This window comes from Perna viridis, chromosome 10 (genome assembly GCF_037379345.1).
Source record: "Perna viridis isolate PV_CMFRI_1.1 ecotype Kerala chromosome 10, ASM3737934v1, whole genome shotgun sequence".
NCBI classification, from domain to species: domain Eukaryota; kingdom Metazoa; phylum Mollusca; class Bivalvia; order Mytilida; family Mytilidae; genus Perna; species Perna viridis.
This window is the reverse complement of record NC_142454.1, coordinates 9082325-9211307: the sequence shown is the minus strand read 5'-3', so window position 1 is coordinate 9211307 and position 128983 is coordinate 9082325. Positions and strand designations below refer to the sequence as shown.

The window sequence follows — 128983 nt, the reverse complement described above, 5'->3', positions numbered from 1 at the left end:
AAATGTGTACAATACTTTCAATTGATCAAAATCATTATTTACCTGAAAACGATCTTGGAATCTGAGTATTATATATATAGTACAAGCCTTATTATAACAAAACATCCAATCATATTGTTGAGCATAAGCCATATACTTGTATTTGCTTTTAAAATATATTTACTTGAAATCAAAACCATATAGAAAATGTTAAAAAAATGAATCCCTTCTCTCATTTATCACTATATAAAATCCCAATCACCCTTGAGTTTACGGTAAATTTAATATCATGTGTGCGTCAATTTTGACAAAATACCGAGTTTAGATAATACATGATTCCGATTAAAACAAACAAAAACAACAAAAACCATTAAAAATTATTCGAGTTAATGAATACAAAAAATGCCACACACACACACACACACACACACATATATAGAAGGGTCTGAAAAATTCCCAACGATGTTAGAACTGTCAAATTTGCGATGCAAATTGTTTGTCGTTCCAGCCGCGGGACTCGAACTCGTACCGCTGTGACATCTATGGCAACACCGCCTGCACAAAGTCCAGCTAGGCTTACATCTATGGCAACACTGCCTGCACATAGTCCAGCGCCCTGAACCACTCGGCCAGCTAGGCTATATATATAGCCTAGCTGGCCGAGTGGTCTAAGGCGCTGAACTTTGTGTAAGCGGTGTTGCCATAGATGTCACAGCGGTTCGAGTTCGAGTCCCGCGGAGGGAACGACCAAAAATTTGCATCGCAAATTAAACAGTTCTAACATCTTTGGGAATTTTTCAGATCCTTCTAGAAGTTTACATTACCTTCCCTGTATCAATTTGACCCGATTGAGCAGTGTAGCGAATACAGTCGTCACATTCTGAGACGTTTATATAAATTTAAGTATGCTGTACACGTGTTTCAAGAAGTAACTTCTCCTCAACAGCATAGGAATTAAATATATAGGATTATTTAAAACCAAAATTATTCTTGTATAAGAGGTACTCAAAACCAAAGCTATCAAGTTACGAAGCAAAATCCATCATGGAAAAGTTCTACACTGTGCAATACAGGGAAAGAATTAACAAACATGTGGGCATTTGTACACCCAAATCCTTCAACCACAACGCAAGTGCATCAAAATAATAATATTTTGCAAGTAGACATGTATTAAGGTATCGAAATAAAACGATATTTTTAACAACAGAATAATGTAATATTTCTGCCTATATCCTTACCCCACCGTCATTACCAGTTTGACGTTACAAATGAATCTCCTGAGAATTAATTTGCTTTGCAATATCATTTGTCAGTTTAACATATTTCATTGACTTCAGATTAAAGTAGAACATGGGATCTTGGATAATATTCAGATCATAGCCTTCTTTTTTTACTGTTCCTTTCATTTGTTTGAAAGTGGATGTAATATCAAGAAATTTCTTAAACCTGATGAATCTCGGTATGGCGTAGCTGGCTAGTTCTGATACACAAACACTGGATATCTGGTCAGTCATCTGCTCAGTCGGCTGTTCTACTGATTCTATTAAATTAACTGTGGCCATTCCTGCTTTACCCTCACAACCTGACCATAAGACATCAATAAATTCATATTATATAAGCCTTAACGATATGCATGTTAGCATGACTTTCGAAACTTGTTTTTCTCTTCTTACGTACAGTTGATTTTATTCATAAAAATCAACCAAAGGAAAAATGTTATACTTACATTAAGACCAAACCGCCTATTTAAATCAAACCGTGATATTTTAATCTTATTTTGTTTTTACCCGTCAAGGGGCATAGGCTACGAACCAGCTTTCGTTTATACGATCTTATCCCGAGTCGTTATCCCATTTCTTTCTCGTTTTCATTCTTATCTTTCTCGTGTTATGACACCATGCAGTAGTGACTGAATTTCATTCGATAACATACCTGGTATAGTAGTACCATACACACACGTGTCTGCTATAAAAGGAAGCTCTGAGATAATGTTGGCGACTTCAGTGGTAGACACGTTTTCACCTTTCCATCTAAAATGCAATTAATTTTATTAAAAAATAAGATAGGATCCTTGATTGGTTGCTTTCTTCACTCTATCTATAGGGATTGGTGTGAATGATACAAAATGAAGTTTTTTTTTTTTAATTCACTAGTTAAGATATAGTTTTTTTTTCGTTTATTCAATATTCACTGAAATGTAAATTTTGTATAAAATCATTTTTCCATGAATTCCATTTTAATTATGGTAACATATCATATACAACTATGTTTTAGGTGTTACCTTGTTGTAAGTATAACAGGTTAAGGAGGCGTTATCTAATTACAGATCAAAGTCCGTCCGGGTTTAACCGTTCCTTTCGTTTTATTATATATTTCATGGACTCGATTTCAATATGGGAGATATCGTATTTTATAATTTGTATTAGAGAAGAGCAAACCTATAAGTGTCTCCAAGTCGGTCGTAGAAATACACGTCCTTATCAGCATCAATATAAAACAGATCTCCGGAGTTTACATAGAGATCTCCTTCCTTAAATACGTTGTGCATTAATTTTCTTTTTGTTGCCTCTTCATTTTTATATCCATCAAAGCGCGTTGACCTCTCGTCAACTTTGACAACAAAAAGCCCTGGCTCATCTTTACAATGGAAAATTTACAAAGTAATTAATAAAGAATAAGTTCTACTACAAATATAGCTGCAAATTATTGCATGGACATCATAATTACATATAAGTGAATAAAATTTCCTTGCATTTACTAAATCAGTGTGAAGGAACCATATTGCTACAAACTGTAAAGAACATAATAGTATTTTACTAAAAATGTTCTTGGAACTTAAGTTGTATTTATCATCAAATAAAAAATAAAGAATAAAAATAATATTTTTCAGTCATTATATTTTAAACAAAATATATCTACCATCTCTAGCCAGAATACATCTCCCATTGCTTTCACGATATGGCTCCTCCTTGTCAGTGTCAAACTTAATAAACTTTCCTGGTATTACAGCTCTCTATAAGGAAATGACAAGAAACTTAAAAAGTAGTGAAATACATAAATGAAATTCAAAAAAAATATTTTTTTAAATATTACTGTACCTTCTATTTAGTTAATTATGCATTACATATATTGGGGTTGACTATTTGTCCGACATACCCTGAAAACTGGCTTTCTTAAAAGGCATAAACTATCAGACCATCCTTCCATAAATGGAGTTATCTAATATGCTGGTATTATAAACTATCTCACTGGTTAATTAGAAATTACTTTTCATTATACAATCGCCTTGTCAAATAGATTTCACTCTCCTATCGGCCTGTCTGAAATTGTGTCAACTCTCAAAATGATCTTGACCTCTCTATATGTCAATTTTCTAAACTTACTCTAAATGGTGTTAACTTCCCAACAGAACCAACTACATTGTCCAAGTTAGATAACCCAAATGGCAATTCCGTGGCACCATAAAATTCAACAATGTCTTTTATCTTAAATCTGCTCTGGAATTCGTTCCATACGTCCTTTCTCAATCCATTTCCAAGAGCACCTCTTACCTGATGGTCAGTATCGAATTCTCCCTGTAAAAGACATTGTTTCACAAAGTTAGCATGCATGGTGTGTTGCTGTATGCCTGTGTTTGTACAATTAATTTTTATAACACTTTTCTAAATTATATGCATAAAGTTGAACATAATCAAAAATCTCGGAACACAGCTGGAAAGTATTCAGTGATCGTACAGATTCGCTCTCATTCTCTTATTTATCATTTTTTCTCATCCTAAACCTTTATTGAAATGTAGTTGTGATTTACGTGACTAACTTATTGTTTTTATTTAATCTCAATGAATTTTGAGTTACAATTCACCAATTGACGTTAATGGGCTAGTTAATTTGCTCTTAAAATGTTGCTGATGAGTCGTGTTGAAAACATGTGAAATTATAGTTTGATCTTTGTTTATGATTAAAATTAATTTAAGCGTTAAAAAGTGTGAGGTTTATTCAATTTGGGGATGTTATGCACAGTTGTAGATACTGGCAGACTAGCTGTTTCTTGTGTGAAATTTGACCGGTGGACACTTAATCAAGTAGCGACACTTCTCAACAACTTCAATCATTCAAGACTATTGATTGATTGATTGATTGATTGATTTGATGTTTAACGCCCAAGCAGTAAGATTTCAGCTTTTTCCGGGCGATGAACGCAAAATGGGTGATAAAATTAACATGAAATTATGATAAAATGAAAAATGGGATGGGACACTAGGATAACAAGGTCGACGAGTTTTGATTAACTATTAGATAGGGAGAGGTGGGTAGATTTAGCCTAGTAGTGGCTCCAGTAGTGAAACCGAGGATCTTTCTCCTGTCGAATACCACTGCACGGTTCTTAAACGCACGAGAAACGTAGCATTTTTCGAAAACAGGGCACCACTATGGTTTGTGGTCATATTTTCCGTATTATGGCCTGACGACCCCAGCGTGCAGCATGCAAGTGGTACCCCCATTCAACCAAGCAGGGCACACAACCAAGCAGTTCTTTGGACAGAGCGTCCTGATAACTGGTCAACGTTCTGAGCGCTATTTAGTCGCCTTTTACGACAAGATTAGCAATGCTGGTTGCTTATTCTTTTGACACCCGGACCCGCACTGGGCAATTCAAGACTAAACTTAACCGCGGAGCATTAACCAAGTAGCGAAATATTTCACCAACTTCCATGACTTCTAAGACTCACCGGTGGAGAATTAACCAAGTAACGGCACATTTCACCGACATAATGGATCATTGTGACTTTATGTTGATGGCACTCTTTAAAGAATCTACTGGCAGAAAATTTCTCAGAAAGCACAATAGTTACACCTGTAATAACAATGGAAAAAAGTCATTAGTTGTTTAGTTGTAAGCATAAATCCAATAGTCTTTAGTATGCCGATATACGAAATATATGACAGTCGACTGGCTAAAGATTACCAAAAGGAATAGAACAGTGGAATGGCTTTGTGTTTAGGACTAACAGTGCGACTTAATAAACAGATCAAAGCTAGCCCTTACACATGTAATATTACATACAATGACTTCAATATAAAGAAAGTTAACGATTGCAAAAGGAAACTTCGTAAAAGAATGAAAAATACCGTATGCACAAGCATGTCCAATACCAATCAAGGAACCTGAAGAATGATACAAGGGAAGGCACTCGTACAAAATGTCGTCCGGTGTAGATTTCAGGTAGTCAAATAAATACATGGCTATAGAACTTCTCATATTTGATACGATGGCTGGTTTTGGTAGACCTGGAATCATATTTTCATAACTCGTGTTATTTACCACATGAAGATGATAAAGGATTTACGTTTCAGACATTGTTTCGTCAGCACCAAAAGAAGAAGATTCATTGATAATGTTATTAAAAGTATTTCCTTTATTAATGTTGAAAACAAAAAATGTACAACATTGCTATCAAACAATACAATATAATAATTTCAAATTAGTTAATACATTAATATTTTTATCTTGTCGTTTTGGTGTACTAACCCGTTGTTCCAGATGTAAATACATAACAATTAGTAGATGTAGTTGTCACATTTGATCTTTTGTCACGTGATATTCTGTTTTCTGGAGCTGCCTTTAATTCCTCTGACAAACTTCGGAAGCATGGTGGAATATCTTTGCTTGCAGATTCAAATGTGTAAAAGGATACTCCTTTAATACTCTGATCAATATCATCAATAGCTTTATATAGTTCTTTCCCTAAAACATATAACATTAACTCACTATGATAAATGTAAAAATACAATTAAAAACAATATAAAATATATATCATAGCTAAATTATTGTGTTATCATCTAACGGCATAATGACGGAGTGTGGAAATATGAAGATAGATAGATCTACTCAAAACTAAATTGTTATAACTTGTTAGAGTCACATTTAAGTTTAAGTGAGAGATTATTTTTTCAAGCTTTGAAAATAAAAACGTTTTATCAATCCAACGTCAGCGACACGGTGAGCCAGATTTCTTATAATGCTTGGTCAGAGAAGCAACAGACCAATGATAAACATGACATCCCACTCAGGCGTATTAAACTGACTCCGACCAATAGTTACCATTACTCCTAAATTTTGACGGAAAACCAGTGACTATCAAATTCAAAGCCTTCCATAGGACTTGATCCGCAGTAACCGAACTCGGGACTGGGAGGCGAACATGCTGTACCAGAAGACCATTGAGGCGGTTATGAATTGCAGGAAAAGAATGTTTAATACCTTGATTGATAAACAGCGCCTTGGTTTCACAACTGTTAATACTGTGAAGAAGTACTTTGTTTCTTTGGTGAAAATTCAGGAACGCCACTTTAACGCCGATCTTTTGGAAACCTATTCGTTAGAAACATTATTAAAACCTTATATGTCTTTCTGTAATTATTAGATTAAAAGACTGCTGTTTATCTTTCATGTCAAAAGCTTCTAAGATTATTGAGAAAAAAATTCTAAAAGAGCGATTCAGACCACTACAAAGATAAGTGCGTGTCCGTATTTTTTTCTTTTTGCAGTAAGAGCTACTTAAACAATTCAATAAAATAACAATTTGACAGACATACATCCAGAAAGAACCTTGAACCATAGTAAGTATAGATACCAAACCAAGTCCATACGAATGCTGGTTCGTTATACATCAGTATAGCTACAGTATCTCCCTGTTTGAGACCCAGATCCAGTGCTACGTTTGCAATCCTGTTGGCCATCTTTTCAACTTGAGCAAAACTGAATGTTTGTTCTTTATAAATTATCATTGGTTTTGCGTCATATTTGTCGACTGTCTCCTCGAAAATGTCAATTGACAGAATATTTTCTTTCTTAAACTTTTCCATACGCTTGGCATACTTGACAGCGAAACCAAACCAACGTATATCGGCCATTAACCATGGGTATTTATATTTAAAGAACAAGTAAGACCCGCCAAACACAGCAACAAGGCCTGCTAATATCATAAACATCCTAAAATAGATATGCAATAAGTGGTCTTAAAAATAAACATAACAAAGTAAACATTTTTGACATAGCTGACATTACAGAGTCGTGCCTATTTCAATAGTAAACTGCGGCCTTGAAGATATTAAAAATGGAAATCAAGTGTACCAAGGTTCGAACTGTAATTCAAAAGAACATAATCCAGGGACAACACATAGTCCAAGAAAATAGGCACACAACCAAGAACACGAAAACAAAAAACAGTAACACAAAGAAACAAAAGTTAATTAATGAGCAACTCGGACTCCATTGAAATTGGAAGCATGCACCAGATGCACCGGAAATCGATGTGGTAAGAGTCCCCTGCTTTTTTTTATTAATGCTTATAAAAATAGTATATAATTTATAATTGATTGTTGTTTCAGTTCGGCTGGTCACTAACAGTTTAGATCATTGTACTGTTGATAAGTTTCCAACGAAGTAAAGATAACGCGTAAATAAGATGTTATAGGTTGTGTTTGTATAACATGCGTTTTTTCTTCCTTTTTTGTTAATGAAATATTTGAAATTAAGGGTCATAAAGACCTAAAATTACACAAACAATTGTTGATAAACCTTAGCATAGAGTTTGTTTGTTTGTTTGTTGTTGTTGTTTTTTTTTTTTTACTTTCAAATACACGTATTTATCCTGTAGAAATAACGTACGTTATATATTCATTATCATAAGTTCATCATAAGCCTATTTGGCTGGCTGAAGATTTAAATACGTATAAACGTGTAATAATATTATATTAATATTCAGATTGCATTTTAATAAACAATTCTTCTTCTTTACTATCCATGGAATAAAATTTCATCCTATATTTATCTTTCAATGTCTCCGGAAACTAGTGGAGGTTCTAAATATAATTTTAAAATAAAAGCACTAACTTTGATTTACAGATAAGGTGTCTGCGTTTTATAAACCGAGTTATCTCCCGTTTTACTATGCAACGTACACAAAGACTTGGTATGCACACCCATTTCATAACTTCTGTAAAAATTGTTTTCTACATGCTACCATAGTATTTGAAAAAAGACCGCCTTTCATTGTTAAGTGTGTATAGAAGGACAAGTATTTTTGTTCCACAATATCTGCAATAAACCATCAATTTGATATCAATTATCATGGCTTTAATATGCATGATTGTCATTGTGCACTGTCGAATTGCATATTTGATATTGTATGATTAAGACTTTCATTCATAAAATACAATGACGAAAAACGATCAGATATCAACATCTTGTCAAAATCTTACTTACCTTTGCCAGAATTGTTGCAACAGATAACAACGCAGGATACGCAGTGGCCAGTGTAAACAAATATGGTTGTCTATTTATAGAATAAAGACCTATATATAAATTGAACTTTTTAACTGGAGTTACGATAGTACATTTGCAAAAGTTTATTCTGTCATCATGTAATTAGTGAACCCACGTGAGTGGAACCTAATCCTCAAAATATACAAGCTTAGATAAAATAAGTCACAATTCAGGGGCGGATCCAGGATTTGAGTCTGAAGGGGGGCGTTAATTGAATTAAATGCCGAGCAAAGCAAGGCAAAACATAGTTTATGGGGTGAAACTTGTGGTGAACGGAAAAAAAATTCTTACCGATTTGGAGTGGGGGCGTACGCCCGGCACGCCACTCCGTGCCTGCATTTATAATTGGTTTAAAATTAATTTTGTCGGAAATTTTTTATTGGTGTGGTACCAATAATAATAGCCTTAGCACACTTTTCGAAATCTCTGATTCCGAATCCGTGTCATCCTCCAAAGTCCATTGTTTGGAAGAGCGAATTTAAGCCCTTACTACATTGGGATGATGCATCGCGTACCTACCTGCACCATGATGATCTATTTGTTCACGACACGGGGGTCACCGTGTATCAGATAGTTATCCTTTCCTCTTTGGTCTACCCGGCGAACGTGACATTTGATATGATCGATTCGGCGGGTGTTTCTTGAAAAGCAGAGGACTAACCCTACCGAGGCACCTGGTCCGTGTTCCCAGTTAAGGCAGTTTTTAGTGGTTTCTTGTTTACTGTGTTATTTTGATTATTATATGTTCTTGGTTAATTGTGTGTACCTATTTGGAATTCCTCATTTTCCTCGGATTATGTTCTTTTTTATCCTGATTCACCCGATTTCCCTGAAATGGCTATACATAAAACAATGATGGTTTATCATCATCATATTGACTAGCTTAGTTACGAAGAGGTGCTAGCTTTAGGCGTCAAACTTAGTCATTTGTTGTATTTACAAATAAGCCTCCGTGGAAAATACATGTAATACCATAATGACTTGTGATATAATTTTGGAATGTGCGATATTCAAATTTTAGGCCTTGTCATTTAATCGATGTCCCATATCTCAAGCCCTGTTAGGACATAAAAACACACACACAAACAAAAACTGTACGCACATATTAATCTTTTTGGACACGTTTTTTCCATATCCATATATATTGCATGGAGTGGATTAAATTCTTCCGTGATTATTTATATATATATATATATGAGTTACAATTTGACATGTGAAAAATATCCCATAAAAATATGAAAAGTCACATGATAACTGAAAATTAAATTTTCTTCAAAAAGGGTACAGACTGTAAAACCATCCGCCATCATCAAAAATAAAAAGAAAAATCCCCTTAGAAATGTCAAGAACTAAAACAAATAAGAATTTTACCCAAATTTGTGTAAGTTCGGAGGTTCTCAAGTTTCGACGCGACAAGTTAACGGGGACGGACGGATATGTATTCCATATTGCGACCTGTCTTCGACGGACGTATATATATAATGATCACTAAGTATGGCATCACTCTACACGTTGACGTACTCCCAAACTGTTAAAGTGGGGAAACGCTCTCGGACCCACGTGGGGTCTGGGAGTAAGCCAGAGCGTCAACACAGCAGCCCAGCCGCTAGTTCGACCTACTCTGACGGAGTTCTTCGGTCAGGTATCCCGAAGGCTGGGCTCCGCTCATCAAGTATGGCATAATTCATCGCGATTATTTGAGAAATGACTTTCAATGACTAGCTAGGAAACAATTGTGATCCTATGTATAGAAAGCAATTGTAGATTGAATGGGAGGGTGTAGGGGGTTTGGCATCCCTCCTTTTTATTGGGAAATTCGTCTTTTCCATGCCAGAACCACGGCTAGCACCCCTCCTATTCAAAGTATCTGGATCCAACCATGTAAAGCCTAATTTGCCACACACAAGCGCATGTGAGTTCACGATCATCTAAAATAAATCAGTATAGACAGTCAATCCTATGTAAACAGCTTTTGTCGCAAAAATATTAGATTCGTTTGAAGCCTTATAGAGATCGTCTTTGTAAGAGCTTTCGTTATTGTTTGGTATAACAAGGATACATGAATTATTTTATATATGTATGTTTTAGTCTGAATATATTTATAGTTTCAAAATGATTTATTTTTCTGTCATTGAATGCAGATCACCTGAATTTTAATTTCTCGGTAGGAGAGTAGTGTTTTGGATTTAATAAGATGACATCTACATACATGTATCTTTTGTGAAATGTTCTCTGTATTTTTTGTTTTCATGAATGTGGATCAAAATTATACCCTTTTCGCATTTCAATTTGAAATATAAACAAACTCTGCATTGTTTTTTTCTATTATTCAATGTATATCATCCTTATATAATTTAATGTGGACTGCTTCTACAATAGTTTCTGGTATCATTGGATCATCAATCATCTTTGTTTATCATACAGTATAGTAAAACATGAATTAAGTTGCACGTGTAGTCGTGCTAGAGACATCCACATTCATACAAGAAGTTGGTGGTGTATAGCTATCGAAATCACTTACAATGTACGCTCCATCTACAAAAAGCCACACACCAAATTCAAAATCAGTCCATTAATTGGAGGCCCAGATAAATAAAACAACTATAAATCATTGAGATGGAATTCATCTCTGTGCTCTCCGCCGTGGCATTTAAGCCATATACGAAAAACACAGGAATTTGGTCTTTAGGTCAAAGTAAAGGTACATGTAAAAGGCCACTTTCAATGGACGACACACCATTTATACCCACATAAAGATATCAAAAGCCTACATAGAAAGAGAAGAAATTTACAGCCCGGACACGATCGCGAGTTTGTAACGGACAGAGTGATCACTATACGGCGTTCGCCACCTTTCGTGGCAGGATCCTGATTATTATAGTTTTCTCATAATCATTCCATACAGTAGTCCCATAAAACAGGAAGTTCACGTTGTACAGCAATGAAACTTGCTTACAGCCTACGTCTTATCAATATAAGGCAACACGCCAAACTTGAGATCAATCCATTCATTGGAAGCCGAGATTTTTCACTTTCATGAATTCCATATAGTGAAAAATGGCTAAGTCCAATGAAACAGCTGGAAGCAACCAAAATGCCCCAACTATATAAAGCAACACATCAAATTGGAAATTAATACATTCATTGGTAGCTAAGATTTTTATGACGAAAATTTTCCTTATCATTTCATATACCCCTGGTATAGTGGAAAATGGCAAGTCCCACGTTTTCATCTCTCTTGCTCAGTGTGCATTAAATACTGTGATGGCATAACTTTTTGGTCTGGAGCTGGCATGTCAGTAAACTGGTAGTAGTCCTCAGTTTGTGCATTAGTGTAAAGTATAATTATTTCTGTTCCTTTCCCAAAGCAGGAATTTCAGGCTTCTGTACCTATTGTTTCCTTTCACTTTTAGTTTACTTTTATGTTGCTGAGTAATGAAAGCAACTATTGCTATGTACCTGTGTAACAATGTTGTCTTGGGGCCAGATGCAGCCTTCCCTGTGGTGTGAGGGTTTCCTTGTTATTCATTTAAGACCCATGGGTGGCCTTGAGCTGACATTTTATGTCCTGGTGGGGTTGTCTTCTCTTTGACAAATACACCATACACATTGTTGTCACCTCTGTAGCAGGTTTTTAAAATTTATATTTTATGTAGATCACATCTTTTATCATAACTGAAGATAACATATGTTTGAGTTTTGGTGTTACACTGTATTAAACTTTCAAGTGGATCATATTTTCCACAATGTTTCTGACTATCATAAACCACCTCTTCCTGGGTCTAGGTTTCTGAAGTTCACCTGTCTTAAAACCATGTGGATCAGAAAATAATTTTCTTTTCCCATTCATCATTTACAAGCCATAAAATAATTATAAAATATATTTAATTTACAAGGTTTTAAATAGTACTGGACGGAATTTACTAAAAGATACTAAAAGACACAAAAATACTGTAAGACTAAAAAACAACTATGCGCAAAAACAATGTAAATTAGGATATGAGGTACTAAACAACTTAATAGCTACAGTACACCCAAAGAGTGTAGATTCTCAAACTCACAGTTCAGAGTCGCTTTTCGGAGTGACTCCAGGAAATTCCCAAAAAAAGCCATAAAAATCCTGGAGTGATCTTGGCATACTTCCTCCTAAAGGAAATAAAATACTCACAGCTGGGAGTTTTTTACTGTCCTGTTTATCCTTTCAAGTACCACCTACATCCTGTCTTATATGTCAGTTGAACATGATTACAATACACAAGGTAATAGAATATTCCGAAATACTCCCAAAAAGGCAATAAAATGCTCCCAGATGGGAGAAATCACTTGGAGGATTTTAGGAGTGGACTCTATAAAACTCTTGTGATCCACTGGACACCAAAATAAAAGTAAGAGAATCCTCCCTCTCTGGGTGTACTCTAAAAACATAAACTTCTAAGTCTGTTATACAGTCACATAAATATACAAACTTTCACTATTTTTTCAAATATGACAGTTAATAGAAAGTTATTTCTTATGTTTGTAAGTTAGGCACCATTACTATTATTATGTTATAAAGTTTCCTTGTAAAAAATGTTTTCTTAAACAATAATAAATCATATTTCTATGAATGTTTTCTTTGAACTTCATTCACAACACTACAAGAACTTAGTTTCTATCTAACCTTAGCTAGGAAATCTATATACAGGGGTTGAAAACTGATCATGTCCAAAACTGAACTACTAATCAGAAAGGTATCACATTAATGAAGATTATTATCCTAAATTTAACTATTTGATCATGATATTCAGTATTGAGTAGAGACTATTCACTTCAGAATTTAATGAACTGGGGGAAATGCAAACATTTATTCTTATGAATCCAAATTCATTATTAATAAGTGAGATGACCAAGCACATTACATGACAATAACTAGCTTGATTTGCTATTTTAGAAGTGTTTTTTTTTTAAGACATGATTAAAATGAATTGATGTTTTAGGATATAAACTAATATGATGTTACAGCATGCCTACTTATTTCCTAAATGCATATATCACTTCTGAAATGTGGCTCATCCAACCAAACATTTTTCAGCCATTCATATTTTAGAGCTCCTACACATATAAGATGTTGTTCATGCTCTGTCCTTCTTAACCAACCTTCAAAAATCACAGAAATCCTAGCTTCTATGGTATTTTAAGATATTGAGATAGTATTTTATGATACTATATCTACTAATAACAGGGTTCCACTCCCTTTACTAGAAAACCACTGTGACAATATTCATTAGGTTATAAACAGATTGAAGAGGTTACAGTTGCAAGATCTGGCAAATACTGCCCCTTAAATTGGGAAAATTTATGTTATATTAATCTTTAATTCTAATAATGCCTCCCCAAAACCTGAAAGCCTCCATCCGACCCTGGTTTATCTACAAAATTCTAAAGTACATGTATAATAATATGAAAGAACATTTAAAAACAATCTTCAGTTCTTACAATTTAGTTGACTATATGAACATGATAAGTACAGTATATGTTTAAAAAAAATCAAACATTGAAACACTTTCAAATATCAGGACTTTGCAAATTGTTGATCATGTTTAGGATGCTGAAGTATTTGAAAGCCATAGGGTAAGGTCTTAACTAGCAATTTTGATCCCTGATAAAAAGTAATAAGCCATGTTTTCAAAAAAAGTACAATAATATCTTTAAAACTCTTTTCTAATTTTAATAAGTGCACATAATACAAAATCTAATTTAACAAAAATCAATGGACAAATGGAAGCCTCTGTATAAAAAGCTGATATGTAGAACCTATTAGACATCAACAATGTAAATCATACAGAAATATACTATTCATTATGTGTGGATATTAAAATAGCACCATAAAATACCAACTAGCACCAAACTTTACAAACTTTATCATACACTTGCAAGTATAAGCAAAAATAAAATCATATAAAATATTGCACAGAGAACATATCATCTGTTTCCCTTTCTATCTGCCATTAAGGCTTGTAAGTCTTGTGATTTATGGTAACAGTGAGCTAAAGAGAATGGACCCCTAACTCTTAATTCAAAAACATAGGCTGTGGTTGTTTTTAGAATAAAGTATTATGAGTAGCCTCATCAACCAAAACCACGTCTAGGTAAGTACAAAGATAAAAATGACACTTAACTATTTATACACTAAATGATTGGAAATAACACAAAATAAAAAATTATGAGTATTATACTTCATATTGATGTACCTGGAATTAGCAATCTAAACACTAAACTGGTCTTAGGTTTTGAATGCTATCAAAAGTGAAATTACAAGACTTACAAGCACTTTTCTAAAATATCACCTGAGAACAAAAGGCAGGTACCATTAACAAATATTCATTTTAGCCAAATCACACCATCATTTGCTGTTAAAACAATTATCTCATCATTTACAAACAGTATCCGAGGCAGCACAGCTTGCACTTGGTCGTGACAGAAATAATTTCCCCGTGTCACATATACACAATTCATACACAGTACCACTGTATTTACCACCACTCTGGGCACTGCTTACTTGTAACTTCTTTATATAGTAGTTTTCTGCACCCATGTAAATCTAATTAAGAAAAAATATGTGTCAACTAAATTTGGCAAAAATGGCAATTTATACTTCTAATGTAAATGAAATGACAGGAAATAGCACCTTGTAAGTGATTTTCATCAGAGGTAAAACTAACCATTTTTACCACACTTTGTACATGTTTAATGATACACTCTTTAAAATAAAGTATTCTTAAGTTGTTTGCAGAGGATTGGCAAGTATTATTTGATAATCTATTGAAATATGTGGAAAGAGGTTTAAAAACTAAATTTGAGTTTCGAAAAAATAAAGCTTGTCAATATTTTTAAAAATCTTTATGGGAAAGATTGTATTATTTAAGTTTAGATGTTAGTGAATAGATTGGAGATCAATACTCACATGTTTATCAGTAATAAAACTGAGTCTGTCAGCACTTTTAACCAGCACTCTGCCTGCTGGGGCAGAAACCACTATCCCCTTCTCTCCTAACACATGTAATTGTGTACTAAGAGCTTCAACTCTAAAGAACAAACAAGACCTTATATGTAATCTTTTTCAAATACAACTCTTAAAATGAACTAGCAAGAGCTTACATGTGATGTTGTACAAAAAAACCTTGTTCAATTAACTTTTTTAAAACAAGATAACATTTGAGAAAAAAAAAAAGAACAAAACAAATGTGAGCAAAGCTTACTACATGCATGTGATATCCCTCAGTTCCCTCCTCCACATACATGTAAGACACCTAAAAAGTCATTCAGATGGAAATGAAAAATAGGATGTAAACAAAGGCAAGCTTCATTAGATTCCATTCTGTGGTTTCAGAGGATTGCTAATTAGAAGGTGCCCCCTCCCTTCGTCAATGAATGACAGTCTATGTTTTAGATCAGGAAACCATAACAGTTATTAATATGGAAATGCAAAATAGGAGCTGCACATTGACATCATTTGATGAAGTATACAAGATTCATCAAATTCCATCCAGTGGTTTCAGAAGAGATGTGCAGAGAAACTAGGGAAAGCATGATCATTATGTACATCTCCAGCTTTTAAGGGGGGATCATAATATAATTATAAAATAAAATGTTATTGACTTTAAGGTCAAAGCTCAAGATAATACACTCAACATTAAAACTATCAAAGTGCCATTGACAACTGACCAACAAGATTTTTCTAAGGACCTAAAAACATTTTTTTTTCAATTCTAAAAGCACATTACCTCAAAGGTTCAGCTACTGGTCCTCTAACATTTGGTGTTGCTATGGAACCAGTCACATGAACTTTAGATGTTGAACCTGTAGAGAAATAAAAAATTGCATGGTTGAAGATTTCGTACATCAAAAGTTTCATTATTATCATTTTCTTCAATAAATAAAACATAGTTGTTTCTTTTGGTCTTCTAACCTATGAACTTTACACAATTAAAAAGTAAGGTATTATATAAGTACCTACAACTACAGATATATTAAGAATTAAACACAACTGAGGGTGCAAAACAGAGAAAACTCATACACCAACAAGAGAGATTTAAAGTTCTCTTACAAGGCGGATCAGCTAAGTTAGATATATATCAAAATCTTATCTGAAGGTTTCTTTAAATTTTCTAGTATAACATTTGCCTGGAAAGGCTAAGATTGTTATTGCTTTTAAAAATAATAATGAGATATCTATGTCAATTTTAGAATGTTATTCATTTGTACTTACAAAACATTATGAAACCACAGTGACCTCACAAATACACAATGCATGTATCATGTTTTATCTAACCCATGGGATATACATGTCACATGAATGAAAATATCATGAAGATCAGTAATCTATGTCCAATGACGAGTTGAAATACTACATACAACATACAGTGGTTATATAATCTTGTTACAAACCTCTCTGAGACTGACAATCAAGATATGGTAAAATAAGAAAGAGATGTACTTCTTTTATAATGTACTCTGTTCTTTTAAACATTTTTTTATGTAACAGCAAATGTGTGTTAAGACTCAATAAATTTTGCATTTTCGGTTTCTTGTCAGTAATTCAAATAAAAATAAACTTTTGATAACATAAAAAGACATACCTGTAAAAGTAACATCTGTATTGCCAAAGTTAACACCCATGTCTGATACTTTCAGTTTTGTCACACCTCTACCATTCCTCACTTCAAACATTTCAGACTGAGATACAACTGTCTTGTTTGCTATAATAAAAATGAAAGTTACATTTTTTAAACTATAAAAAAAATAATGAAATATGGACTTCTCTATTGAATCTGAATAGAAAAAGTTCAAACTTCAACCTAAATGCTGCATGTACATCAGATTAAGTTGCTGTTAAACAGAACCAAACTTCACTTGCTGTACCTGACAGCAAATTGGAATCTAAGAAATATTCTCATAGCATAAAGAAGTAGCATAAAAAATTACAGTATATATTTTGATAAATTTTACCATGCTTACTAAATCCAAGGCCAGTAAGACATGTACCATCTAATATCAGTGAAGCAGAATGATTCTTAACCTTGATTTGTAAGCCATCAAGATGTACAAATGTATCCTAACTGATTCTAAAAAAAAACCTGAACTCATTAAAAAAAAATGATTTAGAAAAAGTTCCACAAAACTGTTGTGTATAGACAGAAAGGCAGGCAAGGTTATAACTACAAGCCCAGAGCTGCTTAGTTTCAGTGCATTTGTTCAAATTTTTAGCACCTACACAACATTTTATTGTTTCTATTAGCAGTATGATAGTTTTATATACAGTACCTATGGTGAAAGTGTTGGTTATTTCATCATCTTTGTTTCGAGCTCGTATATGTACACCTCTGCTGGAATCAATTTTCAGTGGTTCATTCTAAAAATCAGAAATGAAAATTCATGTACGGACTTTATGTAGTAGGCCAGAGCTTTTATTACCATGCAGAATGTTTTTCACGACTTTGATTGAAGCATGAATGACTTAAAGATGGCATATAAACATGGGATATATCTTTTTGTGTTGTCTTAAGTCTTGTGGTCTTGATCTAGTTACATTAGGGATACTGCATTGATACCTCAGGACTGTTCCAGTAAAACATATGAGGCAATTTTATTCTTTGTATATGTGTTCTGGTCTCTTGACAAAATATACAGTTCTATACAAAACACCAACAGAACTTCTATTGGTGGCTCCCCCTGGTGAAAAAGTGTCTTCCCTGGGTACCACATATCTTTTATTGGAACAGCCCTAAAAGAACATGTATGTAAAATGTATCTGATTTATGTGGGAAAAAAATCATTTTCAGGCTTCCATTGAAAAGAGGTCATACTAGAATGCATGTAAAAAACCCACAAAATTCATGAAATTTTTAATTCTAATTCTGAAACAGTTACAGCCCACATAACGAGTCTTACTGTGTCATTCAGTTGTTGCCCTTTTGAAACAAGAGATTGTATATGAAAAGTTACAAGTAGCATTCTCCATTTGGTTGATTTTAAGAAGGAGATAAATGTATGACTTTCTTCAAAATACAGATCTTTCACATAAAAGTATAAAATTAAGCAAAATATGGTGTATGACATATGTAATCATGGTTTGTTGGGTGGATTTATCAGCACCTTGTATCACCGCTATCATTGACTATGTCTGAATTATATATTAGATTGGTTCTTAACAGCTGGATAAGGCTTCTATTTACGCTACATCACACAGTAGCATTTAGAAGATTCTGTAGTTTGATGTTGTATCAACAAAAATGTATTCAAAATTAGTCTTTTTGTCTACCTAAGGTCCAGTAAGTTCTGACAGAAATCCTTTAAAGTAACCTCTTCAACGATTCACCAACCTGATAAAACACTCACCTGTATTGATTTAATACTTTCTGTGTATAGGGAATTTATAAACTCTACTTCCCCGTCAACTTTCAGTCCATCTGATGTAAATTTCACATTTTTCATTCCATCCTATTAATAAAAATCTTTGTAAATCCAGAAATTATTGCATACATTTTTGGGTTATTAATATACAATGTACAAATGTACAAGTACAAAAATGTATATACATGTACTGTATTCGCAAATACTAAGGTACTTTTATTGTTAAGTATAACTTATTTTCTTTTCATGTTTGTAATAAGGGTAAAAAGTTGTACAACATACATATGTATATCAAAATAAAGAAAATTTAATTCAAGCTTCTTAAATAATGGAGCCACTTTAAAATAGCTATTTGTAATTGATAATGTCACAGATTGGTAGCTTTATTCTCCTCGTGCAATGCAAATTTGAATATATTCAACACCTTTTTGGTTGCTTTTTTGTTACAAATAATTTGGTGCAAAAAAAGTACACAGTAATAGATATTACTCATCCTGACAATTTAAGCTATTGAGATTCACATTATTCATTTGCATTACAAAATAAATACATGTACCAAAGAAAAGAAAACTACAAACTGCCTTTTCCAATTAGCGTGTACATGTTGTTTTCACAAGCCTGACATGCTGATTTCAATTCTGATTGATACTCACTACATTAAAATTCAATACTCTCAGTATCCACACCAACAGAGCCAGATTAAGAACTGTCATTATTGTCAACAGTAATATGAAGCTATACAAACATCTTTTTCTCCAGCCATAGATTCCTATTGGCTGCTGTCTCTCCTCAGCTTCTCTCTCAGCCTGGGTCTCATCCATGTTCCTCTCCTTTTACTACAATTAATTGAACATAAAACTTTATCAAATTTTCCAAGGAAAGCAGTCATAAAGATACCAAAACAAATAATAACAGAAATCACTTTACATTTACTTAACAGTAAGAAGATTACTGTTCCTACATTATTATATGCAGAGATGGAATAATTGTTATTGTAACCATTTATCAGCTGTAACTGATTACATTTCTTCAAGTAATCATTGTAATCATTAATCAGCCAAAAATCTTATTACATGTAATTCAATTTAATCAATTACTTTTCAAAATACCCTGAAATTCTGATTACTTTATGATTACATTACGATTACAATGGAAATATTAAAACCTCAAATGGTATTTATGGATAATGCATTATGTCAACAACAAAAAAAGTAAAATGATTGTTAATCATTCAATGATTCTTTGTGTAAATTGTTCTTTTGTTTTTTCTTCATTTTTTGTGAAGATATTACAAAATGTTATTTCAATACCAACGAGTAAATAAAAACCTAATTATTCTAATGAAAAATGAGCTATCAAAAGATTCTATACAATTGTTCATATAAATTTGATAAGAAGTACAAAAGTTAAACCGAAATGCATTATGGCTATTTTCTTTTATATTCAAATATTCCTAAGGGTATAACTGTATATGAATCAAGTGCAATGGTTCTTAAAAATTCAAGTGAAAGTCACAATTTGTTATATTGAACTTGTATATATTTTATAGATCTGTGTGGTGAAGGTTGATGTTCTACTATACTTTAAAAAAACATATGTAATATCACCTGTTATTAATTCCAAAAAAATTAAGGCCTTATGAATATGAATAACATAAACAAATGTTCCAAACCTTTCAATTAATTCATAATTATTTGCAAATTCATCATAATCAGGGGTAATCATGATTACTTGCCAATGCAATCATTAATTCAATCAATTAATTTCAGAAATGCTGTAATCACTGATTTAATACATCATACATTTGACAAAGTAATTGTAATTTAATCAATTACACTGAAAGTAATCAGACCCATCCCTGATTATAAATAAGTGCATAATTTGTATTAACATGTTACGTTTGACATTTTCATGACATTTTATTTAGGTTTGTAAATGACCATCCCTCAATTATTGGTAAAAAGGTAATTATTCCAAGGTCTGACAAGAAATGGCACTGGAATTTCTGTCAGACAAGACCAAGCCCATATTTCAAACAAAACATTAAACAGATAAACAAAATTTTCCTCACAAAAATGAGCTACCATATTACAATTTTCATTGATAAAATCTGAAATAAAATTTTGGTGCAATAATTGCAGGGCTCATTATTTTTTAGACCTTGTAAGGAATGTCCCTGTAAACTGTAGTTGAGTTATACACATAGAACGACTTATTACTGTGGTACTAAGAAAGTTTGTCTTCATTAATAAAATTAGAAAAGATTTTGAATGAAATGTTGATCCTCATTGGATACAGAGTTCATCAACATTATTAGTCAAAGAACCAACATGGCCATTTTTTAATATTTTTTAAGCCAAAGCTAAAACCTAGGATTGAATTTTATACATTCACATATCATCTAAAATGTTATGTTTTATGAATTCAGTAGCAACACCACAGTGTGGCCACAAAAACCTGTCATGCAATCTTATCAACACTACCTTAAATGTCAAAGCATTCTTAATACAACATACATGTAGATTTTCATTGCTGATTTTGTGTATGTCTACTATGTAATATAAACCACTGATGGCGCAAATAGGTCACTCGATGTCCTTTTGATTTCAGAAAACTGAAATCTTAGGGAACCATGTTAAATGTAAGCTTACTTATGAACTTAAAAGATTAATTTGTTAACACACAGGTGCAGATTTGACTGGAAATTAAAAATTGTTTATATAAGAAGAAAAGGCAGGAACTTATCGAAAATGCAAATATGGCTAAAGTTTTTTGGTATTTTTTGTTTATCATTTAAGACTTAAAAAAATCTGTCTTGTGACACAAATAATATTGCCATCCAAGAAAGTAGTTTAAAAACATTGCATCTGTAAAACATACCACAGAATTAAGTATGTTGCTTGCTCTTAAATGCATAGATATTTGTCTAAAAATTCATCATACCGACACTTGTGAAACTTTCGTCCAGGCAAAACACTACATTGTACATCAGGGTACACTGAAGCTTCAGAAATATTAAAAACACAGGTACACAAACCGTTTAAAAAACATCTGTTATTTTTCAAAGTTGGATCTTGATAAAACCCTGCAATCTACCCGGAACCCTGATCAGTCCTTCCAATAATTTTACGAATATTTGGAATTCCTTTGCCATCTCTCACTTATTACTGATGGAAAATTCCTAAACAAATCTGGCAAAATGATAAATGGCATGAAATTTAATTTGTTGAAAAGGGAACATGACAACTTTGCTTTGGACTTGGCTCACACTCAAGGCCATTGCCTTTCTCATTCTAAGTTGTTTGAGTATACAGTATATATTATAAGATTGTAAGTAGGGTCTAAAATGTGTATCCCATACCCATACCAACTTTTCCCCATACCCAAATACTATTATGCCAATTTCTTCATCATTACTTGATACATGAACATGTATTTCCACCTGCAAGTTGGTACACAAGTACAAAATGGCATGATGGCTAGGCTAGAATAGATGATTTTTAAGATGTTGTTGGTAAAATTTTATTTTATTCGATTTTCTGCTTTTAAAAGGTGCAAGTTGTGTAACCCAAAATGCATGTACCCAAGACTGGTAATTTGTTATCTGTACAATTTAAATGCACATTTGACATTTGAGCATCATAATATTGTCAAAATATTCATTGACCATAAATTAAAATCCCATTAGACTCTGTTTATAAGCCTATCTTTATCATTTTGTCACCATTCTTTGCTGGTAAGGGGACTGACGCTAGGTACATACAGAATACTAACCCAAACATTTCTTTCTTATAATAAACTTATATTAATATCAAATCTTTCAAAACTTCACCCGAAGTCTTTAAAGATTTTAGACCTTTTGAAATCAGAATACGGATCAAACAAGAAATATTAGAAAAAAAGTACATCATTTTCTTCACTATCAATCAATTGAAACGGGCTTAAGTTTTAAACGTGCGGTAATATTGAATATTGTATCTCCCATAAATTTTCTGGACGACCTCAGTCTCAGACAACTGTTGAAAATCGCATGTAGACAGTATTGAGTAGATAATTTGGGAATGAATATGATAGAGACAAATTTACAGATCATTTAATTTCTACAAAACTACGTATGTACCATTTGGTAATAACTTGACATATATACACCCTTCGCTATAGTTTTAAGTTGTTGATGCTCTCTTTTCTGCAGCAGCAACTACTTTCATGCTCTTAAGAAACTTCCGCTGATTGGATAAACCAAACTGACCAATGGGGCGAAGTTTTACATACACGTACTTGGCATCGGACGCCTCGGGTGTTTACATATCAGTACATACGTCAAGAGGGAAGATGTGGACCATGTTGAAAATAGCTCTTTCCTTGCTCTTTCTGAGCCTTATGCATTACGTATCATGCATACAAAAGAGTAAACAGGTATTTTTTCAAACAATGTGAACAGTCAATTGCAAAATGTAGCCGTTAGTGTACAAGTTACTCTAATACTCAACTGCGATTGAGTACAGTATGCCGGTCTTTTGACATTTTCGTATGCATGTATAATAGAGTAAGATCGCTACTGCCCAAAAATCTCCCAATTGTCCACATACACAAGAGCATGTGTGCTCAGTGCATCTATAAAGTCGCTTCTCTGTACGAGAGTAACTCATTATGATATCTATTTAGTGTACATATGCTTAAGTTAAGACCTATTTGCACTTGTTTATTAATAAGATTTTAGGCTTCAGTACTCAGTGCATGCAGGGTTCGACAGTAACGATATTCCGGTGTCCACTTGATTTTAAGGAGGACCACCCAAGATTTCATAATAAATAGTCCTTTGGACTACCTGAAATTGTTTTGGTAGTTACTGATTAAGTTGGGGAAAAAGTTTTAATTTCAGTGAAAAAAAATTATTTTTCTTAGAAATCAGCAGCAAATTATTAGTTTCGTACTTTATTCTGGCAATTCTAGGCACTTTTCGCCACTCTGAACTCGTCCCTAATTGAGTTACATTTCGGCCATTTTTTCGATCATCCTCGGGTTTTTAACTTCCATTTATCATACTTTTAAGGTTGACACGTGCTTGTGGCGACTTAATGCCTCTTGCTTCTTAACTGCATCATTCAAAGGCTTTATTCAACAAAAATAATGACATTAAGTCAGGATCTTTTATCAACGCTGATTGTAAACAATGATGTACAAGTTTTTGGGGTTAAACCTCCCACCAGCTAAAAAGCTAATATGTGTATATGTGTGCAGAGAAATTAGAAAATGAGGATGAGGAACAGGATGAGGATGGTGAGCTGTATTACAGGAACAGAGATATAATTTCTCTTCAGATGAAGTCGTGTTGACTTTTTCTTGACCTTTTGCAATAATAAAAAATAAATTGAGATTCATTCAACTCTTTCCTATTTTTTTCATTATCCTGGAGAAAATATCCATTCCAAAAAGCTCATTATATAGTCTCCCAAAGTGCCCAAATGGCAGGATTTTGCATCTAATTTTTTTTTTTAAATCTTGGGGGTGGGGGGCATGCCCCCAAACCTCCCTTTGACATACTTTGTTCTGGAGAAGCTACAAAGAGGACCTGTTACTCATTACGGAGTAAACATATTTTGTCCATTACAAGCTTTTTATCACACAACATGCATCATGAAAGGTATTCAATAGTATGACTTTGTGTAATATGATTGATTATTATGATTCTCCTCTGCAGTAACACATCTTTAATATTATTATTTTTTGTTAGTTTTAAAATTGAATTATGTGTTTTGTACTTGTCATGTATTGTCACTGGTTGTAATCCTGTTATTTGGATTTTATACCAATAAATAATTTGAATGTGTTACTAGTCCAAATAATTATGCCGTCTTTTGAGGCTAATTTTTATCTCGCTTGGTTACCTTCATAAACGTCAAATTGAAAAAATGGTGCAGGGAATATCATGATTATCTGGACTACATTGTTACATACACAACCTCATGTTAAAATGTAGGTTGTTTAAACAAGACAGATATACATTTTGTCTACTTATAAAACTTTGAATTGTAAGTGAAAGGTGTTAATTTTCATGTACAATGTAATTCATATATCAAGTTCAAGATCAGATGTTTGGTGTAAAAGTTAAACTTCGCACAAAATTAGTTATTGGGGGATTTCTGATGTCTAACATTAAAGTATTTCATCTGTGGCATCATTCCTTCAGCACCAGCATATGGTGTTATCATATCACAACTCATACATTATGCCAGAGCTTGCCATAAGTATGCAAACTTTTTGTATCACGCTAGACTTCTTACAGTTGGTCTTTTGGAACAGAGTTATGTTGCTAGAAGATTGAAGTCATCACTACAGAAGTTTTATGGTCGTCGTCATGAACTCATGGATCATTACAGTGTGTCTATCTGCACCATGAAAACTGATTTGTTTAATGTGTCATAGTTTTCCTTTCCTCTTTCGTCTTCCCCGGACTTGACACTTAACCTACTGGTGTACCTGGTCCATGCTCCCAGTTTTTAGTGGAGTCCAAGTTGCTCATTGGCTTTTGTTACTTTGTATGTATTATTTTTGCGGCTTTATGGTCTTTGTTGTGTTTGTTTTCCATGTCTGGTCTTTGTCCCAGGATTACATTCCTTTGATTTCTACTAGAATCTTGGTTCCTGTGATTACACTTTAACTAAAGTCATCTCTGAGGCTCTCCCTCTATGTGTAGTGCATCTTAAAATCTTTATGTTGTTAGTTTGAAAACTAAAAAGGAATCCTTTAGCAATCAGTCAACTACAGCAATAAAATCATCATGGTACATGTGTATGTAGTTTTCTTTGGATTTGTTGATTACAAATTATGATGTAAGTTACTTTTATAGGAGTTACTGAATGAGAAAGTTCAACAAATGACAGAATGGAATAATAAGAAATCAGTTATAAAATTAAATGGGGATAAATTCAGGCAGTATGTGAGATCTGCACCCAGAAATTATTCAGTGATTGTCATGTTGACAGCCTTACAGCCACAAAGACAGTGTTCTGTATGCAAGTATGTTAAATTAATGTCAGTGCCCTTTGTGTGAACTTATTTGTTCATAAGCTGATTAATATGCTGTAATGCTTCAAAGCTTATCAACTCATACTATACTTTTCTACAATATATTGTCAACCATTGCTTCCAATTCAAAAGAAATGTTTGAATTATTCAATTATTTAAATTATTTTATTGAAATTAAGTCAGTGTTAATGGAAATACATGTACATTACATAAAGTTGAGTTTCAAAGAACAATAAGGCTAAAATGCTGACACTATAGCAAGATAAATTTAAAAGTTAAATATGCATAATATGGCTTGTTGCCCAAGAAATTAAGAAGTACGACAATGCATTTGGTCATACCAGCAGTTTCCAAGAATGCCCTCTCTCTTTGTTGTGCAAACATGTACATGTAAGTAAGAGAAAGTCATACATTTCCGACTTGATTTTTTGTCCGCTTTTTAACAGAATCCCGTTTTTTTAAATCTGGATTTTACTGTTACTGTTCTTTTTTTACTGTATATTTACTTCCCATTTTGCCAATTTCCACTTTGTTTGTAGACCTCATAAAATCATGTCTGCATTTTGTACTTTATAATTGTTTAGATCAGTTTTATACTGGAATCGTCATGCCATAAGTAAATACTTGAGTTAAGTAGTTGTAGAGGAGAGCTGTGAATGCTCCAAGAGCTCATGCTTCTTTTTGACTATTACTTTGTCTGAATAATGATATTAACATTTTAACTGTTATCTTTGTAATTGATAATATGGATTTCCAAATAAAAGTTTGATTATTCATTGTGCGTATGTAATTTGTTAACTAACTATATTCGCTTTTTAAAAGACAAGCCAATGAAGAGTATGTGATTCTTGCTAACTCCTGGAGGTACTCCCAGCAGTACTCTAACAGATTGTACTTTGCCATGGTTGATTATGATGATGGATCTGATGTTTTCCAACAGGTTTGTTCTTTAATCAGTGATTTTCGTACTTGTTAGGGGGGATGGGCTGAGTGCCCATGCCATTGGGAAAGTGTGTGAAAATTGTCGCTTTGGGAAATAATCTATATACATGTTCATGAAGGCAAGGATTTTTATACTGAATTTCTTGATGAGAACCAGTTCAGTTTCCATTAAATCCATGAGGTGAGATAAAGGTCACATTTTTCATAGAGATAGATTGGAATGGTCATGGAGAGAAGATAAATCTCTATTTTAATCATGTACAAATCTTGAGATGGTATTTCAAGTCACAGTTAGGAAAATTACTGCTGAAAATTGCTGGAGCATTTTTCACTTCAGGTAATAGGCTGAATTTCGGACTATAAATAAGGGTTGGAATATCACTGTTATTTATATAGACAAGTTTTCAATATTAAGGCAGAAAACTTACTTGTCTTTTTTGAATTTTTCGTTCAATGTCAACATTAACAACTTTTACAAGGCAACAATTTAAGTTATTTTGTAATTTTGGTTGGAAAGAAATCACAGTACCTGCTTATCTATATTTTAAAAGGTGATTGAAAAATTCATGATATGTTCCTTATTTTTTTCCAGTTGAAAATGAACACAGCACCAGTTTTCATGCATTTTCCAGAGAAAGGAAAGACAAAGAAAGGAGACACTTTGGACATTAACAGGTAGAAATTTATTTTAACATTAATTGCATGACAGTTCTACATGTAAACTTTACTGTTGTGATATTGCTTTAAGTGTTTCATGTATATTGTGCTTCCAACTGGAGAAATAATGGTAGAAATGTCAAAACCCTTATGTTGTCTCGAGTGTTTCAGGTAGCCTCTGTCATATATTGATGCTAAAAGGTTTCATTTTACAAGTACATTGATGACCTGGTAAATTGTATTACAATGTCATCCATGACCATATTAAGTGGCATTTCATATAAAATTCAGACACTTCTTAAGTTAAAAGTGCTTCATTGTGTAGAAAAACGCACCAAACAAACAATGCTTATTTGGTCTACATATACTTTATTTACACATACTTATAACAATAGTACTTTTAGCATTAAGATCTGCATTTAAAAAAAAAAACATACATTGATCTCCCACCAAAGGTAACTAAACATGCTAAGTCAAGTCAACAGTAAAGAGTTTGGTGGGTTTGTGGCATTCATCAATTATATACTGTCTGATTTAAAATATCTTACTTAAAATAAAATAAACAGGGAAAACTTGAATAAAAAAAAATAATGTGTCTGTTTCCTGCTACCCTACCTACCCTATTTTTTTGCCCCTGTCCTAAACATTTAATGGCCATTTTGGCTCAAGCTCTGTTAAATTATAGATTGTTACCCCATTAACTCAATGTAAAATGTTTTTTTTTTGGAAAATATGATAATTTCCCTATCTACCTCTTTTGCAGAAAACAAAACTATTATTATTTTTGGCCAAAGTAGAAAAGACATAAAACAACAGAGGAAATTATATGTAATCATTTTAATTGCAGAAAACTATTGACAGAATTGTTGATGGTAATTGGTTAATTAAGAAATAATTGATGGAGGGGGTAGATTTGCACTCATTGTTCCGTTTAACCTCCCCCATATGGAACTTGGATTAATTAAGATATAAACCACATATCCAAGTAAACCATCTATTGAATAAGTATCAGTACAGTATTAGATAACCTCTCGGCCTTTAAATCATTGTGTAAACATTTTTAAATGAGTGTTTTGTCTCATAGCGGCAGTGAAAGAAAAGAGACAGTGTGCAGGTGCTAAAGGTGGGATTGTATCGACATATACTTTTTGACGATATGAAGACCTCATATTAGAAATTGTTTTATAACAACAACCATATTACTTCTTTAAAATAATTGTAGGGTAGGATTTTCAGCTGAATCCATTGCAAAGTGGGTACAAGAAAGAACTGATGTCCAGGTTTGTTTTCCATTTGTGCATGTTTTGCTCACTATGATTAAGAATGTATAACTTATTCTTTTCATACATGTATTTATTACCTACATGTATTGACAATGTTTTTGTCTGCATATACAACAAGCAGGCATGATATTCTTCCACTTTTTCAAATCTTGAATTTACCGTTACGGTTCTGTTTTTACAGCAAGTTTACTTCTGGTTTCGACAATTTCCACTTCTTTGATTGGCTTTGTAAAACCATGTCTGAACAAGCCATATTCGGTCTTAAAAAATGGATACTCGAGTAAAATATTTGTACGATTTTAACATTAGAAATTCATTGTTGTTACAATATTGGTAGGGTATTGAATGACCCGTTTAGACATGTGCAATGCACATAATTACATACATGTATATGTACACTAAAATGTTTCCAAATGGATTTATTCAACCCTTACTTTATATTAGAAAGCTAGCTTTGAGTATTTACTGGTAATTGAGTAGAAAAAAATAGCTAACATTATACAACCACCAAGATTTTTTTTATTTCAAGGACTTCAGTAAAAGTAAACAGTAAAATTTGAATATTTCATATTACCAGTAAATGTACAAATGATATAAGATGTGTGAATCACACAGCAGATGTTAGAAGAAGAGGAGAAGTAAAGTTATGTAATTTTTATACAGCCAGGGAAATTATCCATTTATGAAATCAGACATTGCTGGCCTTGAATTAGTTTGTTTTTTTGTTTAAAAATTGATATATCTTTAATCATAGATCAGGGTATTCAGACCACCTAACTACTCCGGAACCCTAGCTCTAGCTTTACTCTTTGCCCTCATCGGTGGACTGTTGTACCTCAAGAGAAACAACTTAGAATTTATCTACAATAAAACATTCTGGGGAGTTGGAGCCTTAGTACGTTTACATGAATACTTAGATTGGAATACATTTGTCACACAGCTAAGGAAAGAAAACTTGTACAATAAACGTCTTTTTGAGTATAAGATTTAGGACATAAGTGTTTTTAAAATTGTGTAATACATTGTAGTAAGCTAAGAATTAATTATGAACAATCATAAAATTTACATATATCACCTAGACATTCTTCATCTGAAAGAGGCAATGTAATTTCATTAGTCAGATGTTAAGGCAGCAACGCCTCAGTATTTTTTAATCTCACAGAGAATGTGCAAGTGATATTAGATTCAACAGAAATGAGTTTCACATGAGTAAATGATAGGATTGATACTTGTAATATTCTCTATATTTAGTGTAGAATCAACTTAAATTGACTAATTATTTTAATTATTAGATAGTGACAGTACTGACCTTTGTTATGACCTTTGAACTTTGATTATTAGGTAGTGATATTTGCTATGACCTCAGGACAGATGTGGAACCACATCAGAGGACCACCTGTTATGCATAAGAACCCACAAACTGGGCAAATTGTAAGTCATACATCATTTCAAATTTATTTTATTTTATTATTTTCTGTTTCAATCTATTTTAATGTCATTAAATATGGGTGAGGTTTTCTGTATGATAATTAACAAGATTTTTTTTATTTTGTTACGTTTTTCTATTTAGTAAGTTATTTAAAGGTTATTGGAGGAAAAAGATTTTCTAAACCATTTGCATGAAATAATGGCTGTTATTTGCCTTAAGTGGATACATTGAGTCAGTCTACTGTGCATATTAATTGAATGACAAGGGCAATATATGTCACCTATACTAGCTGTACTAACAGTAAGGATTTTTATCTACAAGAACCATTTAAAATAACAAATAAACTAACATTTTCAGATATTTTTATGGTATATTGTGCATGTTTTTTTCTATCTATATTTTACAGAATTATATACATGGCAGTAGCCAGGGACAATTTGTTGCTGAGACTTACATAGTATTTTTATTAAGTATCCTGTGAATATGAGATATTGTTTAATTGTAAGAAAGTAATTATTCTAATATTTAAAAAAAAATGTATACATTATTTAATATTTGTTACTAAAAGCTGTAGAATGTAAAGATAATGTTGTTTCCAGTTTTCCATGAACTATATCTTTGTACAGTGCAAAAGTTTTACACTCTTTATACCCCATGTCTGACCAAAGTATTAACATGTAGGGTTATCTGTCTGGTCACACATTTATGATAATTTATGAATGCTTTCAAAGAGGAAGTCCCTTGTGTTTTTGTTCTAATTTTTTCATTTTCTTCTCATTCCAAGCTATGGGACTTAAAAATCCAAGTATAAATGCACAGATGTGATAACTGAGTACAGCTGGTATTTACATTATTTCTATGTAAAAGAAAACAGGACATTTAGCATGTCCAGCTTTGTCTGAGATGAATTGAAAAAAATTTCATTTATTTTCATTGCACCTGTAGATATTCACCTTATAATTTATTCTAATGATGCATTTTTGGTGAATTGTTAATCAACAGGAAGGTTCCTTTATCGGGCAGTTCTTAGATAGTGAGACTTTGAAGCAGACCATTATAGAGTCTGCTATAGTAGCTGTAAGCTGTATCTTTCTCTGTTTATAAACTTATTTTAGGGGATTCAGGTTTTTTACTTTTACTTTTGAGGTATATTGCTGTTTTATTATATAGATGGCAGTGTTTGATCAAATGTTCCCATTGTAATAAATTTCGATAATTCACACTGAAATATATTTGGTAATTTCACTCTCGTGCTTTCTCACATCAAAACGTCACAACTTTGATATCAATCCGCCAATCACAGAATTTAAAATTCATGTTGAAAATATCAATGAATTATGAAAAAAATCTATATAATAAATAGGATAATCAATTGGTTATCGTTATTCACTCTTCCCAATTAATTATTCTATTATTCTTTTACTAACAACAGTCTCTTACTCTTTAAAAAAGCTCATGCTATTTTTGCATTTACCAATATGGTTCTCTTATCCAGATTTTAGACCTAAAATAATTATTTTAACATGAACCACAGGCATTTCTTAAGTGTAGTATGGCTTTATTTAGACAATGCTGTTGAAGGAAGGGAACATTTTAAAAAAAAAATAATAGAGACTTACATTATAGCTTCAAAGAATCATTATCACTTTGCAAGTTATTGATTCTTTGTCTGGAAACTAAGATATTGATCTGAACAAAGTCATGCCATTGTAGCTTTATCATTAATTGTTCAGCATTGAACCAGAAGAACATTTGTTTTCAGTTTTGTATATATTCTACTAACAAAAACCTTTCTTCTTTTATTTCAATTGTTGGGACTGGCTTTTGCTTACATTTTTAAAATTTTTATTTTTTAGATGAAACTGAAAATTCACGTTGCCAAATGAGTATGAATTTTGCATAATATTTAGTCAAATGTGTGCTTATTTTACTCCAAACTTCTTTTGAGTTCATGCATAACATGGAAACCTGAGAGGCAAATGAGGCTAAAATTTGTTTATTTTGCCAATTTTGGGAAAAAACACTTGATTGTATTTCATTTTTCTTTGCAGAAAATTTTGGTTAAGTGTTTCAACAGCTTCAGTCATTAAAGGCTTTTGTATTATAACAACTTTTGGCAAGATACATGTATTTAGATTGTTGAAATACGAGGCCAATGTGCCTGGATTAAAAAAAAAACACATCATATGCAAACCTCAATTTTGTCAGAAATCAAATAGGGATTTAAATAGAAATGATAATATTAGTTGTCATTTTAATGGTATATTTTGTAACATTTTTGTCAGTGTTAAGGAGGTAGACCTAAGGTAAGGGACACAACTCTAACTAATCACTGGAACATTTAAATCAATTTCATGTAAGCATCAAAGTAACTTGGATTGATTTCAATCTGCTTCATATGAAAGCTTGATAGGCTTTTGTGAAATTGAATGATACAAACATTGATTTCAAGAGTTATGTTCCTTACCTTAGGTCTACCTCCTTAAGTCATTTTTTTTACCAAATGATATTCTGATAAATCTTTATAGTGAGTAAGCTTAAATTTTAATGCTAAAACAGGGCAGAATCTTCCATAAATGAACATACTCTTTCTTTTGGTTTTTATGCCTGAATAGTATTTACATTTTACTTTTTTTCACATTTTCACTTAAAAAAGAAAAAAAATCAAATTGTAGTTATTTTGTATTAGATGTATGTTGTCTCATCTGAATTCTTTATTTGAAAAGTAAATCTTTATACACATGTATGAATACAAATCCTTAACCAGATATTTAGATGCTGCAGTAGTTGGTGGATTTGTCATGCTCAATGAAGCTAACACAATAAAGGGAGACAGTGGCAAGAAAAGAAGTAAGTATAATTGGGGCAAGTCAAAGGTCACAAATTTGTGATTTAACTATTATAGGGACAGAGTGTCAGCGACATCCTGTATATATAGATGTTTTGAAACGTAAATCTCTCAGAATTGTTCTGTTGGAAGTGACTTTATTTTGACAGTGACTTATGCAGTTAGGAAGAAATTCTTGGAGTTTGAATTTCTTGCGATTAAATACCCAAGTCACAATATTTTTTACTCTGCTGATCACATTGTAGATATACATAAGAACAAAGTATGTTGTATCATTATTTAATATTAAAAGTACTGATATATGTATAATCCTTATAAAACAATGCCTTAATTAAATAAACATGTTTAGTACAAAAATGTTAAAGCTGATGAGTTTTGGACATAAAAAAATATGAAGCTGTACTTGTATTTTCCCGTAGTTACACAGAATAGATCTCAAGGTACGATACACAGACATTGTTAATATTTTCTGGTTTGTTCTGATTTTCTTATTTTTTCATGTAACGAAATTAACGTTATCTTGTTTATTTATTTTTAGTACATACAAATTGACGCAATTTTAATGACTGCAGTCTTTTTCATGATTTTCAAGACTTAGTAATAGTTAGTGAGAAGTGAAAAGTTTTTGGTCTGACAATGTATTGTCATGCCATGTCATAGCTTTGAGTCATCAAACAACAGTACCTGGTGATTTATTTATGTAATAAAATGTGATAACTTAAAAAATACAATTAATAAGGAAACTTGATCTACTTATTTATTTTTTATTTGAGTAATATTTATAATGGTTACAATAGGCCAATCTTTGTTTTCATTTCTTTGTTTAGAAGTCCATCTTACCTGTACCATATTTTGTAACTATAGTTTCAAGAGGCCCACCTTTTTTTTGTTCTCATTTCTTTGTTTAGAAGTCCATCTTACCTGTACAATATGTTGTAACTATAGTTTCAAGAGGCCCACCTTTTTCTTGTTCTCATTTCTTCGTTTAGAAGTCCATCTTACCTGTACCATATGTTGTTACTATGGTTAAAATAGGCCAACCTTTGTTTGTTCTCATTTTCTTTGTTTAGAAGTCCATCATACCTTTACCATATGTTGTTACTGTGGTTAAAATAGGCCAACCTACCTTTGTTCTCATTTCTTTGTTTAGAAGTCCATCTTACCTGTACCATATGTTGTTACTATGGTTACAATAGGCCAACCATTGTTTGTTCTCATTTCATTGTTTAGAAGTCCCTCTTACCTGTACCATTACTATGATATAATGATGAAGTTACAAACATTGATACCCCTAGAAATACTTGTCTTTTTATACCCTGCTACATGTAGTGGCAATGTATGTGATTCACTCCCAAAAATTACATGTCTGTGTCTGTCTGTTTCCTGATGGTTTCTAGGCCATAACTTTAAAATATATGGAAGGATCTATTTCAGACTTTGAATATAGTTATTGAATATCATGAAATACAGATCAAGTTCAAATTTTTAATTGTTTTCCCCCCTTTTTTGATGAATTGGAGTTTTCTTTCTTTGAATGGTAAAGAATTGTGAAAGTTGTTCCTATGTGATGATTTATAATTTTAAAATAGCATGTGTCCATTGATATTAAATACAATACAACATGTGAGTCATTAGAAGCCCTATTATCTAACAAAGAGTATGATTAAAATACATTTGTATATTTTGGGAAAATTGTTAAACTACTTTTATTAACTGCACTGATTTATCAATTAAGGCAGCAGGTTTTTATGGTTGATTTATATTCCAGGTATATATAATTGATTACATGTAAAATATTTTATCTGCTTGTTGCTTTTACAGAAATGGACATTATTTGCCTAAAAGTTTCTAAAATATCAATGCCAGATATCCCTCATAACAATGATCATAAAAAATCTAAATCAGCTATATTGCAACAGCAATTGAAAAAAAATTATGAAACTGTGGCCTCAAACTGAGTGGCAGGTCTAAATTGTAGAATTATTTTATTTTCAGTTATAGCCTTAGTTGGACTAGGTCTGGTTGCTTTCTTCTTTAGTTTACTTCTGTCTGTATTTAGATCTAAATACCAAGGATACCCATACAGGTATGTGATTTTTAGAATTTAGTCAATGATTCTCACACTGACCTTTGGGCTCGCTGTGATATTTTTTTTTTTGTCTGCTTTCAAGCTGTGACTCACTAAAGGTAAAATTTATTTTAAACCAGGTGTTATGCATAAAAAAGCAAACTTTAGTTTGAAATTTGGGGAAATGTTGCCTCAAACTTGGAGGCCAGTTGAAAAGGACTTTTTTGAATCATATTAATTTAATTATTGGGATCATTGGCATTTTTTCTTTCCTCTACCATGTTTTGAATTGCAAATTTATTTTTATTTTCAGCTTCCTGTTTAAATAGAGTGTTAACAAAACTTCAAGCAAATACAATTGAAACTGACAGATTTGTGAGATATTTGTACAAAACTTGTACTTATTTGTGGAAATATGCAGAGGGACTTGTGTCATCCACTTTTTAGTTTTGAAGTGTTTAAGGAAGGACACCCAAATTTACTTTGACTTAGGCCAAGCAAAGTTCTAGATGTGAAATCAAGCGAAAATTTTAATGTTTGAAAATTTGATATTTTATCAAATTTATTCAAGATATATGTCATCTATAATTACCTCTCATATGAGATTTTTGTTTGTGAAACTGAAATTTATTTGGAATAAATACCAGTAGTCAAAAAAGGCCAACTAAAAAGATTTTGAGTTCTCATGCTACCTTTGTCTCTTTGAGAGTATGTTGTTACCCATTTTTTCACAATATCATTAAAATTAAAACCCAAAAAATTCATCTTCACTTTATTGGAGCAATTAAAAGGTAAAATTAAACACTTCCCTCCCTCACGTTTTTCATGGTAAATGGCCTTAGAACTAAGAAATTAACTTTGAATGACGTAATTATCCAGGAAGTTTCTGCTTTATTGTAAACCCTGAAAATGTATACATTTGTAGATAGGAGTGTCAATTTATTGCTGCAGTTTCTTAACAGTGAACTATTAAAGACTTATTCAGGAAGAAGGAAAAACTGTGAATAGTAAACTTGAGATGTTTTCTTACTAGTTTTATTCCCATGATGGTCTCATGGACATTTCTTCTCATGTTTACATCACTTATATAAGATGTTCAAGTCAGATACATTTGAATTCATTTTGGTGTTGTAAACTGTTTATTTTCCCTAGGATAAAATACAGGTTTATTGTTTAGAGACAGTGTAGAAGGCAAGATGACAATGTATTGATACTGATAGAGACAATGCCACATGGGCATTTTCTGAGATCTCTGCTTTGCTATGCTTAGTTTCTTTTATTAATTGAAAGTTCATAAATTCAGTGCAATAAGATCCCCTGATATATATATACACATCATTCCATTATGAGTTCAAGTCAGATGACGGTAAATTAGGAAACATTATGAGAGTGGGTTTGAAATAAGATTTTTATTGTTTTTATATTTAAATTTGTTTATGGTCAAATTGTTATTTGTAATTAAAAAAAGGTGAAATATTTTGTCATATCCTTGTTTTTGTTTATTGTCTTCCCCAAACACCTTGAAGAAACAAAAGGACATGATAATGTTAGGTGTCCATCCGCTCGTCTGTTTTTTTTTCCTCGTCCAACTGTAAGGTCTTGTGATAAGACTTTATAGTTGTGTGAACTTGATATTTGTAGTTTACATTATGCAAATATAAACATCAAAATCCAAAAGTCTTATTTTATAGGATTAGTCTAGTAGATGCAATACCTCAAAAACTGCTGGACAGATTCTTTTGAAATTTTGTGTGATGCATTGTTATGAAGTGTTGATGTGCATACCAGACTGTCATTGTGATTTGACAAATTGTGTTGGAGTTCTGGGACTTACATTATCTTATGCTTGTCTCAACTATAGAAGACCTTGCAATTCCTCTGAAACCACTTGATAGATTCTTTTGATATAAGGTATGATTTCTTGTTATGAAGTTTACATTTGCAAACTACACTGCTATTTAGTCTTTTCAAATTTTGTTTGAATTATTGGACGGAAATGTAATGGATGCCTCTCCACTGAAATTTACACTATAATCATGATGATGTCTAAATCTAAACCATACATCTATTATCTTTACTTCTGAATTAGGGTTTTTTACAACAAGCCTCTTCTTTAATTATATTCTACATGTAGCTATCTTGCTACCTTTATTAAGATTCTGCATCATCTTTGTGCTGAGGCAGATCTAGACATTTTGAAAAGGAAGTGTGCCAGCTGGGTTCCTCAGAAAAAAAGGAGGTGCTAGATATTATTTACTATTTTTTGTCAATAACACTTGAAAATTGCAAATTTTCCAATAAAAAGGAGGAGTATAATACCCTATGATTTACACTTTATGTATACTATTGCGTACGTACATGTAGGATACTTACAAATGTTTGGAGGAATTTCTATAGATTTTTGTTTAATGCTAAGGTTTCACACTTATTGGCTTTACTGAACAACTTGGAGAGTTTATAGCAGTGTTCGTGTTTGATAAACAATGCTACCTTCTGTTTATCACTACAGAAGTTTTATGGTCACCATTAACTCGTTACGGTGTATCCTGCACCATGAGAACTGGTTTGTTATATGTGTCATAGTTTTCCTTTCCTCTTACGTGTACTCCGGCCCGGATTTGAATTTAAGGAGCAACTCGGCGGGTGTTTCTAGAAATGCAGTGGACGCTTACCCTACCGATGCACCTGATCCATGCTCCTAGTTTTTAGTGGAGTCTGAGTTGATATTTACTTTTGTTGCTTTGTACGTATTATTTTGGATATTTCTTTGTTGTGTGTGTTTGTTTTCCATGTCTGGTCTTTGTCCCTGGATTACATTCTTTTGATTTCCGCAGAATCTTGGTTCCATTGATTACTCTTCCACGCCCCGATTTTTTGTTTGTTAGTTTGGTTTTTTTTTTCGTTTTAGGCTTACATGTTTTTCTACGATTAAAAGAAATTCGAAACATGCACATCCTAACTTTAAGCACATATAGTAATACCCCCGACTCAACGAGTGGATGGTACATTAGAATAACCTTGTCCGTCCGTACGAATTTCGTCGCAAGTATCTCGGCTCCAATCGGGAAGATTAATTTGAAATTTGGTTTACGGCTTTTTATAGAAAAGACATACGTTTTAAGCGGTTTTGTATGCTGCCTGATATCAACTTCCTGTACGAGTGGGGGTATGCGTAGCACTACAACGCGTACAACTTCATGTTATCATTGAATATAAATTGCTTAACATTATTGATGATAACAGTGAATGTTATGATACTTTTCCATGTTCATGCACATTCACTTAACTATCGGTAATTGGAAAATAAGATGCCATATATAAGGACACTCAATTCAATGAATTTATGCTTTCAATTGTTCAGGTAATGTAGTAATACAATTGTTTATTAAGAAAATTTATTGTTATGTATTTCAAGGAAATGTGCACACTTGAGATAATATAAAAGAAATTTCTCAAGAAGCGTACTCGTCAATAGATGCGGTGGGGTAATATGACAGTTCAAGGACACTTTTTCTTTATTGATATAGACATTGTTGTATTTGGCCAACTATTAGTTATCGTTTTATTTAGCCAACTACTTGACCAGTATTTACATTGGTACTGTGTAAATCGACAACAATGGGATGTGTAGAAAGTTCTAACGTCACTGTGCTTTGTATTGGGTGGTCAATCATCGCTGGACTTTCACCTGTGAACTTCTTAGCAGATAAACTATATCCATTCCGCGGCAAAGCAATTCGAACAGTTGAAGTAGTGGTATCTGATGCGCTTACAGGTTTCCAAGCAACCAAGTGTGATGCACGCTGCATGATTTGTTGTGGTGTAAGACTACTGGCTGGATCAATTGTGGAGTCTCCGTACATGTAAATATATCCGGTAACATTTTCCATGTAAACACCAAGGAAGTATTTATCTCCGATCACTCCCAGCAATTCTTGAAAAGCTACGAAAACATCTTTCTTGGTGAAGTTTTGGGCTATTGATGCAGTTAATCCACTTCTACAGAACAAAGTATTGCAGTATTGTGAATTGGCATAGAAAAACCAGGTCACTTTCTGTACATTTGACCTAGTTAAAATCAGGAGTCCTCTTATTCCGTATAAGGCCTGAGCCTTTTCTGAGACACATTCCGGGAAAGTACACCCTTCTCCTTTTCCATCAGCATCCCATCCCCATTCAGTCACCCATATTGGCTTTCCCGCCATATTCACATCTCTCCATCGAACGATATTTCTAATACTGTTGAATTCCGAGTTCGGGTGTTCCGGGTAGTTTGCTACACGCTTTCCATTGTCATTTACCATGAAGCTGTATGTATGGAAGTTTACGACGCTTATATTCTGAGCAAGATCCTGGGTTACTCTCGTTCCAATATAGTTTCCTGTGTGGTCTTTATCGTGAGCCTGAAACGCTCCGGGAAGAATTTTGATTTTTGAATCGGCACCTCGCAAACCGGCACTCATCCCCCTCAAAATTTTATTGTAAAATCCTGCTTCATAGTCCCAAGGTTCGTTACCAACTTCGACAGCATCAATTAACCCAACGCCATGTTCCGAGCCGAAATGGGTTGCAAAATGTCTCCCAAGATTGTAAGCTTCTAACTCGGGGTTAGACCAATGACTCTGGGGAACCATCTTATTTGTAAATTGCCATGAAACATCGATAGTTAGATTAGCATTCCTCCAAGCACGATACTCCCTGTCCCAATTTACCCAGCTTTTAGACTGTGTACCATGTCCATTGGCCATCTTTTCATACTGTGGGTCTTTCGATGGGTCAGTAACATCCCATTCAAGGTTGTGGTAATTCCTGGCATGAGAAGCTACCACGTTGTACAACTGCGGACCTTCGCCAGGTTTTAGATTGTCACTGTGTTTGTTGTGTTGCCAACCCCATATTCCATTTACTCCAAGAATGTCTCTCATTTTCAGATTTTGAGGTTTATCAACAATCGGTTGTCCCCATACATGATTGAGACCCCAGGCGTCTATCTCCCAGCAGTACACCTTGTTGTAGTTTTTCTGCACCAATGTGTATGACAGCCTTATGAACCTTGACGACAATACTGGACTAAGGTTTGTAGTAACGCCATGTAATGCGTCTGGAATCAAATTAACGGGATGTACCCATGTGGTGTTATCGGTTGAAAACATCATTACAAGCTTCGCAGCTGTGTTTGTTCCAGCCCAATGACGGGTGCGGACTACCCCGATACCTCTTGCCAATCCAAGATCTACTGTAATGTGTTCACGACATCCTTCTGCACCAATTGAAGAAACCTCTTTAATAAGAAAACTCTGACTTGATGTTAAACTTATCTTTATAACGCCATCGTATGCTTTACTCAATGTTACCTGTTTGTAGTTATCCGTGGGGTTTAAAACTTTCACACTTTCTATCGTCTGATTTGCATAATGTAAATCGAGTCTCGTGTCAGCTTTGTACACTCCCCAGGTTGACATTAATGCCAGATAAGTTGGGTTCTGGAGCGAAATGATAGCCTTTGCAACAGGTTGACCAGAACTATCAGTCCTTACATTTACATGAGCAACAGTATATGATTGGTCGCCATCAGTCATTTTATCAGCGTCGGATGCCGTCGTGCCAGAACAGTGACCAGAAGCGCACAATCCTAGCAGTATATTTTCGTCCCGCCGGTTTACATACCCACTAGGTAAACAAGAACCTGAATTCCATTGGGTATTATCATCGTTATCTATTACATTTATTGCTTGACTGGAAGAAGAACTTGCACTGACAGTTACACTTGGATAATTTGTCCATGATTTGACGTATCCAGCGTCCGGATCCCATGACTGCGCTTGATGATTAAATGCAAGTAGAAGGGCTAGAACCTTGAACATTCTGAAATTATATACATGCAATATATAAATATTCAATTAATAAAATTTACCAAAATTAGGTAAGAATTACCGCTGACAATTGAACCAAAATACGTAATAGGTGATCATACAAAAACATGTCGACTTATAGGAGGGCTAATATTTGAATTGTTGTCCCAACTGTAACCTACATATACGAGTCAATATAATAGTATAATGTATTTATTACCTGTTTCTTTAACTTTTTTCAAAATGTTTTAAAATTTTAAAGAACACTTACTTCAACTTGAAGAGAATCACGTGATATTGGTAGAGAGACATCGGTCAGCACCTACTCGTAAAGGACTATTCAACTACATTTATATATACATAACTAATAATCGGCAAATGTACTTAGTATGGCAGTTTTATCAAAGGTTAGTCAGTACAGGTGTGAAATTCAAATCATAACAGAATTAACAATGATCTGTTTCGAAAATTCATTTTGTCTTTCTTAATCCTCTCTCGCAATGTATTTTTGTGATATAACAGTCTTGCCGGTAAAACATGCACGGAACAAGAGAAGTAACACGGAATGCAAAGAACTTACTTTGATTTTGTTCCGTGTTCTGTAAATGTTACTACTCATCTATGTTAAGTCAATGTAAGTCAAATGGTTTACTACCGGACAGGATTTCTCATGGAAACAACTAACCGGAAAAAGGATTTTATTAACCTCATAATCTGTTTTCTTTTATTTGTGCTTTTTAAATTAGGTGCGACAAGTGTGATGTCAATATTTCAGAAAACACATATTATGGCAGTATTAAAATTGACGTAGTTTTTACATTAATCTGTCCATTTTCGGGAAGGACAAATTTATTCAACCTTTTAATTTTCATTTTAAATGTTCATTGCATGTTTTCTTCAACTACATCAATACTACATGAAAACTACATCAACTACATGAAAGTCAATACACTCCCCCCCCCTTTTCCAAGGACTTACATAACAAGATCAAATTTTTACAAGTATCCAAGTGATAAAGTGTACAGAATGATCAGAATGCTGAGAAATAATTTGTCATTCATCACATCGGTAGTCATTCTTGTCTTACCATGAACAATTATTATATTTTTACCAACATTTGCCGTGATACAAACTTCGAAAGAACACTGAAATACGAAGACCAACAATCCCTTAGAGGTCATTTTTGCAAGCTGGCTTGGAATTAATGAAACAATTACAAAGCGAACTTATTCTTATATTTCATAAGAAATGAGAGTCTGATGATAATGGAGGTAAAAACGGGATTTTGCCTTTCATTCTTTTTTTAAAGTTCAGTTCTGTTTCTGTTTACAAAATATCTCAGTCATGACTAAGTCTATCCTTTCCTCGAAACATGTAGGGTGTCAGTTGCATTGATATATTTGAGTCATAAATTTAATTAAAAAAAACGAAACGAGACATTCCATCCTGTTATACTCCGTTGGATATCCAGTAGTCTTTTCGTGGAAAAAAAGTCCACTTTAGCAAATTGTTATTTGTTAAAACACTTAATGTAGTCTTATCTTAATCTTTACACAATTCAATCATTAGGTTCAAGGATGTATCTAAAGTCGACCTGTGCAGCTCTTATAACTTCTATGCATCATAGATCATTCATATACTTTTGACGCATGTACAAAATAAAGCTTTATTTTCTTCTATAGTGTCTACAACAATAAGCCTAGTTGTAATATTGACTTTTTTTACTTCACTGTTTGATATTTAAAGTGCTGGAATCTGTAAGAATCAGGCGAATTTGAAAAAAAAACACAAAAACTAAATCGTGCTCAGAAAAATAACGCACGAATTTGACAATTTGGACACATAGTTTACGGTTTATTGAAGACGAATTGATACTTTGTCTTAAAAGTGTCAGAGGATGCAGAAAAGCGACTTCAAAGTTTCAATAGTATGGTAGGGAAAATGCGAGTTTTATTCCTCTGAAGATGAAATTGCAATGCATTTCAAAGAATTTATACCTCAAATTACCATAGACAATTAAAAAGAAATAAATGTTATTATTGCATTTCAGATAACATTGTTGAATAAGATTTCATGAAAAGATTTGTGTGTTTTTTCCATCACGATTCATCCATTGGCTGATTCTTAAAGAGAATAGCACTTGATTTTTAGAATCTCCGATACAAGCTATGATGCATTAAAGGGAAACTAACAAAATATCTTAATTTGCTTATATCCATCACAAATTATTCTATAAACTTATTAAAAAACAGTAATGACATTCAATGATGTTCACATGACATCCCACACGTAAGAAATAAGTTCTGAATTCCTACTCAAATTCGGTTCGGTTTTAAACAAATGCAACACGTTGTCAACTGGACAGCCTGATACCAATCATTTTCAATTAGTTGATGTCGATACCCAAATTCTAGATATATGCAAAAATGACATTATGCGTTAAAAGACAAGTTAAATATATAAAGATATTATGAAGGAAATTAAAAACAAAAAAAAAAAAAAAAAAAAAAAAAGACACAGGAATAAATGTGTAGACTGTCATGTACTATCTGCAAAACGTAGCATTTTGGAGGACAGACACCAATTGAGTACCCACTTCAGTGTTTAACTATGCTTTTACCAGATACAATGAAATAACACCTGTATAAATATCAAAGATGATGCTAACAACTACATAGGCATAACGGTCTCTTCAAAACTATCTAAGGTTATAAATTAAACATAGAGTTGAACCTCAAATGGAAGAAATTCAAATTAATCAGTAAAGGGAATTTATGAACAAATCTTTTCTTTATACAGTATATTCATAATGAAAGAGGCGCTTAAAAAGAGAATAAAAATAAAAAGAATAAAAGAAACCCTGTTTGTTCTACTCCCTAAAAGAAAATAAAGAACTCAATAAAAAACATGTTTGTTCTACTTGAAGCGAAATCTGATCGGTGATTAATGCAGTGAGACGTTCCAGTATAATCTGTGAACTCCTTCATATGGAAATTCCTACTCAAACAGTATTAATTATAGATTGCCTTGATAACATTCATCATCTTAGGCTAAACTTTTTCTTGTCCAACAAGGAACTTGTCAACGAGGAGCTCTAAGTGTGGATATTTTCAAATTTTATAATAACCACCTTCAGGATAAAATACATTCAATATAACACGGAGGAAATATTTTGCCGACAAAAGCAAATTGACGGTAACAAATCAGGAAGAAGCACACATCTTGGTAGATATAACCTCATAATACAGCTATGTAGAAGCTTCTTAACTCCGACCAACAACAAAAAATGTCATGTTTTCATAAATGATACATACATTTACTCATCGCCAGATGAATCGAGAAGTAATGCCTATTTCCGATAAGGTCACAAAGATATGCATTTCCACATCAGCCAGCCAACTATGACAACTGTGGTGAAAGATATATAAAGAACAAAAAGCTCTATACAGTCAAAAAGATTCGGGATTTCAAGGGATAATGGTCTATATTGCATTCATTGTCATTTCGCTACTGAAAACATTTGTTCATCCAACACTTAACTATTGGATAGCAATTTCAACATCTATTAAAACCCTACAACTACTTCATCGATTTTAAGAAAATGTCACCAAGCAACTATTATCATTACCATATAAAGTTAAAATTCCACGAAAATGAATATTCATATGAAACATTTGGGATGTTAAATGTAGAGGTTGATCATCGCATTAAGGCGACGACCATGTTTAAAAATATATGATGGTTGGAAAATGGTGGTATTAAGATGTTAATTACTAAAAGTCGCCAAAGAGCCATAGCCGGTTTGCAGCCATTGTCTATAGTAGACTTTTTAGATAATTCGTTAAGAAAATTAAAGTCACCTGAACATGAAAAAAATATATATAGACTGGATTACTTAGTTACTTCAACAACACAAAATCATAATTTTCGGCACGGAATTTACGCCAGAAATTGGAATATGTTTCCTATACTGCTAAGTCTATACTAACGTCGTTGTAGGTCTTTGGTGTCCCACCTTGTGACCTTGGAAAAGACAAATCATTTTTTTATCTAAAACCAACAGTCTATAAAATTGAAAAAAGTGGATTTCAAATTGATGTTAAAATATTGCCGCCGTATTGGCTTCCTAGCAACCACCTGTAATTAGATATTTTTCTATGCAGGTGCCTCCGGTTGTCCTACTGTAATGTAAGCTCCACGCAGCAGCACTCGTTCTTTCTTCTCTTACTAACCGCGACAGACAGACCTTTGGATACATTATTCAAACCAAACGTCGTTTGACAATCGGATAACGTCGTGTAAAATCATTCACATTTTTCCGACTTTGCAAGATTCTTACATTTTCTGAGAGGGCTGGCTGCATCGTCTAGAGTGAATTTCGAACGTCATACGCTGTTTCGAAACTTAAGTGTAGTGTATTCAATTATCGACAAAAATACGGAAGTGTCGACGATAGGGCAATTTGAATACGTCATTATCCAAGGACATGGCCTGAACAGGAAAGAAAGACGATCGAATGAATATATTGCATATCAAAAATTTGACATAAAAAATGTAAAACAAGAACACAAAACAAAAACAAAAACACAAAAATACAAACAAAACACAACAAAAAAACACAAAAAAACACATCAGTATAGTACTATGATCTCCCACAAAAAAATGGGAGTCACATAAGGTGCTCTGAAAGGGTAAGCATGTCTAGCTCCGCCAGCGATACGTGTCATATTGCAAGTGAGGTTAATTCGGATATAGTAAAGCAACAATAATGAAGCACCCCGAAACGAGTAACAAGGGGGTCCATCAAAAACAATGCACATTTGGGCGATATCGTTCAATTCAACAAAATATAAGATGTAAATGAATAATTGATCAATCGCTGTAAGAAGTACACACGGTAGATGGGATCTCTAATATATCTTATTAACTATATGTGGTATGATTAGTCTTTACAAGATGATGACAGACATAATTTTAGATCTTAAAGTACTGTATGGTGTGTTTACAATTTTAAGTACACAACGGCATTTTGGTGTTTTGCTTTCATTGGCAGAATACAAAAAAGACACGTAACAGGTTGTCAACACTATTGTTCAGGTAAATTATGGGTAAATAAATAGATATTGGCATTAGACGACGTAACCGACAACACACAGCAGATTGAATAAATAATCACAACTGTTGTGTCACTTATCACAGTAATAATTAATATTTGATATCTTTATTTTGATATGTAGCAACTTCTTTGGTCATGCTAGACACTATTCGAAAGTAGCCAATCAAAACCAGACAAAAACAACACAAAATTAAAAAAGGACTAACACGTTAACTTCGCATAAAAATATGGTTAAAACAAGTATAACGAGAATGGATATGGTAAATACGTCAAAGAGAAAACTACCCCAAAGGGATGAAAATGTTAGCTCAAATGTATGGAGTTGATAGTACATTTTTAAAGAACTAAAACAGTTACATTACTAGACATCAACGATTAATGAGTGATCGTGAATTGCAGAAAATATTTTATCAGAGAACTACAGCTATGAAAATAGAGAAAACATGGTATGTAAAATTTGGAACTGGAACTTGCTCACTATATAGACAAATATTGATTTAATAAGTATGATACCATTTTTCTTCAAAAGCTTGGATAGTTTAGTTCAACCGACGGTTCACGTATTTTTTTAAATATGTTTAGAGGTAAAAAACATATTTAGTGTAATTTTTTGAATTTCTATGTTTTCATTTTATCATTAATTTAATTGTTATTTCCGTCGTTATGGTGTTGTTGATATTGTAGTAATTTTGATGATTTGACAATTTCTTAGGTTTACAACATGTGTCATATTAAGGAAATTTTTGATGTTGCATCCAATCAAAGTTTATCATGTTTCACAATAAATTTCCTCGCAGCTATATGTGTATGTGTTTATTTCAAATTATTTGGTAATTAGCAGTGTACATTTTTTGTTTCCAAAAATGACAAAGTATATAGTCAATTTATTTTCACAAAGTAGAATACTGTTGCTGATGACAGATTATTGGATGCTACAAAGTGGACGTACATTTTAAGATTAATATAGGGAACCAAGGTTATAGAGGTAATCAGAAGAATGTAATCAAAGGACAAAGACCAGACATGGAAAACAGACATACACAACAACGAATACAAAGTAACTAAATCATAGATACAAAGAAACAAAAGCAAATGAGCAACTCTGACTATAATAAAAACTGGGAGCATGGACCAGGTGGACCGTCCTCTGCTTTTCTAGAAATACCCGCCGAGTTGCTCATAAAAACTCAAGTCATCATCAAAACGCTTTAATCAGGATAAAAAAAATATTCTTTTAAAATATTAGAGGTCCGTAGTGAGATTCAGTCTAGGTGATGTAAAGCTGTTGTCTTCATTTTATTTATTATGGCACAAGAATACTTTCAAAGTCTTTTAAGTATAGAACAATATTTAACTTCAGTAAACTTTACTGGGAAATCTGTTAATTACCTTTAACAACGTAGATTAGTGTATATCATATTATTTCAATCACTACGCTCAGAATGTCAGGAAACTAACACAAAGATATCCATTACTTTAAGTAGCACCAAAAAAGCAAATATAATTCGTTTCACTTGTTAGGTCAACTATAATCTATTAAAATCTATTGAAAAGACATATCATTAACATTTTTCATACAGAAAATAAATATGATCCTTTTTTTTTAATTATCTACTTACACGAAGTTTCGTGTTTTAAATTTCTCGGTTATGCATCTAATACAGTTCAATTCTGGAAGTCGTCAGTATGTAGAACAATACCAAATATTAACTGGCCGAACGAGGGCAGAGTCATATCTTCAAAAGCAGAGACGGGGTATCGTGAAGATTTTAAATCAAGTTCTCAGTAATTTACTGTTTGGTATGCACCCTTTAATGAAGATTGACACCGTCGGCAGGACTGCAGCTGGTTAATGTTATAGTACTATTGCGTACGGTTTTCCATATTGGCTAAGTTATTGGTCCGATGCTTGCCATATTAGATTGAGGCGTAGCCGAAGTCCAATATGACTAGCCGGGGACCAATAACTCAGTCAGTATGGAAAACCTTACGCAATTATACGTTTATTGACTAACTAGTCCAAGACGTCATATTGACCTAGGTCAATAATGATCTGTATTGTATTGGCAGTTTTATCGAAGGCTTCGTTAGACAATGTTAAGGAAAAAAATTAAAACCCAACAACTGTAAACTCTCAAACGTTTGTAAACATAATTTGTGTAGATTCAAACTTATGAATGATTATCATGTATACACTATCGGTAATTACAATCTCTACTTCTTTGAATAAAAGTATATTCATAATAACTAAACATTTGATCAACTTGTTTTACTTCCTGTTTTACAATTTCAGGGAAGTCCACTTTAGCATTTGCTTTATTTCATTTGGTAGGTCTGACAAATAGGCATGTCTATATAGATAGCTCTCAAATTATTGCACTCACGTTTATCAACCATATCACAGGGTCTACTATTGTTTGTTGGAAATATAAGGTAAGACAAAAAATAATCTGAGTCATCAAATTTGTATAAAAAAATACATGTCAAATCTTAAGTATCAATCTATATCAGACACTGCCATTAGAGGAAGTGATTCAGAATGCAGACAGGCCCCAAACAAACAATGCTCATCATTTCTGCACACACCATATTTTATGTAACATTAATATTGTTCTGCATAGAGATCTGTATTTAAGAAAAAAATCAATGATTCTTCTTCAACGTTAATCAACCAATCAAAAACAATAACTCGTATAAAATGCGATAATATTGTATAATCTATGTAACTTTTTATGATTGATAAACAAAACCAAGAATAGTTAGGTAGTATGAATGAGAAAAAAGTAAATGTTATCGGTTGTTTGCTTTTTTTTTCTTTTTTTTTGTGTAGATGTCTTGATTGGCAAGTATTGTTTTTACTTCCGCGTTACTATTTAGATATCTTAACACCGAAATTATATGACAACACACATAAAAATTTATAATAAATATTGATTAGTGTAATTGTGCGAAATGTTTGTTCGTTGACTAAAAAATTGCATGCGTTTGTTAATGTTTAAGATATTGATCTTCGACCAAGCATCTGCATCTATAGACACACAAACATATTTACTTATTCAACAAAAAGTACAAGAGAGTTTCAGTGGCTGTACGGTATTGGCAATAGCAAACCGACTAAACTGATCTGATAATAATTATGGACAATAAAATTATGAAAATTTACAATACATTTATTGAATGGTAATTAAGGGAATAAAAATGTCATTACCCTGAGGTATCTTCTATACCTGAGGTGACGCCAAAAGTATTATTTAATACCGAGGAGCAATAATTATGCTGTTCCCTAAATGACCGGTCGACAATTGTGTTGTTTTGAACAATCTACTTTGTCTTCATAATCATTCTTTTCGAGAGCAACGAATCATGTAATCATTGATTGTTGATGATAGTCTGGCTATGCTGTATAGTATATCATGATTCGTTTTTGAATATCTGAACTATTGAAATATCAAATATGTAACACAATTATAATGTAATTTTTGCATTTGTCCTGATATAATAGTAAAGATCACAATCAATTGATAGTTGAAAATAAAATAAAATAAAATAAGAAAGCATGGAACATTCCGATTTTTCAAATACTCCAGGAACATTAAAAAAAAAAATCTCGCTTGAATAAAGGAATTTTACCACTATTATCATTTCCAAGACGTCATGCTATTGTAGATTAATGAGACAAATACGTCATGGGATTTATTGTTCGATCCACAAATGTTCCAAAATGTAAAAAAAATCGGATTAAACAATAAATTTTGTATATGTTTATCGATAAATGCTTAAAGCATAGCGTAAAAAATGAAATATCGCATATATTTATATATATTTTTCACTTTAAACAAACAACATGTATTTAATTTATAGCTTTAAGTAGCAATTAATGTATCAAACCGGTAAGCTAATCAATAAGTCGAGAATGGGCAACTTACAACGAGGAGAAATGATTAAATCATAAAACTGTATATCACCTACCTAAAATAGTGTTAATAAAAACCAAAAACAGGAGGTGATTTATGCATGTCAAACGCCAACCAAATCCAATTTTATTACTAATTCAGAACACAACAGAGATAAAACATGCACAACCTTTGCCTAGATACTGCATATCCAAACGTTTAAAAGCTGCTGCACTGGAAAGAAATACGCCATTTTTGCAACGTGACTTGCAAAACACCATATATCTTCTTTGCCAATGTCGTATGCCGTATGTTGGCGAGACAGAACAACCTTTTAACAGGCGAATGAACATGGCCTTTGCAGTGACTAAAATTGTAAGCCAGACCTCCCTCTTAGTCGCCATCTGAGATTTTCCGGACACACCCCGGAGGATCACCACAACATTGTTGTTACAATCATAGACCATAACGACAACTGATCAAAACGTCAACGGGTATCTCTGGACATTTAAAATAATGAAAATGGATGAAATAAAAAAAATTTACAATTTCTCCAGATGGAATTACCGCGAAAAAATAATTCACTGTTAGGCCCCTGTCTAAAGCTGATGCAGCACTATGCTATACATCAATACGCTGAACTACTATAAACTAATTTGACTTCCTGACAGACCAATCTACTGGCAATCCTTGATATTGAGGTGGGCTGCAGCACTAGCACTTAAAAGATTATGAAATTCATAAAAGCCATCACCAACATACCGGCTTGCCATATTTATAAAGTCTCTTTCATAAAGATCAAGTTCAGCATGTCTATGCGGGGAAACCTCACACATTAATGCTATTGTATATCCCGAAATCGTTAACAAATTCTGCTATTGACAATTGTTTAATTTAGCCTGGGGTAGGACGTTCATTGTCTTTCTTCAGAATAACTAAAATGTGGTATGAGCAATGTTGCCAAATAAACATCCTTACCTGCTAATACCTTTTTACGTAACAGAGATGATACTGTGTCTACAAAAGGCAAAGATTCCTTTGCAAAGCCGAACTTAGTTTTGACGAATAGATTAGAATTTGTGTACTGTGTGTTGGTAAAATATGAATAGTCAGTTAAGATTTAAAAATATAGTCTGCTAAGTGTTGTGTCTTCTTGGAGTTCTTCGGGAACCCCAGAGCTGTATAGGCATGTTTGTCCTTAGCTCTGACCCCGCCTGATCTGGACTTCCTGCAGCTACTAACACGTGTCTGGTGCCTTAAAACGTTTAAATGTCATTCGTAACAGAGTACATGTCCTTCTTTAATGCATTGACGTTGGCTGACAATTCTCGAATTACACTGAGAAGTTCATTGTATATATTATTATTCTTTTCATGCACTACCGGAAGTTTCGGCCGTGATTATCTCAGCTGTTCCATCTTACGGCATCAAATCTATAGTTTCAGCAGTTCCAAAATCTGGCTCTTCAGCTGTTACGATTACCTCCCGTGTATGACAATATGATTTATACAATGAAACCAAGTGGGATCGGTGCGCGTACCCAGGAAACATATTCCAAGTTTAAAATTTCAGTATTAAGCTGATCAGCAGTCCAATTTTCTGGCAAATTATACGATAAGTACGATGCACATTGCGACCCCTGTTGCTTACCTTAGGAGGCATAGTTCGTGTGTTGTAATAAAAATACTACATGATTTACGCAATACATGCTATGAATAGATGCACAAAATAATCGTAAAATGACTATTGAAGTCCAATAAATATGAAGTTTGGAAAGCTACATTCCATCAAGTGAAATTCATTGAAATTTGTTTGGGGTCCAACTGCCTCAGTCTAAAACATTCCATGACATCATGCATAGGTCATGTGACTTGTGCATGTCTATCTAAATATAACTGTGAAGTTAGGGGAATCAGGAAGGGGAGAACAAACGTATATAAACCTACATTAAAAATGTACATGCACCGAGTTCACATGTTGACCTGTTTTAGGTCATGTAACTAACTAGAAAATTCTTACGTTAGGTCTCGTTACAGATAGATTTTTTAAAGAAATAAATCACGGAAACGCCATTTTATCATTGTTTTACCACGGGCTGACTCTTTATGTCGCATTATTTTACCCCGAGTGAAAGCGAGTGGTAAAATATCGGCATAAATGGCCAGCCCGTGGTAAAACAATGATAAAATGGTGCTCCAGTTCTTTATTTCGATTCTAATAGGACAATAACGGTACATTTTTACATTTTCGTGACCTATTACGGCAACATTAGACCATATTTGACCATATCTGTCCATATTTCGCTATACAGTTTACTCTAGCTATGTCAGTTGAAATGATCGCTGGTGAAACTTTGCTTTGTTTTTTTTTATATTGAAGGACAGGGCGAATTAAGTAGATCGATGTTAGGTATGGCAATAGTCGTTTGCATTATAAGGTCAATATTATATATATTGGACACATGAACAGGTACAATGTTTCATTCACTGGCGATTGTTTTTGTTTGGTTTCTTACATGATGGCGCACGTGGCACGTGGCGAATGATACCAAGTGTGTGTGTAAGTGATTTTTACGGAATATAATATAACTTTTCTATAACATAACGTTTACTATCTTTATCAAATATGAATCTGATGTTTATACACGCTACTGAAATGAATGAAAACAGCTGATACATGTCAGAACGTTACATGTTTTTGTTTACATGATTAAGGTGAGAAGTGATGTACAAGTCACACCCAATGCCACGCTAAATAAGTCGATTGCTGCTCATATGGCAATCGAAAGTCGACCATAGTTGTGGTCTCAAAGTCTTTTGAGGACGTTATATCAGAATTTTCAACAGAATGTAATGTACTAAATCTGACGTCTCTACCATACATTATCCTTATATACATTTATCATCTTGCAAATAATATATAAATATATTTGAACATGGTTAAGAAAATGCATCAATGGTGGTCACATTTTCTAGTGGCCATGACTAGTATAACTACTAATAAGAAAACAACAATACAGAAATATTTCATAATGTATTAAAATTTAGAAATTTTTGTCATACATTGGATACAGAAATATATGAGTCGTTTAAGTAAGTACAGATTTACTACGATTCATTTGAATTATTATGGCCGACTGTTTATGACATGTGTACAGTACTTGTGAATTGAAATGTATAAAAAAAAACAAATATATGGCCTCTTCTTTGTTGAATAACAAGACCCGGGTACGTATATTCGCGTATAATATACACATACAATTGAGCATTTAATGTGATACACTCATAGTTATCTATTTGTGTCCGTGTTTACACGTGGTTAATATAACTGAGTACAAATATTCAAAGTGGTATAGTCATAGTTATCTATTTGTGTCCGTGTTTACACGTGGTCAATATAATTGAGTACAAATATTCAAAGTGGTATAGTCATATTTATAGAGATGTCTTCGTGTTTACACGTGGTTAATATAATTGAGTATTCAATGCATTACAGACATTGTCATTTGGATGTGTTCATGTTTACACGTGGTTCATATAATTGAGTATTCGATGTGTTATAGGCATTTTTTTCTAAATATCCTCAGGTTTACACGCGCTCTGGTTTATCTACTTGTAATATAGATATATGGTTCATCATTAAAATTATCATTATTGCATTAGAAGTCAGACACATAATTTGTATGCCATACAATACACGGACTTACGTAATAATACATATAGACGAAAGTAATTTCAACCACTCGAAATAAACCAAAGAACGTCCCCCAAAATGTGAGTTTTAACAATATCATACTATTATTATGTCCTGTCCTTTCATTGTAGCATCACATTTGGCCACCGAATATTTTGGTTTGGACTCCTATCGTACAAGATCACTACTATTAGTTATAAACTATGTTCAGAACAATGTTATCCGGACAATGTACTCTTTGATACATCCATTACCGAGTACTCACCAAAATTCATTTAGCTCATACACTGTTGTTTTCTAAAAGTTGATTTTCTTGGTTTCGATTTGTTCGAAAATGTCCTGATTCAGTATGCAGTATTTATGTTGTTTGGCATCAAAGTAATACAAAGGGTCAATAACAACAGTGGGATCAAATCCCTCTTTCTTCAGTGTTCCTTTCATTGGCTTAAATGTCGATGTTATATCGAGAAAGGTCTTGAACCTTATAAACCTAGGTATAGCGTAGATCGCCAACTGGTTCAGGCATTGTTTCGTTATTGTGTCTAGGACATCTTGAATTGAGGGCTTGCTGTCTGTGTCCAAAAGATTAATTGCGGCCATACCTGCCTTTCCCTCACACCCTATGGAGAGAATACAATTAGTATTGCACGCTTATCTTCGTTAAATTGCGAGGAAACATGTAATAAAAATATGATTATAAGTTTTTTTTCACTCTATATATATATAGATAAGAACAGAAATAAGTCATACTGTACATAAATGATGAGTTATTAAATTTATGATGTCACGAAAAAATGAAAACATATTACATGTACTTTGAAACATATTACATGTACATTGAAACAAGTATTTGAAGACAAGAGAAAAGGCTTATGTAACATGTCATAGAATGTACCTTATGAATTATCTTTTTTATTTTCAAACCGGTCAGACATGTTTTGAAAAGAAAGATTACACGCTTATCTTCGTTAAATTGCGAGGAAACATGTAATAAAAATATGATTATAAGTTTTTTTTCACTCTATATATATAGATAAGAACAGAAATAAGTCATACTGTACATAAATGATGAGTTATTAAATTTATGATGTCACGAAAAAATGAAAACATATTACATGTACTTTGAAACATATTACATGTACATTGAAACAAGTATTTGAAGACAAGAGAAAAGGCTTATGTAACATGTCATAGAATGTACCTTATGAATTATCTTTTTTATTTTCAAACCGGTCAGACATGTTTTGAAAAGAAAGATTACATGATAAATGGTCTTACATGAATGCGAATTTCGCCATAACTTAAAACATTGCAACATTTGCGCTCCGTCTTGCATTTCAAACTACAATGCATCTTAAAATAGTTTGAACTGTTGTTCTTTAGTTTAAAAGAATATAGAATAACGTGTGTTATATTGGCACTGAAAATAAGATACAAAGCATACCAGGAACAGTTACTCCATAAACAAAAGCATCATGCACACATGGCAACTCAGAGATTATATTGGAAACCTCTGTTGTCGACACATTCTCTCCCTTCCATCTGTAATTATTTTAACATGATATTAAAATCTGTAAGTTTATATGAACGTGCGATGGGCAGATTGAGCTGATTATTTGCAACACGCTTTTAAATTCATTAAGCATATTAGAAGAAACATTTCGTGAATTAATACGGGAACAATCTATCTAAACAGAATTATTATATTTTAATTTTAATTGTGGTCTACAATCAAACAGAAAAACTGCCAGCAACCTCAAGTTGGTTAAAGGTGTGACTTCACTCCGTGCACATCTATATTTGATGCCCGTTTCTTTTGTTTTTTTTTATTGAGAAGTTACGCACACGAGATCTAAACATACAAAAACCCTTAAATGATCTCCCCTTACAGGGATCCGATATAACTATTTTACATTTGTTTTGCTTTTCTTTCCTTTAAATTTGTATCAGATTCCATTAGGAGGTATGTGTAGTAGCTCTAATTAGAAATGTCATACGAACGGATATACCGTTGATTTCTATAAACCCCTGATTTTTGTTTGGATGGGTTCAGTTATTAAGGAAAAGCAACTTGCCGAAATACCAAAACATTACATTGATGAAAAATAAATAAAATTCAGAAAAAATCATTTTTTTTAAGAGAAATTGTTGTTTACCTGAATGTATCACCTAATCTGTCATAGAAATATAGGTTTTTATCGGCATCATAAATGAAACAATCTCCCGAGTTTATAAAAACATCGCCCTTGGTAAAGACATCATGCATTAGTTTCCGTTTAGACGCATCTTCTCTATTCTTATATCCATCAAATGGAGCTTTATCTTTAATTAATCTCATTATCAACAAGCCTGGTTCACCTATAAATGAATGTTTTCATTTAGATATAAGAGTTCAAGAGGTACGCAGACGAAATATAATTGAAAAAGTTAATTTGGTAGTTAGCATAGAAAGTGATTACCGTTAATCGCCACCATTGACGTAGAATATGTACTGCATCGTCCTCAGAAGAAAAGGAAAACTATTGCTTATGAAACACTTGCATTTTGATAGTTGGATATTCGTTAGGAATCATTTGTATGAATAAGAGGTGTTGGAAAATGTCTAAAATTATAAAAAGATTATTTCCTCTGTCAACGACCTCGTTAACATTAGGGTGACACATTTGTCTCCTTGGTGTTATTTTGCTTAGTGTAGCTTTCATTGTCATTAAACAAACACAGATTTTCCCTTTGCACCGCAATTTTTGAACAAATTTGCATCTTACATTGCCAGGTAATATGTGTTTCTTACCAGGTCTCATTATCTTTCATATGTAGCAATTTGTTTTGATTCACTATCATTGGCAAATAAAAAAGAGGATTTCAAGCAAATTTCGTTAAATGTACCTGCTTTAGCAGAAACACATCTTCCATTTTCATCTCGAAAAGGTTCTTCAATCTCTGTATCAAACTTTACAAAGTTTGCTGGCATAACTTTGCTCTATAATCATAAATGCCAAGTGTTCAGGTCATGGGAACGTTTTGTCTTAACGTATTTAAACTGCTTGATAATCCTTGTCTTCTATTGAATAAAACGCGAAATTTATGATAACAGTTATTATTATTTATTTATTGAGAGTGTTGTACAGAAATTACAAGCGTATGTCACCATGGGAATAAGAATATAAAATATATCAAAATATGGGATACGACGATAACGTACCGAGTACTCATGTTCAAGAGTAAAGAGTAATCAAGGGAAGCAAGGTTATAGGGGTAATCAAATAATGTAATCCAGGGACAAAGACCAGACATGGAAAACAGACATTCACAACAAAGAACATAAAGTAACTAAAATCATACAATTGTTATTTCCGTCGTTATGGTGTTGTTGATATTGTAGTAATTTTGATGATTTGACAATTTCTTAGGTTTACAACATGTGTCATATTAAGGAAATTTTTGATGTTGCATCCAATCAAAGTTTATCATGTTTCACAATAAATTTCCTCGCAGCTATATGTGTATGTGTTTATTTCAAATTATTTGGTAATTAGCAGTGTACATTTTTTGTTTCCAAAAATGACAAAGTATATAGTCAATTTATTTTCACAAAGTAGAATACTGTTGCTGATGACAGATTATTGGATGCTACAAAGTGGACGTACATTTTAAGATTAATATAGGGAACCAAGGTTATAGAGGTAATCAGAAGAATGTAATCAAAGGACAAAGACCAGACATGGAAAACAGACATACACAACAACGAATACAAAGTAACTAAATCATAGATACAAAGTAACAAAAGTAAATGAGCAACTCGGACTCCACTTAAAACTGGGAGCATGGACCAGGTGCACCGGTAGGGTAAGCGTTCTCTGTCCGGGGTAGACAAACGCGCTAGAATTGCGCTAATAGATCACTTTCAAATAGATCTCAATGTCAAGGCTGAACTTAGAAATTATAAAAAATACATTGTATAACATTATAACAATAATGACGTTTTTCATATTCAAGATGACATTAGAGAAGGTTCGAAGATGATCTCTCTTAGGCAGTGTTCTTGATTTCACAAACTCATATCAAGTATCACTTACCAAAACATCACCCAACTAACAAAGAAATTGTAAAGCGTGTTAAGTGTTGGTGATATCAGTTGACAAAAGAGTCCAATGATCAGAGAAACATTGCAAGTGTTGTAAAGAATGTAGATGAACATGGAAGTTTCAAAGTAATAGTTAGAGTAGGTCACAGAGCAATGCTACAGTAGATGTCAAATTGAATGCATTTGATGTTCCTAATGTTGTGTGTATTTTAACAGAGAAGTTGTTGGTGAGTGATGAGCAAGGGTTTTTGAATATTAATTATAAGAGGGGCAGATGTAAGACGGGGAGGTGTAAATGCCGTATGAATAAAGTACTACGTAATTCCAAGTACCATGCATCCTCAACTTAATAATACGTTGAACAACTATCATTGTTATTTTGTGAATATTTAATTTTTTCAGCAATTTATCATATTTTGTTTGTGTTTGTTAATTAAATCAATTTCACACATGAAAAAAGGTGTGTATCTGTTGCAACCAATTATATAATAAAGGTTGTACAAGTTGCAATATGCACAGAAATAATTGTACAGGTTGCGACATGTATTTTCGTGTCATACAAGTTGCAACGTGTACATTAATTTTGTACATGTTGCAACTTAAAATTAAAACATGTACACAACATAGATATGAATCAAATCATGAATATCTACTTATGCCATCACTTGCGACGTAAATCTTATTTCATGATATTGCATTATATAAGTTTTCCGAAGTAAATCCACTATTCTTCTACATATTGCGGACGTGTATTTTTGTCAAGCTCGTGTGATTTTTTTGTCTTTTTTTAATTTAAACTGTTTGAATATTTTGTATGTTAAATCAAGAACATTATCTTTCAAAGATACAAAAAGTTCCTTTTTTAAAGACTTTGAACTGTGTAAGGAAAAGGATGTAAAACGTATTATTGATTAACTACACATACCATGAATGGAGTAAACTTTCCCACAGATCCCACGACACCCTCAAGATTAACTGTACCAAAAGGCAGCTCCGTAGCACCATAAAACTCTTCTATTTCTTGGATTTTAAATCTATTTTGGAAATCTTCCCATACGTCCTTCCTTAATCCATTGCCAACGGCAGCTCTAATACAATGTTTTGTATCGTATTCACTCTGTTAAATATAGGAAAAAAAACCAATTTAATTATTGTTCTCCTTTGAAGAAATTCTTCTTGATAATGCTTGTAAAATGTATCTGGGTGTGATATCATCAATGAAGCTGTATTTGGAGACGTCAATATATTCTTTGTAGAACTGTACTTGAAGAAATAGTTATACATGAAATAATTTGTATACGTAAACATGGTTAACCACAGACAATTCAAAATAACGAAACAATCTCTGAAAAAATAATAAACACATACAGAGATATCGATTGAACAATAAACATGAACTAGGTGCATAAATTGTATATAGAACAATTTCCTCTTTTTTTTTATTTCAGGAAATGAAAACCAGAATCTGTCGCGTATGTTGTAGAGTCGACTACAGATGTAATAAAAAGTATAGAAAATTTGGGGAGGGAGATCACTGTGTAGATAGATAAAACATATTTTAACTTAGGTCCTGCTTTATTGGATTGTTTATGTAATTACCGTTTTTAATAACTTTAAACAACGGCATTTAATAGAACAAAACTATAAATTAAATGTACCAAAACCTTTGTTATATTTTCACAATAATGAGCGTCGCCGAAAAATTCATTTAATTAATTTTAAAAGACCTTTAGGAATGTCTCCCTTCTAGTAGCCTTAACTTCCGACATACAAACTTAATAACGTTCTACCTTAAGCTAAATTAATTTGTCAAAATTATCTTATCCAGCACAGCTTGTGTGTGAACCAGGGGACTATTAGATATGCTTATCCAGAATAAGTATAAAAAAGCTTTGCTTCTTTTGTCCGAAATCGTCAAAATATATGAATGAAGGCAACTAATGAAAAAAGAAAAATCAACTAGCCGAGTCCTTCAATTTCAATTCTATGTCATATATGAGACAAGATGTCCTCAGTAAGTCTAAGCTTACGCTTACACGAAATATAGAATTGATCATCTACCGAACTCGACGCTGACGGGGTTTGACTTACTTGCAGATTATTTGGATATATTTAACTTGCATAAGCACCGTATAACAATCGTGGTTTGTTGTGAGGGGTTGATGTTTGCAAGTGCTTTAGCTATTTGTGTGTGTCTTGTTTTTTTTTACCCGTGATCTGTTGTCGTTTCTGTCGATTCTGATGTCTCTGAATAATTATTTTTGACGCTTGGGTATCCGTTTTTGGTTACCGATATAGTCCCCAACTATAAAAACGTACTTTACCACGATTTCACATTGTAACTACCTTTGGTGAATTGACAAGGAAACGACATAGCTCTCCAACATATTGTATTATCGTAACTTTGTGCTGGCAACAATCCTTGAAGAACCGACTGGCAGAGAATTTTTCAGTCAAAACAGTTGTACAACCTAGGGTAAAAAAACTATTTTAGACATGTTTTGGAGCGTATGGTATACTTAAGTACCAGTGCATATACAATTCAGATACTGTCAAAAGTAACGTGATTCATGATGTTGAAAAAAACCATAGTAAAAATTACAAACGATGCTTCCTTTGTCTACAGATGATTGTTTTTGGTTTATATTCCACTTAAATCAACCAAATCAAGCATATTCAATTACCCCCCCCCCCCCCAACGTGTCAATTTCATACAAAATCTATATGATTGTTACTTTGAAAGTGCAACATCCAAATGACGAACTAAGTCGACTGGTTATGTGGTCTGTTAGTGTTTCTGAATTGGAAATAAAAGTGAATTCAATGGGTTTTTAAACTGTCTTTTAACTGAGACTGATATTTAATATGTTACTTTAAGATGTACGTCATTACTTCCTCTATTTCGCATGGTCGAAACCAAGTTTTAAACTTTACAATAGACTTGTTTATGCTTACGCTAAAACCCTTTTGTTCTATGAATAATATTTCCAAGACGGTGAACGCACTAAGTGCCGAATTCCATTTCGAATAAAAGATAATAAATGTTTAATATCCAATAGATAGATATCATATGTATTTTGAGAAGTAACGTATTTTTCTTAAATATTATATTTTATGCATGTCTCGCAATAATCGATGTCTAAGTGGACGATCAGCAATCATAGAATCCGCATATTGTTATCTAAATGGTCATCGTAGTACCGAACTTATTTTTACCTGTATATAAGCAAGTACCGATTCCCATTAGTGAGCCTGCGGCATGGTAAAGTGGCAAACAAATGTACATAATATCCTTGGATGTGGACGGCGAAGAAAGGAAGCTGGTTATATGCATGCCCGTGAAGAGCTTCTGGTGAGTTACAATTGCTGGCTTAGGCAATCCTGTAAATGATTTATCATCACATATTTACTGACTGCGAATTTAGAGTGGTTTAATCTTTTATTGGAACCCGAGTTCACGAAACGTTTAGCCTTTAAGTTGTGCATCCATTTTGACTTATTTCATGTTAGAAATATAAATAGTTCTTTCTGTCGCACTAAATTTTGACAGAAATGACAAATGTATAAAGCTTGTTGTGCTTTGACATTATACCTGTTGTGCCGGAGGTAAATATCAAACTGATAGTAGACTGGAAATCCATATGGCTCCTATGATCACGTGATGGTCGATCTTCTGCTGCAAAGGTAAACTTATCCGACAAACTCTCGAACTTTTGAGGGACTAATGCTCCAGAATCTTCAAGTGTATATAACATTATTCCTTCAATGTCTTGTGCAATATCCAACACCGCGTCATACAATGCCGATCCTACAGCAAAATAAACCCATGTTTCTTTTTTTTTCTAAGTAGGACAAAATGCGAAATCATAAAAAAAAAAAATACGAAGGCGAATTTGAAAATATCTAATACATTGCTCAACGATTATTATATCTACAACTGATGATTTGTGTCAGAAGAGGCTATATATGGTCTCCATAATACTCAAACATAAATCAATAAATCTTACATTAAGAAATAACCAATGCAATCAGCATACTCTCAAAATGTCTTCACTTATAATATTATGTATAAGAACTAACGTTAATATCTGTTGATATGACAATTTGTACACCTGAAGTACCAATGTACTCCGCGAGGTGCAGCCGAAGACTGAATGGGGTAATGAAGGTCCACAAACCTCAATATCTACGGCTATGAACTCCGTAACAAATTAAGCCGCAATATTTTTCTTTTAATGTCTATCTTAAAATCAGAGGTTCAAAATGACACGACATTAAAGTAAAGTTTTGTTAAGGAAAATATTCGTATTTCCATTTAAAATAATTAATCATTAATCTTAAATCCATATTTCGCTGTTAATGATGTCAGTAATGAATGACGGTAAAAAATAAGTATTATATATCGGGGCATAAATATACGTACATTAAGCAGACAAAAGCAAAACACCCATATCTACTGTTTCTACAGATTCAAAAAAAGGACATTTTGGAACACGAGTCTACTGTAGAAAATGATTAATTGATTTCTTATACTTAAAGGTAAGATTTCTCTGATAATGTGTTACTGTTGTCCACTACTTGTCGTTCAATACGGAATTATAAGTAACATACGAGAATATGGTCTTGCAGTATCCCGATATATGGGATTTTTAAAGGTGAACACAGCCTATCACACTCCGTATATTTAATTGTTTCGGATATAAATTTCTATTTTATTGTTTTAGTTTGTGCTCTACTAACATACCTCGGTTTATGAATATGGCTTTAGCTTCACTCGCTGTAATACTGTGCTGTAACACTTTTTTCCTCTGGTTGAAATTAAGCAAGGCCGTCTCAACACCTATCTTCTGTAAACCTAGTAAGAGAGTGGTATCAATCACTGTATAAAAATGTCAAGAATTTGCAAAATGGCAGACATCCCCCGATTTAAGAACCATTCATTTTTCTCTGATGAGTTAGTAAATATCATTCTTGCACATATATTCAATTCTTTAAGACTATGCGATCGAAAAACGATCTGATTTGTAAAAAACACGTTGTGGACCGACGAGCAAATAGTCATTATACTTTATTTATACTGCTACTTATTTCAGAAATTGATAAAGCCATTGGTAGGCCAACATATTCTGTGTTGTGTAAGTACATGATTCTAGACGTGTTCAAATCTTTTCAAAGCTTGACGAAGGGGTCTTTTAAATGCAAAATACACTTTTAGACATTCAGTTACCAAAGGAGTTTAAACGACCTAAAATGTAATGGCCTGTCGTGCAAGGCAATGCAATATTGTGATGTGTCTATTCCCCATCCAAATACATAGTTGCTATCTTGGCTCTTTGTAGTTTACAAACTAACTACGCAGACTTTTTGTATCGAGCTAGACTACTTACAATAAGGCTTCTGAAACAGGGTCATAATACTACAGGAAGTTTTATGGTCGTCATAATGAACGCATGGATCGATACGGTGTATCCATCTGCACCATGAAAACTGTTTCCTTCAACGTGGCATAGCTTCCCTTTCCTTTTTCATCTACCCCGGACTTGACATTTTATGAGCAACTCGCTGGGTGTTTCTAGAAGAGCAGAGGACGCTGGTCCATACCTCCAATATTTAGTGGAGTCTGATTGCTCATTCACTTTTGTTACTTTGGATGTATTATTTTGGTTATTTTATGTTCTTTGTTGTGTATGTCTGTTTTCTACGTCAGGTCCCTTAATTACATTCTTTTGATTTCCGATAGAATTTTGGTTCCGTTAATCACTCTCTTTTTAATTATGTTATAAAATATTACGTATTTATACGCGAGCTGGTTGTTGAGCTGGAGCTGTGGTTTCAATTAACCATAATGTTTAAGTTATGTCAGTTGTACATTTGTGTGATAAAATTAACCAAGATATAAACTTAAATGGTTTCTGTATAACGATTTTTCAGGACAAACGAGAAATATGATATTTCCATTTCTTTATTATGATTTAATCCGTGTTGACACCTGCAGACAATTTTAATAATCCATCACTATTCAATAAGTATTTTATACACGTTGGAAGATTATATAACGCTTCATGCATTGTTCCTATTTAATCAAAATAATATATACCTACCAAGCCAAGTCCACACGAACGCTGGTTCATTGTACATTAATATCGCTACACAATCTCCTTTTGTAATACCGAGACTAAGCGCAAGATTTGCAATTTTGTTCGCTTTTCGTTCAATGTCCTCATATGAATAGGTATCTCCATTAAAGACTAACATTGGTTTTGCCTTAAATGTGTCCACAGTCCTCTCGAACATGTCAATTGGAAAAATCTTCTCTTTCTTGTGTTTTGCTAGTTTACGGTTGTATTCGATAACTTTTTGGAACCATTTAATGTCACTCTTGGCCCAGGGATATTTGTAATTGAAGAACCAGTATCCTATGGCAGCGACACCAGCCGCTAGTGACAGTAGAATAATCATTCTGTTACGGATGGAAATAAATAGATACTATCATTACAAAACGTCCTTTAACGCGTAATGTATTTTACCATACATAATACAGCAAAGCGTAAAAAAGACACCTTGATTGCCAAACAGTACTAGTAAAGTGTTTTTTTTAACACATATCACCACAAATTAAAACTGCAATCAAAAGGCCATTTACAGTTGCTAAGACAAAATGTCCCAGTCTTCTTGGTTCACTGACATGTCGTTCTGTTCGGTTTAACGGAAAGAGGTACAGTAACTGCTGATCTATATAAACTAATACTTTGGTTTATCTGATTGTTAGATTTGTTTCTGACTTTTTATGTTTTTTTCCTCAGATCTTCAACCTTTTTTAGACTGTTAGTACAACTTTACAAATCTATCAGCTATATGATATTAGAAATATGGACGAGGATAACATGTTATAATGATTATTTGAGATTTGGAAATTCATCAACAATAGTTGTAATGTGATACATAACATTTCAAATATAGCAGATAAACAGATATATGGGTCGTAACTTTTAAAGTAACAAAATGTCGTCTATACACCCGTATCGACAGTTGGAAGAAAATGGTGAAAGATACATGTAACGTGACTTAACATTTGTTTTTACCTATACTGGGTGTTTATTCGAAAACCTATAGCTATAGATGAGAGAGCTGAATGAATTACTAAAGTGCCATTGATAGTCATAGAATAAATTCAAAGAATGTGTCTTGTTTAAATGCCCTGTTAAAAACACACACACACATCTTAAGACAATACTCTAACAAGCATGTAATACATCACCAACCTGTTATAAAAGTTGAATGTAGAATATCCAAAAAAAAAAAAAACCAAAAAGAAAACCACGTATTTTCAAAGATGTAGTTCAAAACACAAATAGAATGTCATATATTCCATTTCTAATTTCCCGTAGAAAATTTAAAGTAGTTACGTAATAAGGAACAAGGTAATAGGTGCAGCATTTATTACTACACGGTTGATTTCACACAAGTTTAAAATGTTGTAAAGGGAAAACCCTATTAGTTAATATATACAATGAAACCTATCGAAACGGAACCCTGAATATTCCGGAAACCTGTCGAATCCAGACAATCGTAAATGTCCCTCTATATTGATGTTAACCTTGGAAAACCGAACATATTTTAAAGTCCAAAATGCATTCCGTTTAGACAAGTTTCTCTGTATATAGGACAGGTATAATGAGTTTACTCCTTATTTGTGAGGAAGAAAAGAAGAAGAAATTGTTGATATGATTGTCATACTTTGCGTTGATAACTATGTCATAAGCTAAAATGTCATATGTTGCAAAGTTCAAGAGAGTTTATTTGGTTTAATTGTAATAATGACGACCCCCCCCCCCCCATTTGATGACAAATATAAAAATAAGGAAAGAAGAAGAGTTAAAGTTATGTTAAATAAACAAGGAAAAAAAAGAAAATAAATCTGGTTTTAATATTCTAACATAATAATATTTTCACAAGAAAGGATTGTATCTATTATTTTAGTAGTACATCAAGGGTTGAACAAAATACATTCCTTGATGACGACTAAATATATTAACTAAATTGATCAAAAAAGTATTCTTACTTGTTACAATATGTACTACTTTAAACGTGTCTATATATAAATTTGTTTCCTATTATTTTTGTTGTTGTATTCTTTCCAAAACAGTGTATTTATCAAATAGATATAAAAAATATATAAAATGTTATTTAAATATCCTGAAGATAATAATTGCAATTTATTTCCTTGATAATGTATTAACCGTAGTTTGCAAAACATATATAATACGTGAGATAGTACTTCATGTATACGAAGTCTCTGTAAAATTCAGGCAGTAAGTCAAACATGGTATTAAAACTACCAATTTGAAAGTTTTATTTAATTATTTTCCCCATAAAAATCATGGAAAAAAGACAAGATTTTCCATATAATTTTTGGGTAACGGAGTTGTAATTTCATTAAAATGGTCTAAAAATAATCATTTCAATGGAAGATGTCTGTCGAAACCCTCATTTACTAACATTCTATTGAAACATTTCTGAGCAAATCCAATAATGCAGAGATCAGATAAAGGACTTTAAAAAGAGAAAGCATCCTCGAGTGAAATTATATTTTCAGATCGATGGGTTTACGACATGTATGTTTCTGATTTTTCCAATTTTGTCTTATTCTTACAAAAACTTACATTTGAGCATATTTTGGCATTGATTTACTTAATATTTGGAGTTTTGGAGTGTTAGACGGTAGGTATGGAGTGGAAGTTTTAGAGGGAAATTATGCAGTTGCGATTTTGGTTGAAACTTTTATTAGACAAAAATTGATTTTGGAATTAACTATTTTATATATTAATCATGCCATTCATTAGGCTTTTCAAAATCTACAGGTACAAAAACGCGTGTTGGAAGTTTGTTTTTGGAACAATTTGCGATTTTGTTTTTTGCCTTTTTACTTCTTGCCCCTTTACTATTGACAACTTACAAGTAGGCTTCTGGAACAGAGTTATGTTGCTAAAGAGAATTCAAGGGAACCAAGGTTATAGCGGTAATAAAAACAAATGTAATCCAGGTACAAAGACCAGACATGGAAAACAGACATACACAACAAAGAACATAAAGTAACCAAAATCATACATAAAAAGTAACAAAAGCAAATAAAAAATTAAGGTCATCAATACAGAAGTCTTATGGTCGTAATCATGTACTCGTGCATTGTTACGGTTTTTTTTTCACGTGTCATACTTTTTTCCTTCCTCTTATATCTACCCTGGACTTTTTATGTGCACCTCGGTGGGTGTTTCTAGAAAAACAGAAGTGCACCTGGGCCCATTTATTAGTGGAGTCCGAATTGTTCATTAGTTATTCTAGGTTCTTTGTTGTATATGTCTGTTTTCTATGTCCCTGGATTACATTCTTTTGAATTCCTTGATTAATTTTTCAGCATTCTTATTTTAGTTCATTATAATCTTGTTTTAAAGTAAATAAAGTAAATCTACTGTTTTAAAAAAAGTCAAAATTGACTAACCAGATGTGCAAGATTACTCATCAAGGAACGAAGTTGTTAAATCGACCTTTCTTAATTCAGATAAGCTACAGTGAAACCTGTCCACCAAGCCCTGCATATTTAGAGTACCTGTCTAACCCAACATTTTCTTTTTAAAGTCCCCTTATAATAATTGAAACTTTTTTTAGCCTTTGTAAAATGGAAAACCTTTTTTAACTGAACAAGTCCAGAAACGGTTCGGTTTAGACAGGTTTTGAATCATATAAGGTGCAAACTTGTAAATTCTGAATAAACAAGGGGAGTGTGTCAATAAATTTGTACAAGAAAACATATTAGGCATTGCTTAATTTACCGTAAGTTACATGATGAGGATCGTCATTAGACGGTCTCGTTAAGTAGCACTCCACGTAAGAATCACGCAAAATGTGATTCATGGTCGGAAAGCCCATGTACTTTTTAATTTTTGATATTTTGTTTCAAATGTCAATGTCATAATAAACAGAAAATAACATGTGGCTCTTCATATAACTCTTGTTCATAGGAGCTAGAAATCATATAGAATGTACTGTAGAATTCAAAATTAAGGAAGATAACTCTAAAATGCAATAGAAACTGTTATATTTTTATGTGGATTAACTCCTAAGAGCGGACAGACTGGAAAGAACAAGCATACATTTCATTTTATAGACCTATAAAGCAACTTAATACCAAAAATAAAGATATGTAACCTTTTTGTTGAGGGGGTGTATCACATTTTACAGAATTTGCATAATTCTTACAAAGACTGCTACTTTATTGTTGATAACAATAGTCACAAAAATCAAATATGATTTGCCTCTTTAACACCGCGTAGGTTGCAACTTTATCTACAATTGAAAGAAATCTGGAAATGAACATAGAATCATTTTAAAAAATGGAAGGTAGTTTATCACACAAAGTAAAACTTGTTTTTAGTTAAAGTGCTGTTATGTATACCAGATTTGCAATTGTAAAATATTTAACGGTCCCAAAATCTGTTTTCTTAGATTGGATATGAACATGCTAACATTCCACAAATTTTAATCTAATTCTGTGCTTAAATATGTAAGAATAAAGAAATAGCTTGACAGTATACATCTACAATATGCTGAAAATCTGCACAATACAACTTGTTCGTGGAAACCTAAATCTATACTTTCCACTACAAAATTAAGAAACAATTCAAAGACTTAATTTAATTCATCATAAAACTTCGGACGATGGGCGTTGGATGAAGTAACAAACAAGCTTTAATTTTTTTTTTTTTTTTTTAAAGTTATTTATAAAAATGTTTTGGAAACTTTATGGAAGAGGCGTTTAAATCAACCTGCTATTACATCCCTTAATTAATAACGTTAAAATAATTTAAAGGGCGTTTGTTGCCATTAAAGTGATGTAACCGACTTACTTACTTACTGATTTCCTTGCAGATAGAAATCTCATCACGGACTAATCTTCCTGTGTATATGCTTAATTAGGTCTCCAGCTATGGATCATGCAAAATGTGATTCATGGGTAAAAAGCTTACATATTTTTATTTTTGATATTTTGTTTGAAATGTCATAGTAAACAGAAATTAACATGTGGTTTTTCATACAACCCGTGCTCTTAGGAGATAAAAATTATATAGAATGCACTGTAGATTTCAAACTTAAGGGAGATAACTCTGTAAATGGCACTCAAATATAATAGAATCTACTGGATTTTCAAAGACAGATTTGAATGAATAATTACACATTTCATAGTATAGACCCATTAAACAACTTAATTACAAAAGTAAAAATATGTAGCCTTTTTTAGGGTGTATCACATAGATTTTGCACGATTCTTAAAAAGATAGCTACTTAAATACTCTTTACCACAGGCACCATCATCAATAAATTTCTCTTTAACTATGTATTTCATGGTAAATTAAATAAGTTTTATTGTTATACTTATTAGGAAATCATTTAATAACTATTTAACTTTCTTGACTATGCATTCAATGGAGTATGAAATTTGAACTAATGATATAAAAAAATTGCGTTGCGATTAGTTGTTCTATTTTGTATCATTTTCTATTAAACCTGATTAGGCAAAAACGATGCTGTGGCATTTCGAATTTGTTTTTTCGACATCATTGGCGACGCCATAAAACGACGATCGTTAGTATTCCCCCCATGGCTGACGCGTATGACAACCGACCAAGATATGACAAAAGAATTACAGAGGCTTGTGTGTAATGATGTTGAAATTGAATAACTTGAAATTAAATATTTTACGATATTCAACTTTGACTCATTATTAAACCTAAACATATGAGTGGCTTATTAATATTTATATCGGTGGATTATGATATGCATGTTTACAATGTTACAACTTTCTTACCCATAAACGTCCTTTTGAGGCCCGTTTCATACTTCAATAAATGTAATTTCTTTCTGGACATTTTTTCCAGATTGCATATGTAGATTAGAATCTTGAGAAAAATATTTCTTGACGCACAGGACAATTTAAAAGATATGTCAATGCATTTCAATGCATTTTGTATTATAAGCTCATTACTTTAATATCCTATACCTAAGTACCCAATATGTAAATGTGTATCGATTTGATTCTTTTGTATTTCATTTTATAGGTATTTGTCCTTTGATACGCAACCAAGGTCATGCGCTGCATGTAGTGCTTTAAAACCTAGATTTGGAAAGCGTACATTCACTCTACCTTGATGTTTAGACATACATATATGTTTAAACTTAGGTAAATAATGCACCGAATATTTGCGCTACATCACCTGGCCGTCTCAAAATTATAAAAGTACACAAACAATTACAGGTTGTTAGCAAAAAATCGTATAAATGTAAACGAAAGTTCTATGACGTTATAACGATCATGTCCCAAAAATTCAACTGGGCCAGGCACAATAACCAAATTGAAAGTCTGGTAGAACCAATTCCTAAATGATCAAATATCTTAATCAGTTATTTACAGGTAAGTGTGATATCTTAATCAGTTTTTTACAGATAAGTGTGATGCTTTTTATCTGAATACTGGTTCAAAACGAACGAAACATTCCTAATTTCAAAAAGGGAAGATCGGTTAAGGATGTTCAAAATGATTTTTAGCCATACTAACTGATAATTTTACACGCAGGAAATTAATTCAGGTTTAATTTATTATTTTTGTTGTATTTTGTTGTTGTTATATGTGATAAACATAATCAAATAAGACTAGGGATTGAATATAGAAACACAAAATATATAATGGTAAAGCAAATATATTCAGATATAACACTCGCACAAAAATTAATATCTGATTTAACTAAATGTTCAAATGTACAAATGATGAATCCTAACGTGTTTTGTTTTTTGTTTTTAACCTTTGCCACTTTACACTAATAACAAAGATCTAACCGAACAGGTTCAAACGTTCTATATTAAGCATACTATCACTTTCTTTTAACGCAAATATGCACTTAGAATAAAACGAAAATAAAGACATCTCATTTCCTTATCCAATAAGTTTTTAGGATTAAGCCTGAAAACAGAATGAAATGTTACCTACGCTCTGTTTAACCTTTCGATATTCGAAATGACACATATAAGATCACTTCAGTTTTTGAAATTACAAAGTACCGTTCTTGTCAAAATGCAAGGCTTAAATTTTATGGAAGGAACAGAATCCGCGTCAATCGGAAAAAAATTATTGCAATAAAGAAATTCAAATCAATATATATTGTGTGCATTAAACTTATGTTTTGTTTTCTAGGCATGATTCTACACACAGATAACAAAGATTAAAAGATAATTCAAGTTTTAAGCCAGTGGCTTAATATGATAAAATGCTTTGTCGAATATGTATCAGTATGTAAACTTCTTTGATACTACTAAATTTGTGATGCAAAAAATGAAACCGGAAAACTGAAACCACAACAATGGGGACGGAAATATCATGCTAAAATGTATATAAAATATGAAATAATGTCTTGTCAAGTAGATGGTGAAATGAATAAGACAAACACCTTTTGTTTAAGTCGTGAAAGACGAATGAACAGAATACACGTATATTCGTTGGTACGTAAATGAAGGGAGCAATGTAAGGACTAAAGCTGACACACGGCTAGTTTTTAGATAGCTAAAATGTAACTTCAATAATACACCAGCACAGTTGCTAGAATAAGCATTAATGTTTATACTTGAAACGCTGCTGAAATCTATCTGATATAGTATAAACAACCATACAACATTAAAGTTAAAAAGCGTTCCAATATTTGATTAATTTCAAGTTAGTATGCACTTACGTTTTTATCAACCGGAAGCCTGAGGTAGGCGAACAAACTCATGAATAAGCTGTCTATCCAACCTTGTGTACATATAATTATTGAATAGAGCAGTTAACGTGAATTTAAATACACATTTATTGAACCTAAACCTCAATTTCAAAAGATCTTTTGACAAGTGCATATCATACATAGCCATGACACAGGTGTATGCAATATCTGAACACATCGCAGTGTATCAATGTTGAACATCATTCAACAACAAAAAATCATGGTAATCATTTTTTGAAATTGAAGCCTCTGCCCGTGTGAACCAAGGTAAAAGTCATTCGAATGTTTTGAAGAGTTAAACGATTTATACCCCTTCTAAATAATAGGGTGGTATTTGGGAATCACCACGTCAGTCATTCAAAGTACATATTGAAATGTGTTAAGCTGGTTGACAGCTAAAATGAAAATTTTGTTAGCCCAAAAGCTTGAAATTACAGAGCCTAGCATGTTGTCTGCCAGTCTCTCTTTATATAACTTTTGAGCTTGCTAAAATATACCACTTGATTTCCATGGAAGAAACTTGTATCTAATATACGTGTATGCTGTTCGTGTAGGGTTCATATTCTTTTAATCAGTCAACACATTTTACTCCTCATTTATTACCCAGGCATTCTCTGGACCAAATTAATTCAAAGGCATATTATTAAATACAAGTCTATGATTATTACAAACCAAAGCACTCAAAAATATGCATGATACATGTTTAAATATAGAGAACAAAAAAATACTCGAACATTTCACTTATACTAAAATTAAACTTTGAGTAGGAACAATTTCATAAAAAAAGTTATCTCACTTTTGCATCGACGGATACACATATGTTTACATGTTGCCATTGTTATTTTAACGCATTGGCAAAAAGGAAAAAAACACTCCATTCTGTCAGCACGTTTAGTAGCGATTTTGAGATGACCAATGTTTGATGCCGTCTGTTGACACAGCAAGTTAGTTGCCCAAAGCAAGGACAAATTGTAAAATTGGGTTAAACGAGAAACTATCCCAAAAACAAAAATAGAACGTGACTCTTTTTTACATCTTATTTTGATGGGTTTTTATACAAAAAGTAAGATTTATTCTAAATATTCGTTTATTGAATGCCGTTTTACAGTACGAATGTTCCGTGTTCATTGTTGTATGACAGAATATTTATTGTAAGAAGATAATTTTAACTAAATCGGCTACTAAATATTGATCATCTGTGTGATTATCAATTATCGTCGAATGTGGCCGTATGCTACATGTATCAATTTGACATGGTAGTTAGAACAAGGAATTACATATAACAGAAAACACCAAGACTCTGTGGCCACAAATTCATTCAAAGAAGACTATTCATAATAATATTAAAAATATATTGTTTTCTAAATACCCATCCTCATACTGCGCCATTCTGTTATAAGGTTTGGATTTATGTCAATTAAAAACTGCATACGCTTTTTGTATTTTTAAATATTGTGTACAATTTGTAATTTCATACACATTATAATTTTAAAATCCAAATTAAAATTTGTACAAATTGTTTATACAAGTTTAAATGTGTACAAAATTACTGTTTTTACACAACAGTTATTCATTCATATAACTCTCGTAATTATTGCATGTAACTTAAAAATAATTTTCTTTATATTTGTCTTGTAACTGTTACCTTAAAAACGGTATCCCCCCTTTTGTATCTGCCATTATCAATTGTTCATTATCTGCGTTTTTATTGTATGCAAATTGTTTACCATTTCTTATGTTTCTGAACATAAAAATACTTTTAATCAAAATTCGATTTTCTATAAGCGTTCGTATCTTCAGTTTCATATTTTAATTATGTACCATTCTGTGTTAGAATCAGGCAATTGGTTGCACATCATAATTATCAATTTGATCTTTTTTGTCTCAAATATATTAAATACATCTAGAAAAAAACTGAAAGGCTATTTCAATATATCCTTTAAGCATTCTAATAACATGATAATCCATTTTCTCCGTTCTACACTAGTTTGATAAGGTTTTTCTTTGACTTAAAGAGTACTGATAACTTACCTTAAATATTATGTTTAAACTAAATAATTATAACTGGCTGATGATTTATACAACATACTTGACATTCTGAAGATTATAATCATCTACTTGACATTCAACCTGGCCTTGTTTCCTACAAGTGTAGGTGGATTTTTACTTCCTTATACGAATATGATTTTTTTTTGAGATCGTAATTGCTTCTTAATCTGGTATTCGTCAAGTTAATAAATGTAGATACGCCCTATAATGTTATAAATATAAAAGATATAAATAAGTGTGTTTGGATGGTAAGGGAAATTTCTAAACCAACTGATGTACAACGGACATTTGTCCTTTCTATGAACTTGGTTATTTTGGAATACATATAATCTATGTTGTCATTTAATTTTTGCTCATAAAAATGTTGACCTTTCTATTTGATCTACAAATTACTGGATATGATTGATCCTTTTTTCGTTTGACATTGTTAGATAATTTAGGTTTTTGATAGAGTTGTCTGCCCTTTAAATTTTAGTTGGAGTGCATTTTTGAAAATTATAACTGAACCAAATTGAAGTAATGAAAACACTTGCCTTATTCCTATTATTTGTTGGTACAAATTTTCATATTCCACAGCCACGGTCGTGGGTTGTTGTATACCATATTTTAACCACTGCCTAATTCTTAATCAAGAGCTGATGGTTCTATTCCTATTTAGCAAATAGTTCATTATACTTGGGATTATATTGCAATATATGGACCGCCTCAAAAGCTTTAAGGACCGAAGCGTAGCTGAGTTCCTTTGAATTTACTGGGCCACTAATCGGTGCATGTATCGCCATCTGACCCACATTAACATGAAACATTTGTTATATTATACTTTTTTACAGTTTACTCTTGGTCACTTGTGGTCTTGAAGAAGAAAAGAGAAAAAAATACTCAAATTTTACATTATGACGCCATGCTCTCAATTTGGAAGAGAGTCGGTCCGGTTCCCTACGACGTTATATGGACCGACAGTTATATCTAAGAAAGTAAACAAATTAAAATATTTAAAGTATAATATCAAAACATATGTACAATGTTATACGCATCCTTCAGTCAAAACGGTTAGGTAATTATAACTATTTTGAAAGTTATGTAATACTTCATGCAGCAGTTACATAACTTTAATTTAAATAATTAGTTTTATTCGTTCTTTCCCTAATGATCTGTTTATATGATCGTTAAGTGCATTGAAGTTTATTTGCATCTTTACTTTAACTTTCATGTTTGTATATAATTGCAGGTCAAATTGCTTAATAAAATGTCCTTGTTTTGAAGATTTTTACTATTATTTATCTAAAACAGCGTTGATTGCAGCGATTTTGCAGGTATTACAAAAGTTGTTGTTCCATATCTGAGCGAAAGCTCAAAGTGAGTGGACTTATTTTTTTCTCAATAATTTCGTGGCTTTAATTTCCGTTTAGTAATGATATTAAGCAGTTCACAATGTTTGTGAGTTAATATTTATCGTGATTATTTCTGAGTCAGTATATGGACACGTTAACCAAAAGATTTTCTCATATATTTAGTGGTAGAGCCCGCACAATGTTCAATAAAGTTGAATGCATGTATTTTACACTAACCCACACAACGAAACGAACAATTGATATTTTTTCTGTGTACTCATGATACTCACACTTATGGTTATGAAAGAATAATCAAGGGAACAAAGATCCTATAGGAAATATAGACACTCACTAAGAACATGAAATAGCAAAAATAAAGCGTACAAAGACATAAAAGTAAATGAGCAACTACGGAAAGCATCGTTTGTCGCAATTTAATCACATGATGAGCAAAATAGAAATCAAACGTTTAAAGAGGGATACTCTTTCCCGTATTGATATTATTTCAATGTTGACCTGAAAAATTCGAACAATCTTCTGGAAACCATCAATTCAATATTATTATCAGAATACAACAGCATAAAAACCTAGGACTTTTTCAACTCTTAATACTTCTATTCCCCATACTCAGAAAAATCCCAGAAACATGATAAACAAAAAATACGGTACACTTAGATGCACATGCATAGTTTTTGGTAGAGATTTCCCATACTTTGTAAACACGATTCTAAATCATCTTCCAAATATACCGAAGATGTTGGAATTTTGTACAGTGTGGTGGACGCGTTTTTCAAGCAACGGTCGCCATTCCAATGGGAGGAAATTGTGCTCCTCTCTTTGCTGACCCATTCCTTCACTCTTATTAGACTGAATTAATAGCTGATCCGACCCAGAGGAACGTCATTTCAGCCAGACCCTATGATCTCAGGTTCGGCAGTGTAGATGACGTATTTTTGTTAAACAGTCCTAGTTTTGGCGATATTATACATCGCGTCTACCCCAAAGAACTTAAGATAAAGGATACTACGGACACTGGAAAGTCAGCTTCATATTTTTGCCTACACTAAGATATCGATGATAAAATAAAATTATTGACCAAACTATACGACAAACGCGATAATTTTTCGTTCCGTATTGTCAACGTTCCTTTCATCTGTGGCAATATCCCTTCATCACCTGCATATGGAGTTTATATCACAACTCATACGTTATGCTAGAGTTTGCCATAACGATGCAGACTTTTTGTACCGCTCTAGACTTCTTACAATTCAGCCTCTGGAAATGTATTATGTCGCTGCAAGATTGACCAATTAAGTGGGTGTTTCTAGAAAAGCAAGTGACACTTACCCTTACTGTGCACCTGGTCTATGCTCCCGGCTTTTTTGTCGACTGGCTCATTTACTTATGTTGCTTTGTACATTTTGTACGTATTATTTTGGTTATTTCATGTTCTTTGTCGTGTCTGTTTTTTTCATGTTTGGTCTTGTCCTTGGATTACATTTTGATAATTTCCACAAGAATCTTAGCTCCCTTTCACTTTTTTGAGAGTGTTAAATTACCTTATTCATAGTAATGTTTTGAATATTTTTTACTAGATAAATCAGTATTTGTTTTTAATTGGACTTGATAACATACAAAATATTTTTAATCAAGTAGCCAGGAAATTAAAATCAATTACAAAAATTTCATAAAATGACTATTACTGTACCATACGTTTAGAATCTACAAAATTATTTACAGCTGCTAATATAATTACCTTGAAACATTCTAAATTTTGTATATTACCCATTCATGTATGGGATACCTTCGTTCTGTTTTGTTTTGTTTAAAGTCAAAGAAAATAATAAAAAGAGGTTTATCAAGTACTTAAGCATACAGTTCATTTATTTGTCGCTAGCAATAGTTTTTTTTTTAATATCAGTTTAATTTATAGTACAGCATACCAACGATACAAAGAATTCGAGCATAGACTCAAAGTTAAAAGAGTAATCATGGGAACCAAGATTCTGGCGAAAATCAAAGGAATGTAATCCAGGGGCAAGGAGTAACCAAGGGAACCAAGGTTATAGCGGTAATCAAAAGAGTGTAATTCAGGGACAAAGAACAGACATGAAAATTTTATCAACGCAAAAGATCAACTCGCTGTATTTAATTTCAACATCATAACAAACTCGATTGTTATTATGTTGAAATTAAATAACTAAGCATGAAACCTATAAACTATTATTTTTTTCCACGACAGAACGTATTTGGAATTCCAGATTAGTTTGGTTTGGGGTAAGACCTGTTTATAAATTTGTAAACATGCATTGTATGGTCAATCAGTAAATATTTTAGGAGGACAGCGAATGCTTGTACTACGTATGCAACAATCCAAATTATTGAGTCCGTGGTTCTCACTAACTTTGACTTTATACTTGATTTTCATTGTTTTGTGTAAATATTTATTTCCATTTCAAATTTTCTTCTATTTGTCTTTGTTTGTTTAAACTATGAGTTTCGGATTGCAACTTGGTTACCCCAGATGAAAGAGACCGGTGTCAAATGACTTGTACTAGAGTTGTATATGAAATAATTATAACAACTTTAGATAATTATGTCTGCCCTTTTCTACTCCTACACAGGCTCTTGGGTTAATTTTTATTAGCTTCTTTTTCATTTGCAAGTGCACAACGCCTTCGTTTTTGTCGACAGCATTTTGTTAGGCGGCTATAGCCAGTTTTATACATGAATCAAAGGAGACACAATAACAATAACCATGGGCAAATAATTCGTAAATCTGGTGACATACCTTGTTCAATATATACTCTCTTAGGTATAACCTTTGCTATCAGTGTGAGATTTTGGTACTTATGGCTCCTGCCCAAGGGGCAATATAAGTCGAAGTTGATAACAAGATCAATATTTGAATGACAATGTCCATGATTCCGTCTATTTATCACATATTGGTACAAATGAGACTGCAAAATAAAGACAGATAAGCATTTGTTAAACTATTTGTGTGCACATTTTTCATTATTGCACCCGATCAACACTTGCGAGTACGCCATGAATGTACTCCTTAAGGCATCCTTTTTCACTTTCGTCTTTGTGACATTGGTCTTTTCTACGCCTGCACTACAATCGTCATTCAAGATAATTTAAAGATATTAAACGGTACGCGACTGGAGTTACTTTTGAGTTTGCAAACATGCAGGCAGTACGTATTTCTAGATCGACAGAGGATGCTTTTCCTACCAACTTGTGCACGATTCAACTTCACTGTTGAGTCAGTGTTTTTCATTTTCTTTTAATCCAAATTTGATTTTTTATTTGGTTTCTGCATGATTTGTGCTATTGAAACCTCTTTATTTTCTCTTCTTTGTCTTTGTTTTTTTTTTTTTTTTGGCAAATTCCGTGTTTTAAGGAGGTAGACCTAAGGTAAGGGACACAACTCTTACTTATCAGTGGAACGTTTGTATTCAGCATTTGAAATCAACCTCATGTAAGTATTAAAGTAGCATGGATTGATTGCATTCTGCTTCAAATCAAAGCTTGATAGGCTTTGGTGAAATTGAATATGATACAAACATATCACTGATTTCAAGAGTTATGTGCCTTACCCTAGGTCTACCTTCTTAATTGGCTCTGTAATCTTGGTTACTCCTCCATATCTCATTTATATTACCCAGCCATTTACATGTAGATATTAATCATCATAAGGAGGTTGAGGTCAAATAATTCACAGTAATTCAAGTATAATGTGTAATAATGGTAACTATAATTACTTTAGACAATTATTCTTCTCCTACACAGGCCCTTATGTTTATTCTATTCTTTTTGCTTCTTAACTGTATGCAATTGAACACCGCCTTCTATTTGTCGACAACCCTTATAACTAAACTGGATTTTTTAGACGTGGTGGTGTATCATAAGAGTCACAATAATCAAAGGTAAATCGTTGGCTAATCTTAGGACATACCTTGTGATATTCATGGTATTTGTATTTTAACGCAACACTTTTTCAGTAGTGTATTACTCCTTTTTTAATAATTCCGAATACGTAGAAGATAACTCAATTATTTCCTAATTGAATTATATAAAACATAATTTTTTACACTGTATGCATATGTAACATCTTTTAATCATAAAACCAGTAGCATTAACATTATTATTTATATTTATTGAATCAATTACAAGTTACTATTTTATAAATATACAAAGTTTATGTTCATATGTTTCAGACTGTAACATATTGAGTAATAGTGTATTGTTACTTACATTAAACAATTCGGGTTTCCTTTTTACATCAATTGTTTGTTTTTTGTTTGTTGGGGTTTAACGTCCGAGCAGCAATATTTCAGCTATATTCAGACAATGAACATGAAATGGATGATAAAATGAATATGAAATGAAAAAAAAAGGATGGGTCACAAGGATAATAGGGTCGACAAATTTTGATTGCCACTGGAAAAAGGGGGGATGGGTAAGGTCGGGCAATTTAGCCTCCTGTGTCGGAGCGCAAAGGTTCCTTCTCCTATCGAATACCACAGCAGGGTTCTTTAACGTGCGAGGAACGTGGCATCTTTCCCAACACGGTGCACCAATGGTTTGCGGTCAAGTTTTCCGTATTATAGCCTGACAACCCCAGTATGCAATACGCCAGGGGTACCCCATTCCACCACCTGGGGCACACATCCCAGTTGCTCTGTGGGCAGAGCGCCTAGCCCCCGGCTAGGTTTCTAAGCACTATTTAGTCGCCTTATACGACAAGCTTAGCGCTGCGGCAGGCCTATTCTTTTAACACCCGGACCTGCACGGGGCCCTTTTTACATCAAAATATATGAATTGCATCGATAGATGATTACTTGGGAGCATAAAAAATCGGGTGACACAAAATTAATGACAAGTATTCAGAACATGATCATATGATAAATCAAATTTCCCCAGCCTATAGAGTGTACATTTCACAGTTGACAAATTTCTGTCATATATGTGTTTTACGCGGACTTTCCATTAAGGGTCCTACAGAGTTCAAATTGTACTTTCAGATATGCATATGGGGTTGAAAACTATAAATAAAAAAATACTTATTGAAGGTATCTTCAATATTTTTGTAACAAAAAGCGTAAACGCCATCCTTATGGAAACAGTATTTAACATTCAATTCATTTAATCGGAGAAAACAGAATACCCACTTTAAAGGAACCAAACCATTTGAAATATGAACTCCAACAAAAGAATTACCAAAAATAAAATAAACAAACAAACAAAAACAAAAAAAAACCCATAAAACTGGGAGTGACATCAGGTGCCCTAGGAAGTTAGTCTTTATTGCCGTAGGAAGCTAAACAAATCCGTAAAAGATTATTATAGAAAAGAGATTAGTTTGATTGTAGATAAGATCCTAAAGACAGGCCTAGAACAATGCTTAATAGTCGAAGTTGTATGATGACTCCTTATTAGGAATGAAGCCTTTTGAATCAAAAAAAAAGTAACAATTTTTATAGTTTTTAGCTTATAACTTTAAGACCGTTCATGAAAGGAGGAAACCTTAAATGGTTAATATGATCCTTATAGCAAAGCCTCTGAAGTCTTCAACTTACATGACGAATTGCGATTTAGTTATTCCCCTTAAAATGTTAACATTTCTATTTGGTTAATAAGGTAGCGAACTGGGCTTCCTAGTATCATCTAAGTTAGTAAATGTTTTGCAACAAAGCTTTGGTTTGGATTGATTTTCAATGATATCGGTAAGATTGGTCCAATTTATCGGAGGAAGATTTCGATATAGGAATGTTCTCTGAGTACCACCCCTATTTGATTTTGATTTCATTTTTTGAATGGTAAGTAGCAACCAAGGCTTGGTTGGGATTGATTTTCAATGAAACAAGGAACATATTTGGTACTACCGAGATTTCCATTTTAAACGGCTTCCAATTAAAGAATGACTGTTACAGTTTTTCGGTGTCTGACGCAATAACCTCAATCACGTGGTGCACACTAAATAACCTGCGTAGCAGGTTATTTGCAAGTGTGCACAAATTTCACAAAAAATAAATATTGTCTAAAGGAAGCTACCAACCAGTAAACATAGGTATCGGATCGTCGAGTTATGACGATACAACACAAACAAACAAAATTCTAAAAGTCTAGAAGATTGTACAACGATACCGATGAAGATGCTATAAGAAAATATAAAAGAGCAAAATTGTCAGTCAACTTAGCAATGAAAAAGGACATAAGTTGACTACACATTTTTACATATATACGTCTCAGAATGTGACGACTACACTGCTCCATCTGATCAAATTGATACAGGGAAGATAACGAAAGCATTTAATGGCCTGAAAAATTCCCACGATGTTAGAACTGTCCAATTTGCGAACTCGTACCGCTGTGATATCTATTGCAACACCGCCTGCACAAAGTCCAGCGCACAAGACCAATCGGCCAGCTAGGCTTTATAAAAACGATACCTTCGCTGGCCGTGTCATTCCTCCTTGTAGGATTACTTTAGGGCTGTAACTTAGTACACAATGTATCTTAGTACAGGATAGCTCATCTAGGAGTTATTATGTAGGATAGAGGATCCAATTAACGGTACATGTCACAACAAATCAATATTATATATACGCCTCAGAATGTGACGACTCTATTCGCTACATTGCCCATCGGATCAAATTGATACAGGTCAGATAACGTAAACATAGAAGGATCTGAAAAATTCCCAACGATGTCAGAACTGTCAAATTTGCGAAACAAATTTTTGGTCGTTCCCTCTTCAGGACTCGAACTCGTACCTCTGTGACATTTATGGCAACACCGCCTGCACAACGTCCACTCGTCAGGCTAGGCTATATAAAAATATAGCTTTCCTATTTGGCCGAGTGGTCTCTGGTGCTGGACTTATAGATTTATACTCAGGAATTTTGTATACGTGTATTAAGTCTGCAAAAGTTTATTCTGGTATGCACACATCATTTCTCATTCATAAATAAAAATACTGAAGTAATGTAAAGATAATAGTATTTCACTTTTATCATATATACTGTTTGTGAATAGCTACTTCTTAAGTACCATTATGTGTAAGAATCAGGCAATGAGTGGCACAATAAATTTTCTCAACTCGGTCTTTTTTTCCTCAAATATATTCAAATACATCTCGAAAACTGAAAAGCCATTTAAATTTATCCTGAAGCATTGGTGATGTAAATATTTTAACTGCTTATATAAATAAAAAGTTCGGGAAAATTTTTTTGCCATTTTTCCATAGTACATTTCAACTAAATTTGAAGTATCAATATCTTAAAAGGTAAACTTTACAAACACTTCGACAGTAATTTTTTTGAGGTTATGAAGTATGAATATTTGGATAATGCAATACAATCTCTGTGTACTTTTACTTCATGTGCCACACCGTATACACATTTTGTCTGATTTTTTAGCCGGAGAAGTACATAAATAACAACAATTATGCAGAAAAAAGTTCATTCTAAATATGACTTATTACAATTTGAACAAAAACGTATTAAGAAGGATCGTGGCTATGACAGGTTCGAAATGGCTCCCGATTTTATTCACATTGCTATAACACGTCAAAATCTATTATAAAATAGGATTCGTGTGTCTAGCTGTTTCATCAACGCCAAAGTCTATATTGATCAAGCTAATTGACTATGATGGGATGGATTTTAAAGGAATTTATCAGATAGGTCAACCAATGGAGATTATCAACATTGCAAAGCCTGTTTTACACCATACAAATGTGTGGATGCTCTGGGTACAACGGAATGGTAGTATGCTGCGGTGCAAGCTCTAGGGATTAAGAAATTGTGGTATGCTACCTGTGGACGCTCTAGGTAACAAAGAAATGGTATATTGTCTGTCGGTGCTCTAGGGGACAATGAAATGATGATATGCTTCATGTGGATGCTCTAGTGGACAAGGAAATGGTAGTATGCTTCATGTGGATACTCTAAGGGACAGAGAAAAGGGGGTATGCTGCCTGTGGAAGCTCTAAGGAAAATGAAATGTTTGTATGCTGCCTGTGGATGCCCAAGGGCACAACGAATTGGTGACATGCTGCCCGTGGTTGATCTAGGGCACAAAGAAATGGTTGTAGTCTGCCTGCAGATGCTTAAGGGAACATAGAAATGTTGGTATGCTGCCTGTGGATGCTCTAAGGGACACAGAAACGTTGCTATACTGCCTTTGGATGTTCAAATGGACAAGGAAATGGTAGTATGCTGCTTGTGGATGCTTAAGGGGACAAAGAAACGGTGATATGCTGCCCGTTGGAGCTTTGGGGGACAAATAAATTGTGAATTGCTGACTGTGGATGTTCTAGGGCACAACGAAACGGTAATATGCGGTCTGTGGGTGGTCTAGAGGGCAACGAAATGGTGGTATGCTGCCAGTGGATGCTCTGTTGGAGAATGAAATGGTGAAATGAGGTCTCTGTATGCAATATAGGTAAAAGAAATGGTGGTATACTGTCTGTGGATGCCCTAGGTGACAACGAAATGGTGATATTCTGCCTGAAGATGCTCTACGGGACATATGAATGGTGGTTTGCTGCCTGTGGATGCTCTATTGGACAAAGAAATAGTGGTTTGCTGCCTGTGGATGCTCTACTGGACAAAGAAACAGTGGTGTATATGCTACTTGGAGGTGATCCTGAGGACAAAAAAACGGTGATATACTGCCTGTGGTTGATGTAGGGGTCCTAGAAATAGTGGTTTACTGTATGTGAAACGTATTAAAGTGTAAAATATGGAAGTACCAAAGACCTGCATTTTTTTCAAATTGCATTTTAAATATAAAACTCACATCACAATATACATTATAGATGAACGAGTATTATTTCGTTTTTCATTTTTAGAAATCGTAATTGTTTTTCCCATACAAATGGCTTTCCGTTCAAATCATGCATCAAGTCGTAAAGGTGACCTCGAGATTAAATTTGTTAAGTTATTAATATATTCATATTACTTATAGGTTTGATATTTTAGCTCTGTCATCGTTCAGTTACCGTTGATTTCATTACTTTGTTGTCAGAGCCTTCCATAGTTTACTTAAAAATGTGTTTACACTTATTGAAGACCTTTTGGTAATCTCTGAAAATATTTACTAGGTCTTATTTAGCTTAAACTCGGGTGCATTTGTTACGTTTCACCATATTCGGTCTATTGATGTAGCATAAACAGAGAGAGAAAAAAATAATTAACCCAAATCCCACAATAAATGCAACAAAAAAAAAAAGAAAGCGGAAAAAGGGTATACCCCTAAGAAGGGTAAACGGTAAAAATAAACTATTCGATGCTATTACAATAATGAAGCTAACACCTGTCTATTACCATGTAATGTTAGATTCTAAAACAATATAAAACTGTCTAGTACAAAACATTGTAATACTTGATATTGACAATATGCCAATACTCATAAAACAAAAAATGCTATACACTGTGACAGGATGATACTAACATTATTTTGATAATTGCATGGTTTCTTACTTGCCTTTAATTGCTTGTTTATAAATTGTCATGCTTTCGTCATCTTTAAAATGATATAATTTTGATTCGTATACAATACAACATGTCCGCATATATATATATCTGAGACTATTGAAAGACATTTGTTTCTGTGAAGCTATAATATGTGTTGTGTCATGGCTATACAGACCAAAATTAAATTTAAATGAATCTAATCTTGGATCTCCTGATTACTCCTTTATCACAATTTGCTTCGTAAATGGACATAACGTATACATTAAATACAAAACAATACCATGATATGTACTGCAAATTTTGATACGTTGTACTCTTGTTCCAAGGAGTAACCTCTAATCAGTGACATTATCATCATATATGTAAGAAGATCTAAATGAAAAAAAAACGAGTGTATACAAGAAGTCCTCAAATTCAAAACTATCGAAATAGGAAGTCAAATCCATCACTGGGAGGTTCTACTTAGTGTAATACAGATAATGAAGTGTTTTATGTATTTTGAAATATTTAAAATTTGAAATTTATATAAATATGATTAAAACAATCTGATATGATTCGGGGTCAGAAGAGTCTGGTCTGACTACTGGGTTGAAGATTACCCTCGGAAGAAGATCCTCATGATCAGCAGCATTAGAATCAAATGAATAAAAAAATAATTATATACAAGACGTCTCTCAAAAATTGATGGTCTACATAAATTATAAAACGTCATGTTATAAATCAGGACTAAAGTACACTTATTATGAATGCTTTAACTGGGATGGTCAAATGATATTTTTGTCAGAAAGGGCAATGAATAGAGATCATCAACATTATTGAAACTTGTTTTAGAGCAAACAAAGGTGAGTGGGAAAATAGAAACATTAAAGACACAAAAAACATTTTCCTACAGGTTTAAAAATTTATGCATTGTTTTGTTGCATAGAAATCTCAAATCAAAGCCACATGTATTTATATTGAACAGGTTTCTTATTATTTGACAAAACTAAGGCTAATATTAAGGTACTTTTGTAAGACGTATTTGTAAAAATCAGACAAAATGACAAAAACAAAACAAAAATATGCATGTCAAAACCCGACCGATCTAACAATATAGTTTCCTCCAATGATGCTTTCTCTATTTGAAAAGATCATTATTTGATCTCTGCATCATTGGGTTTGCTCGTACATTTTTCAATAGAATGTTAGAAAAAAAGAGGTTTTTGACAGAGTTATCTGCCCTTTAAATGTTTATTTACAGTGCATTTCATTGAAATTATATTTCAATGCACCAACATGATCTAGTTTTTTCTTTGATTCTGATGGTGCAAATAGTCAAATTAGACCATCAAAATGATATTTTTTCATACCATGTTTCAGCTACTACCTGATTCTTACAAAGACTGACACTCAAGTTAAATTAGGCAGTGCAATATTTTTCCTACTAACTGTCTAATATTTTGATAGAGCTCTTATGAGTTTAACCATTTCTGACTGCCATTTTTTAGGACCAATCAATGTTTCAGGGCATATCGATATTCTCATTTAATGAAAACCCTTGTTTTATCTTCTAAAATTACAAAAAAAGTTCATGTCCTATGTCAGTAGGGCAATAAAACAGAGAGTTCTCTATCAAATATATTACAAATAAGAAACGATTTTAAAAATAGATACAAAACAATTATAATGTTTAAATAATAATAAGTAAGCTAGGTTTAGAATTTAAACTATAGAAAAAACTTTTTATATATTATTTTTATTGATGCATCAGTAATTTAAAAACAAAGTTGCCGTCCTATCAGAATATAAGGGGGAAGTGTGTTTTACAACATTTTTGCACAAGGACTCCCCCCCCCCAAAAAAAAGGGGGGGCATTGACATGAATAACAGTGATGGATTGGTCGCCATCGATCATCAACGTGGGATTGTGTTGTGTTTTGAAGAAAAACAGCATTTTTTGTCTTCGGATTAGTGTGCAAAATTATGTAGAAATGGAATCAGAAGTCCACTGAATATTGTCTTGTTATTGAATGCATTGTTTGATTGACCTTCTGAAGAATAATTAATGGTAGCAGGTGCGCTTGGATTTTACGTACATGACATTTTTAGCGTCAGGGTACATAAAGGGCTGGAATCTAAAAATTCAAGCACACATATTATACTTATGTATAGTTACTTCAGTTAGAATTTGAAGATGTGTTTACGTTCACGTTATCAAAATAATGTAAAAAAATTACATCTGTATATATTGCCTGGTATTAAAATTGATCCTTATCAAACTTTATTAAGAAATCCAAATAGATATATCGTAATTACTTTGTAATATTGTTGATTTTGATAAAGGAGATTTTTGCTCTTTAGTTCATAGAATTTCACAGAAAACTTATTACAAAGATATGATGTCTAGACATTTTTAATGTATAAACAAACAGAAATAATAAGATTAATAACAAATAACATGATATAAAACATACTCGAGAAAATCGGCCATTAGAAACGAGGTTAATCGTTTTGTTGAAATACTGTATGGAACATTAAATAAAAAGCTGAAATTGAAAAGTGCAATAAAGACATTTTATTCATCAAATTGTAGTAAGCGGTGCATGAATTGTGACGGTAAGATAGCAGGAAAAAATTGTGGTCTCTTCAAATTGTTTACATTGAGTAAGTTAATAAACTTCTTTCAGAACTTTGTTTCCCGTCTCCAAAGTGTTCAACATTTGGTGACCGTAATTAAAATTTTACAGAACACTCATTTACAGCGACCGGCAAACACTGGCTCATAAGGGATACATGAAGTTCCTTTATATATTCATAAGGAAACAATTAATATGTGAAAGTGTTATTATATTTTATACAGTAAGTTTAACATAAGTAAATTTATTCCATGTACCGATTACCCAGCAGTCAAAACTCATTGCGTTGACGTTGAACCGACGTCGACTTTAGTTTGACGTCATGATTTGTTTGAAGTTGCAAATTTTACTGACTTTTTTTATCTAGTTATTTAATATTTTTCAACGAGAGAGAGTTTCTCATGCTTATCTCGTCGAGCGGTTTTGCGCGATTTGAAAAGAAAATATTTAATAATCTGTTTATCGTTGTTTTGCTGAATTGTAAGGTATTAGTTATCTTTTATTTTCAGTTTTCTTGACCTAGATGTGTAAGTTTTATAAGCGCTGCAAAATTTCCTTTCGGGATTATTTTTCAGCGACGTGTGGTACACATTTTTTTTTAAATCGGTTAACTATGACGATCGCGTTTAAAATTTGTGGAAAACTTTTGGGATTTATTCATTCTAATCGGGTAAGTTACTGTATTTAATCATTTTCCTTTGTACACTAGAAAATATGGCCACAAATTAGCCATTATTTCATACACAGTAAACAAACAGACTGTTATTTGGGTCGTCAAATATTCCTACGCTGTTGCTTGTATATCAGGCGTGAGATTGAAAATTATCGTATAGAAAGATCAAAGGGATTTGAAACAAAATAGCAATAATACACTATCTCTATCTACATAGACGTGCCTTTTACGTCGTATCCCTGACGTCTGTTCAATGTCTTATTTCTGATGTATTTTCAATTTCTTATTCTCTAACCTCTACTGAGCGATTTATTCATGATGTCTTTATAGGAATGATACTTTTCCGATTCTGTCTGTAATTTCTTAATATCTTTTTCGTCAGTTTAGTCTTCAATGTCTTTAAAAAATCACTCGTATAAAAAAGCAAAAATTAATACTGAAATTTATTCCACCTCTGTATCTTAATTTATTTCTATTCACTTCCAATGGTACACTAATATCAAACATTTTCAGTTTACGTTTTCCATATACTACATGCATGAAGGATAATACAACTAAACAAATTAATGTCATACCTCTCTCTTGGTAAGTTACACCAAACCGACAAAGCTGTTCTGTCATATTCCGCATTCCGTTTTTTTTTACAATCCTAGAAACGTGGCAGATATTTTGTTTGGGAAGCCGCATTGTACATGTATATTTAATGCATTGTGGGATAAATACCATTTCATTAGTATCTTAAATACTAAGAATACAAATGCTACATCAAAAAGACGTAGTATTTGAACGTTATGTTTTGACGTTGCTCAAATATTGTAGTGATTATATTATTTTGTTGCAACCTAAAACAAAAAAAAAAGCCGTCAGAACATTACCATTTTGATACGATTTATCAAAGTAATGACCAAATATGAACCAAATACCATGTCTTCTTGACGTCATTTGCCTGCTGGGTAATTGACTACGTGTAATTTAAGCAATGTTCCTTCCGGTAAAGTAGTCAACTCCCTTCACAACTAAACGTGTAGCATTGTGTTTATAGTGTTCATTTCAGACATAAAACACGATCTGGCCAATACAAAGACATTATCGACAGGAGTTGTTATTTGATCATGCGTTTGCATTTAACTTTTCAATTTTACAGTAAATGTAATCAAGGGAACAAAGATATGAGAGAAAGTTAATGCACTTCAGAGAAGAAGACTAGACGGGGAATACAGACACCCACAACAAAGAACACGAAATAACTAAATAACACATACAAAGAAACAATATTAAATGAGCAACTCGGACTCCACTAAACACTGGAAGTGTAGACTAGATCCACCGGTAGGGTAAGCGTCTTCAGCTTTTCTAGAATCACCCGCCGAATCGCTCATCAAATTATGTTTGGTGCAAAAACAAATATATTGTTTAATCTTTTTTGAGAGTATTTGATTATTGTAGTACCATTATTTTTAAAATTTCGGCACTTATTCACTCACAATATATAATTCCTCAAAATGTCAATTGCGCTATTATATGAATATCTTTTTGATAGGAAAATTCTTTTGTATGTAATTGGGAATAATGTCACCATCATTTGTAAGCATAATATGAGAATCCATGGACATCATAAGGAATTTGAAACACAAGTGTCGTACCACTTTTTACAACTTGTAAGTATTACATCTACAGAGAATAAGAACAAGTTTTTCAATTAGCATTTTGAAAATAATTCCCCGCCCAAAAGTCAAAATCCACAAGGACTGATTTAAAACTTTTTTGTATGATTTTTGTCATAAAAAAAAAAAAATATCTGGAAGACTTTGATGACAAGCTATTTAGTGAGTATTCCAGCAATACTAGAGATTGTCTGGCAGGCTTTTTTTCTGACTTTGTGCCATCCTAACCTCTAACATCTGACACGTTGAAAGCCACCGCAGAAGTGAATTAGCTAAACATGTGTTTTAAAATATTTTAAGTCTTTTATTTACATAAAAGAAGTTTAACCTACCGAAAATCGAGCGATCAAAATCCTAAATATTTGTTAAATACCTAGAAAACATTTGTAATGAAGACAGTTGTCAAAATGACCAGCAATTTTGATTTAGATCACTAATTTTACGGAATGAAATATATTTTTTGAAAAAAACGAACTTAAAAGCAATTCGGTGGCTAATTTGATATGTTCGTTAAAAATCCGTAATTTTATCAACCGGAAAGCTAAAAACCAAATATGAAGTTCATTTTAACTGCATTTACAAAGGATTTCCATGATTGCTGGATTTTCTCATCAGGTAGGTCATTTGTTGTTCTTCAGTTTTGTCACTTTCTCCCGTTTTATGGTAAAGAAACTGTACAAAACGTTTTAAATGGTAAATAGTTTAATATATAGAATTCTGCCGATTTCAAAGAACATCAGAACGAGCGTTATGCAATACGGCGCTCGGGAGTAAGAGGTTGGGGGTATTGAGGAACGGAATTCCAACCTCTTACCTTGTAGGAATATGTAGTGAGGACTGAGCAAGGGCGTGGCCTGCAGGTTTTATAACATCAGTACTACCAGCAATATTTTTTACATTGATATTGACTAGTGTCTTTTGTCACCAAAATATGTTAACCGTCTATTAGATACTGATATTATCCTGTAACAATTCTTATGCTACTTTAAAAAAATGTGTCATACTGAACTGCCGAAAATGACACATTAAAAACAGGCTTAAAATTGGTAACTGTCGTTTTCAGAATTTTGTGAGTTTCTTTTTTGTTTTTTGTTTTTGTTTTTGTTTTTGTTTTGTTTTTGTTTTAGTTTTTGTTTTTGTTTTCTTTTATTTATTTATTTATAGATTGTGTTTTTTTTGTTTTTGTTTTTGTTTTTGTTTTTTTTGTTTTTGTTTTGTTTTGTCTGTTTTGTTTTGTTTTGTTTCGTTATTGTCAGACTCAAGACACTTTTGTTTGCTTTTTTTTTTGTTTTGTTTTCTTTACATGTTTTGTCATTTTGTTTTAGTATTTCGTTATTTGTTTGTTTTGTTATGTTATGTTTTTAATATATTTTAAGACTAATGGAATCTAGTTTACTATATAAGACTTAACAAAACTTTCACAGAAATGAATTTGTCATTTAATGCCACATTTCGATTCTACATGGGATCAGATTATGTTCTTTTGAATGTCTGTTAACTTGAACATTGGACATTTATTCTAAAATAACGCTAATTTGGTCTTATATTCATGATTAACTTTTAATTTAAATCGAATTTGATGGTAATGTTTCGTTGTCTGAAATTTGTAGAATTTTAATTATACACTTATATTAATAAACCACTGCTAAATAATTCAAGAAGTGTTCACAGAACATGAACTGACTACAAATTCACTAAATTAGAGGAAGATCGGTCTCATTCAAGTTCTACCTTTCACCACTAATCTTTACTTAGTATTTCATAACGTTTTGCGGACTAATTATTCTTAGTCATGACGCGCTTGAGTACATAATTAATGTGTGAAAAAACCGGAAGTTACGAAATGTCAGTCAGACATAACATAGGTACAGAAATATAACAAAATCATCACTTTGTCAGAGTTGTTGTTAAAAAAAGATATCTCCTGTCTCCATGTCCCAATATCCATGGGCTTGTTCAGGGCTAAAATAAAAAGAATTATACCAAATTAAATACGAAGAAAGAGATGTAAACAAACAAAAAAGGTAACGCAATGCTAAGTAACGTTATGAATTAATCGCCATGTGCTACTTTGTTTTTTCTCCAGTTTATAGGTGCTATCTTCTGTAAGAATCAGGCATCATATCTTTTTTTAAATGTCACTAATTTGAGGTAAAAATTATATGAAATGCAATGCAATGTCGTGATCAAAGCGAGATAACCGACTTTTCCCCTATCATTACAGGTAGAACGGTACTACTTATTTCCCATACGCGACAATAGTGAAACTTCTGAAAAATTCACACCTTTAAAACAATGACGGAGCTGTTAACTGACTTTTTCCAGTAATATCTTCATTTCTCTAACTAAAATTGCGGTCAAAGTCATAGCAAAACAGTCTCGATTTTTTTGTATTTTATTTTAAGCAGATAATGTTCGGGGTCAAAGTTCCCCCTTTTTCTGCGAATGACACATCAATTTTAAAAATTCATAATATTTATATAAAATGGTTAAAGTATGATAATGTAAGAGCCTGAAATTAATAGCACATTTTGGGTATCAGCGCAATTTGTCCAATCATAGTGTCCGGAAGTGTTTACTTAAGTAGGGTACACAAAAAGCCAACCTAAAATAAAGAGAAATAGCACCGTTCTAACTACATCGTAAATTTGAGTTCACTTTCCTGTATCCTCTGACACTTTTAAGACGAACGAACTATCAATACTTCTTCAATAGACTACAAACTATGTTCCAACATTGTGACTTTGTGTGTGTGTGTGTGTGTGTGTGTGTGTGTGTTTTGTTTTTGTTTTTTTTTTGTTTTTGTTTTTTGGCATGATTAATTATTTTGTTCAATTTTGCCTGATTCTTACAAATTCCTGAACTTATTGAACTGATGGTGACGGTGACCACGATCCATGCAGCGAAGTACTATTACTGGGATCTTTAGACATAAAAAAAAATTATTACCGTCGAGAAAGAGATGGTATTTATAGCTGCATCCTCCGACATTTTTTGTTTGTACATGATATTTTTTCCAAACCCTCATTTTGTGTCTTGTAATAACAATTATTAATTATCATTATAAACATTGTATATTGTTTCCACCACATTTATGAATTTCAAGATTAAAATTCATAACTATAGTTATATTGTTTTCTTCTGTTTTGTTTGTTTGATTGTTTGTTTGTTTGTTTGTTTTTGTTTTGTTTGTTTTGTTTGTTTTTGTTTGTTTGTTTGTTTGTTTTTTGTTTTGTTTTGGTTTTTTTTCTCATTGTTTGTTTGGTTGTTTTATTTTTGTTTTCGTTTTGTTTGTTTTGTTTTGTTTTGTTTTTTTTTGTTTTTTCGTTATAATGTCCGGAAAAATCTTATGACACCGATTAGCAAATAAAAATAAAATTTAAGTGAACGACGGTCGTTGTGCCAGGGCAACTTTATAGTGTTTGTTTCCACATGCAGTATAGGATATTCTGTATGTATTCCTTTATTTATTTATACTTTATTTAAAGATGTGTTGCAATTAGTAGTGAAGTTCCCAAAGATGACTTTATCGTTAATATTTATTTATGCTAATTTGAATTTCACAATATAATACTATTTATGTAGACTAATTATTCGAAGTCACAGATACAAGTCAGTTTGTAGATCATTCTATGAGGGTAAGAAAGTGGGTTTTAAACAAGCGTGTGATTCACCCCTCCTGCATTATTGTTTCATACATTTGAGGACTAGTCTTTTAAAGACGCATGAAATGGCTTAGGTGTGGGTCAGCCATACAAGTGTAAAGTTGATAATAACACAGACAAAAAACAAAAAAAGACGTGTAAGTACAGTATAAGTATCATATATATATTGATAAATTAATTCTTATTTGTTACTATAATTTTCTCTCAATGAATAGAGGACAAAGTCCTAATAACTGTAATCAATACGAGTTTTGTTTTACCTTAGAAGGAGGGAGAGCCCGATTTTAGTCTGCAAGGAAACAAACCTTAATACCGAGTACGGATCGTAACTAGTTTCGTATCTTTAACAAACTCAGCGAGTATTCAAGGGAACCAAGATTCCAGTGGAAATCAAAAGAATGTAGTTCAGAGACATAGACCAGATATGGAAAACACACACACACAAAACAAAGAACATAAAATGACCAAAAACAGTACATACAAAATACCAAAAGTAAATGAGCAACTCGGACTCCACTAAAAACTGGGAGCATGGACCAGGTATACTTAGGATCTAGCTAAACGATGTTCCTTCTTTTGGATCAGATCAGCTATAAATTCAACCTCATAAGAGTGGAGGAATAGATCAGCAGGTAGAGGAGCACAATTTGTTCCCATTGGAATGCAGACGGTTTGCGTCCACCACAATTATGTTATCCATAAAAAAATCGAGCATTCTGAAAACATCCTTTTCAGTATATATGGAAGATGATTTGGAACAGGTTTTTTTTACAACGTATGAGGAATCTCTACCAAATTCGTATCTGTGTATACATTGAAGTTTTTATATTAAAGTTTTGTTAAATTAGAGAGGGCTTAAATAAGCTAGTTAATATGACTTCTTTTGATATGCTCACACCACTCGAATTGTCTTGCCTTCTTGCGAAACCGTTTATCGTCAAGTTATTCTGATGATAAAAGGGATGATTTTCATTCCCTTTTGTCAACTAACCGTTTTTAGATGGTGACATCCACTTGTCACGATCGTAATGGTGTTTACATATCAAAATTGGTTCGATTTGCTCGTATTTTTTTCAATGGTTCGGATTTTAAACATATATATACCATGCTTATTCTCGTAATAATCCTGCTGCCCAATGCTATTCATTATGGCATAAATTAGTTTAAGTCAGATAAAATATACAGAAGCACCAAATAATAATTTTTAAAATGCATCGTCAAAAATCACATCAGAGACCAATAAAATTAAGGAGAACTTATCTAAAAGTTTTTCACATTTGTAAGTGTAAGCACCAAACCACATCGTAAGGTATGATTTGTTATGACCTCGGACGTAATTATTCAATATTAACACGCGTAATTTATTTTAATGGTTTTATGAATGGGACCAGATAAGTGCCAAAAAACCTACTTGTTTGTGAAAATTTAAAACCATTTTATGTTATTTTACTATTCTGTCTGCGTTAATATCAGCAGTTTTTTTTTTTAATAGGTATGTTTTAGACACAATGGCGAGCGAGAAGAAGAAATCTTCAATGCCCGAACTGAGGAGGTTCAGTGTGTTCACTGATATACAGTCAGCTAATGAAAAATACACTTATGACAACCCTGCGATGACCAATGGTGTCAGTGAATCAGATATACGGTAAGGGTCGTTAAGTTATTATTGATCATTTTACCTCGAATGCGGGAGGTCGTGGGGCCAATCCCCCCGCACGAAGACTTTACATTGGTAGTCTTTGTTCCCCACCAAGCACGCGAGACTGATTGGTTGGCTCGGAGTCGGAAAAAAAGTGACTGACTACGGTGGCATACCTACCTGCGAAAAAATGCTTATTGAAGGCTAGCGCAATAAATATCCGTCTCTGTGTGTCAGACTAACACAAAGCAGGATTTGCTGGATTAGTTAATGGTTTTCGTTCCAAAAGACATGAAATATTTGCAATAGGACGTTAAATCATAGTCAATCAATCTTCAGTCATTGATACTTATCCCATAATGATTTACTTCTTTTTCTTAATTTATTTCTCACTAGTAGTTCACTCTGGAATATTTACTCTTTTTAAATTCCAATTCCTAGCGACGTATTCATCGCTTATTGTTTTTTATATGTTTCATATATAATTTACCAAAATTTAGCAATACAATGAAATTCGGAAACCCCAAAACACTAAGGCATGATAGAACTTTTCGGTTCTGGAATTGATATCTTTATCAGATTTCGCGGCTTATCAATTTCGCGACTAACACTCTATCATTGATACATCGTATTAGAAAGATACTTGCTTGGGGTAAACACATTTTTTTTGTATTTTTTTTCTTTGCTCATGGAATTAGCTAAAGTTATTGCGCACGAAAATAATTTGATTTACATTATGAATGTTAATATATTTGAAAATTGAAGATTTTATGTACTACTGAGACAGTAGATGCATTTTATGTAGCACTCCAACTATGATTCAAGCAAAGCGTGATAATGGTTAGAGAGCCTACATATTTTTGTTTATTGATATATTGTTTAAAATGCTTTAGTAAACAGAAAATTACACGTGGCCTTTCATAGAATCCTTGTTCATAAGATAAAAATTATATAGAATGCACTGCAGAATATAAAATTAAGGGAGATAACTCTGTAAATGAAACTAAAATACAATAGAAACTATTACATTTTCAGTGTATTAACTCCTAAGAGCGGATACATTTGAATGAGTAATTACACAGTCCATAATATAAACCTATAAAGCAACTTAATAACAAAAATAAAAATGTGTAGCCTTTTTGGGATGTATCAAATTTTACAGAATTTGCATGATTCTTACAAGGACTGTTACTTAATTTGAAATATATTTTGCTTTAATCTGCATTTCATTCGATCGATTTCACGAACACTGAACACACGCCTTGATCTTTTTTAAAATTAAATCTCAGGTAGATGAAAAGGAACCATACATAAATTCACCCCCTTATCAGAATCTATCAATACTTGTATGAACGGTTTTATACATTTTGTATATTTGTAAAGTTAGTTTCACTCATCAGCAATTATACACATAAACATAGATAATAACAGATTAAAGTGGTGATAAAAAAAATACAAAGATTTTAATGTGTTTTACGTAATATACATGCGTTGCTTTAAGAATAATTCAGTTAAGCAGCGACCATTCATTCATCTTTTTGGCTTGAATTTCTGTCTGGAGTCTATATTTTAATTTCACTGATTTTTTTAATATGGTCTTGTCATTTTTAACTAAGAGTTTAGAGCGGACAAAACAAATTATATTGTTTATTCATAGTGTATTCCAAAACACTGATGTAGTGACAGGGGGAGGATTAACTACAAGTGTACCATCGGATCAATCCTCATCCAGGAAATATTCTACAGCCCTTAAAGTCCTAAAACCATTCAGACCATCCTCAAGGTAGGTGATTGCCATACATATGTATACACTTCTATAATGTTGTCAGATATTAAGAATCTAACACCGCTAAGAAATCTCAGACACCCAAGGTTCAGATTTCAAGAATTCTAACGATGGTGTCTGAGATTTCCTAATCTTGCATTTTCTGGCCGATTTGGTTTTTTTTTTCTCACTTTCTGATTTTGTGATTTACAACTTTCTGCATACCGCTATGCCCTGGTCATAAAACGTTTCAAATGTGACGTCAGTGCTTGCCTCTTTAGTAAGAAAATTAAATCAAGAAATCCAGTTCAAATCATTACTTAATTGAATATTCATTAGGTGATAAAAAAAAATGCTATTTAACTTTATGTAATGCATTAAAATGAGAATTAAAATATAAACACAATTGGTTTTATAAAAAATATCCCTTTTTTTTAATCTTGAACTTCCTACATACCTGATTAAATGATGGTGATGAGAGATAACTTTTTGAAACACGTATACAGCATACCAACATTTGCAATATTTACTTGGTTTTTTTTTGTTAAATGTTTAGTCTACCAAAACTGTTTTTATCTAGAGATGGAACATTACCAATCAACAAAACGGGTCTGTTATCTTATACGTTTCTTACTTGGATGACACCATTAGTGATGAAAATGTACAGACACAGAAACGAGGATCTCGAAGAGAGTGACATATGGGAGTGTTCCGAATGGGAATCATGCAACATCAATACTGACAGGTTAACAGAGTTCCGAATGAAACACACGAATTAACTGGGCTTCGTAGTTAAACTGCCAATTAAATTGATAAATAAAATTAAGAAAATGATGTTTTTTTTAAAAATTGGAAAGTAAGTCCTACATGAAAATATTACAACTACACCTTTTTTTAAAACAAATAGATTACCCTTATGAGGATTATTTTTTTCACTTTCAAGTGAGTAAATATCAGCAAAAAATACCGAATTGCGGATTCAAGTACGTCTAAGACCAGAACATGAAAGCGGGCAACAAAGACAATCCATATATATATACACAATGTAGCAAATCGAATGAAATATATTACATACATGTATAAAAAATTAAGGATAAGGAAAACAAGACGAAACACAAAAGGATACGGTGTTTTCGTTGCGGAGTGGAAAGAATGTAAATCTGTTTTAGTTGGTAATCATACATTATTAAAAGTGTTAAAGCAAAAAATGGTGTGAAGAAAACGGAAAGAAATGACGTAATTGTAAAAAGATGTGATTTTTTTTTTTTTTTTCGTTTTTTCTTGAATCCTAATATCGTATAAAAATATATATTTGACCCAAATGTACATCATTCCATATTTAAAGCACGTATTAGCAAACGTTATAGAGCGTTACCGTCTCAGGACATAAAGGGGTTAAAATTATGATGTTAGTGCAGAATTTAACATTTGACTGACGTATTACACTTCTGGGTTTTATATGGTAGATGTAAGATAATAATACAACTCTGCTTTGAAAGAATATGAACTAAATATTATCGTTGAAAAGCAGTGGTGTACATATACTATAACATGACATGATTAAATATGAATATATCAGTAGACCATAAGACTTGCTGATTGACGCGTAATCTTAATGTATGATACTGATAACTAAGTTTTTATTAGGCATTCATTTAGTTTATCCACTCCTTTTTAAACTTATAAATGTGCACTGCAATTTTAAGAAAAAAAAATAATTTGGTTTTGAATGAATTTATATTTAGATTAGAATCTCTATGGAACGAAGAAGTAAAATCAAAAGGAGAGAAGAATGCATCAATGTTTACATGCTGGGCAAAGTTCTGTAAAACACGCATCATTGTCAGTCTCTTTATTGTGGCTATCAATGCTTTGTCAACCTTTTTTGTTTCGGTAAGGCATTTGATATGAAGCAGGTTTAATTTGTAAAAGTAAAAAGGGTTCAGGCTATTGTGCATGGCCTCATCGATGCAGACCCTAGTTTAAGGAGGCTTGAGGTGACCTGTCGGTGGGCCGAGTTGTTTTATATGTTCTGATACGAAGCGTGCTGATTCTACGTACGGTGTCTTTTAACATCCGTCTTACATAACGGAATGTAGCCTATACCGGTGTCCCTCCGTCTGTCTAACCGTCCGTTTTTCCCACTTCTCATAATGATTTAAAAATGCTTCTACCGATTTTTGTGAAACTTTGGTGGATTGTTTATTTTGGTTGATGTCCATTTCGATTTTTATTCATTTAAGAATTTTCGTTTTCTTTATTTTTATTTCATTTTATTTATTTATTTTGTTTTTTTTTTGTTTTTTTATTTGTTTTTGTTTTTTGTTTTTTGTTTTTGTTTTTGTTATGTTAAAGTTTTTGTTTTTGTTTTTTGATTATTATATGGGACTTTATTCGTACAAAAATTGGAAGATTTTCTGTTTTTTTAAATATAACTCATAAACCCCTGCAACAATTTCAAGCAAATTTTTGGTGAATTATTTATTTTACGCTGATGATGAGAGCTCCTTTTCAATAACGTGAAAATGCGTCAAGCATAGTTTTTTTTTACTAGTCCCTTTTCCGATTTTATCATTTTGTTTTATTTTTTTTGGGGGGGGGGATTTTACATTTTTGCGTAATGGGTTTTAATCCAGATAAATATGGGCATTTTCATTTCCTGTTTTTGGACTTTAATTCAAGAAACGCTTCTGCCAAAATGTCACAACATTGTGATTTTTTATTTATTTTAATCTAGGGTTTATATTCTTATTTATCATACCATACAGAAACCAATAAATCAATACTTGGATTTATAGAAAGCGCTTTGACTATCCGTCTGTTTGTCTGTTCATGTTATCTTTTAAATATTTTATTGCAAATATTTAAGTTATTTACTCTTTTCCATTTTGGTCAAAATTGTATCCTGTGTTATGTATTTGATTATAATATTAATTGAGAGCTGTATGCTCTATACGTCCATTTGTTCAGGGTTCTGCCTCTGCGGATGTATAAGTATGCACTCTGCGAAAAATTTTATTCTCATTCGGAACTTAAATTTTGCTTGCTCTTTATCCATAACTCTTGCAAAGTTTCAGTGGATGCAACTTCTCAATCTTTCTCATGTTATATATCTTAAATTCTTGTAAATCAAGCTTTCGTGACTGAATTTTAATTGATTAAATTTGACCAGTCTACCGAAAATTATTCTTCATTACAGCGGACCAATAATATTTTATAAGTTTCAGAATACATTTTATCATTATTAAAAAACATAACACTGTTGTTATTTTTTGACAGGGATATGTTATAAACCAAGTATTGGCATACATAGAATCATCAGAAAGTGACCTATTGTTTGGTTTAGGGCTAGTTGCAGCAATGATGGTTGCCAATATCATAAGGGCTGCATCGTTCTGTATCATCATTATATTTGGCGCCCAAACAGGTAATTAAGTGGATAATATTGTCATTTAAATTATTTTTGAATTTGCAATGAGTTTTTGATCGATCCTTAAGTCACATTTATAGTTACACAGCTTTTATCAAGTTAAACGCTATTGACAACTCATTAAATTAAAGTATTACGATATAACGATATAACGCAGAACATAATATCTGTTTTAGCTGGTCTAGTGGTTCGGAATATTGGACTTGGCGTAAAAAAAGTAACATCGTCCTGTAATGAACTCAATTAACTCCTATGGTTAAAAGCACGTGTGTCTGCGTCGGAAATGCAATATTTTTTTTTATTTTTAGGTGTACGGTTTAGATCTGGTTTTCTAGGAATTGCTTACAGAAAAATACTTCGGCTTCAGAAAATTAAAGGAAAGAGTTTGGCAGAGGTATGAATTTGTTTACCCGAAAACAGGGTAGTCTTAAATATCTCGAAAGGGGCGTTACCCTAAAACAGGGTAGTCTTAAAATATCTCGATAGGGCGTTACAAAACATATTATGGAAAACTTTAATAATCTATAACGATTGCTGTTATTTAGTATTTCCCTGATGATGAACCGAAATCAAAGAGAAAAAATGTAACGATGACAACCGTTTGTTTTGTCATACTTTTTATATTTGGTTTGTCCTGACAAAATCCAAATATTGCTGATAACTTTTCAATCCTTGAGAAATCCCTTAAATTTCCGCAAATGTATTTTGTTCATATTAAGTGCCTAGAGTATTGATTACACGTTTGACATTGATATAATTTTAATAATCTTTCAGGCTACAAACATATTTGGTAGTGATGCTGTTCGAGTCTTTATCAACAGTATAACCTTTGTGTACATTCTTGCCTTACCTATATACATGATAATTGGCGGGAGTTATACATACTACCTGATTGGTCCATGGTGCTTTATTGCTATAGCAGTCTTTGTACTGTGTTACATACTTCAGGTTTGATTCTATAGTTTTGCAGTCGTCGTCTGTTTGTCGTCGTATCTTAAAAAATATAAATCTCTAACGATTTTTTTAATGGATCCCTTGGTATGTATATATTCCGTTGATTCTTCTTAGAAAATATCAACTTGAATTTAAACAAGTGCTATCTTCAGAAAAGATAACCGACTTAATTTTTTAATAAGTTTGTACATTTCATTCAAGAAAATAACATATGGCACACAAGTTAAATTTTCTATACAGTTTTTTCGAACGCCACTAAGTAATCGGTATTTGGCCAATCTGGAAACCAAATTGCGATCAGGTGACTTGTGTTTCCATAGAAGAGCGTCCTTAAGGTCAAACTACTATAAGAGTAATCGAGGGAACCAAGGTTATAATCAAAAGAATGTAATCCAGGGACAAAGACCAGACATGGAAAACAGACATACACGACAAAGAACATAAAGTAACTAAAATCATACATACAAAGTAACAAAAGTAAATGAGCAACTCGGACTCCACTAAAAACTGGGAGCATTATAAAAATAGAAATATCAAACAAGCAACGTGATAATAAGAAAACTATTTCAAGATACAGACACACACACAAAAAAAATTATAATTTTCAAGAAATAAAATCGCCAAAAATGAAAGTATATTATTCTACTGTGAAAATGAACTCACTTCAGTAATATATCATATTTTGTATGTTACAACCGATCAGTTAAAAAAATATCTTGTTATACAATGCCATGGTTGGAACAAAAGACAACCACTAGGCGAGAAATGGGACAAAGCACCAAAATTGACAAAATAACTAAAGGAATGCACACACATTCAAGAACAAATGAGAAACCCTGATAAAACAAAGAGTATGCACCGGGTCCTCAAGAAGCGCAAGAGTTATCTGCTTTCCTACAAACACCCCTTCCGAACCGGGTTACCCATGTGGTATAATATATGGGTTGAAGCACAGGAAGTAAACAAAAAACATTATGAACATACCTTTTCTCGTGGTGAAGAAATTCACGATACTGGCTGTCGAACCTTTGAAGTAACGACGTTAGTTTGGTGGCAACATAATCTTATTTAGCCTTGTTACAAGAAGTAAAGCTCTGACTAACGTGGTATGATATAAAACTCCAAATACAAGGGCAAAAAGGGGTGTTGCCACAGACAAATGAAAAATTGACAATTGGAAATTGAAAATGAAGATTAAACATTATTGCAGGGAGCATTGACAAAGGGTGTGGAACGTATGCGAAGAAAAACAGTACAGCACACAGATAAAAGAGTAAGTAAAGGTCAATGATATAGTCATGCAATGCAAGATATGAAATTGTACCTTCTAATTGAAGATTTCTGCAAATCAATAAAGCATAAAGACGATTTATATGAAGAAAACATGGAATAGTGTATTTCTTATGAAAGATTAATCTTAATGTTCTTTGATCACATCACAATGGCAAATACTAGTAAGTGTACATAAAAATATAAAAATGGGACTTTTCAAGTCTTCCAAAATCATATTTTGGGTAGTAATGGTAATGGAGAATAATTTCAGGTTCGGAAGATGACAGAAATATTGAACAGTATAAAACTGTTAAAGATGTACGCCTGGGAGGAGCCATTCCGGGAAATTATTTCAGGTTTATATAACATTGTCGATCCCTTAAAATATAACGGTCAAAATACGATGTGTTTTTACTCATTTTGTAGAAGATAGATAGCAGAGTATGAAAATGATAGAAAAAAATGTATGTTAATGTATGAGAAAATGAATGTTTTATCTCTTAAACAGAGGTACATATCAATTTAGTTAACCAAAAATAGAAGAATTGAATATAAACATAATATAATAATGGCGTAAAGATGTTTTGTTGTATCACCATGGAGATGAAATGAATACATTGACAATTCGATGAATGCACTTCTATATGTTTTCTCTTGTATTGAAAGAATAATCAAGGAAACCAAGATTCCAGTGGATATAAAAAGAATGTAATCCAGGGACAGACAAGACATGGAAAACAGACATACACAACAAAAACATAAAATAACCCAAATAATACATATAAAGTAACAAAAGTAAATGAGCAACTCCACTAAAAACCTGGAGCATGGACCAGGTGCATCGGTAGGATAAGCGTCCTATCCTTTTATAGAAACAACCGCCGAGTTGCTCATAAAAACATGGAAAGGCAAGTTGGGGTAGACGAAAGAGGAAAGGAAAACTATGATACGTTCAACAAATCAGTTTTCATGGTGCAGATGGATACACCGTAACGACCCACGAGTTCATGATGACAACCATAAAACTTCTGTAGTAATGACTTCAATTTTGCAGCAACATAACCTGTTCCAGAAGCATACATGTAAGAAGTCTAGTGCGATACAAAAAGTCTGCATAGTTACGGCTGGCTCTCTGGCATAACGTATGAGTTGTGATATGAAAACTTAATACGCTGAAAGGATGTTTCCACACATGAAAGGAAAGTTGACTAAACGGAATGAAAAGTCATCGCATTTGTCGTATAGTTTGGTCGAACGTTTTCCTTTACCATCAATAACTAGGTTAATGTCAAGATATGAGGCTGAGTTCACAGTGTCTGTAGTATCCTTTATCTCAAGTTCTTTTGGGTAGATGCGATGTATCAAATCTTCGAAATTAGGATTGTTTAAAGATAACACGTCTTCTATATAGCGGAAACTGAGATTAGAGGATATAGCTAAACAATGCTCCTTCTTTTTGATCAGACCAGCAATAAAGTCAGCCTCATCAGAGTGAAAGAATGGGTTAGCAAGAAGAGCAGCATAATTTGTTCCTATTTGAATGCCGACCGTTTGCTGAAAAACGCGTCCACCACAATGGATCAAATTACGAATTTGTATTCACGAAACGTTGTCTTTTCAATATGATATGTTTTTTGCGCATTAACCAACATTGACATACAACTGTATAAACTAGTTTTTGTTATAAACTGGAAAAGTATCACAAAATCAATAAAAGACGGATTAACATCATCGTGTGCAGATTCGGTAACTAACCCACATATTCTTTGTTTTCAGCCATTAGGGAACAAGAGAAAAAGTATCTCCTTGTTGCTACAATAATGAATTCCATTAGTACAGCTGTGATTCCCGTGACTCCGACGTTAGCAGCAGTGGCGACGATAGCAACATTTAGGGCTTTCGGAAATAACATTTCTGCATCAACGGTAAACTTAGGTTATCGTTGTTGTTGTTGCTGTTGTTGTGTGTGTGTTGTTGTTGTTGTTTTAATTTTATTTAAGCTGGACACATTGAAATAGAAAGACTTTTCCTTAATCGACGATAAGAAATTACTTTGATCAAATTACGAATTTTTAATTTTTAATTCAACGTACAGACGCAGTTGCAATCATAGGTCTATATTCCAATCCGCTAATTCAAACTCCATGAACTAATCAAGTTTCTACAAATCCCAAATATAGTTACCTCTACAATAACGAAAAGAAAACAATATAGTCTATATCATACGAGTTTCCAATCGTATCATTTCTATGCCTTGCTACATCTTTTTTTATATATATCAAAGGGTTTTATTTTAAGTTTTGGAGTCAAACGTGTATTCTAAAGCTGCATTAGCTGCCAAATTTGTTCAGTTTTGATTTAACTGAATTTTGCTGATTCAATGAAATAAGTTTGTAGTAATGCAATTGAAGCAATAAATGTCAATAATACCTACAGAATATTGTGAAAACGTTTTTAAATCAGAGAAAATCGATAGCTCTGATCTAATTATTTTTCGCCATTACTTCCGAAGATTTCCGACGGCACATTCACCTGGGTTAAAAATACTTTAATCTTGAAAAAAAATAACAATAACGGATACACAGGTAAGCATGTGTCTTGTTTTCATTTCATTTCATCTATTTCTTAATTAGTTTTTAAATATATAATGACCATATTTGTGCCACATTATATCATAATATGTAAATTTCAAGAGTATCCTTGCGTTATATTCGATTCTTTTTTCTTTTACGGCTCGAGTCCGTCGGTCTTTCTTGCCGCTGAATAACCACTTTCGCTTTACATTCAGACTTGTTATTAAAGAAGCGACCCTTTCGGCACATGCGGGGATAAAGTTCACCAGAAGTCACATGAATTCGAACTTATCTAGGTCGATTTTTTGTCTTGCAAGACAACAAATACATAGACACCTATTTCATGTATTTAATGCATGTTATGTGTGGGTATCATATGAAATTATACAGAAAAAGTAAAATTTAGTAGAAATGCGTATTTCAACAGAAACAAAAATTTACAGAAATGACAGCTAATGCAGCTTTAAAAGAGGAATATGAATAACCATCATCATTTTTTCCTGTCTGTTAAAATTCATTATGATTCTCTCTATTTTTTTTTATTATTATTTCTAATACAGGCTTTTGCAGTTGTTGGTACACTACAATTTCTGAGAATAATAGTCGCTCTTATCCCCTATGCAACTAGAATATTTGGTGAAGTTCGCGTCAGTTATAATAGAATGGAGGTATAACGATTGTAATATTTCTTATAAATAATTAAAAGTCAGGCGCCGAATTCACAAAAAATCGTAAGAGTAAAGTTGATCGTAAGTAATGACGTCCCAACCTAAAATAGTATTGTGACGTCATAATTTACGATCAATTTCACACTTACGACTTTTTTTTGTGAATTCGACACCAGTACTTTTTATCACAAGATATTGTAATTAAAAAAAATACTTTCCCTTTCCGTTCTATTGAACCATGTCTAAACACGACATTGCATAAGCTAGAAATTGTTTTCAACGACAAAGTTTGATAGTTTTAAATTTATTTTTTTGAATTTATGCTGCATAACAAACTTATATAGACCACTCAACTGTTCAAACTGGCATGCAAATCTACAGTTTTAAATTTTATTGAGTATCATACCAGATTTAATGTATGTCCGTGAATCATTCATCTAAACTTTCTTTCTTGTTGCCAATTATAAAATATTCCATCCATCCTATTCCAAGGTTTATACAAATTTATATTGACACAGTTTAGAAATTTATACTGCACGTAGCAATGTGATTCGACCTAGCTTATTTTTTTCTTATAGAAAACTTTATAATATTTAAACATGACTAATATATGTATCTACAAGTGTGGCAGACATCTTTAGTACGGATAAAAGGTTATGGTTATCTATGACTAGATATAATGGTATGCATTAACTTAACATAGAAATATACTGCCATCCATTATCATATTCTTTCTTACAGAGGCTACTCCGTGAAAAAGAATTTGAACCACACGGAAGTGACTGTAGAAGTCCTCTCAATGCCATTGAAATTGATAATGCTTTTTTCATGTGGGAGGACACTAATATATCAGAAAAGGAAGAAAAAGCCAGGAAAAAAAAGAGAGAGTCAAAAGGTGTCTTAAGTAATGTTCCTTTCTATGTAAATTCTTTTACAGATGAATAGAACTTGATATTTCAGAAATAACTGTGTACCATAATAAAGAAAAGTATGATATCATTAATAGAAACATGCTGGATTATACTATATTCTATTCGAGATTTTTATGTACCTTCTTTTTTTTTGGGGGGGGGGGTGTCTTATATGACTAAAACACGGTGGCTTTTATATCCAAGATTAAACTACTATACTTGCATATTTGTCGTATGCTGAACGATCATTTAATTTTTCCCAGGTCTTACAAGTAATAGACAAAGTAAAGGATCGTTTCACATTGAAAGGATTAATTTTACTGCACAAAAGGTTTGTATGAACTTATCAATAAGAGTTTTATGGTGTGCATTATATCTGTTTAAATGTTCGATATATCAAACTTACCTCATTCAAAAACATCTCCTACAAGATTTTTTGTTTGGTTACATGATTTCATTTACGGCATGCCTTTATTTTTTTTATTTTATTTCGGCGGTTTTTATTGATATTACCACTATAGATGTAACGAGATAATAGTTTTATAGTACATGTTTCAGATTATTTATTTATTTTTTTATCATTATTTTATTTTATTTATTTATTTATTTTTATTACTTTTTTTTGCTAAACATTCCGAAGAAACTTCTATTTCTGTTTTAAGGGAAAGCTAATAGGAATATGCGGACCCGTTGGATCAGGAAAATCATCGTTGATTTCTGCCATACTGTCGAGGGTATGTAATATTTCTGTTCAAATGGTGCATTATTCTTTTTGTACTTTGACGAGCATTCTAAAATTAAGGCTCCAATTGAACAGAGGGTGTTGAGACTAGTTTTATGTTCTTCCTTAAGTTTTTTTTTATTTTTATTTTTTTTATTTTTTTTTTATTTTTGACTTCCTCGGGACTACATTAATTTTATCAGGGTCAAAGGTTGACAAATTTTGTAAAAGGTATTGTCCTTCTAAGTCAAATTTGACTTCTGTATACATTAATTCGCATATAACTTAATATTGGTTCCATGCAATGTGAATTTATAATAAGGTCAAATACACACTACAAGAGCTGCATTTCATTTATCGAAGTTCCATGAATCTCCATTAAAGCGGTTTCCGTGGAATTTACCTATTAATATTTATACATAACTTGCAATGGCTACTTTGTATGTAGATGCCGTTTATATCCGGTCACGTTGCAGTAGACGGAAACATAGGATATGCAGCGCAGCAAGCATGGATTTTCAACGCTACCGTACGGGAAAATATTTTGTTCGGGAAACCGTTTGAACCTGGAAGGTAGTTATGTTCAAAACAAAGGAAACATAATGGATGAAAATACAAGAATTAAAAACACCAACTGGTCCATCATAAAGCAACCTTATCCATAAGCTTGTTCTGAAATATTTCAGTTAGTAGACTAGCTAATATCAAATTGTATATAATGAAATTTTTTTTTTCGAGACTTCGTTTGCTATATGATTATTTTGTATAACTACTGTTTTAATCATTTATAATGATAATGATAAGATTTTTTCTTCATTATAAAGTAGGGACGGAGGGTCTGTCAAAACATGAATGATTCACAATCTTTAAAAGATGTCGGGAGTGACGTATCCAGTTAGTATGTGATTTTTTTTTAAAACTAGACACGCTTCTTATGTTATAGAAAGTTTCACATGTTTCCGTTTGTCCAGACGTAGCATTACGGTGCTTTATGGATAAAGTTGAATGTAATTTGAGAAATAGCCCCATCACTCATTGGCTTTTTACATTTTGTATACTAAAAGGTATCAAGATGTGATATACGCTTGTGGATTAGAGTCAGACCTAGCTATTCTTGACAATGGTGATGAGACAGAGGTAATTGATTTTGAGCACCTTTTCCATAGATTATCCGTCGAAGTTGAATAATTTCGTGTATACATATTATATACAAAGAATGTATTTTAAGAACGATATAACCGTTAAAACACTTTTCCGCAAAGTATAATTTACATAGAAAAATAGACATTGATCTAGAATAACTATTTTTTTAAACTAAATTAAATTATGACAAAGCGTATCAACCGTGGTAATCATGTAATTTGTACGTTTTACAATCGGTTCCAGAGACGAAATAGTGTCTCATTCTCAAGAATCCAACACATCTTCGATTCAATCAAGCTGCAATCATTCTATATGCTAAAAAGTACCATCTTGGATGTAATAGTACATGAAAAGCTATGTTTTAAGTTTATTTTTGTGAATGTTAGATCGGGGAGCGTGGGGCAAATTTGAGCGGGGGGCAGAAACAACGAGTAAGCCTAGCAAGAGCTGTGTACAGTGATAGTGATATATACCTCCTAGACGATCCACTATCGGCAGTCGATGTGCATGTAGGGCACCATTTGTTCCACACGTGTATCAAAAAGAGGCTTGCTGGTAAAACAGTAATTCTGGCAACCCACCAACTTCAGGTATAATATATAAGAGGGCAAATATAAATTTACAATTAAAGATCGACTTGGCCTATTATGTATGTAATGACAATGGCTATTTAAATTCAGGTTTAGCTATATATTTCATTTTTTATTTAACAATCTGCGGAAATATGGCTATAACAAATATTCTATCTTGATATCTGGTAAAGTGTTTTTATGTCTCTTTTAGTATTTAAAGCACTGTGATCAGATCGTTGTTTTTGATGACGGAGCCATAGTAGAACAAGGTCACCATGATGACCTTATGACCTCTAATGGATACTACAAACAAATGATGGGGAAGTTCCATTATCATAACAACACATCAATGAAGAGTCAGTGTAAGTCTTAAGAACATTGAATCATAATTATTCAATGTTTACACTTAAACTTAGGGGGTTATAACTTTAAAGTTCAATTGCTGTAATATATTGAATTATACTGTTACTTGCAATATATTTCTTCGTTAGTTAAATATAGATATATGCACTTATATAGACAATTTTTATAAGAGTTTGTTTTATTATTATTTTTTTTAATCTATCAAAAAAGGAACAACGAGAACAAATGTGGTCATAATTTTTCCTCAAAGAGTCATCAAGGGAACCAAGGTTATAGCGGTAATCAAAAGAATGTAATCCAGGGACAAAGACCAGACATGGAAAATAGACATACACAACAAAGAACATAAAGTAACTAAAATCATACATACAAAGTAACAAAAGTAAATGAGCAACTCGGACTCCACTAAAAACTGGGAGCATGGACCAGGTGCACCGGTGTGGTAAGCGTCCTCTGCTTTTCTAGAAACAACCGTCGAGTTGCTCATAAAAAGTCAAGTCTGGGGTAGACAAACGAGGAAAGGAAAACTATGATACGCTGAATAAATCAATTTTCATGGTGTTGATGGATACACCATAGCGATCCACGAGTTCATGATGATGACCATAAAACTTCTGTAGTGATGACTTCAATCTTGTAGCAACATAATCCTGTTCCAGAAGCCTATTTGTTAGAGTTCTAGTGGAAAATTACATATGTTTAATGAATCTGAAGCTTATTTAAATGGAGTAATCAGTTTTCCTTTGATATCAAACTTAATTTCAAAACGTTATTTTACAACGTTAAAGTTTTACTGTATATTGTTTCTTTTTTTTGGGTCTCTATGAATAAAACAAAATTGGATGAAATTTTTACAAAACCAGAAGAAAGAAACTTATACTAACCGTTGCTAATAATGTGAAATGTATGTTTCAGTACCGAAACCATTAAAGAACGAAGCAGAGGAAGATGCGCAACCAACAAAATTATCCACTGAAGATAAAAAGGAAGATGCGAATGGTGCTCCAAAAAGCACATCCACCAAAAACATTCAAGAAAATAAACCAAAAGGTACAATAATTTCAGGAAAACTTGCAGCATTATTAAGTTGAATGTTAACCCCCTACCGACCCCACAAACAGTTAGTTAAAGTTGCATATACAAAATCGCCCTGTCTGTCTATCAACATCATCTTCAACAGCTCAAAGGATAAAATATTATGAAAAAGATATGGTATTATATGTCAATGAACATGGCAGGATATATAGTTGTTGTTGAAGGGCTTTAAAGCGAGTAAAACAAACTATAGGATTTTATAATTTACTCTATTCTCAGCAGGTCTATACTCTTTATGGGCTTGCTCACAGTATTTCTAGTTAGATTTATGTTTCTTGTGTTCTTATACCTTGGTATGTTGTAATAACTATGTTCTTATCTACAAATTCAACTTTCTTGGTAGGACAGCTGATAGAAAAAGAGGAAATGGTTGTTGGTAATGTGAAGTTTGGCACCTACAAATCTTACATTAGTGCGGCTGGAGGATATATTGTATGTTTGTTGGTGCTGTTTCTGTACAGTCTTGCAATGGGATCTGTTGTGTTTTCTGATTGGTGGCTTGGTATCTGGATCAACTCATTAGAAATGGTTGGCATTTTTACATACATTGATATATGATACTAGATTCTACACGTGTTACGTTAAGATTATTTGTTTTCAGTGGTATTCATACATTGAATTTCGAAAGATGACTAATTAGAAACGATAAGGAAGAGAGATTCAATTCTTATGTCTTGCTCAATAAAGTTGTTGGTATGAGAGACATGAGTGCTGTTCTGTTATACCCCCTCGCATATAGACCGGAGGTTTTGTTGGTATGAGAGATACGAGTGTTGTTCAGTTTTACCCCGTTCGCATTTAGACCGGGGGTTTTGTTTGTTTGTTTGATTGTTTGTTTGTTTGTTTTTTTCTGTTTGTGTTTTTTTGTTTCTTTTACCAAAATTTGTCGATTGACGAAAATAAGGTACGTACTCTGCTTATTAGGAAATTTTATGTAATACTTTATTGTATATCAACTTTTCGTACGCATTATTATGGTTTTTACATAAGATATACCTTTTTTCTGTTGTCTTTAACAGCCTCCTCCGTTACAAAACCTTACAAATGGACAAGTGAACGGCAAAAATCACTCGACCATGACATTCATCTCCAATTTAACGACGGCGACGACGATAGCACCTGCCGTTGATAACACATCCGACAATTTCTACTTGATTATTTATGTGTCATCATTGGGAGGTATCCTTCTCCTAATGATATTGAGAGGATTTGCTGGAGCTGTGGTGAGTACTTCAAAGGTGACAAATTAAGGAAACTAGTTTTTTAAGGCTGAATAATTGTTATAATATTTTTTTTTTGCAGTGTCATAGTATTAACTTCATCTACAATTATGACTTCATTAAGTACACCAATTTAACAAAATGTGTTATTTAGAAACTATTAAATCTATACGAATAACTATTAAATCTATAAGAAATATGTTGAAAATAGTTTAAATACAAACTTGTGTGCTGCTCTTGCATTTGATAAACTTTTTAATCCACTGGGGACGGAATAGGATTTGGGGAGATGTAGAGGCGGCGACCTTACATTTCGATTTTTTAATGAAAACAATATGTATAAACAAAAATTCCATGGGGATTTTTCTATTGAGATATGGCTAATTTTCACATGAAAGTAAAAGAATAATGGAGTATAGGGGATGATATATCTTGTAAGCGGGAAGTTTAAACCATTTACCATTTAGGAGCTGTATCGTTATACCACTGTTTTATTTTTTTATTTATCAAAGACAATGATTCATGCATCAGTTAAACTTCACAACATCATTCTAGTGAAGGTACTGAGAGCGCCTATGAAGTTTTTTGACTCCAATCCTACAGGAAGGGTACTCAATAGATTTTCGAAGGATATGGACGAAGGTATTGTATATCTTTAAGGAGGTAGACCTAGGGTAGGGGACATAACTCTTGAAATCAGTGATATATTTGTATCATATTCAATTTTACTTAAGCCTATCAAGCTTTCATTTGAAACAGAATGAAATCAGTCCAAGTTACTTTGATGCTTCCATGAGATTTATGTAAAATAATGATCATTGATATTTAAGAGTTGTGCCCCTAAACCTAGGTCTACCTCCTTAAATGCATGCATTTATCATTGCAACCATCGTTGTTTTTCCAAAAAAAGATGGTACACCTAGATACAAATATATAGTTCTTTGTAGAGATTCCTCATACTTTGTAAGAAATAATTCCAAATCATCTTTCAAATATACAGAGGAAGATGTTTACAAAATGCTGGAATTTTTAATCGACAACATATTTGTCAAGTGTGGTGGACGTGTTTTTCAACAAACGGTCGGCATTCCAATGGGAACAAATTGTGCCCCTTTACTAGCTGACCTATTCCTTCACTCTTATGAGGCTGACTTTATAGCTGATCTGATCAGAAAGAAAGAATATTGTTTAGCTAGATCCTTCAATCTCAGTTTCCGCTATATAGATGACGTGTTATCTTTAAACAATCCTAATTTCGAAGATTTGATACATCGCATCTACCCAAAAGAACTTGAGATAAAGGATACTACAGACACTGTGAAGTCAGCCTCATATCTTGACCTACACTTAGAAATTTGATGGTAAAGGAAAACTATTGATCAAACTTTACGACAAACGTGATGACTTTTCATTCAGAATTGTCAACTTTCCTTTCATCTGTGGCAATATCTCTTCGACTCCTGCGTATGGAGTGTTCATATCGCAACTCATACGTTATGCCAGAGCTTGCCGAAACTACGCAGACTTTTTGTATCGCGCTAGAACTCTAACAAATAGGCTTCTGGAACAGGATTATGTTGCTACAAGATTGAAGTCATCACTACAGAAGTTTTATGGTCGTCATCATGAACTCGTGGATCGTTATGGTGTATCCATCAACACCATGAAAACTGATTTATTCAACGGGTCATAGTTTTCCTTTCCTCGTTTGTCTACCCCAGACTTGACTTTTTATGAGCAACTCGGCGGTTGTTTCTAGAAAAGCAGAGGACGCTTATCCTACCGGTGCACCTGGTCCATGCTCCCAGTTTTTACTGGAGTCCGAGTTGCTCATTTACTTTCGTTACTTTGTATGTATGATGTTAGTTACTTTATGTTCTTTGTTGTGTATGTCTGTTTTCCATGTCTGGTCTTTGTCCCTGGATTACATTCTTTTGATTACCGCTATAACCTTAGTTCCCTTGATTACTCTTTAACTGAAAGTGATGATGGTTATGTTGACAGAATTGTATCGTTAGAAATAAATCATTGAAGAAATATCATTGCGTCCTTTCATTATATAAACCGTAATTATATGTTTTTTTTATCATATAAGTTATGAGAAAAATTCTCTAAAACGTTATTTTGCATTACAGCTGATGTTTTCCTACCTCAACTTATTGATTCACTGCTACAACTTCTGAACACAATAGTTTTGTCTTTATTGACAACTGCAGTAGTGTTGCCTTGGGTACTAATTGCTATGGTACCTGTCGCCATCATATTTGCTGTCATGAAGAACATTTCTAACATCTCAGTTCGACAGATTAAAAGATTAGAAAACGTCACACGGTCACCACTTTTAGCACACGTAAACACCACTGCTCAAGGTCTCAACACTATAGTTCCATTCAACCAACAGAAGAATTTTACTGAAAGGTTTGTAACTTCACGGCTTATTTATCTATGATTGGCCTTTATTTTGTTCAGTCAATCAAATCAAGTCAAATAAGCTATGTTTTGAGTCGGTAAGTTCATAGCAACAATACAACATAATCTTTTAGGCACTTTTATAACTATCACGCGACTCACGAAATTCAAACAAAGCTTAAAAACTTAACCAGTCAAATATATTGGTTTTTTTTTATCTATGGATAAGAATGATAAGCAATTGCAATTACCATGTCCATCTGTCACATATTGCTTTTGCTCGATGATTTGTACCGTATCTTCCCTTTCCAGGTTCCTTGCGTGTCTACATTCGTACAACTTGGTTTGACAGAAATGGTTGAATAAGGGTACTTTAACTAGACAATGAAAGCATCGTTTTTTTTTTTCATTTAGATATCTAAATTTATAATTTATGTTCTTTTTTTTTTTTCGGTATTTTGTTTAGTAGTTGTAGCTATGCAAAGTTGTAGTTTTTCCAAACATCAATTATTTATTTTGAAAGAGTTTTGTCTATTTTACATGTTCATTGTAGTGCCTTTAAACTGATTGACGTGACTAGTACAGCTACATTTTTGTTTGAATGTGGAATGCGATGGGTTGGTGTAAGACTAGATTTGACATCTACCGTAGTTAACGTTGCAACTGCTTTAGTCCTTATTCTTACCAAAGGTTCAGTTGCCCCAGCATTAGGTGGACTTGCGTTAATGCAATGTGTAAAGGTATAAGTCTTAACACATTCAAAAATACCATTCATATTAATATTGTAAATTTGGGTATGCTGTACATTAAGAGTTAATCTCTAATCCAAGTACATTGGAATATCTTAATTCGAGAATAAACTATATACAATACTTCAAAACCAAAATATAATCGATATTGGAAGCCAAGTCAGCACCCAGAAGGAATTACAGCCTTAGTGTTTTACAGACTTTGAATTTTGTTTTATTATTATTTAGAATTTCTGTTGTACTTTTTTTAAGAATTATCGCCCTTTAAATTGATTGTTGTTGCAGTCATATTGACGACATTTCGGAATTACGAAAACATTATATGAAATATGGTAAGCTTTGTACCGTTAAATATAACCTCAATGGCCGCTTTTTTCCTAAGTCTGTTGAATAACTTTGCGATTTATGGATTGTTAATTAAATGTTAACACAAAATGTTTTATTAGAGTAACTGTTATCTCACTTTTATGTATATCTATCTTTATTTGTATGTGGCTTGTGTATTCGAAGAGATATTTAAATATCTAGATATTTAACGTACGTTATGATACACAAAATCATTCTTTATCTAAAGATGTGGATTACCAATACAAGACATGCTTTATAACCTGTATTGACATTTATAAATATTCAATGCCTAAAAGCGACTTAGCTTTGTAGTGTAGCAATGCACAGTTATATAACGTAGTTAAAATGTGGAAGTGTTAATTATCATATTAGGCATATATAAAATGATGACCATTATTATCACTAATGCCATCCTGCGTAAAAACTGATGAATAGCTCATTATTTTCTGTTCTCAACAATTTATGTAAACGTATACGACAAATTACAAAGATGTTGTCTCCAGGGTAGTTCTCCTGATTAATGTAAATTGATACTCATCGTGAATCTGACTCAATATTACTCCATCCAATACATGTACACTAATCAACTTCCTATGCGTATTTTGTAACTATATAAATTGTATTGAATTGTTTTCTGTACCATAGTATTATGGCGTTTGAGTAAATGAGGACGTGTTATTATTTACCCATTTGTTCTTTTTAACATTTATCTTCCAGATATGTGGTCGTAAAACTTATTTTTACAAAACATTGCACTACCTAGGGTAAGGGACATAACTAATGATATCAGTGAAATGTTTGTATCATATTCAATTTCATCAAAGCCTATCAAGCTTTCATTGAAACAGAATGAAATCAGTTCAACTTACCTTGATGCTTACATAAGATTGATGTAAAATGCTGAATACAAACATTCTAATGATTTGTAAGAGTTGTGTCCCTTGCCCTACGTCTACCTCCTTAAGTGTCAGCATATTTGGTGTCACCATTTGTGCCGGAAATGTTTGTAATATCTAGAGAAAGGAGGTATAATCCGCGTTAAATAAGACATGTAAGATAGATTTTTATTGGAACATTTTAAATAAATGTTCATTTTTCACCTTTGATATCTGGCAAACTGACAAGGGAAATACGCCGTATATATATAATCAAAGTATCAGAATGTGACGAATCTATTTGCTACACTGCTCCATCGAATCAAATTGATACAGGGAAGATATATAAACGTATAGAAAGGTCTGAAAAATTCCCAACGATGTTGAAACTGTTCAAAATATAGCCTAGCTGGCCGAGTGGCCTAGGGCGCTGGACTTTGTGCAGTACGAGTTCGAGTTCCGCGGAGGGAACGACCAAACATTTGCATCGCAAATTTGACAGTTCTAACATCGTTGGGAATTTTTCAGCCCTATATATATTCTTATTCTTTTTAAAGGTTGTAGGTATAATGCAATTCATGATCAGAGTGATGAATGAAGTTGAGGCAAGATTCACTTCGATAGAAAGACTTCACCATTACGAAAAAGTAAGTAATCATAATCGATCGAAATAATATATTGTAGGACATTTGTTTTTTTAGAATATTTTATTTATCTGGATGGTATTATTATAAAGTATTTATTGATGTAATATTTAAAAAAAAAATATCTTTGTTGATGTTTCCTTTAACATTAATTGCTTCTATTCTGAAATAATGTTACTTTTTTCTAGAATTTAGACGCCGAATCATCGATATGTAATATAACACCAAATGACAACTGGCCGAACGAAGGCAGGGTCATATTTTCAAAAGCAGAGATGAAGTATCGTGAAGACTTAAAACCTGTCCTTAGGAATATATCATTTGATATTTATCCTAAAATGAAGATTGGTATCGTCGGCAGGACTGGAGCTGGTGAGGAGACCAAATTTAGATTAAACTACTATTTTAATGAAATGCAGTGCAAGTGAACATTACAAGGGCAAAATCTCATTTTCCATCATTCTATTGAAAATATTTTGAACCAATCCAGTGATACAGAGATAAAATTCACCCTGGAGTAAAAATATTGTGTCAGATCGTTGGGATTTGACATGCATACTTTTCTGTTTTTATTTTTTAATTTTTTTTTCACTTTGCCTGATTCTTACAAATACTTACACGAAAGTTTCTAAACATGTTGTTACATATTGTTGTTGTTGTTTTTTGTTTTTTGTTTTTTGTTTTTTTTTTCCTTTTCGGATTAACTACCCCTTCTTCTTTACATGATACTAGGGAAGTCGTCACTAGCAGCTGCATTATTCCGTCTGGCGGAACTATCGAATGGTCACATCTACATTGATGGCATTGACGTGTCGCTGATTTCTCTCAAAATACTACGTTCGCGTTTATCAACAATACCTCAGGATCCAGTATTGTTTGCAGGGAGTCTAAGGTATCAACTAAAACACGTCCTTTAAGACGTTTATATTGAAAGTAGAGAAGATAAATTTGTTTCGCGAGTTAGATTGGGTCGCATGCTTAGATCTGCCATCTGTCATATCACTGGATAACTTGTAAAAAATAATCCAATTCATTATATAAGTTTATACAATATAATAAGAGAACAGAACACGCACAACATATTTTAATATAACATAAAATACATTGTGTCATCCGTATCAGTTTATGTTCTGTATATTCACATACACTTTATGGATGAAAAGGCCAAGGTAGAGGAACATGACCAGTAACACTGGTGGAGTAAACGTCCGGTGTTTTCCAGTTGAAATAACGTTTGCGTTTTTAAGTGGAATACTTATGAATGACGTGCTCTTAATTCTATATTCTGTTTATTTGATTAAGATATAACCTCGACCCATTTGGGAAACTGAAAGATGAAGATCTATGGGACTCCCTTGAAAAGGCTCACGTGAAAGAAAAGGTAAAGGTTGTTTTAAAAAAATATATATCTGTTCCACATGATAAAGTGTACCGATTCGGAGTTGAAAGAAAATATACTTTTTGGCGTCAATTGAACGTTGTCATATTTTTTGTACCTCTGCCAATTTCCGATGTTTCCACAAGTGAACTTAAGAATGAATCAATGAAACTTGAATTGGGAAATTTTACATGTTGAATAGGCATCATAAGTAAATGTGAAGTAAGATATGTTTGAATTAACTTTGAGCACAGGAAGTCGAGTGTTTGATCAAATAATACCATACCCTATAAAAAGTGGTAGTCACTGCTTCTTCACCTTGCACACATAATGTCGGGAAAGGTTGATGACTTGTTGGTTCAGAAATAAAATAATGTATCCGAATTGGGAGATATGCCTATCTGCAGGTTGTTGCTTTCTGTGAGCTTTCACATTTGAATGACTGATCTGACGTCCTCGTCCGGAAATGCATGATATATCTTCCATAGAATGTTATGCCTCTATCAATCAAAGTGTTTCTATTTTTTAGGATGCCCAATGTAAAAACTCAGCAAATGCATTTTTAGAAACAATCTGTGTACAACAGACCACAATATTTTATTTTTATGTATGATATAGGTAAAGCAGTTAGACCAAGGTTTAGACTTAAATGTAGAAGAAAACGGAGAGAATTTCTCTGTTGGAGAAAGACAATTGATTTGTCTTGCCAGGGCCATACTCAGGCGAAATAAGGTATGCGTCAATATAAACATTTGTGGTCTTGAACTTCTACTATACTTTTCCTGGTATTTTAATTTTACGTATTGTATTTTTTTTGAGTAAGTCATCCAAGGACATTCAATAAATCTTTTACCGTCAATTTTCATTCAGAGTTTATGTAGACATCTCATACATAAACTCCAACAACGTTTTGTGATATCATGTCTGAGATTTATATAAGATTTCTTTTGTTTGGTTGTTTGTTTGTTTGTTTGTTTGTTTTTGTTTGTTTGTTTGTTTGTTTTTTGGGTTTTTTTTTATTTTTTGGGTTTTTTTTGTTTGTTTGTTGTGTTTTGTTTTTTTTTCTTGTTCTTTTGATTTTTTGTTTGTTTGTATTTCGTCTCCTTTTGACACTGTTTATAAGATAGAAAATTGAACGATTGAAAGAAAAAGGATGTGTTACATCCCAATTTTTACGAGAGAGCAAAGTAAAAAGTAAAGTTAGAGATCCGTGTAAATGTTTAGTCTGTAACTAGTTATCACAGCCACTTGATAGTTTCAATGAAGCATTTAAAGGTATGCAGTACTGTATGATATATGCCAGGACTTGGTCAACATCATTTTCTTGTTAAACAAATTTTGTTTGTGTTTTGGTCAAATGGTTTTGATAAACACAGTTTTTAAAAGTTTACTTGGGGTAGGAATATTTTTAATTGATCTTAAAACTGAAGTTATAACTACATAAAAGTATTTAAAAACGTTTCTTTTCGTTGAAGATATTACTTCTTGACGAAGCAACGGCATCAATAGATACACAGACAGATTCACTCATTCAACAAACAATAAAAGAGAGTTTTAGTGACTGTACGGTTTTGACTATAGCACATCGATTGAACACTGTGCTGCACTCTGATCTGGTATTGATAATGGACTATGGTGAGGTAAGGGTTGTATTTCCAGGGCAATACTCAGGCCTTGATTACCCTTTCATATTGTCATGCCCTGTTTTAATAGACGTATGTCAACACGTCGTAGAGATTCTGGGGCGAGGAGGGCGTTAAAGATTTTTTTCAATATTTATCGTCATTGAAAGAGCTACCTTTGTTGTTAATTGCTTTACGATTTTGTATTGCGTCAGAGTTATTAGATTTTACAAAGCAAACAATATTGGCTGGTGTTTTGTGGGCGTTACCGCATTTGTTGGTTTTATATTACAATACATAAAGACCCCGCCACACCAATCGAACACCTAATCCCAATGTTTGGTATAAAATACACATCACAGGAACCAGCTTCGAATGAAAGAAAAATACTTTATAAACTAAAATCATCAACACAGCGATATGGTTTTTAACTATTCTTTTGTATGTTCTTTAGGTTATTGAAACCGGTACGCCACAGGATTTATTGTCGGATCCACACTCGTATTTCAATGCAATGGTAGCTGCTCAAACTGTGAAGACTCCTACTTCATCGGATTGAATGAAGACTTTGTTTTTTACTAAATAGATTTTATTAGATCTATATTTTTAATAGTACAATGTATTTGCGTTATTAATGACCATTAATCAGTTGCCATCTTGACTCAGTTATATTTAAAGTTATAAATGAAAACACAATAAAAGTGTGTGAAACAGGAAACATTACATCAAAGTTGAAGTTAAATATGAAACGTTATCACATTTAGATATCAAGAAGAACGTTGTGAAAACTGGTAGGCTGAGGAGCAATTGAATAGTGGGTGACTTTATCCAACGAGATACGATTTATACCTATATCATATGATATAGTCAAAGAATAACATGTAACAGTTTTAAGAAACTGTTAACCAAAAATATTATATTGTAGTAATTACAATCATGACCAATTATTACTTCGTATTCTTATTTGGCAAAGTAGTGTGGTTCCAAAAAAATGGTTTCTATGCAACTAAATGTTACATAACAATTAATTTGTTGCATTACCATCTTATTTAAAATAATGGATTACATCATTTATTTATTTTTGTTTTTGATCGCTTGAATTGTCAAAGAAATACAAGCTTAATCAACATCATACGCGATACACAGATGACCATTGTCCCCTCGATGCAGCTAGTCATTAATAAAAACTGTTTTTGTTGAGTCTAGTTATCAACGAGACGTTCAGGTTGAGTGTGAACTCGACCAATGAATGAAAAAGATTTTTATCCATTGTTTGGGGATTTGAAAATAGAAAGCCCTATTGAAAACGGTCACACAATTTGGGCTTCTCTCGGTTTGATGGGATTATATATACCTGATGCTGACGTATTTATTGGTCAGGATGCAGAAAACAGATTGGAATTTGTTACATATCTGGGCCTTTTTTTCGTTTTATTTTATCATTTTGGTTTGTTGATTCATGTTTTTTTTTATTTTCATCTATCCAATATCTATTTATTGATCTATATTTCATCGATTCTTCATGAAAAGATCTGAGTCATTTTTTTATGAATTTAGACAAAATCTATAAAGCTTTTTATAAAGCATCTTCAGGCAAATCACCTTTGTTAGAAATCAAATTTATATACTTTATAAATACGTTTTTTTTGTTGTTTTTTTTTTTTTTTTTTTTTTTTTTGTTTGGTTTTTTTTTTTTGTTGGTTTTTTTTATTTTATTTTTTTTTTTTTTTTTGGTTTTTGTTTGTTTTTGTTTGTTTTGTGTTATTTTGATTTCTTTTTTGTTTTTTTCTTCGGTAATAGAAATATTAATTTCTAATTCTGCATGCCATTACCCATGTCATCTAATATTTTGCGAATGTTTTTTTCTTTAAGAATAAATCCAAAGACCATCTACCCAAACAATGAATCCGTATACTTTCTGACACACTGCATAGCTAATCTGTGTTTCGGATATTTACGCTTTCTCTGACTACGTTTATTACTGTTTTCTTTACCTAATATTATCGGTTAATTTTACTACTGTTTTACTACTACTTATAAGAACAGTTTCATTACAGTATTTTTTTAATATAATAAAATAATAGATCGATTGATATTGTAATAAATTATTGGAGATTGATGACCAAATTCAAAGAACGATAACCCCAAAATGAAATGAAGGTCAGCACAGTGTAGTTTGAATTCGAGCGATACAAATTTTAGTAAATGCAATTAATTAAATGTAAAATAGTAGAATTATTGAATATTATGTCAGTATCTGAGCTTGATAAGGAGCAACATTATTTTGATATTAAATGGTTTAAACCTAGGTTAAGGGACATAACTCATGAAATCAGTGATATGTTTGTATTATATTCGATTTCACCAAAGACCTTTAAGTTTTCCTTTGAAACAGAATGAAATCAGTCCGAGTTACTGTGATGCTTACATAAGATTGATATAAAGTTGTGAATACAAACGTTACAATGATTTGTAACAGTTGTGTCCCTTACCCTAGGTTTACCTCCTTAAATGTTCCTTAGTTTACTAAATTCATTTTGACTTTTATTAAAACCTGAAATGAACAACCAGGAGACGAATTCACAAAAATACGACATAATAAAATGAATCGTAAATAGTAACATCATTTCATAAAATAGCATTATAGTGTCATAATTGACAACAAAATTTACGCTTTCGCGGCCTTTTTTGAAATGCACGCCTTTTTTGTAACATTAATAGGAATTTAAACATTTGCGTTTTATTATACAGCTTCATATGTCAAATCTATACTACAACTAGATTTGATTAGAAAAACATTTCTGTATTTTTATAGGTGCATTTTGCTTCTTGTGATGTGAAGCCTAATCTTCATAGTGATTTCTAAATATACCTCTATCTTGTGAAAACACTGGGATTTCCCGTGCTATTTATAGACCCTTCACTCCCGGTGACCAGTACTGCTAACCCCACATGCCATTCTGAGGATTGTGAGCTGACATATGTAGAATCATGCTGATATATAGTCCTCTGCAGGTTAAAGTTAAGGTAAAGTCCAGTGAAGCCATTGAATATTGTGAAATTAGCATAGAAGCCTATGGGAAGTGGGATTAGTGGTTTCTAGCCTATAAGTATCAGCTGTTGTGATACTTAGAATTTATATGGTTACAATAAAATGATTTTAAACATAGCATTTTATGTATAATAATGCGCCAAATAAAAGTGACAATTTTAAATTTAAGTAAATATTTTAAAGGTTTTTTAAAAATAAATAAACTAAGAACAAAAAATTATCGATAATGAGGATAAAATGAAAAGATGTTGTACTATATTAAAATTTTATTTGACTGTATCTACTTAATTACTTAGATAAAATAGTGAATAGAAAATATGAACAAGAACAGAAAAAATAAAATTAAATAAAACCATGATTAAAATCAACAACGATATATCTATTATCAGGGGACAATGAGTAGACCATAAAAGTATACAAACATCATTTACATCATAAATCAACAAAAAGAATACACACAAAAAGTGATTTGAAAACAGTTGAAAATGTGTTTTATCACGTTCTATTTGTATTTTATTTGTATTTAGTTCCTTGTTACGTTCAAATTGAGTATACTTTTTACTTATTTATTATTCATATAAACAAAACTGTTACAATTGAATAGAAAAAACCAACGAACCAACAAATAAAACATGCAACACTGCATTCTACTATCGCACAAGTCTAAACTGATTCTGAATCGTACTGTATTTCATTTTTACAAATCTAAAGCTAGTAGATATGGTCCAAGTGTTCATATTTTTAAGATACACAATATCCACCGTTTTAATTTGAGTGTGCACACTGCAATAGGACAACCGGATGTGCACTTTAGGCCAAACATGTGATCCGCCCTAATTACTGACCTTCCGCGACGTTTGGACTATTTCGTGTGTATTGGCTGTTCGAAAAATGACGTTGAAAATGACACTGTAATGTTAAAGCGATTACACTGTTACATCCACTTTTTCGCCATGGAAAATGTAAATCTGTTGAAATTAGTCTTTCTACTTTTCTTGTCTAGATTTGAGAAAAACATAAGATTAATTTAATTTTTTTTTCGTGCAAGAAATTACAGACATTTACCCACATGATCAGAAAATAATTTACTCGAATTAGGTAAAAAAAAAAGTTACCTTATTGATTTTACTGATGGTTTTGGAAAATATCTTAAAAAGCAATGACTGTAAACTGGTTCAATCGCTGTCCAATTTTACTCTTTAATTACACGCAGTCGAAATGTAAACAATGTCATTACAGTTAACTCGAATGTTGAAGGATCAAACGACTTGTCAAGTATGCAGATCTATAGCCTTTTCGCCATTTCGGAATTTGTTAAATGGACACTGTATTCGTGGTTTGTAACAAAAATGTTCCTACAGGTAGGTATATTTTGATCAGTCCATGCATGTGACATGCAGTACTTATAGTATTGTTTACAGTTACTTGTGCATATTTTCATTTTTCGTCACCTTTTTAGCTCCCCTGTGGACGAAGGCCGTGTGAGCAATTGCCATCATTTGGCGTCTGTCGTCTTCATCGTTCACAGTTTGTCAAAACTATTTTCTTCTGACACTACTTGACCAATTGGAACCAAACTTGCTTTGAATGTTCCTTAGGGTATCCTAGATAGAACTGATGTGCAAAAATCCGCTATGTTTAGTCAAATTCTGACGTGAATAAAAGTGTTCAGCATGATGAGATCTATCTGTGGTCAAATTTTCATTTTAATTGGCTGACCCAAGTTGTAGTTACTGCCCTTTTTCGATCTGTTTTCGCTATTTGTAATGTTATCTTCTCCTCTGACACTTCTTGACCAATTGGAACCAATTTTGGTACGAATCATCCTTTGGGCATCTTGCATGAAAGTTATGTGGGGATATTTGATCCGTTGAAAAATATGGCCGCCGTTACTAAAATATAACATAAAGGTTAGGCAGTAGTTTTCCGCATATATCTCCAAAACTGCTAGGTTTATCCAAACTCTTTCAATTGCTAAAATGATCCTTAGTTCAAGGCCTTCAAAAGTCTCAGAGATCAAAATTGTCAGGCGACTCTTTGTAAAAGTTTTTGCCCTTGAAAGGTGAAAAAATACGTTTTTTTTTACAGTTTTCAGCCAATATCTTGAAAACTATAATATAGATAGAAAGAAACTTTCAGTTGCTGAAATGATCCTTATGATAAGTCCTATAAAAGTCTTCTTGAGTCAAAATTGTTGGATAACTCCTTGTTAAATTTATTACCTTTGAAAGACAAACTTTAATCATGTGAGCGATTCAGACTGCTGGGGGTATCTTGTTAGTATTCATTTTTTGTTAAAAGTGTTGTGGGCTGATATATCTGCTCTAATAATTTAAAAAATACAAGATTTAGCTACAGACAGACACGTCACTATCATGACCCAGTCTTTCCCACTCTTTGCATAGGGATCATAACCCACCTCAGCACTTTTTTAAGTTGGGAGGTTTGCTTTTATTTGTTTTAATGTTTCAAAACCTATATTACTATTCTTTCTTTATGGGAAAATTCCATTCCAGCAAGTTGTTAAAATATGCCAGACTCTTACAATGTGTATGTGTATGAGAGTGATTCCTTGAACATTTTGTGTTCTAATTTAAATCTATTAAGTACATGCCGTCTTATTAAGGATTTTTGAACAGTGTAGTTTTGAGAAGTGTAAATGAAATTAAGCCAAGTTTAACTTACTACATTCAGGAGTAGTTGAAAGGTGTTCATACTACATGTAAACTATTTGTCTTACATTCCTTGTTATAATAATAATTTAGAAAAACCCTTTAAAATAGGCTTATTTATTATTATATTTTCTTTCTGCCACATACAGTAAACGTAACCCCTTGGAAAAGGCTTGGTATGCATGTAGTTTAAAATAACATATTTTATACCTCTTTCTTAAAGTAATAGTATGTGATAAGTAAATTTTTTTCAGGGATATAAAAAAATATTTGGAAACATGGAAATGCTAATATCAAATGACGGAAGCATATTCCAAAGGTTACATGTGTATACATGTACATGTCTCAATCTACATGGAACTTGGAAGACAAAAGACGTTAAATGATCCTGATGCAGACAAGTGAATGACATTATAAGTACCTGTACGTGTATTACACAGATTTGTTTTTCATTATCAAATTGTAATATTAAGATCTTAAAGAAGTCACATTATTATACTATTATCATGCTAATTCAGCTGCAGTAACTATATTGATTGAGGGCCAAGGTGCTATATTAAAACATAAACTGTAAATTTACATGTATGTCAATATATTAGAACAAAATGCAGAGCCTATCTGTGTCATGCACCCCAATAAAATCTATCAGTTGCTAACTTGTACATACATGTATACCGTACTTGTTTATTTATATGAACAACATTATTGTAAAAATACATTCTAGTTATTAAGACAAAGATTCTGAATTAAATTATTACGTGTACCAAACTGCTAAGTTTGCTGCATGCAGCCTGACATCTTCAAATTTTCGGCAAATCAAATACAATATGTAAATAATCAGCTTAGAAAAAAAAGGTTTGAGAAATGCAATTTTACCAACATGTACATGTAAATGTCATTTTATAACAGAAATTAATGATGCAGTGCAATTTTTGTCAAATTTCTCCTTATTGTATAATAATAAGTTGGAAAAGATATGTAAATGTTTGTGCTGTGCATTTGTTCTCACAACATTTTATTTGTAATAAAAAGGTCACAGAAGTTGATAGAATCATAGCGAAAAATAACAAAATAACTATCAATTAGATATGTGAATTATTTGAACTGTTTAATGAATGTAAAACGATTAACAACTAAAATCATTTCAACAATAAAAATGTATAGTAGTTAGAGGGCGACCTAGGGAAATCCAATTTTTAAAATGTTAATTTCATCTGTAATCTAAAACCTTTTAACCCTCAAGTAAGATAAGGTGCCTTAGTTAGTTGCATGTAACGTGCTAGCAAGGTTTAAGAAGGACATCAAGGAAAATACATATTATCCATTTCTTTCCTTCATTAATTTCTATATTTCTGTTTGGTGAAAATGTTGAGAAATATCTTACAAAAAAGGATTAGTCAATAAAATATAGTTTTGTAATCTTTAGGGAATTACCATTTATTTGTTTTTATTGGGGAGGGTTTTCAAAATAAAAAGGCAGGATAGAAAATTTGACACCTCCCTCATAAAAAATCAATTGGTTGCTCCCTTTGAGCCTCATAATGATTTGATGGTAGGGATAGCAGACTAAATGTATAAGAGTATCAGCTGTAAATTCAATCCAAAGAGTTAATTTATATAAATTGTTGCATTTTGTTTTCTGAATTTGCCATTGTGTCACCCACCTTCAACCAATACATGCAGTACTGATTAGTTTGAAGAGGAAAGTCAGATTAAATATAACAAAATATCAAACTAACAAAATCAATTTGGTCAATAACAACATTCCATGTAATGTGAACTTGAAATAGCATCTACACTGCAAACCGAAACAGTTCATATTAAAAATAAAGATTTGACATATGTATAACCATTTCAGGTATTATAAGTCGATAACTAGCATTCCAAGGGACTATATTCTTCTACCTGAAAAGACAGTGATAATAATTTACAAAAGAAATTTACCAAAACCATAGCTGTCAACCTTTCAAGATGCAAATGTTTGAGATTTGGCTTACGTTGTAAAGATCAAAGGAAAATGCCTCCGAATCAACTTCAAAATGTGTGAGAGTTAAAGGAAACATATCATGTACATGCACAATATTGGAAAAAATTTATCGATCCATAAACACTTACATTTACGCTTGTTTGACAAACTTTTACTCGTGTAAAAAAATATGTTCAGAGCCTACAAATACATGTACATGTATACACCACTGGTGTCAAATTTGTGTAGTTGCAATCCAAAGAGTAATCAAGGGAACCAAGGTTATAGCAGTAATCAAAAGAATGTTATCCAGGGACAAAGACCAGACATGGAAAACAGACATACACAACAAAGAACACAAGGTAACTAAAATCATACAGACAAAGTTACAAAAGTGAATGAGCAACTCGGACTCCATTTAAAACTGGGAGCATGGACCAGGTCCACCGGTAGGGTAAGCGTCCTCTGCTTTTCTAGAAACACCCACAGAGTTGCTCATAAAAAGTCAAGTCCGGGATAGACAAACGAGGAAAGCAAAACTATGACCCGTTGAATAAATCAGTTTTCATGGCGCAGATGGATACACCATAACGATCCACGAGTACATGATGACGACCATAAAACTTCTGTAATGATGACTTCAATCTTGTAGCAACATAACCCTGTTCCAGAAGCCTATTTGTTAGAGTTCTAGCGCGATACAAAAAGTCTGCGTAGTTTCGGCAAGCTCTGGCATAACGTATGAGTTGTGATATGAACACTCCATAAGCAGGTGCTATAGGGGAGTTGCCACAGATGAAAGAAAGTTGATAATTCTGAATGAAAATCATCACGTTTGTCGTAAAGTTTGGTCAACAGTTTTCCTTTACCATCGATTTCTAAGTGTAGGTCAAGATATGAGGCTGACTTCACAGTAGTAGATGCAATGTATCAAATCCCCGAAATTAGGATTGTATATAGATAATACGTCATCTATATAGCGGAAACTGAGATTAAAGGATCTAGCTAAATGATATTCTTTCTTTCGGATCAGATTAGCTATAAAGTCAGCCTCATAAGAGTGAAGGAATAGGTCAGCAAGTAAAGGAGCACAATTTGTTCCCATTTGAATGCCTCCACCACACTTGACAAATATGTCGTCGATTAAAAATTCCAACATTTTGTAAACATCTTCTTCTGTATACTTGGAAGATGATCTGGAATTATTTATTACAAAGTATGAGGAATCTCTACCAAGAACTATATATTTGTATTTAGGTGTACCATCTTTTTCTGAAAAACAACGATGTACAATTTATGCTTTTGGTTACTTATGTTCTTTGTTCTGTATGTCTGTTTTCCATGTCTGGTCTTTGTCCCTTGGTCTCAACCAAGAACTATATATTTGTATCTAGGTGTTTCATTTTTTTTTTTGGAAAAAACAATGATGTCTATTGTTTTTAAATCGGGATTTAACTGAGTATGGGGAATGGAAGTAAGTATACATTGTTGAAAAATCATAGGTTTTAATGCTATTATACTTAGATAATATTCTGGAACTGTTTGTCTCCAAAAGATCTTTCGAATTTTTCAGGATCCGCAGTGAATTGATACCACTACGTGAGTAACAAGTGTTGTGGTATGACTGCAGACCCTCTTTGACGTTGTTTGTATGGATTCTTGTGGAGTTTAGGAATCCAGTACATAGACGGTAATCACAATTATCGTCCTTGGTAGAGAGACTTAAAAAGGATAGCACAGATTTATGGTTTTCCACAATCTCGTCTGTGGAGAGTGTGGTAGCAGTGTAGTATAGGTCTTATTGCTGCTATCATTTTCTAAGTCTACCTCTCTGATAATAAACATTGGATGTAAAACGTTTTTCCAGACAAAAACAATGTTGTTTGGGGCTTTGTCTGTTGGTACGGCAACATCTTTGTCATGTATAGTAGACAATGTTTTTGCTACATCGGGGTCTTTGAAACTGATGTAGCCTTGGCACTCATTGACCTACTTAAAACTTTCATTCGTTTCAAATTAAAAGACCTCACGGCCTTTAAACACACTGACAGAGAATCA

General features: G+C 32.7%; 6 protein-coding genes across 12 annotated transcripts; 2 read left to right on the top strand and 4 right to left on the bottom strand.

Annotated features, from left to right (window-relative positions):
- Positions 1–229: 229 nt before the first annotated feature.
- LOC148604431 (long-chain fatty acid transport protein 6-like) lies at positions 230–8318 on the bottom strand. The gene is made up of 11 exons (XM_088548253.1): positions 8249–8318; positions 6615–6973; positions 6242–6352; positions 5510–5725; positions 5110–5268; positions 4710–4834; positions 3363–3554; positions 2899–2992; positions 2418–2616; positions 1912–2009; positions 230–1561 (listed from the first exon to the last, which is right to left on the bottom strand). Exons 2-11 carry the CDS (start codon positions 6970–6972, stop codon positions 1242–1244), a joined length of 1872 nt encoding a protein of 623 aa, XP_088404379.1. The 5' UTR covers position 6973; positions 8249–8318; the 3' UTR covers positions 230–1241.
- Positions 8319–12176: 3858 nt separating this feature from the next.
- Positions 12177–22945, bottom strand: LOC148604430 (zeta-sarcoglycan-like). Its single transcript, XM_088547824.1, has 8 exons — positions 22821–22945; positions 19354–19536; positions 18686–18787; positions 17612–17699; positions 16927–17046; positions 16072–16147; positions 15252–15372; positions 12177–14888 (listed from the first exon to the last, which is right to left on the bottom strand). The coding sequence occupies exons 2-8, from the start codon at positions 19519–19521 to the stop codon at positions 14718–14720; spliced, it is 846 nt and encodes a 281-aa protein (XP_088403950.1). The 5' UTR covers positions 19522–19536; positions 22821–22945; the 3' UTR covers positions 12177–14717.
- Positions 22946–22966: 21 nt separating this feature from the next.
- On the top strand, positions 22967–36440 carry LOC148604429 (dolichyl-diphosphooligosaccharide--protein glycosyltransferase subunit TUSC3-like). Of its 2 annotated transcripts, XM_088547822.1 has the most exons (12): positions 22967–23116; positions 25551–25720; positions 26552–26669; positions 27264–27346; positions 28551–28608; positions 29366–29506; positions 29953–30042; positions 30447–30510; positions 32816–32890; positions 33308–33328; positions 34884–34974; positions 35270–35324. In XM_088547822.1, exons 1-12 carry the CDS (start codon positions 23033–23035, stop codon positions 35283–35285), a joined length of 1011 nt encoding a protein of 336 aa, XP_088403948.1. In that variant the 5' UTR covers positions 22967–23032; the 3' UTR covers positions 35286–35324. The 2 variants fall into 2 exon arrangements, with proteins under 2 accessions (XP_088403948.1, XP_088403949.1); XM_088547823.1 differs by lacking the exon at positions 33308–33328 and having other exon boundaries at positions 35270–36440.
- Positions 36441–38321: 1881 nt separating this feature from the next.
- Positions 38322–50814, bottom strand: LOC148604428 (uncharacterized). 3 transcript variants are annotated; one of them, XM_088547820.1, is made up of 2 exons: positions 50796–50814; positions 38322–40821 (listed from the first exon to the last, which is right to left on the bottom strand). In XM_088547820.1, exon 2 carries the CDS (start codon positions 40818–40820, stop codon positions 38523–38525), a length of 2298 nt encoding a protein of 765 aa, XP_088403946.1. In that variant the 5' UTR covers position 40821; positions 50796–50814; the 3' UTR covers positions 38322–38522. The 3 variants fall into 3 exon arrangements, with proteins under 3 accessions (XP_088403946.1, XP_088403945.1, XP_088403944.1); XM_088547819.1 differs by lacking the exon at positions 50796–50814 and adding an exon at positions 41389–41500; XM_088547818.1 differs by lacking the exon at positions 50796–50814 and adding an exon at positions 41080–41219.
- A 2023-nt stretch (positions 50815–52837) lies between these two features.
- Positions 52838–73451, bottom strand: LOC148604427 (long-chain fatty acid transport protein 6-like). 3 transcript variants are annotated; one of them, XM_088548896.1, is made up of 11 exons: positions 73431–73451; positions 63696–64054; positions 62339–62449; positions 61187–61402; positions 60811–60975; positions 59941–60065; positions 58520–58711; positions 56397–56490; positions 55667–55868; positions 54955–55052; positions 52838–54130 (listed from the first exon to the last, which is right to left on the bottom strand). In XM_088548896.1, exons 2-11 carry the CDS (start codon positions 64051–64053, stop codon positions 53808–53810), a joined length of 1884 nt encoding a protein of 627 aa, XP_088405022.1. In that variant the 5' UTR covers position 64054; positions 73431–73451; the 3' UTR covers positions 52838–53807. The 3 variants fall into 3 exon arrangements, with proteins under 3 accessions (XP_088405022.1, XP_088405021.1, XP_088405020.1); XM_088548895.1 differs by lacking the exon at positions 73431–73451 and adding an exon at positions 71370–71490; XM_088548894.1 differs by lacking the exon at positions 73431–73451 and adding an exon at positions 64857–65016.
- Positions 73452–92845: 19394 nt separating this feature from the next.
- Positions 92846–120435, top strand: LOC148604426 (ATP-binding cassette sub-family C member 5-like). Of its 2 annotated transcripts, none has more exons than XM_088549302.1 (32): positions 92846–93021; positions 94377–94529; positions 96181–96306; positions 96869–97033; positions 98034–98181; positions 99568–99715; positions 100027–100112; positions 100493–100666; positions 101883–101945; positions 102216–102300; positions 103721–103869; positions 105078–105185; positions 105927–106080; positions 106360–106427; positions 106759–106830; positions 107266–107390; positions 107882–107954; positions 108347–108550; positions 108744–108894; positions 109811–109945; positions 110334–110518; positions 111010–111213; positions 111723–111852; positions 113346–113628; positions 114173–114359; positions 116149–116238; positions 116424–116607; positions 116968–117127; positions 117538–117622; positions 118238–118345; positions 119089–119253; positions 119690–120435. In XM_088549302.1, exons 2-32 carry the CDS (start codon positions 94393–94395, stop codon positions 119792–119794), a joined length of 4257 nt encoding a protein of 1418 aa, XP_088405428.1. In that variant the 5' UTR covers positions 92846–93021; positions 94377–94392; the 3' UTR covers positions 119795–120435. The 2 variants fall into 2 exon arrangements, with proteins under 2 accessions (XP_088405428.1, XP_088405427.1); XM_088549301.1 differs by having other exon boundaries at positions 105927–106089.
- Positions 120436–128983: the final 8548 nt, after the last annotated feature.

Excerpts from the sequence above, each read along its gene's own strand:
- LOC148604431 (XM_088548253.1), bottom strand. The coding sequence starts at position 6,972 with ATGTTTATGATATTAGCAGGCCTTGTTGCTGTGTTTGGCGGGTCTTAC. Across the intron at positions 5,726-6,241 it reads GGCGCTGTTTATCAATCAAG|GGAAAGAACTATATAAAGCT; the intron begins GTATTAAACATT and ends TATATGTTTTAG. Across the intron at positions 2,010-2,417 it reads CGACTTGGAGACACTTATAG|ATGGAAAGGTGAAAACGTGT; the intron begins GTTTGCTCTTCT and ends ATTGCATTTTAG.
- LOC148604430 (XM_088547824.1), bottom strand. The coding sequence starts at position 19,521 with ATGGATGAGACCCAGGCTGAGAGAGAAGCTGAGGAGAGACAGCAGCCA. Across the intron at positions 15,373-16,071 it reads CCAGTAGCTGAACCTTTGAG|AGTTGAAGCTCTTAGTACAC; the intron begins GTAATGTGCTTT and ends TTTGTTCTTTAG. Across the intron at positions 14,889-15,251 it reads GTTTTATTACTGATAAACAT|ATTTACATGGGTGCAGAAAA; the intron begins GTGAGTATTGAT and ends TTTCTTAATTAG.
- LOC148604429 (XM_088547822.1), top strand. The coding sequence starts at position 23,033 with ATGTGGACCATGTTGAAAATAGCTCTTTCCTTGCTCTTTCTGAGCCTT. Across the intron at positions 29,507-29,952 it reads TCTGGGGAGTTGGAGCCTTA|GTAGTGATATTTGCTATGAC; the intron begins GTACGTTTACAT and ends TTTGATTATTAG. Across the intron at positions 30,511-32,815 it reads TTACATAGTATTTTTATTAA|ATGCTGCAGTAGTTGGTGGA; the intron begins GTATCCTGTGAA and ends CCAGATATTTAG.
- LOC148604428 (XM_088547818.1), bottom strand. The coding sequence starts at position 41,120 with ATGTCTCTCTACCAATATCACGTGATTCTCTTCAAGTTGAA. Across the intron at positions 40,822-41,079 it reads GTGATTCTCTTCAAGTTGAA|AATGTTCAAGGTTCTAGCCC; the intron begins GTAAGTGTTCTT and ends ATATAATTTCAG.
- LOC148604427 (XM_088548896.1), bottom strand. The coding sequence starts at position 64,053 with ATGATTATTCTACTGTCACTAGCGGCTGGTGTCGCTGCCATAGGATAC. Across the intron at positions 60,976-61,186 it reads ATTTACCTCCGGCACAACAG|GATTGCCTAAGCCAGCAATT; the intron begins GTATAATGTCAA and ends AATCATTTACAG. Across the intron at positions 54,131-54,954 it reads TTATGGAGTAACTGTTCCTG|GGTGTGAGGGAAAGGCAGGT; the intron begins GTATGCTTTGTA and ends TTCTCTCCATAG.
- LOC148604426 (XM_088549301.1), top strand. The coding sequence starts at position 94,393 with ATGGCGAGCGAGAAGAAGAAATCTTCAATGCCCGAACTGAGGAGGTTC. Across the intron at positions 108,895-109,810 it reads CACATCAATGAAGAGTCAGT|TACCGAAACCATTAAAGAAC; the intron begins GTAAGTCTTAAG and ends TGTATGTTTCAG. Across the intron at positions 117,623-118,237 it reads ACGTGAAAGAAAAGGTAAAG|CAGTTAGACCAAGGTTTAGA; the intron begins GTTGTTTTAAAA and ends ATATAGGTAAAG.